This window comes from Balaenoptera acutorostrata, chromosome 18 (assembly GCF_949987535.1).
Source record: "Balaenoptera acutorostrata chromosome 18, mBalAcu1.1, whole genome shotgun sequence".
Taxonomy (NCBI): Eukaryota; Metazoa; Chordata; class Mammalia; order Artiodactyla; family Balaenopteridae; genus Balaenoptera; species Balaenoptera acutorostrata.
Genome location: NC_080081.1, coordinates 15368884 through 15513062, shown reverse-complemented (window position 1 = coordinate 15513062; position 144179 = coordinate 15368884). Strand labels below are relative to the sequence as shown.

Below are 144179 nucleotides of genomic sequence, written 5' to 3'. Positions count from 1 at the left end.
CCCACCACTCAGCGACAACTCCAGTAATATGTGGTGGCTATCCTTCCAGACTTTTCTACCACTGCCATTCTTGCACAGTTATTTTTAGTTTCTTTCTTTCTAAGTAATTGTTCCAAAAAGGTTTTAAAGCAGTTGGGTACGTTCATCTCTCTGAGCTTCTGTTTTCACCGTTTATAAAAGGAAGATGCCATTCATAAGACCTATCTGATCAGGTTGTTGGAAAAATTAAGTTAGTACACATAGTATGTAGAAAGCAACTTGGCCTTCCTACTCTCCACCTGTCCTTCCTTATTTCTTTCCTTCTTTATTGATTTATTCATTGAAAAATATGTTTATTAAGCACCTGCTGTGTGCCAGGCACTGCCCTGGGTACCCACGTGTGGCATCACAGTAACACAGTAAAAGAGCCATGGCTCCTGTGCTCACGGCACATGCGCACATTGAGACAGAGGAAGTACAGGTCTGGAGGAACACACAGCAAGAACGCCAAACCTGAGGGAGGGAGGGAGGGAGGGAGGAAGAGTGTTCCAAGCATAGGGAACAGCGTTACAAAGGCCCTGAGACAAACCGTCAGAAAGTGGCTGATGCACTTAGTCCAGAAGGAAAGAGTTTGTGAAGGACAAGGTTGGAGCCACTGGAAGCCAAAAGAGATGAGGCAGGATTCTCCCCTAGAGCCTCTAGAAGGAGTGCTGTCTGCCTACACCTTGATTTCAGACTTCTAGCCTCCACAACTGTAAGAAAATAGATTTCTATTGTTATAAGCCACCCAGTTTGTGGTCATTTGTTATGGCAGCCCTAGGAAACAAATACAGGTACATATCCATTTTTCTTTTTATTCAGTAAAACTGTTCACATAATTATCAAGCGGAGACCCTGGTTTTCATAACGATTAGGGTTATTGATAAACTACATATTTGTCTTTCATCTGTAAAATGAGTGGTGTTGATTGTGCATAAGTCACGTAAATATTTTCTTTCTGTCTTGTTTGTTGTGGTCTTTATTTATGAGCTCATTTATCAAAGTGAAAGCAAAAATAAACATTAGACTATCCTAATCCAAAGCCAATTTACAAGATGCAGAATTAATAAGATGCTACTGTAAAATGGTGCAATCTTTGCTACTTTTATAGAGTGTGATACTTGTGTCTGACTAATGTAATTGTCAGCCAAAATCATCTGTTCCAATTTTACACTCTATTTTCAATGCTTCAAACTGTTTGGAAAGCACCATTCTGCTTCTGTTTGCTTCTCAGGGTGAGCTCAGAAGATTTACTGCAGGTAGGCACTTAAGTAGTGTTCTTAGGAAAATAGTTGATTCCAGGGTTGAGGTGGAAAAAAACAAAAGCAGAGCTTGAAACATTTTGTGGTGCCAGAAAGTGAGAAAGTGCTCAAAAAATGATGTGGTATGTCAAAAGGACACAGAACCAAATTAAAGGAGCCCCCAGTGGTCAAGCTTAGAACAAGTTAAGCAAGAAAATAAATTATGATAGTAATGGATTATAACTTACAGAGTAAATAAATATTGATGAGTCCATACAGATATAAATAAATAATCAAATAAATAAATAGCATGGGAGAGACCATAGAATTTGATTAATAAATGTAGAAAGAATGATGCAAATAGAAAGTAACTATTAGACAAATTCCACAGTAGCTTTTGCTGCATGATGAGAGACAGTTTATTTACATAATCTCAAAATATCCTTCCTAGAAGATATTTATTTGTTGTAAAGGCAAAAATGAAACTTGAGACACATATAAGCTACCACCTTAATCAAATGATCGAATTTAACTTCACCAATGATAAGACAAAACATACCGACATCACGTACCTCCTGATATCATGCACTGAGAAGGGTACAGTATTACTTAGATGGTATTCTTGCCAAAAATTCTTGCCTAACTTCTATCTATTTATGAAAAAAAATCAGATACACATTGAGAGTTTTACTATTACCTTACTGTATGGTGCTCTCTGGGTCTTGGTTTCATTATCTGGAAAATAAGTATTCTTCAAAAATGTCAAAGTCATGAAAGACAAAGACAGACTGAGGATTGTCACAGATCACAAGAGACTAAAGACACATGACAACTAAATGCCATATGGGATCCGACTTTAGAGGGAACACTGGTAAAATTCAAATAATCTCTCTAGATTAGTTAGTATCATTGTATCAATGTTACAATGATATCAATCCCTCGTTTTGATCATTTTCCTACAGTTCTATAAGCTAGTTACATAAGGGTAAGCTACTCGGGAAGTCTTTCTACTCTTTTTTGCAACTTTCCTACAAGTCTAAAGTTATTTCAAAATAAAAAGTTTAAAAATTAAAAACTCCACCTGGCGGGCTTCCCTGGTGGCGCAGTGGTTGAGAATCTGCCTGCTAATGCAGGGGACACGGGTTCGAGCCCTGGTCTGGGAAGATCCCACATGCCACGGAGCAGCTGGGCCCGTGAGCCACAATTGCTGAGCCTGCGCGTCTGGAGCCTGTGCCCCGTGATGGGAGGGGCCGCGATAGAGAAAGGCCCGCGCACCGCGATGAAGAGCGGTCCCTGCACCGCGATGAAGAGTGGCCCCCGCTTGCCGCAACTGGAGAAAGCCCTCGCACGAACCGAAGACCCAACACAGCCAAAAATAAATAAATAAATAAATAAATAAATAAGAAAATCCTTTAAAAAAAAAAAAAAAAAAAAAAAAACTCCACCTGGCATTCTACAACTGGATCTAATGGTCTTTTAGCTTCCCACCACAATTTAACACGTACGAGAATTTTGATCTAAGCTATAAAAAAGTCTCTTCTCAGATGATACATAAGTACCATCCCATATCAAGGACACCTTGTTTTTGAACAACAGGGGGAATTTGCATTTCTGCTATATTGACTATTTTTAATTAAATCCCTAGAAAACATTAGCTCAGTTTTAATTAGTCTTTTCTAATTTAACAGTCAAGAGTCTACAGGTTTTAGTCTCTGTCCTTCACATCATTCATGACTGAAGGAATTGCTAATTCAAATCACTAGCAAAAGAAAAAATGTGCACTTCAAGGCCCCATACACTGCTCTTTAGTCATGTTTCTACATGTTTTTCACATAACTTACATAGTCAAGCCTCAGTGACTTGCAAATATGTCCAGAATGTACATAGCATGCTATATTTCATAATGATATGAGGAAAAAGTAATTATTACTAATCTGTATGTATTATGTTAGTGGTAGAAGCTATCTAATATTGCCCTAATTACTTGTAACAACTAACATTTTATTCTTAATATATATCAGGCAGTGAACAGACCACTTTATGGATTATTCCCTTCAATCCTTCAATAGCCCAGTGAGGTAGGCACAGATGAGGCAGCAAACATACATTCGCTTGTAATATCTGGCTTCAGAGAAAGAGCTGGGTGGGTGAACACTGGGTCCATGCAAGTTCTGACCTGGGGAAGTGACTGAGTTGCCACAGCTGTGTCCATTATTTGATCAGTCCCCTTTTATTTATCTCTTTTAAATCAGATTATTACTCTGTTAGCATTGGTGTGGTGGGGAGGGGGGAGAAGGAGTGGAGAGAAGGAGGGAGGGAAGGAAGGAGGAGAGGAAGAGAAGAAACATCTTAAATTGCATGAAGAATCTCAATTGTTGTCACAAAAATGGAACTTGCAGTTCAATGTGTTTTAAATTAGAGAAAAGTTTCAAACTGGAGGAGAAAGACTCAGGGGGAACATGAAAACCATCTTTAAAAATGTGAAGGGCTTTTGGGAGAAGGGAATCTGATTTGTTGTGTGCGGTCTGAGAAGGAAGTTTAGAGATACACATTTCAGCTCATTATGGAGAAGTGCTTTCTAGCCGGGAAGCCCAATTACAGGTGAGGCTGCCTGAAGACTTGGTGAGCTCCTCGTCCCAGGAGATGGCTCCAGAGGAGCCTGGATGACCAACTCTCAAAGAAGGACAAAAGCAGGGGATTGGTACTTAAATTAGATGACCTTGAAAGTCTCTTCCAGCCAAGATGCTCCATGAGGAATTCTGAGCTTCCGCTTTGCCAGTGGATGAACCCTCCTGAGAGATGGCAATTCCCAGCTCCCTGTTCTGGTGTCATAGCTCCAGTCTGTTTCTATGTTGAGTGTAGAGAAGCAAAGTGAATACGTGTTTGGGGATAAGAGGCCAACTTAGACAACCGGTGGATTGATGTCAAAGTCTTTCAGAGTCAAAAGAGACCTACATGAGGTCTAAAATTTGAAAGACCCTTACCTCTGTGAGGTTCTCTCCCCGGTGGTCCTGGTCAGCCCCCACCTGTAAGTGGAAGGCCAGGCAGCGTGGTGAATCAGAGGTCAGCTCTGGAGGTAGCCTGCCTGGGTGCAAATCCTGGCTCCCATTTCCTGACTGTGGCGGCCACTGCTGCTGTTCACCCAAATATTTCCAGATCTTTTCTCCTTCAAGGTAAAATTAGACACCCACACCACCACCACCACCACCACACACTTGGCTGAAGCCATGTGGCTCACTCTGGCCAGTGATGTGAAAGCTGTAAAGCCAGTGTGTGATGTGCAGCCTGGTCTCCAAGTGAGGATGGTGTAGAGCTCCCGGCCACCCACGATGGATGTACTGTGTGAATGAGAAATAAATTCTTGTTGTTTTAAAACACTTAGGTGTTATTTCAGCATAATTTGACCTACCCTGACTGATACACACACTCTGGGCCAGCTATTTAACACCTATCAACCTCAGACTTCCCATCCATAAAATGGAAGAATAGCAGCACCCATCTCATAGGAGTTGCTATGGGAATCACGTGAGCAGGTTAATGCACAGAAAGTGGTTAAGCAGTGCCTAGCTTCTAAGTAAATGCTCAAAAATGTCTCCTACTATTGTAATTACCCTCTAAGCTCCACTGGATCAGGAACCATGTGGTTTGGCAAATTGCAGGCACTCAATAAATTTTGTTGAAAAAGTAAATTAAGTTGTTTTGACACGAGTATCAGTGATGCATCCCAAGCTGGTGCTAATCCATTGAACAATATTCACTCGTGGCAGCTTCCTCCTTGAAGTTCCCCCCTTTGCTTTCTAAGATACCACTCTTGACTGGTTCCCTCCTCTTCTCTGGCCTCTCTGCAATCTCTTTTCCAGCTCCTCTTTCTACTCCCTTATTATCCATACCATTCTCCAGAGTTATGTCTTTGGCCCTCTTCATGTCAGAATTAACGGGTAGCTTTTTTTTTTTTTTAATAAGTTTATTTAGTTAGTTAGTTTTGTCTGCGTTGGGTCTTTGTTGCTGCTCGCGGGCTTTCTCTAGTTGCGGCGAGCAGGGGCTACTCTTCGTTGCAGTGCACGGGCTTCTTATTGCGGTGGCTTCTGTTGTTGTGGAGCACAGACTCTAGGCGTGTGGGCTTCAGTAGTTGCAGCACGTGGGCTCAGTAGTTGTGGCACACAGGCTTAGTTGCTACGCGGCATGTGGGATCCCGGACCAGGGCTCGAACCCGTGTCCCCTGCATTGACAGGCAGATTCTTAACCACTGAGCCACTGGGGAAGCCCCCTACCCAATCTTAAATAATTCACATTAGTTTACCAGTTCAATGATCTACACAAAATTTATAGTACAAAATGCCAAGGAATATTATATTTCCCTAAATATATACTTATGTATATATGCATATACATACATATTCGCATGCATACACTAATGTGTGTATACACAGGAAAATAAATATCTTATTTTTTTTAGATAGAAAAGAAACATGAAACATTTAAGACAAAAACAGCCAAAGTATCCAAGTCCAGTAGAACAGAACAGGGAGAGGTTAGTGTGGACCACTGTAAGCAGGGAGCCTTCATGCAGGTAGGAAGATTTGAAGGGGAAGTTATGGGAGGAGTGAAAGCACAGGAAGAGGAAGGAGGGCTTCCCAGGTGGAGGGGAGTAAAAGCATGGAGAGGCCATGAGCGTGTTTAGAGACCGCTGGTTTGACATCTCCGCCAAGTCGAATTCTTACTCATATCTTTAAAAACTGCAAAGGGCTGTTTTCCTCATTGCTCCTGCCTCACGTCTGTGCTTTTGGTCTCCTTTGTGGCACGGGGGAAGGAATGTGCCTTTCTGATGAGCACCGGTCATTCCCAAGGACACGGCAGTGTCAGAGATGAGAACGATGCTGTCTCGGTCCTCGGGGCCCTTGAGATGCGACCAGGCTGTGTCGTCCCAGTTCACACGCCATGCTACTGCTGGTTGGTGGGTTCCTGCCCTGCTTCCACCTGGGCATGTAAATTACTCTCTCCACTCCAGGTGCTTGATAAATTCAGAGGGCCAGATTTTATCACGTGGGGAGGTATCTACGGTCTGTTACAGTTTTACGGACATCTATGGAATAATCCTGAGCTTAGAGTAAATTTCAGCGCACCAAGCAATTGGTACAGCAACCCCCGATCATCAATTTTTCAGAAATAACATATGAAATGATGGGTAGAACTTGAGGACTTGCTGTATACCGCTGAGATTTCTCAGGTGTGGCCTATTACAGGGAGATAAAACCAGCAGGGGGGCAGCAAGGCCTGACCCCAGATCCACCACGTGGGACTAGGCAGGCCCTGAAGACTCTACCCAGCTCCCTGGGAGTCAGGCTGGAGCATAAAGCAGTATGTCCCTGGTTATACCTCTCTTGCCTCCGGATCCAGATAACAAGGTCAAGGATGGGAGGTGGCACATCTAGGTACAAGCCTCAAGGACACTTTCTCCATTTCCCTCCTGATAAAATACAGGAAGAGACCAGGGCTGCCTGAGGAAGAGGACATAGTCAAATACGAATTCTATGACAAATTTTGGCGCTCAGGCCAGACCACCGAACCTGGAAGGCGGATGGGGCAAAGTGCATTTGAATTCAAGCCCACTTTCTGAACCAGGCCTTCTTGTTTCACTGTCTGTCCACAGAGGCTGCACCGACCACTGCAGTCTAGGTGAAACAAGCACAGCTAGCAGCCCTGGAGGCCACTTGTTGGGGCTCCTTTGGCTGGTAGAGCCACTGGAAGGGTCGGTATGTCCTGGGCTTGCCGTAGCACAGGGTGAGGCGTGTGACCCAGAATTCAGGGCCGTGTCAGGAGAGGCCGTGCTTACTTGTGAAAGATAAACAGTTGTTATCCAGGCAGAGCAGGGAGTGAGGAGGCAAAGGGAAGACCACGGAGGGAAAAAAAAAGGGAATGAGAAGCCTGGTGCTTTCAAGACCCTCAGTGTGGCTGGTGTCGGGGGGGAGGGCAGAAGTGGAATAGTACAGATGCTCTCGTGTGGCCAGCAGAGGAGTGTGGATGTTACACTGAAGGAAGGGAGGACTTGGAGGGAATTTAGGCTAGGACGTAACAGAATCAGAGTTATATTTTAGAAAGATTAATCCAGCAACAGTGTGGTAAACACTGACTGAGTTCAAGAGGATACAGAAGGCAGCAAAATCAGTTAGGAGAATGTTGCAATAATCCAATTGTTAAATAAATATGATTCTACACCAAGTTGACAACACTGGGGAATGAAGAGGATGGGATAGATTCAAACTGTGTGAAGAAGGTTCAAAAGAATAAACAGGGGCTTCCCTGGTGGTGCAGTGGTTAGGAATCCGCCTGCCAATGCAGGGGACACGGGTTCGTGCCCCGGTCTGGGAAGATCCCACATGCTGCGGAGCGGCTAGGCCCGTGAGCCACAACTACTGAGCCTGCACGTCTGGAGCCTGTGCTCCGCAACGGGAGAGGCCGTGACAGTGAGAGGCCCGCGCACCGCGATGAAGAGTGGCCCCCGCTCGTCGCAACTGGAGAAAGCCCTCACACAGAAACAAAGACCCAACATAGTCAAAAATAAATAAATAAATAAATAAATTTATGTTAAAAAAAAAAGAATAAACAGAATTTGGAAACCAACTGGACGTGGGAGGTGAGGGATGGGATGGCGAGGGACCATCCCCACAGTTAAGGCTTAGCTAACTGGTAGATGGTGAGGCCACCTACCGATTACTGCCTCAGACACCACTCGTTCTGGAAACAGAAGCTTCCTGGTTGTGTTCCAAGCATGGTGGGTTTGAACACAAGGAACTAGAGGCTTATAAAATCTCAAGAAGGGCTAGCAGTGATTCGAGGAAGCTCTAGAGCTGCAACCCAGAAGAGAAGCTACTTCAAATCTCAAGAACTTCGGGAGAGCCTGGGCCTCAGCTTGCAGCACCAGTGCAGGTCATGCCCAGGAAGTGGCCCGCAGCTGCACAGCCCGAGCACGTGGTAGCAGGTACTCATCTGGGAGCTTGGCTGGGGAAGGAAAAGTTGAGTTGGCATGTGCTGTGTGGTCTCCTGGTGGGATGTTTGGTCTATGCATCCAGACCACAAGAACGAGCTCTGAACTAAAGGACAGATTTGAGAGTTGTAGGGCTGAAAAGTGACCTTTCCAAGAGAGACTGTAGAGAGGAAAATGAGAAACAGGGCAACATCCACGGTGGCTGGAATACAAGGCAGTGATACGCAGCAACCCAAGCTCTCGGATGCCGTCCACCCACCCTGACCATAGGAGCACCTCCATCTCACAGAACAGGACTCGGGAACCAGATTCCATTGGTCCCAGTAGCTCCCAAGCCTCCTATTAACCAGGCCTGTGTATGGGAAGGGATGTGCTGATTTAGCGTTCCTGCCACGTACTGTGAGCCTGGCTTAGCTCAAAGGAGAAAGAGGTGATGGTCAAGTGTGGGTGGGTGGAGAGGAAAACTGGCAGAGTTAGGGCTTGAGGTACAAGCTGGGTCGACTATTTTCTACATTAAATCTAAACCCTCCTAAAACTGCCGCCCAGAAGAGAAACATGTCTGATGAAAACCACATGATTCAAGCTAAGGGAACTAAGCAATGCTTCTTTGTGCTCAAGATTTCATGATTTGTGTCATTTGCAGTGGAGGGAACAAAAAACTTTTCAAAAGAATAAATCTTTAGAAGCAATCCATGTTCATATCAAGTAATTTATGAGCTCATTCAAAGAAAGGCAAAATAAACCAATATCAAAAGAGTGTCCAAAAAAGCAAAGTTTATACAAAGATTTGCTGTTGCAAATAAATGTCGAGGCATGCTAATTACATAGTTTCTAAAGTTTCCCCCCAAAATGTGATCATTTGCTAAATCACAAGAGGGTAAGTGGTGAAATAGGGGATCGAGGGGAATGATATAGGTTGGAAATAGCTTCCAGACAATTTCTCTTCTGCTCTTTTAGCTTTATTCCACCTGCCAACATCTCCTCTTTTTCTGTCCTCTTCTGACTTATAATAGCGTTTCCTCATTCTCTGAGGACCTTAACAATTGACCACTGCCATTTCTGCCATCGTCCAATGTGACTTCAAGGTCTGTGTGAACGCCCATCTGGTATCCGGGCTCTCAACTCCTTGACCTCATCTCCAAAATTCCTCCTTTCCTCTAGCTTAGGCACCACCCTCATGGTCCTTTTCTTGCCTTTAGTATCACTTGAAACTGTGTCACTTCCAAAAATGACAACTCTGTGTAATTTTGGAGGTGAAGTCGTGAAAACATGTAAATACCCAATTCTGTGATCACAACCTCCCATCCTTCCTGCTTCCTTGCTCAAGTACTCTGTAGTATGCTGAGTAATGCCCCCCAAAGATAACAGGTTCTAAGCCCTGGAACCCATAAACGTCATCTTATTTATGTTTGTTAACCTTTATTTGTCACCTGATGTTACATTAGTCTTATGGGACCGCCAGACCCTTGGCTCACTGGCTTTCTCCCTGCCCTCTCCACTTTCCTTTTTGTCTTCTCTTCCCTCTTTATTCATCCTAAATTCTATTTTCCATCATTAGAATAATGCAGATGCTCATAATTCCCTTTCCATAACCAGCTGACTTACTCTCCACCCTAGATTAACCTAAACATTGGCCATCTCTGTGCCAGCACCTGAGCAACTGTTAAATGATGATTCAACCAGGCAGACTGATGCCACCAAAAATTGTTGGTGTGAGCCTCAACCGGGCCTTCCACACTACTAGCCCTCAGTCACGTGCCAGAGCATATGTATTTAACTGCCAGCTCAACCTGAAGGACACACAGGGACTTTAAATCCAACACATCCAAAACCCATCTCAGGATCTCACTCTCCAAACCTACTTCTCAGGGTTCCACAGTTCAAGATGTGGCACTAATACTGTCCAGTCACCCATGCCGAAAACCAGGGGGTCACCCTCGGAGCTTTTCTCCTCTAGTGCTCTTGGTCAATCCATCACCAAATCGTGTTGATTTTAATTTCTCAAGGTTTCTTAAAACTGTTCACTTTCCCCTACTTTCCACCAATGCCACGTTCAACTCACCAGGGTCTGTTGCCTGACCTGGGGCCATGACCTCTGCACAGATCTCCCACAGTAATTCTTGCTCCCTTCCAGATGGTTCATTTTTCATGACCAGAGTTATTGTTTAAAAGACAAGTTTGGGGCTTCCCTGGTGGCGCAGTGGTTGAGAATCTGCCTGCTAATGCAGGGGACACGGGTTCGAGCCCTGGTCTGGGAAGATCCCACATGCCACGGAGCAGCTGGGCCCGTGAGCCACAACTACTGAGCCTGCGCGTCTGGAGCCTGTGCCCCGCAACGGGAGGGGCCGCGATAGTGAAAGGCCCGCGCACCGCGATGAAGAGCGGTCCCCTCACCGCGATGAAGAGTGGCCCCCACTTGCCGTAACCAGAGAAAGCCCTCGCACGAACCGAAGACCCAACACAGCCAAAAATAAATAAATAAATAAATAAAGTAGCTATAAAATTAAAAAAAAAAAAAAGACAAGTTTGGAGGCTTCCCTGGTGGCGCAGTGGTTGAGAATCTGCCTGCCAATGCAGGGGACACGGGTTCAAGCCCTGGTCTGGGAAGATCCCACGTGCCGCGGAGCAACTGGGCCCGTGAGCCACAACTACTGAGCCTGCGCGTCTGGAGCCTGTGCTCCGCAACAAGAGAAGCCGCGATAGTGAGAGGCCCGCGCACCGCGATGAAGAGTGGCCCCCACTTGCCGCAACTAGAGAAAGCCCTCGCACAGAAACGAAGACCCAACACAGCCAAAAATAAATTAATTAATAAATAAATAAATTAAAAAAAAAAAAAAAGAAGCATATTGAGACACACGGCTAAGAAATTTAAGATGGAAAGAGTCCTTTGACTCATGGCCACTGTAATGTGTTGTGTGCGTTCTGCCCAGCTCAAGGGAACATAGTCAGGAGGTGGGTAGGAGCTAAAATCCAGCCACACTTGACTTCCCAAGCTGCATGTCTGTGGGGGCTGCATCAGCTGAAGATGTACCCTTCCTAATTTGCACAAAGTAGGGTAGGGGGTGGGGGCTTCCTTGATTCACATGCCAGAGATGTGGGTTTTCGGTGATGTTGGTGGCAGCCAAACAAATGGAATAGCCTGAAAGCCAACCAGGGAGTAAAGGAACCAAGAAAACTCCAATGCTTGTGGCAGATCCATTAATCAACCATGGAGCAAGTCAAACAGTTAACTGTGAGGGACAACAGAAGAGATCTAAATTCCTATTGAGTTCTGAGACGGCAATTAAGGACATCTAATAGAATCTGTAAGTGGTTCCTATCTGACTTTAAGATGTCTCTCAGAAGTCAAGAAGGATCAAACGGAGCCTCCAAACACAAATCCTGCTGTTTAACATTCCCAATAATCTCAGCGTTCACCCCTCAACAGCTTTCAGATACCACACCACTCGCTGCAAATTAAAATTAGAATCAATACAATGAATACTCAGTGTGTAAAACAATTCAAGGCTCTATTTCAGCCTGAAGTTTCATTTAAGCTGTCGGAATGAAAAGAAAAGACAACCCTTTGTTCTCTCCCTTTCACAATCCTGCAAAAGGCCTCAGCCAAAATAGCTCCTCTAATCTTTAAGTTTTAATTAGCTACCCACAATTCATAAAATATCAGGAATTGAAATGCTGATACCTCATTCTCCTGAGAAATGGCACACAATTAACCTCTTTTTTTCTGGTCAAAGGCAGAAATTGAGAAAGGGTAATGACAAAATTAATCTATTCTAGCGGCAAGGGCTGCCACAGTGCTGGGAAACAGCCTCCGACCCTGCGTCAAAGGGGAATGTCATCTGGAGCGTGTGGGGAATGGCAGACGCCTCGCCGATAGCCTTCCGGGCTCACGACAGGGTAGATCACAAAACCATATTGGGCCCCCAAATCTTACCAAAATGTTAAACGATTCCCCAGTTAGTTGACCTAACCCCCCCCTTTTTTTCCTTTGAAAACAGATACATACACAGGCTTTTAATAATATCTGAAGCTCTGGCTTTCTAGGAAGGTGGAAGAAAAGGCTGAGAAACAAACACACACCTTCCTGGCATGATCTCAAGATCAAATATATGCCCGGCAGTAAAGTCAGATGGAGTCACTGGTACTGAGTTTATGCCTTTCTAGAATAACTATTCCCCGAAAGAGTTAGACTCTGCTTTTTTTCCTCCCAGATGACAAATTACATGGTAAATATTTAAATAGGACTAGCCAAAACCATCTAAGTTTAGTGGAAAGTTCACGGAGACAAAATAGAGTCCCAAACCTCTCAACATATGCTCTCAATGAAGATATGAGGAGGTGAGGGGCAGGATGGAGGCTGTGGAGTCCATCTGCCTGCTTTCAAACCCCAGCATGGCGACTCACTAGCTGTGTGATCTAGGGCAAGTTGCTTCACATCTCTGACCTTTTGTTACATATCTCTAAACTGGGGACCAAAACTTGTGTTGTGAGGATGAAACAGAGAGCCTGGCACTTCACAGTGCTTATCAAGGTTAGCTGCTACTATTGTTGATAGAGGAACCCAGATACCTTTAATGAGTACATAAGGAGAAAGATACTGTTTCATGTTCGGAACCCTTGGGTGATTCCAACTGCTGCTGTTTGTTTTTCAGGTAACAGCTTTATTGAGACATAATTCACATGCCATTCAATGAACCCACAGAAAGTGTCCATTTCCATGGTTTTTAGCACATTCACAGAGCTGTGCAACCATCACCACAATCAACTTCAGGACATTTTCCTTACTACACAAACCCCCATAGCCATTGGCTATCACTCCCCAATCCGTCCTTTCCTCCTAGCCCTAAGAAACCACTAATCTACTTTCTGTCTCTGCAGACTTGCCTATTTTGAATATGTCATATGAACTGAATCATATACAGTAAGTCCCCTATGTACGAACGAGTTCCATTCCGAGATCAAGTGCCTAAGTCCAACTTGTTCGTAAGTCCAACAAAGTTAGCCTAGGTACCCAACTAACACAATCGGCTATATAGTACTGTACTGCAATAGGTTTATCATACTTTTCACACAAATACTACATAAAAAATAAACAAACACAAAAAATAAAGAAAACATTTTTAATCTTACAGTACAGTACCTTGAAAAGTACAGTAGTACAGTACAGCAGCTGGCATACAGGGGCCGGCACCGAGTGAACAGGCAAGAAGAGTTACTGACTGGATGGGGGAGAGGAGGTGGGAGACGGTAGAACCGAAGGATCGTGAGCAATGGGAGATGGAGGGCAAGCTGCAATGTCACTCATGCCTGACTTTGATGGCATGGGTTCTGGTTCCTTGCTGGATTCAATTCTATCTACCCTCTTGAAAAAAGGATCCAGTGATGTCTGGGTAGTGGCTCTTTTTTTCTCATCATAGATGACATGGTAGCACTGGATTGCATTCTGAATGGCTGCTGCAACCTTCATGTACCGTTTTACGTTCGGGTCCTGTGCCTCAAAAACTAACAGTGACTCCTCAAATAAAGAAAATCCCTTTGCCATTTCCTGCATCGTGAATCTCTTCAGTTCTTCAGTTAATTCTTCTTCTTCTTCTTGTTTCTCTTCGTCCTTTCTCTAGGCCTCCAATTCCATCAGGTCTTCATTAGTAAGCTCCACGTTTGCATCTTTGAAAGTTCGCAACTTGAAGGTTCGTATATAGGGGACTTACTTTAATATGTAGTCTTTCTGTGAATGACTGCTTTCACTTAGCATGTTATCAAGGTTCATTCATGCTATAGCGTATATCAGGATTTCATTTCTTTTTATGGCTGAATAATATTCTCTTGCATGGATATACTACATTTCGCTTACCCATTGCTATTATTCCTTGATAGAATAATTGTAAATTCAGTGCTAAATAATAAAAGCATAATAACACATAGTACCAACAATCACCCATAGAGAGGAGCTTTCTATCTGGCAGGGTGTGTTGACACACATGATTTCATTTGAACAGGAGCGATTTTATCTGCAGCTCACAACAATCCTGGGTGGCAGGCATTGTTTTACATTTTATAGATGAGTCCAAAGAAATCAGACATCTTAGCAAAGATTATGTCCCCACGCAGTTACCAGCAGAGCTGGGACTCAGACCCAGACCTTCTGAACAGAGTCCCTGTTTTTCCTCATACAGCTGAGCTGCAGTGAGCGTCAACCTGTCCCACGGCGAGGGGGGTGTGAATGGTCCACAGCCCAGGATACACTTTTTGTGCCTTGGAGGGAGCAGAGAGGAGATGAAAGTTCTTCTCCATGAATTCTATTTGCCCCCCAAGTGCAGTCACCAGTGACCACATGGCCAGGGGTGGAGGATCTTAGCTTTCCAACTTCAAACTGAATGTATCACAGCTTCTACAGGGGTTGACCCATTCCTTGAGGAAGCAAAACAATGGTGCCTTTGTTAAGTGTTCCATCGTCATATCCGCCTGGCCAGGCCCGTATCTGAGGTTTTACAACTAGGCCATTTCTAAGCAGCCCCATCGTGAGCAGACACGTATTTGCCCTGACCTCATGGGGGAGGGATCAGTTCCTTCTTCTGTATTTACACCCCCAGTTGAACCCCCTAAGCTTTGCTGCAAAAACGTACGATAGCCTTCTCCTTCTTCTTTTGTAAATCTTCTCACCCATTTGGCTAGGCAGAAATGACCTCAAATTATTTTAGTTTTCAGAAAATGTTCTAAAAACTTCACTTTTAAAAATCATCTTTCATTTCCGCCAAACCCAAATCAAAGTCACTCGTTGACACTCACCATTCATGGACCCAGCTCTAGCGCGTACGGATAGTGTGTACACAAAAGCTGGAAACCACTTTGGGAGAAGCAGACAGCGAGGGAAAAAAGGGGGTTGGAATCCATCTGTGTTTTTAAATTCAGCAAAATGAGCTGACCCCTCCCCCTTTATACCAGGACAAGATGATTTCCTTCCAGACTGTTCTATCCAGGAAAGACCCTCCGCTGCAAAACTCAAAACCCACTGTGACTGGGGCATAGAAGACTGCAACCTGTAACCAAGAACTACTGGTTGCTCACTTCTCTCGGAAGCTGTGGTGAGCCCAGCAAAGCTCCTCATAGGCGCTGCAAGTTCAGTGGGCTGTAACACCTTCAGATGACTCAGTGATTAAAAGCATCACTGCACAAGGCATGGAGGGCTGCCAGGGAGCCGCTGCGTGTGTGGCCTTCTGTCTGCTCAAGATGAGAAGGGTGTGGGGCTGCAGGGAGTCCTGGACCAGGGCCAGCTCTCAGCCGTCCTGGCTCAGCTCAGACCCTCGCTGGTGCCATTTGCCGGTGGCCTTGGGACGCTTCAGACGCGTGGGCTCCGAGTCACGTGCATTGAGGTGGGATAGGGCAAGCTGAGCCAGCATCACTGTGCTGGCTGCTTTGTCCTCTCACCTTCGATGGAAAGAGAAAGATTTTGTTCCATTTGAAGCTCCTGTGCAGAGCTGGTTGTTTTCTCACCTCAAGAAATAACAGAGTCTTGGGACTTCCCTGGTGGCGCAGTGGTTGAGAATCCGCCTGCCAATGCAGGGGACGCGGATTCGAGCCCTGGTCCGGGAAGATCGCACATGCCGCGGAGCAACGAAGCCTCTGCGCCACAACTACTGAGCCTGCGCTCTAGAGACCACGAGCCACAACTACTGAGCCCGCGTGCCACAACCACTGAAGCCCACGCGCCTAGAGCCCGTGCTCCGCAACAAGAGAAGCCCACACACCGCAATGAAGAGTAGCCCCACTCACCACAACTAGAGAAAAAAGGCTGTGTGCAGCAATGAAGACCCAATGCAGCCAAAAATAAAAAGAAATAATAGAGTCTTTTCTTGGTTCATTCTCAGTGGTTGTTTCTGGAGAACCCCAGCAGGGCTTCATTATGGGTTGAACTGTATTCCCCCCACATGCATATGTTGAAGTCCTAACCCCAAGTATCTCAGAATGTGATCCTGTTGGAAATAGGGTTGTTGCAGATGTAGTAATGAGCTAAGTTAAAATGAGGTCATCAGAGTGATCCCAATATGACTGGTGTCCTTATAAAAAGGAGAAATTTGGACACAGACACACACACAGGGAGAACACTGTGTGAAGACAAAGGCGGAGATCAAGGTACTGCTTCTACACACAAAGGTGCCAGCAAAACACCAAAGCTAAATGAGAAGCACTGCACAGATTCTTTCTCAGAGCCCTTAGAAAGAGCCAACCCTGCCAACACCTTGATCTTGCACTTCTAGCCTCCAGAACTGTGAGATAATAGCCACCAAGTTTGTGGGACATTGTTACGGCAGCCCCAGCAAACTAATACAGGTTTCTTTCCTCGGTTTTTGCAATTATTTCCCATCTCATCTTATATCCTCCCCTCATGTCACAGGGAGACCTACCTCTTTGATTCCAGCCTCACCCCGGGGGAGGGAGTGCTCCCTTTGCCTTTGCAGGAGTTTGTGCCAAGGTGGCATGTGTTATGTTAAATGCTACTCTAGAGGCCTCCAAATGGTGGGAACGTGAAAAAGACGTTTCCTTTTAATAAACTCATCCCATTCATTTCTTTGTACTAAATTTTCAAGAAGGTGAGAATATTTTTATATGACACATACTTGACATGGTCATATAACAAACACCTTCTTAGAGCTTAGTATGTACCAGCCTTTGTTTTGGTTACATATATTAGCAATTTAACGATCACAACAATCCTATCAGGGAGATACTATTATTTTTATCATCCCCATTTTATAGGTGAGGAAACTGAGGCAAGGAGAGATTAAATGATTTCCACAAGGTCAGTGGCAAAGCCAGAGTTCAAAGCCAGGCTGCAGTCTGGCACCGGAATCTATGCTCTGAACCACTGGGTCAGATTGCATCTCGCAAGCGGAATTTAATGGCATCAGTGCGGGGTTTTGAATATGGCCCGTCACTCCGGGTGTCAGCAATCCCTGCCATGGAGGGGTCTAGCCCAGTCCTGAGTGTGAGGTGACGGCACACTTCCATGCCACTTCCGGGGGGTTATTTCATTGCACAGAACTAGCAGAACTTGGAGCCACCAGCGGCTCTCCCACGCAGAACACAGCAACACTCAGCACCCTGAGGGCACAAATGTGTCCATATCAGGGCCCCGCAGAACTATGGCAGGGCCCGTGAGGCCAAGCAGAAGACGAGAGGGGGCTTCCCTGGTGGCGCAGTGGTTGAGAATCTGCCTGCCAGTGCAGGGGACACGGGTTCGAGCCCCGGTCTGGGAAGATCCCACATGCCGCGGAGCAACAGGGCCCGTGCGCCACAACTACTGAGCCTGCGTGTCTGGAGCCTGTGCTCCGCCACAAGAGAGGCCGCGATAGTGAGAGGCCCACGCACCGCGATGAAGAGTGGCCCCCACTCGCCGCAACTAGAGAAAGCCCTCGCACAGAAACGAAGACCCAACACAGCCATAAATAAATAAAAATAAATAAATTTTTAAAAAAAATTTAGAAGATGAGAGAAGCCTGGTAGACCAGAGTTCCAATGGTGGTGCCCAGCAATCTGAGATTTTTCGTGTGAAAATATGTGAAACACCCCCAAGCAGATAGGCAAGATTCTTTCCAATTGCTGAGGTCTTCAACAAATAGTTGGGGCAAAAGGCTTTGAGTTGGGATAAAACTCTGAGTTATTACCAATATCGTGACCCTATTTGTACCCTCAGGTTGGTTTGGCATGGTGAATTGCAAGTAAGCGCTAATAATATACCAGTACTTTTAACTGGCATAGGTTAGCTTAGGTTGCCCTCTTCAACGGAAAATACCTCCTGTCACCCAACAGAGGCTCTATGGAAAACTGAAGTCAATCCAGCGCCTCATCAGGCATCCCAGAGAGGTGTTAGCTAGAAATATATAACCCTCAACTCCCGGGAAAAGTTGGGCTGTGCTTCCAAAATGGTGTCAAGAACCAGCTCAGAAGCTAGTAAGTGACACAAAATCCTTCTACAGCGAGAGAAAGGGAGCCCTCTATTTCAGGCCCAGTGGACCAAAGTATGTGCACAGAAATGTGGCAGCTACCAAGGGCCAGCAGCAGATACAGTCTAGGATCCAAGGTTGACAGGTCTAACCCTCAAAATAGCCAAGAACCAAAAGGCCTGGACCAGATGATTTCACATTGACATCGGACAGAATCATGTTCTGGTTGCTGCTAGGGCCTTGATGTCCATCAGCTGCTCTTCAAAGGGGACCTCCCAAGCACACCTACCGAAGGCCAACACCTGCACAGCCTCATAACTCACAAGAATGAATGAGCTCATAACTGGTGGATTAAGTAAAACGTTTCCATTACTAAGACATGTTTCTATTTGTGTTGGACTGTTTGTTTTCTTTATATCTCTCAGAATACAAAACCTTTATTTAGCTCTTAATCTCTGTTACATCTGGAAGGTTTTCTAAAACGTGTTTATCTAGAAAGTTATGTAAATCTTCCACTTAAGAATAGCAGTCAGAACATCTTAAGGAACTTGAAAGATGAGAGAATGTTATTGTTGTTGTTAAGACATTTATTGAATGTCAACCATGTAATGTGTGACTGTGATCCCACCTCATGGGTTTATGACCTGCATTAATGCGGGTTAGTGCCCTGGCGGATCCTGGTCCCAAAATGCTTCAACTTGTCTCTGTTAGGCTAAGACAACCCCATTCTCTTTGTGGAGCACTAACTCAGAGGTCCAGCTTCCTGCTCTCCTATGTTGAAGGAGGTTTAGAGCCCTTTTTTTCGTCCTTTTTTTAATAATGCAAGCGGGAAAAAAATTTTAATACATGAACAAAAAAGAAAACACTAAAAATCATCCAGAATTTTAAATTAACTACAAACCCTTTTTAGTCCTTCTGCAAGAGTTGCTTATTGACAAATCAATAGATGTCAAGAAGCATTTCTTGAGAACCCAAAACGTTTCTGGCACAGGGCTGGATGACATAAGGCATAGAAAAGGAACAGGAATTTCAGTCCAGACCCTCAAAATAGTTCATTCTCTTGTTAGCGAACATAATAAAAACAAGTATAGTCAGAGGCTATGACAGTGGAGATGAGCCACCACTGGGAGGATGAAAAGGGAGGTGTATTATCATTCATTGGATAAACATGCATTGAGCACCTACTGTGTGCTCTCTGCTTTGCACATGGATAGTTTTTCTCCGAGCAATTTACCAACTTGACCTAAGAAAATGCTTACAAGGGAGATGTTTCTATGCTGTGCGTACCTGTATTTCGTTCTTGCCTACTCAACAGCTGAAACTACTCAACAAATCAGGCCTTCATTTTGTAAAAGGAACAAAAGCAAATTTTTCTCTTAATATTTGTTCCTAGCATAAGAGATCAGACCATTCAAATCCAGATACAGTTTATGGATTTAATATTAAAATCCCTTAGAGTTCGATTCAATTAGGGAATGTAAACATAATAGCTATGGGGTGAGATTATCAGGAATACTTTATAGGATATTAAATATGGTTTAAAAGTTCAGCTCAGGTTTACAGTTGTTTGAGGAAAAAAGAAAAAGAAGAAAGGAAAGTGTGGTGTTATGTGAAAAGGAGAAGTAATGTGCATCTTTAGAAAACAGCTTTACAATTGTGTGCATAATGATACTGTTTGTGTAAAATGAGATACAGACATACGTGCTTGTATATACAAAAATTATTTACTTAAGGATACACTAGAAGCTACTAATAGTGGTCTCTGCAGAGGGAACTAGGCACAGAGCTAAACCCGAGATGTACTTTCATTGTGTACCTCCTTTTTTGTTTCAATTCCTCACCACTGACTTCAGCAATCAATTCTTTAAAAAAACTAAATTTTTAAAAACATTTTCTCAAATTCCCAACTTTTAAATATGAGAATAGACTCTCTGAGTTGGGAGAGAGATTGAAAAAGAAGATAAGATGGGAAAGAAGAAAGGAAGAAGTTGTAGAATAGATGCTGTGCTCCGGAAGAGAAGGGAAGCAGAAAGAGAACAAACTTTTGTTCACATTGTCCGCGTGTCTGAAGGACATTTTCCTTGGGACCGGGCTCCCCAGTTAGGAGACCACTAGAAAAGTGGAGTCAGCGATATATAGACTTTATGAAGATGAGAAAGACTATGGGAGGATGGATTTTGAAGAGAGCCACACGAATGTAAAGAGAATGGGGCTCTGCCCTGTCTTCACACTGGAAGGTATGACAGAGGCAGATCTCTGGATTTTAGAAAATCACCAACCTCATCATTTGCCTTCACACAAGTAAATGTATATAACTATATGAAGATTCATCTCCTAGATAACTAACATCATGGACTACTGCTTACCTATCAAATTTCCCTCCAGGCAGTCATGAAACTTACTTGAAACAGACTGGCAGGATACAGGCCCCCCTCCCCCCTTTAACAGGGCACCTCATTAAAAAGGTCATTTAAGCATGTGCTTTACTATGTAAGCACTTGAAACAATAAGTCAGATCTTCACAATGACCAAGAATTCTTGGGCACTCCAGCTTTACATTGTCCTGTTCCCTTTATTCAAAGCCATCAAGAATGGGATGGCAATTTTCTTTTCTGAACTCTCACCTCTTACACTTTCGTGCTTCTTGCATTCACCTCCCCATGTTTCAATTTGCCTGAAACGCTATTGAGTGTTTTTTTTTTTCTTTTCTAACATTGCTCTGAGAAAAGCATTTAGAGGAAAAGAAAATTAGTTTACTTGCTAAGAAGTTAAATAAGGAAATCCAAGGTTTTAAAAGACTAGCTTAAAAAGAAAAGAGAAACAAACAAGAAACTCTGAAATAAACCCAGAAAACATCAAAACACACCCATATCTATGTACAAGATAAGCAGTGTTACCAAGTTTACAGTTAGTCTGTTCATAGTGGGAAAACAGTGATTTTGTCAGAGTATTTTATCTACAAAGGTCACCACATACCTTTACACATCAATACTGAGATTGTCATGGATAAAATTATCTTTGATGCAGAGTCAATAACTTTCAGGAAAGGCTCATGGTTTCATTTATTATGAAGACTCTAAACAGCCGGTAATTCTCTGGGGGGCTGTCTTGGTCTACCTCAGGATGCAAAGTGCTTTTTAAAATTTTGAGGCAGGGACAGGTATTTCTTCTAGACACTTAGGGTTAAGAGATAAGAGCCATCCCAATGAGGCTACCACACTTTTTATGGTCTCTGCCAGCAATGTCCACACCTCATTCCACTGCACCCTCTTCCTTCCTGAACTCAGCAGCAACAATAACAACAAAGAAACCACATCTCAGTAGATTTCTTTTTTTAGTAGATTTTTTTTGAAATGCCTGAAGGGTAGCAGAATATGCCACCCAAAATATGCCACTTTGGTAAAAGGATTATTTTGAGCTAAAGGCAATTGAGAAGAAACAGATACAAGAAAAGTTCTCTGCCCTCCCCCTATTTGCCTAAAAGCAGGACATAAATTTGTAAAGATGTCCCTCCTTCCCCCTCTACCAGGAAGGACAGAAGTTAATCCCCAGAGACAACTGTACACCCTGATCAGCCCACAACTGGCACCCAAAGAACCTATGTAATAAACTTTACTAACTAGTTTTATTTACCATTAGTTTCCCCGTATATTTACCTTCCTGCAGTTTGCCACCCTGGAAACTTAGCCTTCTTCCTTCATCTTTTACTTCTCTACAAATTCATTGTTCTTTTGTAAGATGCCATATACGCCCAAGTTCTAGACACTCTTTTGAGTTACTCATCACTGGGTACTTCCACATGTATGTGCAATACACATGTTAATAATCTGTTTGTTTTTCTCTTGTTAATGTTTTTTCAATCTTATATACAGGTCCCCAGCCCAGAACCTAGGAGGGTAGTGGGGAAAAGTTTTTTCCTCCCCTACATCCCAAGAGTTGGCTAGTAGTCCTCTTAAACACTGGCAAATCTATTCAACAGCAATTCTCTAGGTTAACCAATCTCGGTCAGACAATTTTCTATCACAAAACTAGATCAAATATCTTATCACAATTCCTTTTTATCTAACAGAAATCTCTCCCACCTTCATCTAAACCCACTTCTTCTTCTGGCATCTCCCAGAAATTATATATCCCGGAAGAACAATAATTTGAAGACAGTAATCAAGTTACCCTCAGCTTTTCTATCTTGGCAAATCGAATTCATATCCTTTTATTGTCGTTTTTGAAAGAAATCTCCTCTTCCTTAATCATGTTTTTGTTCTTTGTTAACCCTTTCCTCTTAAACTGAGTTCATCAAAACTGAACAAAATGCTCTAACACAGATCTCAGTAACACAATGTATAAACGAACTACTTTATTATTATGGCTCATGTTCCATTTTAATACATCTCAGAATTATGCTGCCTTTTCAAACCGCACTACTATGTAACTTCTAAAAAGAAATTCATATTCAACTATGCCTCCCACCCGGAAGAGTTATTGACAAGTTTGGTGGGATTATGTACAAAGTGTGCTCATCAGAATGCCTGGCACATAGAGAGCACTCCAGAAATGGCAACTCTGGTCATTCTTTATACTCTGGACTAGAGAGTCAGTGAAGTATGTAGGAGCAGGTGTTGCCCCAAATGTACTGTAGAATATATTTAGGTAGTGAATAGTCAAATATTTGCACACCCTGCTTTAAGACAACTCATTATATGAAATTTTCAACTTATGGAACTCATATGAGACCTGGATGTCTGTTACGAAGAGCCTTGCCCCTCAGCAAACTGTCCTGCTTCATTTCCCAGGCTGCATGCTGGCCCTCTCGCAAACATTACACTCCAAAAGCTAAGGACTGCAAACAACCCTCCAAGATTTCCAGTTAGATAAGTGAGCTCCGCTTAAACAAAGTAATCCTTTCTGACATCACCTATTAAGGATGACTGTGCAGGATTCATATATTCCTGGAATTGGAGGTAAATCCAACAGGAGTTATATTTCTGACCAACATCAGATAAGTCTGAGATGTGACAAATAATATAACATGAAACTAAACAACTATAAACCACTATATATGTAAATAAGTAGAAATATGACCTAAGACTAATAAAATGGGCATTAATGAACATACACATTGATTATACAAAAGGCCCCAATAAATTATTAAATGCTCATCTAGTATTATATTGTATATAACAATTGTAACAGCTTCATTATATCCTCGTTCTGACATAAAATGAATACAGTATCGGAATAATTAAGAGATAAACAGTCATTTAGCAATATGCTTGCATGTCACCCTAGAAATTTGTCAGATGAGCCAGAGGTCCCAGGTTTCTTTCCAAAAGCTCACCAAGGAGACTTGAGCAGATGCCTTCCCCCTGCCACTCAGGATAAATGGCTTGAAGTAAGAGGAGATATTCACAGCCTTTCTGCTGACAGTAGAGAGCTGGGTTGAGCATTAACTCTTATAAATGTTTAATGTTGATAGTGCTCTTTCCACTGAAAGCATTTCCTTTCTAAAGTAAAGGCTGACTCCACACTTTACTCTTCACCCTTTATACCCCTCTTGGTTATAAAGAGCTAAACACCCCCATCTTAATTATAAAGAGCTGTCCTGGAGCTGCCTGGCGTCAGAGGGTTCCTAGGAGACGATGCATGTTCAGTCTTTCTCAGCCTTCACTCCCGGAAACTGACAGCGTTTGACATCTATCAGAGCATGTCACAAGTCAGTGATAGGCAATAAACATGATCAGATTACGTCTTTAGACTTTACATCTTAAGGTTAAAAAATTACATATATATGTATATGTGTAATTATTTTTTAAATAAAATATATGTATATATGTAATTTTTTAAATAAAATATATATTTAATTTTTTAAAATGCTGCCTACCTTCTTCCTAATCATTCATCCCACCCACAAAGTCAGCAAAACCCTTTACGAACACGGGTCCAGTGGAGGTCTGCCCAAACTATCCCCTTCCTCTTCCCCTTGCTACAAAAAGAGATACCAGGCCCAAAATGGAGTCACTTGTGCTAGGCCCACCATCACCTAACTGAGACTTACTACCTAACCTAATTGCAGTTTCAGCCTCTCCCAGGAACATAATCTTCCAATCAGTCTGGCATTACCTGGTCAGCAATAGCGAGGTGCTGGGGCCCAGGGCAGGCCACCCCAAAATGTGCCTCAATGGCATATTGATTATTTTGAAGTTACTTAAGAAATGGCTGATGCTGGAGGGACTCTGACCCTCCTAAATCTCCCTGAAGCAGGAAAAAAATCTCTCTCCTGTAAAAGGTGCCCTCCCTGCATCTGGAAGTAGAAGGAAACCCTTATCACCAGAGAGAGGGAATTTGACCAAGAAGCCTATATGAACAAACCTTGTTACTTCTTTAATTTACTACCCCAAGCCCAAACTCCGCTTAGGTTCTTCTCTAATTAAGTGCCCAAAGCCTAAGTTTCTTTGTCCTATCAATTCCTCACAAATTTATTGTTTCTTTGTCTAAAAAATATAAAAGTCACCTGCTTTGGCCACTTCTTAGGTCCCGTTTCTATGGGACCTCCATGAGCATGTATTAAAACTTGTTTCTTTTTCTTCTGTTAATGTGTCTTGTGGCAATCTATTATTAGTCCAGCCACAAGAACTCAAGGGGGGTAGGGGGGAAATTCCCGCCCCCCCCAACAGAGGTAATCCTCCTGATAGACCCCTCTTGCCCCCCCAAAGGAAGGTGGCCTTGCCTGAAACAATCAGCTCTCTGCTAGAATCAGGGGTCCCCAACCCCCAGGCTGCAGACTGTTACTGGTCCACAACCAGTTAGGGACCGGGCTGACAGCAGGAGGTGAGCGGCGGGCCAGCGAGAGAAGCTTCCTCTGCTGCTCCCCATCGCCCACATTACCGCCTGAACCATCCCCCGCTCCCCTCCCTGTCCGTGGAAAAATTGTCTTCCACGAAACTGGGCCCTGGTGCCAAAAAGGTTGGGGACCACTGGCTGGAATAACTTCCTTGTCTTGCCTCCTTCTGCCTCTAAAAGCCTTTTGCACAGCTCCTCAGAGCCCCTTTATATTTCCTAGATGGGATGCCACTTGATTCCTGAATCTTTGAAAAACGCCAATACGATCTTTAACATTTACTCAGTTAAAATTTGTTTTTTAACACCTCTTCAGACTTCTAACCAGGTGTGTGCCTCTAGCCTCCCCCCATACAAATGTCCCTATTCCTATAGCAAATACATGGTCTTGTTGTGTCTGCCCACGGGGTAGTCAGGCCTCAGGCTGCCTGAAATGAACAGTCACTCTCACTGCCGGCACCCACACCATTCCCCTCCCATTTAAACACATGGATGGGGCTTCCCTGGGGGCGCAGTGGTTAAGAATCCGCCTGCCGATACAGGGGACACGGGTTCGAGCCCTGGTCGGGGAAGATCCCACATGCCACGGAGCAACTACTGAGCCCGCACGCCACAACTACTGAGCCTGTGCTCTAGAGCCCATGAGGCACAACTACCGAGCCCACGTGCTGCAACTACTAAAGCCCGCGCACCTAGAGCCCTGCTCCGCAACAAGAGAAGCCACCGCAATAAGAAGCCTGCACACAGCAACAAAGAGTAGACCTCACTCGCCGCAACTAGAGAAAACCTGCGTGCAGCAACGAAAACCCAACGCAGCCAAAAATTAATTAATTAATTAATTTTTTTTAAAAAAACACGTGGATGGCTGGTTGCACTCCAGTTTGGTTTTTCCCTTGCCAAGAAATCTTCCTCAGAGGGCCCAATCAAGACCTTCTTGCCCATAGAGCCTTTTCTGATTCACCAGCAAAAGCTTTTATTTCCTCCTAAAACTACTCTCATTTTTATGCAAACATCCCAATAAGTATTCACTTTTCATAACATTTAGGACGTGGCAGAAGTTAGATGCCTGACATATGTTTAATACCTGCGTTCCTACAAGGACTATTATGTGTAAAATGAAGATGCTAATAATAGGTAACTTCATAGGGTAGTTACAAAGATCACATAATGCCTGGCACATAGCGGGAGGCACATAACTGAGGTCCAATTGACGAGTGAATTAATACCCTGAGGGCACACAAGACTTCATAAATGTGAGCGGCCTTCCCTTTCAAACCAACAGAAGCAGAATATATGCAAGATTTAATGCATAAATCCCACAAGTGACTGTCTCTCATCTGCTGACCAGCAACATCACCTCACTAAACTAAATCTTCCCTTTTCTAGTGACTCCAAAATAGACTGAAATTTCTTCCTTCTTTAATTCAATTCAATTAAATTTAAATTTAATTAAATTTAATTTAATCCTTCAATTTCTACCTCTGGGTCCTAGCTCAGCTCCCAGGAGCCAACACAATATATAATCAGGCCCCTGGGCTCCATTTTCTTTACTCCACAGCGCCTAGGTTAGCCTTGGGGTGGGTCCTACAGATAGCTACCAGAGTCAATGCCCCAACACATCCCACCACCAACACACACACTCACCATGAAAGCAAAAATTTTCAGAAAAATTAATTCCGAGCACGTGTCAAAGTTTTATTTCAGACTTGCAGGACAAAAGACTGCACAAGGTAAAAGCTTGTTCACAAAAACAGTCTTAGGAAAGGGCTCTTTTAAACACTGAAAGGCATGCCTGGATAAGTGGAACTCAAACTTTGACTGCTTCATAATCCCCTGAAGACTTGTTAAAACACCTAAGGCTGGGCCCACCCCAGAGTTTCCCATTCAGTAGGTGTGAAGCACGGCGAGAATGTGCATTTCCAAGCAGTTCCCAGGTGAAGCCGTGGCTGCTGGTGGTCCTGGGACCACACTTTGCGAACCACTGATCTAGCCTCTAATTAAAGTTGTTGCGATGCAAGACTAATTTTACAGAGCTGTAAAGCTGCCATGCCTTTACCCACTCGATAAGTAATTCTGGCTATGCCACCCCCGGGGCCGCGCTTCGTGCGTTTCTAAACAAAAATACCTAGCTGCCCGGTTCCCTCCTCAGGCAAGGCCAGAGGGGGACCATTTGATTAAACAGCAGGGTTTTGCTTTTCAGATTGGGATGCTTTGGGAATGAGATTTGGGACGAAGTTTTGTTTCTCGCCCTCCGACACAGACCTATTCCTTTCGCACCGCGACCTGCACGCTGCCCCCTCTCACCACAGGGCGTCCGCCCGGGATCCCGCACTTCCGGGTCTCGAGCAGGGCGTCTCTGGCCGCCCCACCCCCAACCACGCTTCCCACTGCGCACGCGCAGCTGCGCCTCCGACTGAGGCGCCCCGGAAGTAGCCGAGAGTAGCGGCCACACTCCCAGGGGTGACTGAGAAGGACTGTGTCTACTTCTCGCTCGCCCTTCAAGTCCCAGTTTTTACCTGGGGGGAATTAATGAGCCAGGTGACTCTAAACAGAGGCTCCTACGAGAAATTCCAATCGAAAAATAAAGGTCCTGCCGAAACCCGGGATCGAACCAGGGACCTTTAGATCTTCAGTCTAACGCTCTCCCAACTGAGCTATTTCGGCGCCTGTTTTGTTGTGTCTAGAATAAACTATCACTGAACTCTTCGCGTCCGCCTCTTCCGTCTTTTCCTAGTAATCACAGCGTTTCTTCCTTGTCATATTAAACGGTTATATGTTAAAAAAAAAAAAATTTTAATGGTTATACGTATCAACATTCTTCTGCCTGCTTTTTACAAGCCATGACTAAGTGCACTGTACGTTACTTACTTTTTTCAGTATAATCCAAACCTTTGGTTTAATCATCGACAGCAGGCGTCGTGAACGACCCGGTGTCCCCGCTGCGGGGCTCGGGGGGCGTTGGGCTGGCGCGCAGCCCGGCGGAGCGGGGTCAAAAGCAGCGATGGCGGCAGCGCGTCGGAGCGACGCCTGCGCGCCCCCAGCTCACCACTCCCCGCCCCCAGGGCTCCGCGGCCCCTGGGGGCGCGGGTTCGTCTTCCCCCAGCTGGTTCCCGCTAGCCCGGTGCAGAGTGGTCCCTTTGGCTTGCCCTCTGCCCAAGGAGTCGGCCCTTCCCGCTATGACCTCTCACTTTTCACGATTAAGGTGAACAAGAAGTGGACCAGGGCATGGAGGCAGGACTGCAGTCTCCTTGTGATCCTGGGTCCTCGAAACGCTCCCTTTCCCACCACCACTTTGCACTGAGCCAGATAGGCACACCGTAAAAGCTTGGCGAGCTCACTGAGGACGATCATGCAATGTCAATACTACTTCCTACACCAGTTGACAAATGTTTCTGAAGCACCAGCTACCTGCCAAGCACAGACATTCTGCAATGTCCGAACATCCTATTGTCTGTTGTTGTTGCTGTTTTTCCCTCTCCAATTAAGTTGTAATTCTCTGACGGCAGGGGTGTTAATCTCACCGCCCTTTCACCCAAGTAAGTGGAAGTTTCACAGCCAGTTTTGAGGGATGGATGCATGCATGCATACGAATATGAAAGAAAAAGAAAAAAGTTTTGAACATGGGAAGTGTTTGCAATCTCTAAGGTGTAGAGTCACTTTCTGAATTCCTTTGTTGCGTCAAATCCAAACAGAAGAGCTTGAGATTTAAAAGAAGTCATTGGTTAAGGAAGGAAAAGGGACCAAAGAGAGCTTGGGGATGAACAGAGTTCTGTGTAGGCTTGGGGGCAGGGGGGTTGGAGTGGAAGAAGAAGAAACTTGGTGCAGCTGCCTTGTGAGGGTCAAAGACAAAGAGATGGGGAAAGAGGGCTTTTACAGCCTTTCTTGTGTGTCGTGAATGTAGCTACCTTTCACATTCTCAAAATACTGCAGGCAAGGCTTGAACCTGCGTGACTAGGAAAGTTAAGTTTTGATGGGATTTGGGGTACGGGTAGGGGTGAGGAAAAGGTCCAGGGTCTGAAGGGAAATGGAAGGAAGAGGACTGGAGAGATAAGAGAAGGAAGAGCACAACCAATAAACTTCATGTTTCAGAATTTAATGTAAGATCCTTCAGCAAATCACAAGATAAGAGAAACAACATTGTAATAGTGACCATTCATTGACTAAAGGTGGATTTCAGAATATAAGTGTTATGACGTATGTCATGAATTAACTGGGTGATCACACAGCCCGGTTTGCCCAGGACAGTCCCTGTTTACCTCCCAGAATCCTGGCATGGTAGCACCCCTTTCACTCTTAAAAGTATCCTAGAACGAAGGGAAAATCAATGATGTGATCACCCAACTTATAAACTATGAAAAAGAGTCACAGCTTGGGGCTACATAATGAGCTCTACCAGTTTCACCACAAGAGAAAAGATTTTTAACAATCAACTCAATATTTGTCATTGGCGTTTTACAAAGGGGACTGAAAGTTTCCAGGACTTAGTGTCATAGTGTCCGTTCTGTGCAGGAAAGCAACCTGGGACGCTGCAGTGCCTTCACAGGGGGCTGCAGAATATTTTAGATTTTTGAGGGAAACGCAGTGATACTGGACATCTGTGGGACACTGCACAAACTGCTAGGTAGTTCATAGTTTCAGCAATAGATCACTCTACAGTTCTTTCAGTGATGTCATCTCTGCAAAGCTAGGTTTTCAGCAGTTGTGATAAAAAGCAAGTGCACGTGAAAATAAATGTATAACAGGAAATGAGAGTAGTGGTGTCCAATCTGCTTCCAAGTTTGGAGAAACTGTGCACTCCCCAACAGGTACAAACATCCCCTTGGTAAGTAATGTTGGTTGTTTAAGAATGAAATAAAAATATACCTTTCTTTTCTTTTATGTGTATAAGTTTTTCCAAACAAAGTCATTGGACATGAATACTTGATAAATTGTTTGGGCCTGAGTACTTCATAAAAGGAACTGTTTGGTATTTCTTTTGGCCTGGGAGCATTGGAAAAACTTACTGAGACACTGAGAGCATTATGAAGAGAGAAGGTTTGGAAAGCTCTAGCTTAGCACCTTAGTGTTGATAGCAGGAATGAAAATTATTACTGAGTTTGGGAGAAAATCTTCTTTGTTCAGCAAGATTACAGAGGCAAGAAGAGCCATCAGAACTTCCACAGAGACCAAATGCCAAGGGCTAAAGTGAAGTGAAAAATCTATGAACACACTCACAGTTGGAAGGAACAGATGATAAAGAAATTGGCATTCAAATCAGGGAAAGGTAGAAACTAACACACCATTGTAAAGCAATTATACTCCAATAAAGATGTTAAAAAAAAAAAAAACTAAAAAAAAAAAAAATCAGGGAAAGGATGTTGAAGAAAGACTCCATGTTGAAAAGAAGCTTTGGCTGTAGTCCTGTCTTCCAAATTAATCCACAGATTCTGGCCAACTCAAGTCTAATTACCTATGATAACCACGAAGACTAATTATGAGAACTAACTAGAAAATCTAAGAATAACAAAACTGAAGAGAACATGTTGTATGTAGTTGTAGTAACTAATTGATTTTTGAACAGCTATCAATTGATAATCTATCCTGAACTTTGCTCCTGGGACCCCACAGTCCAAAAAAGTAGCACTTATTTTTATTTGCCTCTGATTTCAATCAGTATTTCTCAGAAGTGTTAAAAAGGTGGGAATATATCAAAAGGACATAGGAGCCAGTTTAAAGGGGCTCTTACTGGCCAAATCTAGGATAATCCCAGTATCAAAATGAATAAGAAAAGTAATAGATTATTTACCCCTTGAATAAAATAAAAATCCATGAGTACAATAATGGAGGGAGAATGAGATTGAGGGTTCTGGCTTACAAGTGATAACTGTCATCAACTGATAAATGTGGAAGGAGTGGTAGCATTGGAAATAACCATTTTCCAAGCATCATAGTAAAGACTGGTTCGGTCAAGAATCATCAGTGTATGCTAAGTATGAGGGGAAGGTAGTATGATGAGGAGGATCATTGCGTGGTCTGAAAGTATCTCTCCACAGATTGCTTAATAGTTGCAAGGGGGAAATTGAAACTGTACAGTGGGGAAGCTGGACAAATCCTTGATCTGGTCATCAAGATGAACCTCACCAATGAAGGACACTGAGACATCATGGGCCTCCTAATGTGATTCCTTCAAAAGGACACAACTTGGCACTTATATAGTGGTCCAGCCAGAGATGCATAACCTGAATCTAGTCATGAAGCAACATTAAACAAATCGCAAAATAAAGGCATTCTAGTAAATGACTGTCCTGTATTCTTCAAAACTGTTAAGGTCCTGAAAGCAATGAAGAGCTGGGCCACTGTTGCAGATGGAAGGAGTCTACAGAGATATGACAACTGAAAGTAATATGTGATCCTGGACTGGTTTCTATTCGGGAGGGGAAATGTTTTAAAGGATACTATTAGGACAATTAAAGAAATTGGAACACGGGCTGTAGATTACATAAAAGTGTCATATCACTGTTAAACTCCCTGCAGTTGGCAACCGTAGTTAGAAAATATCCTTGTTTTAAGAAATACATACCGAAGTATTCAGGGGTAAAGAGATATCATATCTGTAATTTACCTTCAGTGGTTCAGAAAAATAAAATAATAATATGTGTGCAAATACACACAGAGAGAAACAGACACACACAGAGAGGACGTGAAAATGTAAATGGGGAAAAATATAGAAGTTGATGAATCTGGGTAAAACATACTTGGGACTTGTCTGTACCATTCTGTAACTTTTATGAAAATTGGAAACTTAGAATTAAAAAATTTTTTTTTAAGTTTGCTGCTCTTCTGGGACCAGACAATTTCAGTTAGAATCATAGTAATGCTAGATATGGAAGAGAACATGGGGTTTATTTTGCCTGATCCACAAATTTTACATGTCAGGAAACTGAGGCCTAGAGATGCTATAAGCAACTTGCTTAAGGTTACTGTCTTAGTTGGCTCGGGCTGCCATAGCAAAGTACCATAGACATTGCGAGGGTGGGGTGAGGCACGTTAACAACAGAAATCTATTTTCTCAAAGTCTGGAGGCTGGAAAGTCCAAGATCAAGGTGCCTGCCGATTAGGTTCCTCGTGAGAGTTCTCTTCCTGGCTTGCAGATGGCTGTCTTCTCACTGTGTGCTCACACGGACTTTCCTTGGTGCACGCGCTCGGAGATCTTTCTCTCTCTCTCTCTTTATCTTCCTCTTCTTATAAAGCCACCAATCCTATCTGGTTAGGTCTCTACCCTTATAACCTCCTGAACCTTAACCTTTACCTCCTAAAAGCCCTCTCTCCAAATTCAGTCACAATGGCAGCTAGGGCTTCAACATGAACTGGAGGAGGAACGCAATTCCGTCCACACCAGTTACACAATTAATCTGGTGCAGAATGGACTACTGGTCCATAAAGCATATTCTGTAACTTCCACCAAATGCTCTTAATTTTTTTAAAACAAAGACCCCATTTCAATGAAAAATTGGCATGAGTCTAAATCTGAACCTGGAATCTGGGGTTAGGGCTCAGCTTTTCTTGTAGATGCTTTTTTATGGGCATGTTTATGCCTTTTGAAGTTCTCTGTGTATAGAAATAATTTCTTTCTTGATGGATAGAAAGTGATTTCTCCAAAACATATATATTAAAGTTATAACTTAAGGGAGAAGTATAAAAAAGTTAATAGATTGTAAATATCATCCGTATGCTGAATTGATCCAGAAGAAGTTAATTTATTTAAAGCCATTAAACCACAAGTCGATAAAGACCTTATTGGTTTTTGTTTTGGCTGAATCACAGACATCAATATTAAGCCTCCGGGTATACTTACAAGGCCAGAAACAATTAAGCAAATTATACTCAAGAACAACCTACAGAGCTTTTCCTATATGCTAATCCAATCCTCCCACATCCATCAAGCAAACGCCTAACTAACCATGTGGATTTTGAACAATGCCCTAAAGGCCAGAAAACTTGGACTCTAGAGCTTGAGTTTCAGAGGCTTGGGTGTTCTTTAAATACTTGTCAGCTTAATTGCTTGTCTCTCGTTTTTGATGACCTGGGCCAGTCTCCCAACTGCATCCCTGCTCTGTCTCCCCACCCTACCCCTATCCAGCGATTAAGGGGTAAGGCCTGGTTATTCACCCAAAGAAATAAGGCAGAATAAACTTAAGTCAGGACTTTCCTAAATCCCTTGTTAATTTAAAAAAAAAAAAAAAAAAAGCCAGAAACAAGAAATAAATCAGTCTCTTCCTCTGCCCCACTGAAGATGCACAAGATGGTGTTAAATGACCAGAAAAGGAGGCCACAGAGGCACCTGTGCTATTTGGTCCTATGGCCCTCCAACCTCCCAGGTGCCTCGCACTCTTGACTCTCCCCTGCTTTCATCCACTTCTCTAGTCCTGTTTGTTGTATCCTTACACCCCCAACTCCGTGTCCCAGCATTGGCCACTTCCTGACGTACCTCACTCGGGACCCTTGGCGACAAGTCAGCTCTTCTCTACCCTTCTCCCCTGTCTTCCTTGCACACACAGGCCGGAGTTTCTCTGCAGGAGGTTTGTGGGTAGGAGGGATGCAGTAAGAGGGAGAGCTGAGCTTTGGGGCTTCCTGTGCTCAGGATCCCCCAGTGGGAGGCAGAAGCCTCCTGGGACATGTCTCCTCTGTCCTGCAGGTGGAGCTGTCAGGGCACGTTTCCAGGGCTCTCCTAGGTCACAGGGACAGTAAGCAGGGCCCTGACCCCAGATTCTCCCACTCAACTATCCAGCCCCTTTCCATCATTAGCAATCGGAAAATTGACTACACCCAGTTTTCCCCAACTACACAAGGTTGCATAGGATTCAGAAGGGGCTGCAGCTCCACGTGTTCTCCCATAGATGGTCCAGTGTCCAGAGCTTCCCTGAGGGGCGGGAAGGAACCCATCGCACCACAGACAGAAGCGTCCTGTTCAGACTGTTCATCTAGTGCCCTTTGATAATGATTGGATGATTGGAAAAGGAAGAATGCTTTGACTTGGGAGTGACTGAGTCTCCCCAGCTTGCCCTATAAGGAATGTGAGAAGTAAAGTCAAAGTGTTTTTTTCTTGTCTCCGCAAGAAATAAACACTGCCATGCAATCACATCAGTGCTTATGTAATAGTTACAAAATGACCTCATTTTGATCACCCGGGACAGCAGCCTCTATCCTATGTGTGAGTCGATAAAAGCCCAGAGAGGCTAATGATTCCCAGTGTCACACAGTCATTTGGTGACAGAGGTGGGACCAGAACTCTCTTCTGAGCCCCCAGGCCAGGGCGGTCACAATGCACCATGCTTGTCCCTATATTCGACCAGCTTTATTGAAATACGGCAGTTCTTTTAAATCTATGGTCCACATGCACTTTGCGGATGTTAGGTTTTGAGGCAAATGGTCTTCCTGACCTTAGTGCGGAATCTTGCTACTTACACTAACCTGGCCCATTCCCCCAGCACAGGAAGAAACCTGATGCCAATGTTACTCTGAGAATCTTGAGACCTAAGTGCTTTCAATTCACTGTCTCCTGATAAAACTCTGGGTTCAGAAAAGGGCCTGCTAGGAATCATTTATACGTCAGTGTAAATAGAAGTCCTTCAGCCAGTTTTTATGGGCCTCCTAGTCCTATAATACAAAGTGCATAGAATCACCTATGAAGGCTTCTTGCCAAAAACTGTTTGACCTGAAACTACTCAGGCTTCTAGGTAGACCTAACTTCCAGTTTATAAGAAATTCAGAAAATGGCGAAATAAGTTAGATGACACCATGAAAAAATAACTAGACAAATCTAGAGTATGAGACATTCTCTAAGACATCTGACCTGCTGTCTTTAACATACCAATGTTATGAAAAACAAAATCAAAAAGATGCGGATAGAGCTCTATATTTAAGAGACTAAAAAGACATAACCAAAAGTAATGTGTGGACCTTTATTGGAGCCTGGTACAGGGAAAACAAAACAAAACAAAGGGAAAAAAACCTATAAAGAGAATTTTGGGGATGTAGAGGGGAAAAAAATCTGTTTTCCCTTTACCCATTATTTTAGGTTCCCTGGATGGAAAATTATTCTAACAAAAGACAGATTAACAAGAGAAAAACAGAAGTTTATTAACCTGTGCATTGCATATACTCATGTAAGTACCCAGTGATGAGTAACTCAAAAAGGTGGTTGGAACTGGGGCTTATATCTTACAAAAGAACAATAAATTTGTAGAGAAGTAACAAGACAAAAGAGAAACACCAAGTTTCTAGGGTAGCAAATTGTGGGAAGGTAAATATATAGGGAAACTAATGGATAAGGGGAACTTATCTTTTTTTTTTTTTTTTTAAACATAGTTTTTATTTATTTATTTTTATTTTTGGCTGTGTTGGGTCGTTTCTGTGCGAGGGCTTTCTCTAGTTGCGGCAAGCAGGGGCCACTCTTCATCGCGGTGCGCGGGCCTCTCACCGTCGCGGCCTCTCCTGCTGCGGAGCACGAGCTCCAGACGCGCAGGCTCAGTAGCCGTGGCTCACGGGCCCAGTCGCTCCGCGGCATGTGGGATCCTCCCAGACCAGGGCTCGAGCCCGTGTCCCCCGCACTGGCAGGCAGACTCCCAACCACCGCGCCACCAGGGAAGCCCAAGGGGAACTTATCTTAAGAGATAAGACTGGTTAGCAGACTTCCCCGGTGGCGCAGTGGTTAAGAATCCGCCTGCCAGTGCAGGGGACACGGATTTGAGCCCTGGTCCGGGAAGATCCCACAGGCCGCGGAGCAACTAAGCCACAACTACTGAGCGTGCGCTCTAGAGCCCATGAGCCACAGCTACTGAGCCCACGTGCCGCAACTACTGAAGCCTGCGTGCCTAGGGCCCGTGCTCCACAACAAAAGAAGCCACTGCAATAAGAGGCCCGTGCACTGCAACGAAGAATAGCCCCCGCTCGCCGCAACTAGAGAAAGCCCGCGAGCAGCAACAAAGACCCAACACAGCCAAAAATAAATATAAAAAAACAAATAAAAAAAAAACTGGTTAGTAAAGTTTATTACATAGATTCCTCTGATGCCATTTGTGGGCTGATCAGGGATTAACTTCTGTCCTTCCTGGTAGGGAGGGAAGGGGGGACATCTTTACAACTTCATGTCCTGCTTTTAAGCAAATAGAGAGAGGGCAGAGAGCTTTTCTTGTATGTTTATCTTCCCAACTGCCTTCAGCTCAAGACATCTTATGCCAAAGTGGCATGTTTTGGTGGCATATTCTACTAGCTTTCAGGGAAATATAGAGAAATTTTAATATGTATATTAGGAAATGACTGTTAATTTTCTTAAGTATGAAAATGGTATTGTCATTATGCAGGAGAATGCTAAGGTTTTAGGAGATTTATGCTGAAGTATTTAGGGTTGAAGTGTCATGATGTCTACACCTTTCTTTTAAATGTCTCAAACACACACATATATGGATAAAATCAAATAGCAAAATGTTAACAATTGTTGAATCTAGGTGGAGAAATATATCTTCCAATTTTTCTGTATGTTTTAAATTTTTCATAATAAAACTTTGAAAGAAGATAAATATTAGTCTTATCTTACAGATCCTAGAAATTTCTGAATTTTAATGCTATTTTTTACCAAAGACTGAAGAACTTTCTTCCTTATTAATGAGATCTTAGGCACCTGAATGTAACTAGAAATACATTTTGTAAGAACGGAGAGGCTCTTCCCCAAATCCGTAATTAGTCTAAGTAGCCCCTTAGTCCATCTAATGCTGAGGTTTGTCCTATACATTCCAGGACCATATTTTTGTAATCACCAAATCAGGACATGTGATCTAACAAAGGATTTTTTTTCTTACTTCTGCTTTTACACACATGAAAGCCTTACAAAGTCATAAAAATCAAAACATCTGTGTATATAATTTTGTTTGTTTAATATATAATGAATTACCTTTCTTGAAAAATCACACAATTAAGTAAATTAATGCTGTTTCAAGAAGATTCGTAACACAGTTCCATACCTCATGGTCAACTCATTTGTGATTTAGAGCAAAATTTTTCTTTAACTTCACAAGGTCAACTTCCTAATCTATCGTGACACATGTTGGGGATAAAAATGTCTTCCTTGTCTTTTATTCTTTTTTCTTTATAAATTTATTTATTTTTGGCTGCATTGGGTCTTCGTTGCTGCACGTGGGATTTCTCTAGTTGCGGCAAGCGGGGCCTGCTCTTCGTTGCGGTGCGTGGGCTTCTCATTGAGGTGGCTTCTCTTGTTGCGGAGCACGGGCTCTAGGTGCGCGGGCTTCAGTAGTTGTGGCACGCAGGGTCAGTAGTTGTGGTGCACGGGCTTAGTTGCTCCATGGCATGTGAGATCTTCCCAGACCAGGGCTTGAACCCGTGTCCCCTGCATTGGCAGGCGGACTCCCAACCACTGCGCCACCAGGGAAGTCCCAAAACTCGTCTTTTAAAGAGTGTGTCCATTTGAACGTAATGAGTTTGGCTATAAACACAACAGTATTAGAAAAACCAGCTAGTAAAGTGGAGAAAAGATCAAAGAAGAATTATTCAAAGATAGAAATTTCTACAATGAAGAACCAAAGTGAGGATTAAAGATCAGTCCTTCTAAACAACAACAAAACATAAGTGAAATCAGTAGCAAGCACAAGACTTGCAAAACTGTTTTACCGCTTTCTTAAAGTGTGAGGTTCCAGGAAAAAGTGAGCTTTATGTGGTCAGTGGTGTGTGGAAAAGCAAGGGGTTCTGCCTGGAGTGGGGATGTGTGTGTGGAGAGAGAGGCAGAGAGAAACCAGGAGAGACAAAGTGACACCGACAAAGAGCCTGCTCCTTTAAAACCCTCACAAATGGGGCTTCCCTGGTGGCGCAGTGGTTGAGAATCTGCCTGCTAATGCAGGGGACACGGTGTCGAGCCCTGGTCTGGGAAGATCCCACATGCCACGGAGCAGCTGGGCCCGTGAGCCACAACTACTGAGCCTGCGCGTCTGGAGCCTGTGCCCCGCAACGGGAGGGGCCGCGATAGTGAAAGGCCCGCGCACCGCGATGAAGAGCGGTCCCCGCGCCGCGATGAAGAGTGGCCCCCACTTGCCGCAACTAGAGAAAGCCCTCGCACGAACCGAAGACCCAACACAGCCAAAAATAAATAAAGTAGCTATAAAAACCCTCACAAATGAATAGAGATGCTGCAGGTCCAAGTCCTGGGATACAGAGATGCTTACACTTCCAGGAGCAACAAGTCTAGTGGGGCACACAAACCTGTAAACAGATGAATCAACCAAGTAAAGTGTGATAGTAATATAGAGGGCAGAACCTCATCATCTGCAGGTGAGTAGCTGACATTTAGGTGGGGTTTTGAGGGTTGATCAGGAGTTCTTCAGACCAAGAGGAAGTTGCATTCTGGCAGCATGGACAGCTGTGTGGAGGCACAGGGCCTGGAAGGGCCGGGCATCCTAAGAAGGCCAACGTGGTCGTATGTGAGGGCAGCTGTGGATGGAGCTGAAAGGCAGGAGTGGCCTCGGTATAAGCCACTCTTTGGAGATTCGCGCATTGGGCAACAGGGAACCCAAACATCTTTTTTACGTCAGGGAGTGGTTTGATTTATAAAAATACAAGTCTGGGGAAGTATGAAGGAAAGGTCTGAGTGGAGAGGGTCTGGAAGCAGGGACACCAGCAAGGAGGGTGTCATTCTAAGTACTAAGGCAGTGGTGGTGAGTAAGAGCTGAAGAAGAGATGCCAGATTTCAGAGCTGGTTAAGGAGGAATCTGCAGGATTTAGTGACTAGACATGGGTGGCGAGAAAGAGTCAACGATGGCATCAAAGTTGCTGGCTTTGGAAAAGGTCGATGATGGCATCTTCTTTCAAGACTGAGAATACAGGAAGCACAATTTGGGGCTGTGGAAGTGAGTTCTACGGTGTAGCCATAAAAGCTGAGGCATCTTCTGGACTCCAGGTGGGTGGGTCCAGGATGCAACAGGCACTCTGAGCCTAGAACCCAGGCAAAAAAGGGAGGTGCTGGGAAACGAAATGTGGCACTCGTGGTCATCATGAGGATGAGGAAACAGGAATGACTGAGAGGGCACGTGAGCCAGGAGGCCGGGGAGTATGGGAACATCATCGCACGGGGCAGTGCTGCTCAACTGGGGGTGTTTTGGGTCCCTAAGGGACATCTGGCAAACTCTGGAGACACTTTTGGTTGTCACAACTGGGGGAGAGGGGACAGGCCAGAAAGTTGTTAAACCTCCTTCAGTGCACAGGACAGCTCCACAACCAAGGGAATAGACAGGAGAATAAGAAGCCAGCAAGACAAAGAGGGGAATCTAAATGGTGAGTGACATGGGAGACGAATGTTGCTGAAGGCAAAGGAAGAAAGCTTTTTTTGTTGTTTTGTTTTTTAAAATTTTATTTATTTATTTATTTATTTTTGGCTGTGTTGGGTCTTCGTTTCTGTGCAAGGGCTTTCTCTAGTTGCGGCGAGTGGGGGCCACCCTTCATCGCGGTGCGCGGGCCTCTCACTATCGCGGTCCCTCTTGTTGCGGAGCACAGGCTCCAGACGTGCAGGCTCAGTGGTTGTGGCACACGGGCTTAGTTGCTCCGCGGCATGTGGGATCTTCCCAAACCAGGGCTCGAACCCGTGTCCCTTGCATTGGCAGGCAGATTCTCAACCACTGCGCCACCAGGGAAGCCCCATGTTAACTATTTTTAAGTGTACAATTCTGTGGCATTAAGTGCATTCAGTGTTGTGCAACCATCACCATTATCCACTTTCAGAACTTTTTCATCATCCCAAACAGAAAGTCTGTACCCATTAAACAAAAACTCCCCACTTTCCCCCTCTCCCCCAGGCCCTGGTAAACCTCTATTATCCTTCCTGTGTCTATGAATTTGCCTCCTCTAGGTACTTCATACAAGTGGAATCATACCATTCCACTGTTTGTATAGCCCACATCTTATTTATCCATTCATCTGTAGATGTACATACAGGTACTTTACACCTTCTGGCTATAGTGAATAATGCTGCAATGAACATTGGTGTACAAGTATACCTGTTTGAGATCCGGCTTTCAATTCTTTGGGATATATACCTAGGAGTAGAATTGCTGGATCATATGATAATTCTATGTTTAAATTTTTGAGGCCCTATCAAACTGATTTCAAACTGGAGATCGGAAGTTCAGAAAAGAGATCCTGGCATAGAGATAAGGAATTGAAATTGGAAAAAAAAAAAAAAAAGATGGTAATGAAAGCGATGAGAGTAGATGACATTTCTCAGGAGGGTTTCTGAGGCTGGCGACCATAGGGAGAATTCTTGCAGCGGAGGTGGAAAGGAAGCCAGATGGCAGCGAGTTGAGTATAGAGCAGGGAGGAAAGGGCAGCTTTCAGAGGGCTCTTGGACACCAAAAGCTTTCAACTTAGCCGATTTCTTTTCCAAGGTTGTTCTTTTTTTTTTTTTTTTTTAATTTTAAGACAATTTTTTTAGAGTTTTAGGTTTATCACAAAATTGAGAGGGAGGTACAGAGATTTCTCATATACTCCCTGTCCCTACATATGCATAGTCTCCCTACTTATCAACAACATTCACCAGAATGGCGCTTTTTTTTTTTTTACCAAGGATGAATCCAAGTTGACATACCATAATCACCCCAAGGACATAGTTTATCTTAGGGTTCACTCTTGGTGTTATATATACATTCTGTGGGTTTGGATAAATGTAAATTGACATATGGACATCATCATATTATCATACAGGGTATTTTCACTGCCTGAAAGATCACAAAGATATGTGCAAGAACAAATGACACAGAACAAGTGTTTTTATTTTGTCAGCTACCTTCAATGACCAAACTCCATCAAAGACTATTTGCTCTCAGTTGGTCCCATTTTCTGCCTGTAACTTCCTACAGTTGCCTCCCTGAGATCTTACCCCCGCTCCCTTCGGCCCTCTCCATTTTCTCTAGAGCTACAGGCTACCTCCAAGAAGCATTTCTTCCCTACACACCTAAGACCAGGGGACCATCATTTCAGTCGATCTCACTCTACTCTAGTCCCTGGGCCTCACACTGAGCCCAGCTCTGGCTCAATCTATTTCGACACATAGCAGAATTCTGCAATTACAGTGTTCGGCCTCAGTTTGTGTTTCACTCCTGTTTGGCAAATCCCCTTACTAATTTTCAATCTGCTTACTACACTTTTCCCAGTCTCCACATGCCCCAGGCCCTTATGCCACTCCTATCGCCCTCCTTCAACCACCTCTGAGTTAATAACCTTGCTTCCTACTCCACAGAGAAAACAAGGCACCAGTCACACACTGAGGCCAGAAAGCTGGGCATAGTCTTTGACCTTTTTCCTTTTCTGAATGTAATATCCAATCAGTTACCTTTTCAAATCATCTTAAAGTCTTTAGGGAAGAGAGGAACTAAAAATACATGATAATCAAGTATTTAAAAAAATTTTTTACAGCAAAACAAAAACATACATTACTTTTAAAAAAGCTACATTATACATTAATACATTAAAGTATTGATAGTTTTATAAATAAAATCATTTTAAACAGTAAGTACATGACAAAATTTCTCTGATACAAGATTACTTACATAGTTCAATGACCAATTTTGAAAATATAAAAACTACATCCTTCTTTTAAAAAATATTTAACTTAATTGTACAAAATTATCAAATAAAGTTAAAAAGTGCTAGATATGCTTCCATTTGTTCCATTTTTAAAGCAACTGTAGCACATCAGACCTTAAAAAGATAAATTAGGGCAAAAGGCTCATCCTATACTGCCTAAAAAATTTCAGAGACTGTCTAGGCAGTGGGAAAGGATGGGAAGCTCAGTTCAATGCCAGCGAAGGCTGTCATCTGCCCAGAGCTATTACCTGTCCTTGTTCTCAGAACCAAGAGATTCCTCCTTCCTGGCCTACACCTACAGAAGAGTCTTTCTATGCTTACTGGTCCCTAATTTTTAGGAGAAAAGGTTTCTGAGAGAATTTTGATATTTAAATCCTATGCTAATACTGAACCTCTTCTAAAGACTGAGGCATTTTACATTTGAATTTTATACAAAAAGTCATAATCTAATTCCAAATGAAAAGAGGACACTTCATTTGGTCGCTTGATTTCATATCACTTGTTGAGGTAGGATAAGTTTCTTCTTTCTCTGAAAACTGTCCCAGCTATACAAACGGTGGTTGTACTGGAAAGGGTTCTAATGCCTTTTCTGCATTCTTCCAGTTGTGAAAATTCTCTCTGTACCACTCAACTGATAAAACAAAAAGACAAAAATAAAAAACTAAACATCAGTTAACCAATATTTACTGAGTTCCTGCTAAGTAAGAAAAGCCTTGCCCATCAGCTAATGTGTAGGCAAGGATTGCCTAATGACGAAAACAATTTGATTTTGAACTAACCAACGATGTTAATCAGAAGATATTTCATCACCTGAAAACGTAGATTTAAAAATCAACAATTTTTTTTCTTTTTAACTTCAAAAGTCCTTCAATACTGAATTTGTTGGTACAAGTATTAAAACATTCTAATTTTAGGGAATTCAGGGGGAAAGGGAGATAAGTCACTTGTACTGGTTTTAAAGTCATAGGAAAAAAAGTGTAGTATTTTGTTCATGTAAACATCATAATACTACATGATAGGCACAGTGAGATGATGTCAACTTCCTTTTGTTAATATGTAAAATTATTTTATGTTGCTATCCTATTAATAAAGTTTTTTTAGTTGAAAAATAATAAATTACCTTTGAATTTGCTTTTTTTTTTTTTGGCTGTGCTGTGTGCGCAGCTTACAAAATCTTAGTTTCCTGACTGGGGCCCACAGCAGTGAAAGCACGGAGACCTAACCACTGGACCACCAGGGAAGTCCCTGAATTTGCTTTTTAAAATTCAACACAGATATTTTGTATGTCAAGCTCTGAACCGAGACTTTTTCCTACACTTGGGTATCTTTTCTCTTGAGTACATTTCTAAACAGAATTTAACATATATGCACAAACTATATATACACTTATTTTAATGGCTATTTCTGCACATACTAAATTTGCTTCCTATCTGTTTGTTTCAGTATAAAAAGACTCAAGACGCTCAAAGACGGCAACTGTCTCTATTTCACCAAATCTCAGATGCCTGATCTTAAGATGGACCATTACTTTACATATTAGTAAGAAAGAAAAAAAGTTGAAATAATAATTATAAGACACTAGTGATTGTAAAACGCATACCTCTCAAGGATGTGAAAAAATGTGTATCTGAGAATCAATGAAATAGGTATCTGATAAATGCTAGTAAGACAAAGGAAGCCTAATCAGAAGTTAGTCTATGAAATTCAGAATACTTAATTACTAATGTTAGAAATACATTAAATGTAAATATTTGAAAAGCGAAAGTGATTCACCACAACACTGTTTGTAGTGTCCTAAAATAAATTACTGTGCCTTAAAATTTTTCTGATTCTCCCCCTCCCCCCAAATGATCAATTCATAACATACTTGTTTTCTTTATTCCTTCTTTCCAAGGCACTTTAGGTCTCCATCCTAAGCCATGTATTTTTTCTGATTTCATTGGATATCTCATGTCATTGGTAGGTCTTGGAAAACAAAACAGATTTAAAATGATACTGTGGATATATATTTACAAATGTATTTATTTATTTTTGGCCCTGCTGCACGGCCTGCGGGATCTTCGTTCCCAGACTAGGGATTGAACTCAGGCCCTCGGCAGTGAAAGCGTGGAGTCCTAACCACTGGACCACCAGGAAATTCCCTATTTACAAATTTAAATACTAAGAGAAATAATGTGTGTCCGTAATTCAAATTTTCTCTCAAAAAATTCTCCCTGATGACACACTTATATATTTGTAAAATAAAGTAGATGTTAAAAATCATCTATAATCCAGAAGTCTAACCCTCTCTGTGTCTTATCCTTTTCTCATTTCAACCACAATCTAGGTATGAATGCAATGTCTCATACCTAAATGTTTGATGAATGAATGAATAAATACACATAAACTTGTTAGGACTTATGTTCCATGCCCTGGGTCTGGTAGTTTATATACATTATAAATTAAATTTTAAAATACTTCCATAAGCAAGATATTATTATCCCTATTTCACACTCAAGGAAATCTCAGACTTGGAAAGGGTCAATAGCTTTCTTTAAGTCACACAGCTAATAATAATGCTACAGTTTATTGTTATGACATTTATAATCAGGAAAAAACATTTTAGCAGAAAACTCAAAAAAGATAAACTTTTCTGGGTAAGTCCATACATTTTATAATCTTATAAGTACCTAAGATTTCACAACCTTTCCCCAATGTTTTAACTTGTTACTCACCTATCATTAACATAATCAACCCAGTTTTCCATTTCAGACTCTGAATTGGTCTCTTTGATCTGTCAAAATGGAGAAGACTTTCGAGTCAAATTATAAAGTGAGACCAGAGAATAAAATGGTATTCAACAACTGATTCAAAAGACAAGAAAAACAACCTCCTCCAAGTGGGGAAGACAGCTAAGACGAATAGCATTTTATTAACACTTTCCATACTTTATAACCTGAATTCCGTCTGAAGCTCAGAGAGAATACACATTATATAAACTATAGGAGAAAATGAATTTTTTTGGCTTTTGGTTATTACTCAGTGTGATATTGCGATTTAAAATAAGAAATATATATTTGGTGTTCATCCCTGCTCCTGGCACAGAGTTCCTAAAACCTTTGGAATTTCCTGGTGATGAGAGATAAAGGTGTCACAAGTTCCTTTCAACCACACCAGAGTTCAGGTTAACATGTGATTTTTGGAAAGCACCTAAGGATGAAGACTGCTTGCCAAGGGAACCAACCATGTGATTGGAGAGATGGAACTCAGCCTCCCTGCCCCCACCTCCAGGGAGGGGAAGGGGACCAGAAGTGGAACAAATTATCAGTGGCCATGATTTAATCAATCATGCCTACTTCATGAAGCCTCCATAAAAACCCAAGAGGAGAGCTTCCAGGCTGCTGAACACACGGAGGTGCTGGGAAGGTGGCACACCCGGAGAGGGCAGGAAGATCCACGCCCTTTCCCTCATATCTTGCCCTACGCATCCCCTCCATCCTTTGTAATAAACCGGTAATCTAGTGGGTAAACTGTTTTCCTGAGTTCTGTGAGCCCCTCAGACTTATACCTTGTTGATCAAAAGCACAGGTGACAGCCAGGTCTCGGGATTGACACGTGAAGTGAGGGCAGTCTTGTGAGACTGAGCCCTTAACCTGTGGGATCTGACACCATCACCAGACAGGTAATGTCAGAACTGAGTTAAATTGTAGGACACTGAGCTGGTGTCTGAGAATTGCTGGGCGTGGAAAACTCACACGTTTGGAGGACAGAGTGTTCTGTGAGTAGTGTAAAGGAAAACAAGTTTTTTCCATTCGTTCAGTCGCTCTTTTTACTGAATCCTGAGATTTATAATTGATGCTCACTAGTACATAAAAACACTCGTAACTATTATCTATATATCAGTGTTCCTTGATTCTAGGACACGCAATTTAACATTCGATTTTCTGAAATTGAGTATGTCTTATAATGGGTATGTACATTTAATGCTGTGGAATTTTTTTCCTGTAAAGCTGTGACTAAATGAGTGATGCAGTTTCAAATAATGACACATCTCAGCATACATATGGAATTATGAAGTTCCTTTTTTTACTGGTTCACTTTTCAAATGAGTAAACTGTAAATTGTTGATTTTGACAAAATTAGTGATTACTGTCACTAATTTAGTGACAATTTTGAAAATACTACCCTCTTATAATATATACATACCAGTTGTATTAGTTCTTTGGCAAGCTGGAGAACTGACATTTCAAAATTGGTTCCAATGTTATAAATTTCACCTGGTTTTCCCTTTTTGAGGACAGTGAGAAATGCTTCTACTACATCAGTAGCATAAAGGAAGTTTCTTGTTTGAAGCCCTGATCCATGAATGCAGCTAAAAAGATGAAATGAAAGGGAATCATAAAGTGTAAAAAAAAAGTAAGCTCTCCCAAACCAGGGTAAGGCAATGATTGGGTACAATTCCAGAGAAGGCAATTCCCATGAAGATCCTAGACATCTCTTACTGAAAATACAAATTCTCATGACTTCCAGATTTTATCCATAATTCTAAACTGACCTCCAAACCCCCTGTGGGTGCTCAGTAGGAAAGTGGCAAACATGTAAGTGACCCCTGCAGAAATATTTATTCATCAATTTTATACCTTAAGTTCACTTTGAAGACTATCTACAGTTCAATCTTTTGAAAAAGTAAAATTATATAATGATGGATGACAAATTTTAATGCTATAACTCAAAGTTTTAGGATGGATTATTTAAGAATTAAAATTATCTTAGTAATCAAATTATAAAGATGAATTATATATTATAATTATTTTTTAAACTATTACACTGACTGTAGAAGGAATTCTTAAATTTGTTGGGACATTAAATCCTAAGGCCTCCAACTCTAACACTTTATGATTTTCAAGAAAGACTGACACTAAATATTCTAGCATACCAGAAAAACATGGGTACAAAGGTAAATAACATACCATTTCCTGTTGTGTTGAAGTAAAGATATAAATTTTGGAATAACCTAAAAGAATATTTAAATTATCATTTCAGACTTTGGAAATTCATTCATTAATATAAACCTGAATTCACCATAAGATTAAAAGATTATTATTGTTAAGAAATACACTTATGGGCAAATTCTAATTCTTATCAGGAGTTCAAGAAACACTTAGTGTAATTTTGATAGGTAAAAGAACTGTAAGGTCGTTTCCTATTTCACAAATACCAGTTATCTGCTAGATAAAAATGAAGATAAAATGATATAAATAGTGAAAAAGTTCAGAAAAAATCTTCCTGAACAGTTTGCTCTCTCTGCAAGCTCACTTTTGTGTTGATTTTATACGAGCAGGAATCATATCATACTTTTTACTTTACATACAGTACCTGTTCAATAAGTGCTTGTGAAATTAATAAAAAGTAATTCCAGTGCCACTGGATTCAAAGAAAATTTATGTTAAACATGGTGAGATAAGAAATTATTAAATTTATAATGTCTGTTAAAAAATTAAGCCAAATATATATTAATATCAGTAGATCATGATACGGCCCTTTCCTTTGGGCAGACAGATCAAGGCAACCAGCGACTAAGAAGTGAGAAAGCCCAGCTCTAAATTTAGGCAGTGAGATATATGTATAACTGATTCACTCTGCTGTACACCTGAAACGAACACAACATTGTAAATCAACTATACTCCAATAAAAATTTTAATAAATAAATTCAGGCAATGAGACTAGTAGTTACTTAACATTGGGCTTAATGATACAGAATCAACCTCACACATTTTCAGCCTTTTAACTACATTTCTTTATTTGCTAAACTACTTTCTGGATGACATTCAGGCCTGCAACAATACAGAGGAGTTGGGGGACAGCTAATCGGCTGCCTTTAAGACAAGTTTATGTACAAGCTTCCTGCATCACTCTCTAACTAGTGTCTACGTTTCTGTACAGCCTGACATATGGTCTGACTGCATACTAGGAAGGAGTCTTCACTGGTGTGACAGCAGTGATGGGAGTACTCTATAGTGTTTTAGAATCCTGCAAAGTACAAGGCATTTTCACATACATCATCTCACTGGACTCTTCAAAATCCTTCCTAAGTATTAGCATTACCCGTGAATTTAAAGACAATGCTCAAAGGGCCTAAGGTCATCCCAGCTGGTGAGTATCAAGTTGAGACTTAAACTCAAGTTTTCAAACTCTAAACATGATGAGATTTGTATGTGGCCTATAAAGCATTTATAATTACGGTTAATTGCAACATAAATTATTTTGAACAAATAACTGAAGAGAGATTATTTTAAATAATGAGAAGTTGCAATCACTAAAACACATCAGGAATTCAAAAGTAAAATGTACCTTTTCTGGATATTGATGTGGTCCATAAACATTACTGCTTCGTGTGATGACAACTGGAAACTTAAAGAGAGTTCAACATCAAGGTAATGGAAAGGTCCAATAATAATGATTATCTAAAGATAAGCAGCTTTAACATATGGGCACTTTTGACTGAATAATTCCACACACCTTAAGGACAGAAGCAAAAGGATTTTTTTTCTAATGTAAGGTTCCTGAAAAGACAGGAGAGGATGGGATTCAGATAAAGGCAGAGGTTCCAAAAGGAAGAAGAGGAATAGTCTCTTCACTGGGACAAGGGAAGGATGAATACAGATGGAGGCAGGTTTGTAGGTCTGATAGCAGGAAATTAAGGACATTTCTACCTGATTATTTCAGAGACCACCTGAGATGTTACACTTCAAGCTGGCTTTCTCTGTTGGACTAACCCTTACAAATAAAAAGAGCGTCCATGGAGGGAAAAGACCAATGCTACCGGAACGCAAAAGGCTAGAGAAGCTGAAGCAACTCCTTGGTTTGCCTTTCTGACCCAGTCCCTAATAACTCTGGAAGGTCAGTGGGAAGCCAAGTGCAGGGGTTCCAGCTGATGATTCATAGTGGGCAAGGCTCCTGCATGGACACTGACACAGCCACTGGGGTAAATCTATCTCCCTTTCACGAGGGGCCGAGAGGAGCAGCTGCAGGTAAGGGAACCTGCCCTCCCTCTGTCTTCCTTCACTCAGAGGACTCCTGGGAATCAGGACATTCCAGCAGGGCTTTTCACTCTAGCTGTAACACCCTACCTATTAGTGAAGTAGAAAAAAATATATACATAAATTATTCCTTTAAATGATGAACTGGATAAGAAGTAGGTCCCTGCTTTGTCCACACAATATAGGAAATCAGTTTTTAAAATTCCTTAATATATAACTTTTCTTAATCTATGTCTGCCATCCTAAAAATGAAATGTTGCTAATGCTAACTTGGAGTTTTAACACCTAAGTCCAAAGAAAAATGATTCTAGAGTTTCTGAAATCAGTTCTTACCCTGTATCGTTCCCAGTAAGACTGTACAAAACACTCAGCAGCTGCTTTAGATGATGCATAAGGATTTGTAGGTTGTTTGGGAGAAGATTCATCAAATTCCTAATTTTAAAAAGACATATTAAAAAAATAAGTATTATGTATACTTTCTAAGTAGAAAAATCGGAGAACATATTACAAACTTGAAATGTAAATCAGTACATTTAAAAAACATTTATTGAGGACATCCCTGGTGGTGCAGTGGTTAAGAATCCTGCCAATGCAGGGGACACGGGTTCAATCCCTGGTCCAGGAAGATCCCACATGTCGTGGAGCAACTAAGCCAGTAAGCCATGACTACTGAGCCTGCGCTCTAGATCCCGCAAGCCACAACTACTGAGCCCATGCGCCATAACTACTGAGGCCCGTGCACCTAGAGCCCATGCTCCGCAACAAGAAGCCATCGCAGTGAGAAGCCCACGTACCGCAAGGAAGAGTAGCCCCCACTCGCCACAACTAGAGAAAGCCTGCAGAGCAACAAAGACCCAATGCAGCCAAAAAAAAAATTATTGAAACCCAGCTATGTGCCTGGCATTTTTCTAAGCACTTTACATGTAGTAACTTCTTTAAAGTTCACAACAACCCTGTAAGGCAGGCAGACAGAACGGCAAGTGCAAAGGCCCTGAGACAGACTATGTCCAATGGAACTACAAGGAGGCTAGTGTGAGGGAAGAGAAATGTGAGAAGAGGTCTGAAAGCTAGAGGCCAGAGCATGTGGAACCTTGAAGGCCACTGTCAAAACACTGATGGGTTTTGATGAGAGTAATATCATGATCTGACTTATATTTTAAAAAGCATTCTGGCTACTGTGTCAGATCTGATGTAGGCTGACAGGAGTACAAGGAAGAAGCTTACCTGATAAAAATTGCAAAGAGAGTTTGCAAATGGTTGTTCCTCAGAAGTGGGGTTGGGCACTGAGGAGAAGTGGTCAGGGTCTGCTTTTTCTCATTATAAGTCTTTTCAAACTACTTGGTTTTTTTCCCACTATGTACGTGTTTTGGTAAATAAATGCATTTAAAAAATAAAACAGAACAAAATGAGGTCATTGTAAACACTGACTATGAAAAATACAGACTGGAGAATGGAGCCTCTCTTTGCATAGAAAGTATAATGTTTACAAATGATTAACAAAGGAGAACAGATTCCAGTTTCTACAACAATTTCACACTCAGTCCTTGACAGTACAGTATGCTTTTCTGAGCGGAAGAGAAGGCAGACAGGCCTTATGCTGCAGCGTAACTTACACATGCTTTGGCCCATGGGAATGACATTCATGATGTAAGACTGGGTGATCAGGGAAAAGCTGCTGCTTGCTTGCAAAATATGTCGGTCATATTACATATATAAATCTGTACCAGACTAGGCTGTGGTTCCCCATTTGGGGTGGTATTATTTGATTTGAACAGAAGACACAACGGAATAATATTCTGGGGAGTCCCACAAGTGTGTATAATCAGAAGATGAAAAAAGTCCAGAGTAGGTTTTCATAAGACAGGTTTCAATGGTGGTACGGGGTAAGTAGGTGAAACAGTCATTTTCTTTCTTTTTTTTTTATAACATCTGTTTTATTTACTTATTTAATTTATTTATTTTTGGCTGTGTTGGGTCTTTGTTGCTGCGCACGGGCTTTCTCTAGTTGTGGCGAGCGGGGGCTACTCTTCGTTGCGGTGAGCAGGTGTCTCATTGCGGTGGCTTCTCTTGTTGCGGAGCACGGGCTCTAGGTGTGCAGGCTTCAGTAGTTGTGGTGCAGGGCTTCCCTAGTGGCTCAGTGGTTAAGAATCTGCCTGCTAATGCAGGGGACATGGGTTCGAGCCCTGGTCTGGGAAGATCCTACATGACGCGGAGCAACTAAGTCCGTGCACCACAGTTACTGAGCCTGTGCTCTAGAGCCCGTGAGCCACAACTACTGAGCCCACGTGCTGCAACTACTGAAGCCCACACGCCTAGAGCCCGTGTTCTGCAACAAGAGAAGCCACCGCAATGAGAAGCCCGCACACTGCAATGAAGAGTAGCCCCCGCTCGCCACAACTAGAGAAAGCCCGCGTGCAGCAACGAAGACCCAATGCAGCCAAAAATAAATAAATATATAAATATTAAAATTAAAAAAAAAATTGTTGGGGCGCATGGGCTCAGCAGTTGTGGCGCACAGGCTTAGTTGCTCTGCGGGATGTGGGATCTTCCCGGACCAGGGCTCGAACCCGTGTCCCCTGCATTGGCAGGAGGACTCCTAACCACTGTGCCACCAGGGAAGTCCAAAACAGTCGTTTTCTAAGCTCACCTTATCAAGACTGCCTCCATAGACCTCATCTGTGCTGACATAAATAAATTTCTCCACTCTGGCTTCATGAGCAGCGCTTACCAAAACGTGAGTGCCATAAACATTAACATACGTAAACTCAAAGGCACGGACAAACGAAAGATCTAAAAAAAAGAAGAAAAAGCTAGAACAATTCCACTCAAGGGACAAAGCAAATACTAAACAGTAGACTCAGGCTTAAGGAAAGCTCTATATTCACTTTTCTTCATTCACCACAACTGCAACGGTGTTAAAAATAACATAAGGTGCATTGCTATTTATGATTTCTTTAAGCCCAAATTACATAGTACGTGTGAATTCTTAGAACCTAGAAAACTATCAGTGCTATATTTGCAGGAAACACTTTTTTTTTAATTCAGAAAAGAAATGATACATCTAAAATTTTAAATGCTCTTACATTTAAAAAAATTTTGGAACAACTAAAAGGTAGGAGGGTTTGCTTTGCTGGTATCAAGAATTATTATACAGTTACAGTAATTACAGTGTGGTAATGGCATAAGGATAGACAAAGACCAATGGAACAGAACAGGAGCCCAGAAACGGAACCATGCATGTATGGGTACTTCATCTCCAACAAAGGTGGCAATGGGGAAAGGTTGATTCTTTCAATAAATGGTGCTGGGTCAAGCTGATATTCATATGGGGAAAAAATCTGAATGTAGAAGGCAAAACAATAACTTTTATGAAAAGAATATGAGAGAATATCTCCATGACCGTGGAGGTAGGAAAAGAGTTCTTACACAGAACACAAAGAGCACTAACCATAAAGGAAAAGGTTGATAGACTGGACTACACTGAAATGAAGAATTTCAAATGATCCAAAGATATCATTAAGAAAGTGAAAAGGCAGGGAAATTCCTGGCAGTCTGGTGGTTAGGACTTAGCACTCTCACTGCCAAGGGCCTGGGTTCAATCCCTGGTTGGGGAACTCAGATCGCACAACGCAGCTGAGGTGAGGTGAGTTGAGGTGATGTGAGATGAGATGAGATAAAATAAAATAGAAAGGAAGTGAAAAGGCAAATCACAGATTGGAAAAAAGGTAGTGGCAAAAGGTTTGAATTCAGAATATATAAAGGACTTATAAAAATCTGTAAGGAAAAAACTGACAACCCACTTGAAAATGGTAAACAGACTTACACAGAAACTTTCTAAAGAGATATACAAATAGGAAAGGGAGGAGGATAATCCAGTAAACAAATGCAAAGGTTTTTAACATCATTAATAATCAGGGAAAGATATAATAAAACCACCAAAGACTGACAACAGGAAGTACTGGTAAGCATCTCATAAATTGTTGGAAGGGAAACCACTTTATCATTAACCAAGTAGAAGGATTTGTTCTACCAGATAAGAAAACACTACATTAGTCAATATACTGTGTAATCAGCACAGGCACAGAGAGACAAATGGGGAGTTGAGAAACAGATACTCATATAGATACTTGATACATGACTGCGCAGTGGAAACTGGTGAACTTTCCCATAAGTGGTAGAGGTCCAATTGGTATTCAAATAGAAAAAAATGAAATTGGATTCTTATCTCATACTGCATATAAAAATGAGTTTCAGATGGATTACAAATCTAAATGTGAAAGGCAAAGCTATAAAGCTTTTCAAAGATAACACAGAAGAATATCTCATGACCTTGGGGTAAAAGAGAATTTCTTAAGACCCAAAAAGCATTAACCATACCATAAAAGATATATAAATTCATTAAGAATTTATATAAGAACATCTATTCATCAAAACACACTAGCAAAAAGATGAAAAAATAAGCCACAGAGTGGGAGAAGATATATATAATACACATAACAAAGGACTAGTATCCAGTGTGTGTGTATATATATATATATATATATATATATATATACACACACACACACACACACATATATATACACACACATATATATATATTCCAACAAATCAATGAAAATTGATTTAAAAATTTTAAAATGGGCAAAAGATTTCAACAGCATTTCACAAAAGAAGAAACTGAAATTATTAATAAACATATAAAAAGTACACAGCTTCATCAGTAATCAGGGAAATACAAATTAAAACCACAATCAGATGCCACTCTACACACTACTCAGATTGACAAAAATGGAAAAGACTGACAAAACTAAGCTTTGGTGAGATCTAGAATAACAGAAGGTCTCATATACTCCTGCAGGAGAAGAAACTGGTATAACTGCTTTGGAATATAGTTGGAAATTATCTCCATGTTGAAGTGGGCAGATCTTACAATTCCAGTTATATACTGAGAGAAATGTATATTTATGTGTACCAAGATGCATGTGTAAGAATGCTCATGGTAGTACTGTTCAAAACTGCTCCAACGTGCAAACAATCCAAATGTCCATCAAGAGTTAAACAGACACAGGAGTTGTGGTATATGCTTAGAATGGAATATTGTATGTCACTGACAAGGAACAAATTATACCTACACCCAACTGCATAGATGAATCTACAAGGATGAAAAAGCAAGACCAAAACATGTTATTTTATATACGCATTTTTATAAAATCTAAAAAGAGGCAAAACTAACCTACACTGTTTAGAGATAAATACAGAGACAGTAAAACTGCAGAGAACACCAAGGGAAATTATAACTTAAAAATCAGGTAATAAGGCAGTAGTAATACTACTACTAAAGAGGGTTCAGCAACATTCTTTTGTTTAGGTGATGGCTACATGAGTATTCACATTATCATTATTCATTTAACCTTACTTCTAAATTCTTCTGAATATATATTACATTTCACAATATAAAATGTTAGACAAATTATTAGAAGATATCTTAGACAAAACAGTACAGATAATAATATAATGTTCAACTGTGTATCTACCACCCACCTTAAGAAAAACAACATAAAATTACAGCTGAAGGCCCACTTCCCCAGAAGTAATCACTATTCTGGATTAGGCTAAACTCAGTTTTAAGATAACAGTCAAGGTTACATTTTACCCTACACTAACACAAGGGATCTGAATAGCGCCAAGTATCTAGAGGACAGAGTGACTACAGGCTTTTCTGGTAAAACATGGTATATGTTCTTTCACATACGTTAAGTACCTACTTGTTCAACCCCGTTATTGGACCTTGATTTTGGCTAGTTAGCCACTGGAAAAAAAACATTTGCCCATCATAACCGTAACATAAAACAACGCTTACCTACATGTGTTTGTGCGGCAAAATGTAGTACTATGTCTATTTTCTCTGTTTCAAAAAGTAGTTTCACGAAGTGAGAATCACATATGTCACCCTATATAAAAAAACAAACATTAAAAAACTAAGTTTCATTGAGCACTCCCAACCATAAAAACCATTTTACTTCATGAACAAAAAAATGATAAGAAAAAAGATTAATCTCCCCCAACCCAGGTATAAAAGAGAATATCTTGAAAATTCAACTGAGGGGTCAAATACAGTAATGAGGTATTTCTTCAGCATCCTAGGATACAAGATATTCAATTCAAAAAATGTTTTTGCAAATAAGTGTCTAAAACAGTATTTTTTTGAGCACCAACTACTTCTGTGGACTGTGCTAGCTTTTTTTCTTAACATTCTTGCCAACCTAAGGTAACTATGTTAGCAGGAAAAAATATAAACATACTTTTAAAAGTTTGAGATAACCACTATTGAAATATATTCAAAGTAAGTATAACAACTGGAATGATGGATTTCACCACAACTAAGTAAACTTACGAGTATTTTTTTTTAATTTTTTTCTTTTAATTATTTAATTAATTAATTAATTATTTTTATTTTTGGCTGCATTGGGTCTTCGTTTCTGTGCGAGGGCTTTCTCTAGTTGTGGCGAGCGGGGGCCACTCTTCATCGCGGTGCGCGGGCCTCTCACTGTCGCGGCCTCTCCCGCTGCGGAGCACAGGCTCCAGACGCGCAGGCTCAGTAGTTGTGGCTCACGGGCCCAGTTGCTCCGCAGCATGTGGGATCCTCCCAGACCAGGGCTCGAACCCGTATTCCCTGCATTGGCAGGCAGATTCTCAACCACTGCGCCACCAGGGAAGCCCCAAGTATTTTTAATGTTATATGTACATTTAGTTCTAAAAATACGTATTCTCAACAATTCTTCAGTGACTAAAGGAGACACTTTCAGATAGAAGAAAAAAATTATGAAATGTTTGCTGAGTATATTCTTTAAGATTTGTGGTTAAAAAGAGAGTTTATAGAATCACTTTAAAAAACATAAATCATAAGGTAGTTTCATTTGACATTAAAATTTCCCTTTCTGAATTAGTGACCTGGCTGTCTGGCTTATACTTTGGACTACCATGGGCTTGTACGGTGGGGCTTTTGACTACTGGCTGGCCTGAGTAATACCCTACTTTATACCATCTCTTTAAATACCAGCAAGGCCTTATGAAGAAGGCTAGTGAGGACCTAAAAATCACACACCATGGAATTTCAGTCAGCTACTCATAGATCTGCCAAGGCACCAAAAATAACATGTAGCTTTATATGCAGTATCAATCTACAAGTAATATCCTCTATAGCACACGGTACTTCTGGAAATTAAAAAGGTCCTTAATAAGCATGCTTCCAAGCCCATACTACGCAAGTTTACAAAGTAGAAAGATATAATGTCTAAATGACTAAAGAGGCACAGTATAAAATAATTATATAATTATAAGAATACTTCCATACCTGTATAAATTTGTAATTTTGTTTATTAGAAATGGTTTCAAGATTCTTCAGGCTTGCACAGTAATCCAGCTTAAAATAAGTAAGGAAGGGGGAAAAAACAACACAAAAAGTGATAATAGCTTTTCCTATAAAATATCAATTCATTTAAAATACTATAGATTTCTGATCATAACACAAAAACATGTCTTCTTAAAGTGTTTGCTCTCAGTGTTTTTAGAAGTTTCTGATATCTTAAAAGTAAAAAACAAACAAAAATATGTAATTTTGTTACCTTTTCAAAATACAAAAAAATTAATTTTTATAAGCCCCTCCTTTAAAAAATTTTCCTGCCCAGATTTGCCTTCAGCCACTGGGGGCTGTAAGAGTTCACCATTCCTTACTGAAAAGGAATTAGTGATTGAATACAATTACACCTGTGTTACACATATTGTATCTCATTATGCTTTTTCCTGAGTTAACTGTTGGTAAATCAGTGTATACAGATGGAGGAAAAAATTACTGCCCATGATATTATGGCAGGCAAAAATTATTAAGACTTACAGATTATTTTTTGTCTCTCTCTATTTTTTACTATTATGTTTTATAAAATTAAGGTAACTAATTGTATCTTGTGTTTAAAGTCGACAACACAGTGATTACCAATCATGGCTTTCAGAATCTCCAGGGAACTTCCAATTATTACAGAAAAATTCTCAAAACTAAATTAATTTACGTGCACTTTAGTTTTTAAAATAAATATATAATATAAATATATATAATATAATATATATAATAAAATATATATAATATAAATATATATTTATATTATATATTTATAAATATATAATATAAAATATAAAATCATATAATAAAATAATCAGAGTATCTCAATGCCAAAAAAGGTTAACAATCACAAGATTTCACTAAATACTGAATTCAGAGTGAAGATTTTCTTTCAGTAAAAATACTGCACTTAAAACCTTTACGTTATGGGCTATCATAACAAATTTAAAAGTTTCAAGACTTTATGTAAGATTTAAAACTGTATGAACACATGACTATATAGGCTCCTAAGCTGCTAAAATGACTAAATAAAAAACTAAAATATCAGCAGGACAGGATTCTAATACTTTTTTAAAAATATAAATAAGTTTCAGCACACAGGGCTCTTTTTTTTTTTTTTAAACACAGAGCTCATTTTTATAAAACTTACCTTGTCTAGATTTATGATCATATAGTTTGGATAATCTTCTACTAAGGAGACAATCACATGTGATGCACTATAGAAAAAAGCGTATCTTGTTAGCAGAAAATTTAACCTTTTCCTTAAATTCTCAAACGTTATCCTAAGTTGCTGAGTATTAGGAAACTATTCAAAGATACCTTCAAATTGTTGCAAGATAACAGAAATGATATAACTACGCTGAATATACACACATCCACACTTTTCATTAATCTTCTCAACAGTATTGATACACAAAGTCTTACACTCCCTTTACACTATGGTGAAGAGAGAATTTACTGGTCTCGGGTATAAGAAAATAATTAACCAAATGATGCTGTCCTTGCATACTTTGAGCGTGGGAGTAAAGCAGTATCATAAATACAGTGGGTGGTGTTCACTGCAGATGGACTTAAACGACAATGTGCCTTTTCAGAGACTGCAGGTGTAACTATGTAAAAATTAAGCTGTTATAAGCATAGGAGTTGTCCATGTTCACAGTAGCCTATTGCAATTGCTATTTCTTGGTATAAGAATTTGGTGGTGTAAAGTGGTAAACCTAGGTTTCCAAGGCTAAGAACTGCTGAAACCATCCTGAGGTTAGCGGCACAGTGGGTTTTAGAGGACCCTGAAGCGGAGCCAGAGGCATCTCTCAGTGAGATGATCCACCAGATTTTTATCATACACACCAAAACGTTGGGCTCCTAGGAACAAATTATGAATTCAGAGTTTGTACTTGACAGACCTTTCACAGAACTTTCTAAGACGTACCTTTCCTGGACCAGCACTGTACCACCCCTTTATGCCCATGCTCCCCTTTTCATTAAATGAAACTTGCCTGGTACCCTCCTCCAAGTCACTGTCAGATTGGAAGAGATGATCTAATATACTAATGGGGGGGGGGAAGCATTCTTCCAGGTGTTGAGGGAACCCCAGTCTCTGCCCTCACTCGGTTTACATCCTAGGGTTGGGATGCAGGCAATAAGCAAGTAAACACAAATATGCAATATAGTTTCAGGTAGTGATAAGTGTGTTAGTTGGGAGAGGGGCTATTTTAGATAGGGTGGTCAGCTAAGGCCGGGAGGAGGTGACCTCTGCGTAAACATCTGAACTGAGTGATGCAAACAGCCTAAGCAAAGGGGGAGCAAGTGCAAAGGCCTCAAAACAGGGGAAAATAGCCTCCTGGGTTCCAGCAACTGCAAGAGGCCCAGAAAAGCAAGAGGTGGAACGACAGGAGATCCGGTTCGAGCTTTGACACCTGAGAGTCTTCTAGACATGGTAAAGAGTTTGCATTTTACTCTAAGTCCGACAGGAATCTTTGGAGTGAAATTACGCACTTATTTACTTAATAAACACTGACTTGTGCGTGAGAACAGGCTTTAAGGGAACAAGAGTGGAAGCAGTGTGACCAATCAGGAGGCTACAGTAGCAGTCTAGGCAAAAGCAGACATTAACAGGGGCTAGGGGAGAACAGGGGAGGAGGGTGAGAAGTGGTCTCTTTGGAAGGAGTGAGAGAAGACTTGCTGATTAAATATGGGTGTGAGAGGGAAAGAGGCTTCAGACGACTAGTACAGGTCAAAACACCGACAGAGGATTTTTTTAAGTCTGCTGAATAAATGAAACCCTTATCATAATCCCCAAACCGGTTCATGGAGCCTATACGTCCAAGGCCTGTGTATCGTGGGCCCTGGGCTCGGGTTGGGCCAGTTGGTGAGAAGCTTACTGCAAAGGGGGCGCACTCAGAAGAGTGACAGGTACCTCTCGGGCCAGGTACAAAGGTGGACAGTACCACAGCACTTTTGCTTCGTTTGGGAGGCGCTTAAAAGAAGTCGTTTCAAAGGAGCCACGCACGTCTTCGCAGGCCGGGAAGTGGAGAGAAGGTGGGATGATCCTAGTCGTGCGTTAAGACCCTCCCCCTGTCAATCAGATCCCCAAAGCTGATCCCAAGTTGCCAAGGGCAAGCAGAGGCGCAGGGAAAGGTTGGGGTTTCTGGGGAGCCACTACTCTGCCAGCGGCGCCGTTACCTACATGAAACCAGCACCCCCGGTCACCAGGACCCGCTTCGCAAAGCCGTCGGGAGGACGCAAGGGCTCGGGCCGTCCCGCAGCCGACATCTCCCAGCTCAGCAGGGACTGGAACCGTAAAACGCCAGGTTTGTAGATCGTAGGGAAGTTCCACCGCGACTTTTTGCGACGCGTCTCCCTCCCCTGACACGTTAACGGGGCAGGCAGCGGCCGCTTCCGGAGCTCGGGCTGACTTGTCCCCGCCCACTGAGGGCTGGGCGGGGCCTCCGGGTGTGCGGGCCGCGCAGCGCCACTGCGCAGGTGCAGCTCTTCTCGGCCAACACCTCGGAGGATTGGAGAGACTGGGGTAGCTGGGAAAGTAGGGTCTTAAAGGTTCCGGGGCAAATGACACCACCGTGGATTAGGCTTTACTTAATTACACATGTGGTCGGAGTTAGGAATGATGACCTTCTTTTCATTCGTGAACTACAGCGATCTGCACAGATTACTCACCGGTTGAGCTGAGAACTCCAGTTCTCTTAGTTCTCTTCTTTCAAACTGTGGAGATGGGAGGTTGGAATTGCAAAATGGCCTTTTACTTTGTCGTCGGCACCATTTACAGACAGTGCGGGCCGTTTGCAGTCGTGGTAAAGATGTTCCCTAGATCCTATCCTTAGATCTCTTCCTACTGTTCTCCCTCTTACTCACCCTGCCTCAGCCTCCCTGCCCTCCTTTGGTCTTCCTTGCATTTCCCAGGCATGCTTCTTCTCTTGGGCTTGCGTGCCCTTTCCTCAGATGTCTGCCTAGTTTTTACCCTCAGGTCTCAGCTTGAATGCCACCCTAGTGGAGAGTCCCTCCTTGATCACTCCAGTTAAAATAGCAAGCTGTACCCGAGCCCTGCCGAGCCACTTTACCCTTCTTTATTTTTCTCCATAGCCATCTTAAACATTTATGTTGAATTGCTCATTGTTACTATTCCATGAAGGTAGGGCCTTTGTTTTGTTTCCTGCTATAATCCCAAGGCTTCAGGACCAGGCCTGGCACAGAATAAACCATCAGTAAATACTGTTTATTCAGATGGATAAATATCTTGGTTTTTTGTTTTTGTTTTCCACATAATGTGCTGGTAAAGTCTAAGAAGAATGAGAATACCCAGTATATGTGGATGTGTCATTTGTTACAACTGTTTTTGGGGGCCAAGTGGTAACATACATGAAAAGTTCAAATGTACACACCACTCTATGATCCCCAAATTTCATGATGTAAAATATAGATAATTGCAGAAAAACATAAGTATGTTCATTGCTATAATGAAAAACTGGATACAATCTAAATGCCTACTAGTATTGTCTCACTTCTTCAATGCAGTGGGCTGATATATAGCTTTTAAAAAGAATGTACCAACATGGAATGAGGACCAAAATATATTGTAGTGAATACTTACGGTTCTATCTGACCAGACTTCCCTACCCTTTATCATCTCCCCAAGTTGACCCACCCAGGCAGACCACAGGATGTGCATCTGACTCACCATAGGCTAACTGAATCCTCTTCTTGGGATTTGGAATTGGACTAAGGTTTTAGCATAGTCCGGTTGCTCTTCTTGAACTCTGAGGACCTATAAAAATTTGCAACTTGTTGGTAGCTATACTCATTCAAATGAAACAAGGAATCAAGAAGCCTGTCTTCAGTGAGAGAGAAAAACAAAGTTGATTATGAAGAGAAGAAGAAATAGTCACAGTATTCAAGGCCAATGTTCAGATTTTTTTCAGGACCAATTTTATTCCTGTCCTTGGTTTGCAAACACCACATAATTTGTAAATGCACGTCTTAAAGCATCCACCCTAAACTATTAACAAGGAGTTACCTTTGGGTATCCGTATGAGCAGGGAAAGAAGGAAATGAGGACTTCAATTTTTACATCATACTTTTTTTTCCCCGTACTTTTTTGACTGTGAGTTTTTTTCTAAGCTGCATGAATTACTTTTATAATTAAAAATAAATAAAATATTTTAATAAATAAAAATCTCATATATTAATATCTCCAGTTTACTCCTGGTCATCCAGATATAAAAAACGCTGGGTATATATGAAATGTTCCCTCAAGATTTCTTTTTCTAAATGATGAGGTCTGTTGTGAGAACTTGATTACATGTAATAAAAGCTTGTTGTCAAATGAAAATCATTTATATACATTTATTCATGAAATGATTCTTGAGCTTCTACTCTCATCAAGATAGACATAGTCTCTGACCAGCTGGAGCTTACAATATAGTAAGGGATTCAGATAAATCAATAGACATTTACAAAATAGTGTGGTAACTGCCCTCGTAGGGCAGTAAGGGATTCTGGTACCAGGGGTATCTAACACAGATCTGAGGGTTTGAGAAAGGCTTCTTACCGTGCCTTGGGAAAGTAAAGTAGGAAAAGGAGATGAAGTGGAGGCTGAATGGTAGGATATGTGAAGTATTCCAGCAGGAGGGATCTGCAAGTGCTATAGGCCCAGAGGGGAGAACTTGGCGTGTGTTTAGCAAACTGACAGTGGCTCGGTAAGGATGGACATCAACTGTTGAGAGATGCCAATTCGAGAGACTTGAAAGTCATATTCTAAAGAGTTTGGATTATGTCCTAAGGCAACTGAGAGACTTTGAAGGAAAGTGATACAGTCATACTGCGCTTCCCAAAGCTTTCTGTGGTACTAGGCTAGAGATAGACTGTGTGTAACCACTTGGAGAGAATTGACTGTTGTCGGGTTAGTTGCCATAGGCCAAGTAAATAATGGTAAGATGGTGGCCTGCATAGAATAGTGGCTGGCACTTCCTAACCTAACCGTCCAGAAGAGGCGCTAATAAACTTCTGTTTCATTGAATTGATTGGATGTAGAGGTATGAGGGGTGGCGGTAAGGGGGGGGGGGGGGGGAGGGCGGTGTCGCTATAATTCTCAGCTGTCTGGCCTGTTGGATGATGGCATAGCTCAAGAAGACAGGAAACCTAGGAGGAAAAAGTCGGTTGAAGGTGCCGAGAGGCCAGGCATTAAATGGACAGGGGGCAGTTACGTGCTTTTGAGACATTAAATTGGAAACGTCCAGTACGTTACATGGGCACGTAGGGCTTTCTTTGCTGGAGTATTCCTCCTCTCACCAGAAACATTGCTGTTGTGTGTTTCTTAGCTATTTTCGAATCCCACGCACGCCTGGAAACCTTTCGGGCCCGTTCCGCGCGCCCGCGCATGCGCAATGGCACCACGCGCGCGGAGGAGAGGAGGGCAATAATTTTTCCGTAACCTGAAGCAACATCCTCCTGAGTCTCCATAAAAAAGGCGGGAACTAGCCAAAAGGCCGGGGAGTGATGGGACTTGCATATCTGCAGTCCCGCCCATTTCAGCCTCTGATTGGTGGGTATCCTTGGCTCGTGGTGGAGGGGCCCCTCATTGGCTGTTAGACTCCCGGGGACGGACCCGCGACGCCGGTCCCTCTCCCCTCATCTCCCCATCTCAAGCTGTAGACGTGGGGCCGCGGCCACAGGCGGTGAGGGGCAGGGGTGTGGGTGCCGAGCAGGAGGTGGGGATGGGGGGGCTGCGGCTGCTGGCGGTGGCCCTCACCTGCTGCTGGTGGCCACCCGGCAGCCAGGGTAAGACGCTGCGAGGCAGCTTCAGCAGCGCCGCGGCCCGAGACGCTCACGGCCAGAGCATCGGCCACTTCGAGTTCCACGGTAGGTGCGGGGGCGGGGAGAGGGATGAAGGCTCGTGGGCCCATCCCGCGGCCCCTCCCTCCCCGCCTCGCGTGGGGAGCCGGGAGCCGGGAGCCGGCGGCGGCGAGGCTGGGGACTTCACCCAGCTCACCTGCGCTTCCTGCGTGGCCGGCAGCCGCCCCCATCGCAGCTTCCCGGAATCGTGGCATGCGTTTATGGCCAGCCCCTGTGTTGCTGCTCCCCAGATCCTTGTCAGCACCTCCCCCGGTTAGTGGCTGTATTCTGCACCTAAAAGACCGTTTCCCCAATCCTCCCCGTACTAACGAATGTGCTGATGACTCTTCCTGCTGCCAGTTTCGAGATCCTTCGCGCAAAGAAGCATCCTTTGCTCGCTCCTCCGTTCTCAGCCTGATTGTATACACTAAGGCACCGTAATTCGTGAAGTGCCAGAACTTAGATTTCCTGGGTTTTGTTCTTTTTGTTTTAAGATCAATTTGCTAAAACCTACTTGGCAGCAGAGAGGTTTTGGAACCACCCACCCCTCCCCACCAAGCACCTGATAATCTAGTTGTCACAATTGCTGGGACAGTTTGGTTACCTCCCTATGAAAGGAGTAGCTATACTGTGGACCACGAGGCCTAGAATTAACTTCACAGAAATGCGTGCAAGTGTATCCTGGAAGCTTCATAATTTGTACCCTCTGTGGCCCTTCTGAAATGAGATTGCATTCCCTTCTGGTCTCCCTCAAAAATCCATAATTCTTCAATGAATGAATCTGCATTCATTCTATTTTTTGCTTTATTTATTTGTACCCTCAAAATTTGAATGTTTTTCTTGGTATATACTGCTGGTACTCTTAATTTGACTACTACTATATTTCAAATAATTATTTGCTTTGATGAGGTTAGGATCCTTTCATAGAGTCTTTAACATTAAAAGATGCAAGATCAGAATACTGTCCTAGAGAGGATTCTTAGGAGAAGATAATAAAAACAGGAAGCTAATTGGTTGGGAAAGAAATTTAAAGTATTGAATTACAGAATTGTTGGTGTGAAGGGAAGGGAAACTTTATTATTTTTAATCAAGTTTTAAAAATAACTGAGAAAAGGAGATGCAATCCATTTAACAAAATCTATTGTGGAGTAGACCTTGGGTGAAGGAAGAAGAAACTTGAGAGTTTTATTATTTTTTTAGGTAACATTTTCAGTTACTTAATCAACTGGCTGTAACTATACTTTGACTATTGACAGTGATAGTAATGTCACTACAATAAATGGTACAGTCTGGACAGTACCAGAAAATCTGGCATGTATGGAAGCTGTGACATGGCTTGTTACTCGTGACTCCCAGACAGGCTTAGACAACCCTGATGTTTCATGGTGATTACCTGATAAACATAGGGGAGAAACATGTAGTAAATCCAGATTTCTCAGGTAAGACTGAGGAATAGAGTGTTCCAAGTATATTAACATACACACTTTCTCTCTTTTGTGTGTTTGTATTTTACTATTACCAATTTTCAGTGAATTCGAATTCAGGAAAATGATAATAGAGCATACAGTACTGAAATATGAACTCTAATTCAGAATGTGATTTAAGATGTTAATAGGGCCTTAGAGTCACTTTTAAGGCTGTTGATAATTTATAATGTAATTCATTTATATCAGAGACTTAGACAGTTTTTGATACATACTATAACTTTAAATTTATTTAAAATGTTTAGTCAAAGTGATAATAGTAAAAACAACAGAAACAGGAGAATAAAAAGATCTTCAGATGAAAAAACAGGCCCATTTCCCTTCTCCTCACCCAGAGTCCCTTTCCCTAGAGGCAACTACTTTTTGCTATTTCTCTCCTGGGCCTTAAATGTAGTTGCTGTGTGTAACAAGCCTCATTCTATAGTTGTCTTACAACATATATTGTTCTGAAAATTCCTTTGTAAAAGTCACAGATGTCAAATTTTGTATCAGGTCTACCCCAAAACCCATTTATTTAACCTTTCTTGCTATAAGATGTTTTTGTTTTTTATATTAAAAGAATAATTAAATATTAACAGCCATGTTATATTAAAAAACAAAAGAAACTTTGGCAGGAAATTTCTATGGATAGTTTATAGGCAAGTGTTAAAGATGTGGAGTGGTTGTAAAATGAGGCAAAATTCTATCATAGTGAATGTCTGCATACAGAAGTGGCTGTTTATTCAGTGAAAAACCATGAGTTATCAGCTGAAGTATAAGGAAACACCACACATTGTTTTGGATAATTAATGTGAATAATCTCTTGACTTGCATCTGAATGGGATGGTCATTCTAATGTGACCTGCCTAGCTAAAATGAGATTTAAGACAAACTGTGCTCTTTTAATTCCCATTTTGATAAATAGAGGTATTGAATTGTCCTACCATCTTAGTTCCATACAAGACCAACTAGTTGATAATTTTTGTTCTAATGTCCAGGTGACCATGCTCTTCTCTGTGTCAGAATCAATGACATAGCAGTAGCCATTGGAAAGGAAGCTAAACTCTACCTGTTCCAAGCCCAGGAATGGCTAAAGCTGCAGGAAAGCGGTCACGGTTATAGTTGTAGTGAAAAATTATCCAAAGCTCAGTTGACAAGTGAGTATATCCTTTTTTCTTTGACCATTATGTATATTTTTTTCCTCCTTAATGTCGGGAGTATAGTATTTACCTATCAAGATGTTTCATGGCATAGCACATATCACACTCTGTTGAGTACATTTTAAGCTAAAGTTTAAGGAAACTAATCTTTTCCCTGATCAAAAGATAGAATGCCTTTTTCCCCTCTTACTCAAAATTTTTGAAAAAATATCCAGATAATTTATAAAGGTGTACTTTCCTACATTCAGACTTCTCACAGGTCACATAATTCATACCAATATGGCAGATATATTTTGACCAAGTGGCAGCATGGAGTGAATGATAACATTTGTTGAATGCTTATTATCTGGTAGCACTGAGCTAAACACTAAGCTTGCATTATCTCAGTTAATTGTATAATTTAGCCCAAGTGATGCTGTTTTGCAACGTGTTATTGGGACTCGGGACCGAGTCGTATGGTGACACGATGTGTCATTTTAGAATATACCAGCCCCACATCATTTGTAAACCTCTAGGTTTGCCTCTGGAGAGGCTCTACTTTTATTATTCTAGTTGCCTGAATTCTTGAGCTCTTCCATTCTCATCAGCACTGTCCCATGCATTAGGGTGTTTGCCATCCAGAGTGAGTGCAGATCTTTTTAATATAGAAATGAAGAGCATATGCCATGCTACCCATTTTACCCTTGGAAGTTAACTGGTTGTTAATTAGGAATATGAGACATCCATGAGAAAAAAATAGGAATTATCCCTCTCCCCTTTCCCCCCTGTATTTCCCCTACCGTGTTCTGCATAATGGTGAGTCTCTGACTCTTCTTTCAGTCTAGTCAGTAAAGCACTGCCATTTCTAAACATCCAGTCTTCTTAGTCTTAGCAGCTGTCTGGTTCCCTCATAGCCTGAGTAGGGATAAGAGTACAAGTCCCCAGTCATTGCCACCCATTGTGGCAATGTCTTTTGTCTAGGTTTGTGAGATGACATTGACAGTACGCTGAAGAAGCCTGAATGACTGGATTCAGATATCAAAGAGACAGTTACTTACATAAAGTTATTTACCTCAACCCTGAATTTTAGAACTTATCTGGGAAATTCCTACAAATGCTCATTATCAATTCTCTTTTCCGTTCTACACCAATTTAATCATCTAGGTGTTCCACATATGTGTACAAATTTCTAGCCTTCTGTCCCCAGTTCTCGTAATGTCAGCCACCTTGCCCATCCAAACCTGGCCCTCTTCCAGCGTTCCCTGTTTCAGGAACTGGCACCACCATCTATCTAGGGAATAAGCTAGAAACCAAGGAGTCTTCCAACACTGCCCTCTTTTTTTTTTTTGAAATTCACGTTCTTTTATTTATTTATTTATGACTGTGTTGAGTCTTCATTTCTGTGTGAGGGCTTTCTCTAGTTGCGGCAAGTGGGGACCACTCTTCATCGCGGTGCGCAGGCCTCTCACCATCGCGGCCTCTCCTGTTGCGGAGCACAGGCTCCAGACGCGCAGGCTCAGTAGTTGTGGCTCACGGGCCCAGTTGCTCCGTGGCATGTGGGATCTTCCCAGACCAGGGCTCGAACCCGTGTCCCCTGCAGTGGCAGGCAGATTCTCAACCACTGCGCCACCAGGGAAGCCCAACACTGCCCTCTTTGACCCCTCCATCCCCTTCTTGTTTCATAAGTTACCTCTCAGTATCTCTTGAATTCATCTACTTTTCTTCATCTCTACCCCCACCATGTTATTCCAGGCTGCCGTAATCTCTCGCCTGTACTATTGCAGTAGCTCCTACCTGGCCACTGCAGCTATGCTGGTCCCCCGTCTGGAATCAGAGTGATTTTTCTGAATAGCAGGTTTGATCATGTCACATTCACATCCTCACCACACCCTTCAATACTTCAGTGGGTTCCTACTGCTCTAGGACAAAGACGGTCCTCCTTAATCTGATCAGCAAAGCCATCCGAGTCTGGCTGTTGCTCACCCCCGACCCCAGCTTCATCTCACAGCATTGCCCCCTTCGGCCTCATTTTATTTGTAGCGCAGGTGTTGTTTCAGTGCCACCCTGGGCCTTTGCACAGGCTTTTCCTCTGCTTTTTCTTCCTTCCCCTCTTTGGCTCCTCCATCCACTAAGTTAACACTCGAGTTTTTATAGCCTGTTGTCTTCCTCCACAGCATTTATTTTAGTTACAAGTTTACATTTTATTTATTTGTTATAAAATCAATCAGTGAGAGCAGCAGGGCTCTTTTGGTCTATTCATTCATTCATTCATTCATTCACAGCACTTCCAGTACTATGCTAGGCACTAGTGATAAATCAAAGGACCAAAATACTGACACTCTCACATTCCTTAAGGCTGCTGAGGGTATAAATAAGATAACTGTGAATAAATGTGAAACTGCTATTGTGATAAGGACTATGAATGTTAGTTACATGGTACTATGAGTGAGAATTTATGATACACTAGTGCTCAGTTAAGCATTGACTAAGTATTTGTAAGATGAATTGTCTTGGAGCTTAGTGCTTGAGGGGTTTTTGGTTAGTAGGTCATTTGCTTTGTACTTCGCACCTCAAAGTCTTTTTCTTTCTCTGTTAAAAACTTATCAGGGACTTCCCTCGTGGTCCAGTGGTAAAAAATCCACCTTCCAATGCAGGGGACGTGGGTTCGACCCCTGGTCGGGGAACTAAGATCCCACATGCCACGGGGCAAGTAAGCCCGCACGCCACAACTACCGAGCCCGAGCGCCTCAACTAGAGGCTCGCGTGCCTCAACTATAGAGCCCATGTGCTCTTGAGGCCGCGCACCACAACTAGAGAGAGAAAACCCACAGGCCACAGCTAGATAGAAGCCTGCACACAGCAACTAAAGATCCCACATCCGTCAAGGAAGATCCCGAGTGCCGCAACTAAGACCCGGCGCAGCCAAATAAAATAAAGTGAAATTAAATGAAATAGTAACTTATCAGACAGTTTAAAGCTTTGAGCTATAGGAATCAATTTGTTTTCTTATATTACATGATCAATATTATACCATATACTATATACACTTGCAAAAACATAATTTTTTTATCAGTCAAATACCTTCAGTCACAGAACTTACGTATATAGAGAGACTTGCTGCATTGCAAAGACAGCTAAACTGAGAATCACTGCTAGTAACTTGTAATAAGATCTTGTTATCTTGGAGCTGCACTTTACCTATCTGTATAACAAGGAAGTTGGACTAGTTTTCTCTAAGCTTCCTAAAAGTCCTAAAATGCTGTGATTCTAATTATGACTCTTTAGGTGGAGTTGCATATGTAGAGAGTTATAATTTATAAAACCTCTTGATGTTGTTTCTTTTTCTGTTTTCCCTTCCTCTTCCCTACTCTTAAGTGCAAGGGTATTCTTTGGAATTGTTGGAACGGAAGATTTCAGGAAACTGGAATTTTTGAGGAATGAAGATTGTTTTGTTAAATTTGGAGGTCTGAAATAAATTAAGTACTAATGACATATATATCACTTTCTACATATGTAATCAGTTCTTTTTCCCTTAACAAAAGCCAAGTCTTAACAAAATCTGTATTCTCCAACTTTTATATATTATTTTCATGTTTATAGTATATTGTTATTTAGAAGCTTTGATGCATTGAAACAAAAAGCATATCCTTAAATTCATGACACTGTAGTAGTATCACGTATCTGAAAATAATTCCTTGTAGAAATAATTCTCATTTCCTGACCATTAATGAGACTTTTAAGAATTAACAGCCTTTCACCTACTTGGTGATGAGCTCATTAACTATGCCTAACTCCTATGTAAAACCTTATTGCTGCTGTAAACTATGAGAAGATTAGTAGATTTGAAAACTCTCAGTGTTGAATGTTGCTTGTGATTATACATTCTCCCAAATTAATGTTTGAGAAATTATTTTTCAGTCTTACTTTTTGCTTTTTTCTCTTTCAGTAATGTCATAAAACATCAGATTTTTTTAAATGATAGAAACTATTTTGTAGGTTTTTAAAGCAAACAAAGAAGATATTTAAATGCACAGAAAATGATGAGTTTATATGCAAAAATATTTGCTGTCAGATTATAAGAACTAAATGTAACTTTGTATATAAAACATTTTCAGTATTATCTTTTTACATCATATGCATATATTTCCTCTTGTACATTTGGTATATTGTATAAATCGCTTAAAGGTGTTAGTATTTTATTAGTCCGGGCAATTTTGTTAACAGTATTCATTTCCTTTTATAATATTATTGGGCGATTAGCCTTTCAACACCATTCTCTGCAATTCAAGTTTTGTTAATATTTGAGGTACTCATTGCATCAGCATACAATAAGCGTGCTGTGCTGTAGTCTTTTGTTTCAAAAACAATGAACATGCAGTTTTGTCAAGAGGCTTATTTCCTAGGCATACTGAAAAAGACAGCAAGACAAAAACTAAGGCCAATATCACTTTATGAAGCACACTTTTGTTTTTATTTGATGTAGATCTACATAATTTAAAATGAAACATCAAAAAGTGTATTGGTGAAAATATAATGGTTAAATTTTTATATTGTTTTATCTAAGAAAAAGTGCAAGTGATAAAACCTCAACACAGCAAAGCCTTTATATAATGAAGTCCAGATTACATAATTTCGAGCTGCACATTTCAAAAGCCTTATTTCTGAGCTGCTATTGATCATATATTGAATTCTTACTAAAGGTCATCAATTTAACAGAAACTAGAGAAACTAGAGTCTTTGCTACTTTTTTCTAGAAGCTGTGCAGTAAGAAAAACAGTATAAATGTCAGCTAAATTAAGATATCCAAAAAAACAATGCTGTGGTATTCTTAACAAAATCATCTTGTCCAGTTTAACTACTATTAATGAAATTCCCAAATGTAAAGTTTAAGTCCTCAAAATTTGGATCCTGGCAAGATAAATCTGTATCTCATTTATAAAGACAACATATAAATAGTATTTCTCCAACTTTTTATTAGGAAAATTTTCAATTATACTTACAAGTTGAAAGCATCGTACAACCAACATCTGTATATCCTTGGCTTAGATTTAATAATTTTATCAATAATATTTTGTTACATTTGCTTTATGTTTGTATGTGTGTGATTTTTGTTTTTAACTGAAATGAAAATAAGCTGTTGGTGCCTTGAGCAGTTCACCGTATTTCAGCATACATCTTATAAGAGTAAGGACATTCTTCTCCATAACCATTACCATTACCATAACAATACCATTACTGCATCTAAGAAAATGAATAATTTCATAATAAACTCTAAAATCTCTTCCATATACAAGTTTCCACAGTTATCTCAAGAAATGTATTTTATTTATTAAGAAGTTTCATTTTTTTCAGTTGGGGAAAAGATCAAGACTAACTGGATGCAGTGGGGGCAATCTAGACTTGGGAATTGCACCCAACGTAATCATATATTTTAAGAATACTTTATATAGAATCAGACTCTTCACACAGGATTTTCATATACTGTCTCATTTGCTCCTCACAAGAACTCTGAGTCAGATAGGGCAAGTATCTTAAGTTTACTACTGAAGAAAGAAATTTAGAGAGGTTAAGTAGTGTATATGATGAGTAAGACTTGCTTCTCTAACTCTTCCATTGTCTTTATTACACATAGTGTTTGAGACGCCACTCTCCTGCAACACTCATGGTAGTAGTGAGTTTCTCGTAGGTCAGAATCATAGTTTTAGATCGAGAAGGGATCTTAGACATCATTTAGTGTTTCTCAAAGGGGGTACTACTGGCATTTTGGGCAGAACAGGTCTTTGTCATGTAAGCTTGGATTGTATGAAGTTTAGCACAGCCCCGCTTCAAGTATCTTGAAGTTGAGAACAATTGCTATGACAACAGAACTGTCCCTACACATATTCAAATGCCCTGCAGAGGAATAGCATTACCCTGGATTGAGAACCACTTACTGGTATAATCACCTTATTTTAAAGAAAGGAAAAGGACAATTAACCTTTATTCAGCAACTACTATAAGACAGATACCATGTTAAGTGACTCATATAACTTAGTCCTTGCATCAGCTCTTTGCTGTATTATCTTCATTTTACAGATGAAGAAAGTGAGTGTCATTGCTTATGTAACTTGCCCAAAGTCATATAGAAGGTAAGTATTGGAGCCAGGATTCAAGCGCAGGTCTTTGTGAGGCCAACATTCATGAGTTCCCACCCCAGCCCAACACACTATATAGATCTGACCCGGTATAACAACTCATATTCCTGTAACTTCTATTTTTCTACTTTTAGTAACTTTTTAAAGAATAGCCAATCAGGAAGAGATTTTGGAAAATCTTTTGAAGGTGTTTGTCAGTCATAATTTTTAGATATAATAATTTCCAAAGTTGAATGCTCCATTTTAAATTTAACTCAAGTAATTTTCAGAAATGTTACTGTGATGGTTACACAGCATTGTGCATATACTTAATACAGAACTGTACACTTAAAAATGGTTAAAATGGTAACTTTTGTATTGTGTACATTTTACCACCACAACAAAAAAATTTTTAGTGTTGCTAACTCGATTGAAAATTTTGAAAATACTTAAAATTGAAATTCAGAGTTTCAGTGAAACTATTCTAGTCATTTGTGGTATTTCATAGAACTTTTATAGTGATTCCTTTGGTTGGTTAAAATACATTATTTTTACCTGCTTTATGACTTACAGAACTTATTCCAATACTACATCAGGGCTTAGACTACTGAGACAATAAGAACTAAACAAAAGAATTCTAATTTCAAATTGATTATGTGACTAAAACAATGAATACATTTGAGAATTTTGCTTTGAAAGTGCTATTTTTTTCTCTTTAAAGTAGCCATGAATCAGACTGAACATAGTCTGACAGTGTCTCAGATTCCATATCCACAAACGTGGCACGTGTTCTATGCAGACAAGTATACGTGCAAAGAGGACAATGAGAATTCTCAGGTGGAAGATATCCCATTTGAAATGATGTTACTAAACCCGGATGCTGAAGGGAATCCATTTGATCATTTCAGTGCTGGAGAATCTGGTAAGAATATGTATTTAAATATATATCCTAAATACGGAAAAAGATTTATGCACAAGTATCTTCATGTTGTGTTTTTAGAATACTGAAAATTAAAAACAACTTGTGTCCAACAGTAGACAAATGGTTAAGTAAATCTTCTTATAGAATTGTAACAGCTGTACTATTAAGTTTTAAAGCAGAACTGGAAATTTTGTATGGTTTCAAGTGTGTTAAAAAATGTGGAGAATAAACAGAAGTACAAGAATATTAACAGGGCTTCCCTGGTGGCGCAGTGGTTGGGAGTCTGCCTGCCAATGCAGGGGACACGGGTTTGAGCCCTGGTCTGGGAAGATCCCACATGCCGCGGAGCAACTGGGCCCGTGAGCCACAATTACTGAGCCTGCGCGTCTGGAGCCTGTGCTCCACAACAAGAGAGGCCGCGATAGTGAGAGGCCCGCGCACCGCGATGAAGAGTGGCCCCCACTTGCCGCAACTAGAGAAAGCCCTCGCACAGAAACGAAGAGCCAACACAGCCATAAATAAATAAATAAATAAATTTTAAAAACTCTGCCGTTCCCACCTGAAGTTCCTTTTCAAAGAAAAAAAAGAATATAAACAGATTGTTTCCATATTTGGGGTGGTAGAATTATGGATAGTTTTTAGTTTCTACATTCTAAATCTTTTTGTTTTTATGATAAGCTAGCTTTATTTTTTATTTTTTTATTTTTTTAAAAATATTTATTTATTTATTTATTTATTTATTTATGGCTGTGTTGGGTCTTCGTTTCTGTGCGAGGGCTTTCTCTAGTTGTGGCAAGCGGGGGCCACTCTTCATCGCGGTGCGCGGGCCTCTCACTATCGTGGCCTCTCTTGTTGCGGAGCACAGGCTCCAGATGCGCAGGCTCAGTAATTGTGGCTCACGGGCCTAGTTGCTCCGTGGCATGTGGGATCCTCCCAGACCAGGGCTCGAACCCGTGTCCCCTGCATTGGCAGGCGGATTCTCAACCACTGCGCCACCAGGGAAGCCCTAGCTTTATTTTTATAAACGGAAAAATGTTAAGAAACTGAGCAGTCTAAATTAGTAACCCAATGATTAAGTGAGATAGAAACTCCACTACTTTGTGTAGCTGTCCTTCACTAGGTTGTTTGAACATATTTAGGGGTTGCCTTCATTGGAGATTGCAACCATTTTTGAATGATCAAAATTGATAAAACTTTCCAAAATCAAATCTACTCCCATAAAATATTTCATCAAAATTTTAGGTTGACACAATTTTATGTTCTGCCCTACTGAAGTGAATTCCTAGCCCGAACAGAAATGAATGACTTCTTGTGATTAATGGTGGACATGCTATAAAGTATTATGGATTTGTAAATTAACATGTCAGAATGAAAACTAAAATCTTTAGGCCATCTGTCAAAGAAAAGGGTTAGGTGTTTACTTCTTCATGAGTTCATTACCCACTTGGAAGAGTCAATCTGCTTGGAGAAAAATTCAATCCCCTTGCACTACATTTGCCATCAAGGTGGGTGGATGGAGGTAGGCGAGGAGTTGAGGCCACATTAGACTAAACCAGTTGTTAAGCTCAAAGTGTAAATTGCCACAGCTAGAAAAGCAACTCAAGGAGCTTGTGTTATAAACAATAAGTCACAAGTAACTTAATGTATAAAGAAAGAAACTTTTTAAAAAATATCCTTTAGTTTGGGGTCTTCCCTGGTGGTGCAGTGGTTGGGAATCTGCCTGCCAATGCAGGGGACACGGGTTTGAGCCCTGGGCTGGGAAGATCCCACATGCCGTGGAGCAGCTGGGCCCGTGAGCCACAACTACTGAGCCTGCGCGTCTGGAGCCTGTGCTCCGCAACAAGAGAGGCCACGATAGTGAGAGGCCCACGTACCGCGATGAAGAGTGGCCCCCACTTGCCACAACTAGAGAAAGCCTTCGCATAGAAACTAAGACCCAACACAGCCATAAATAAAAAAATAAATTAATTAATTAATTAAAAAAATATATATCCTTTAGTTTGAGAAAATACATAGTGACAGAATGGGGTCCTAAACATTTAAAAATAATTCATTCTAAAAGTCTTTTCTGTGAGGGAAATGACATAATTGTTTTTGAATGCAAATGAATGTAAAGGTTAAATTTCACTTGATACTATTTTGGATCAATGTAGATCACTATTGAAAGTTAATTCTGTCCTACCATTTCTTTTATCTTAGTAAGAGATATCGACACTTATTTTACATAGTTTGGAAAGGCATTGATGAAACCCAGGTCTAGTGATAGCATTGGATGAGTGGTTGGATTAACTTGCTTTTAAGGTTTCTTTTAACTATAAGGCTTCATTATTTCATATGACACTTATCTTTAGGACTGGTCAGGCTTCGGCAGGAAGTAATGCTCTTCTGTAGTCACTGTACATGCAAACCCTACTGCCCCTAGTGGAGTCCACATCTAGTAGCCCTTCCCCGTCCTGCCTTCAGGCAGGAAGGTGGAGGCTCAAGAGGTTGTTTTATTTATTGTATGGATCCATGAGACTCACTGGATCCTGATATTCTTTTTCTTGCCTCCTTATCTAGGCTCTCATTTCTGGACTCTTTTCTCATTCCCAGTTTGATATCTGAACTTTGACCGTAGGCCATAAAGTAATGACATTTGTGCCCTGTGTCATGCTTGGACTACTGAATGTCAGTCATCCTTACCCTGGCTCATCCTGAACCTTGCCCATATCTTCTAGTGTTTTTTTCAACACCCTGAATTATGGCTAGCTTTTTCTTTAGGGTTCCCACTAACCATTCTGACTCTGTTCTTAGTCCTGACTCCTTTTGACCTATCTTCTCCTGTGACTGATTTTGATTTGATACTTATAGTATGTCTAAAATCTGTCTTTCTTATACTAGAATGGGGAGAGTTACTTTGGTCATGTCACCAAGAGTATTTAAATGAGGGAAAAAAATTCACTATAATACGGATTTTCATTAAGCATGGGATTCTGTGCAAGGCTAATCTGTGGGGATTGATTATTAAAAAGTGCCATAAGTACTCAAAAGTATTCACTGCTAGATGGCTGGCATAATTTCCAAGGATCACATCATTTTATTATTTAAATGCCTTAAAATATGATTAATTCTACACTGAAGTCTAAATCGGTGGTTCTCAACCTGTCACTATGTATGCATATGGAGAGCTTTGGAAAAAATACAGATGTCCACCCCCAGAGACTGAGAGATAGACTTGGTTTTGGAGTGGAAGCCAGGCATTTGTAGTTGGTCAAAGCTCTGAAGTTGATTCTAATGTGCAGAACCACTTAGCTAAAAGTCCATATTCCACATTGTTTTGGTAATGTGTTGGTTTCAACGTAGAGCCTTAAGAGTGATTCTTCCTATTCTGTAGCCTCAGGTATAGAATTTGTTTCCAGGGAATAATTCCCAGTTAGTTCATTTTAGAAACTTTTCCTCATTTGACTAATTTTCTGCCCTGAGTAGAGAAAATTGATTTGCTATGCTTTTTACTGAGAATTGACTGCTAAAACATGTATCTTAGAGGTTTGAATTAGAATAACCTGGTGCAAAAAGCTACAATCAATGTTATATGTTACTCTGGTTAAATCTTACAGTTTGTTTTCTTTCAAACCAACTATGTATTTTATATCTACGAGACTTTAGTTAGTCCTGTATTTTACAGACTTAGGTTTTTTGGGTTTTTTTTTGAATGTAGACTAAGGCAAGTTTGATGCTACTTGACAAAATACTACATAGGAATATCATGCTTCAAGGTAGAATAAAATAAAACTACCTCTTAAAAAATTAGAATCCTTGTTAACTATATTTGTGATTGGTAGAGACCAAAAGAAGAAGTACTCAGAATCCTGAGAATTAAAGCATTATTGTCTAAAGTAGACTGGTTTTCATTGGAATGGTATTACAGGCTCTGTCACACCTGCCATCTCACTGTTCTTAAGATTCCAGATTTGTTTATTATTTTCTCTTGTTCCCTTTTCTCCTCCGTTATCCTGAAAGATAATGGGTTGGATCTTACCTTTGGCTCTGTAACTTAAAGTAACAGAAAACTCTAATGCAAGTGGTATAGACAATAAGGAAATTAATTCTCTTACATAACAATAATTTCTGAGGCTTCTTCAGGGTAGTTTATTTAACATTATCCTACCCTGTTATCCTCTGAATGTCAGCTTTGTCACCTCCCTCATATTCACAGATAATTGCAGCAGTCTGGGCCGTACATCTAGGCAATGGCAAAATTCAGTGTCTCTTTTTTAAGAGCAAGGAAACCTTTCCCAGAAGCTCCCTTATCACATTTCATTGGCCAGAACTCGACACATGACCTTGTTGTCTAACATCATAAGAGAAATGTAAGTGAAGGTATCAGAAAGGTGATAAGGGTAAACCAACATGTCGAAGTAAAGGCTTAGGTTTACCTCTTTGGGAAAGGGGAATATTGGAATTTCTCTAATTGGTTTAGACTAATCAGGATTTATCTTGAGACTCTTGAGGGTGGGATGGACAATGGGGTTCTGAGACAGCAAGCATCGCAGGTAGGCAAGAGTGTTCCAGGGGCTGCCCCATGACCCACTGACTCTCACCTTTTCTTACCCTCTTTTCTCCTATCTCCCACCTGTTTTAAAATTAGATTTTAATTTCAAGGTGAACATAGATTACTTTCCTGTGAAGGATGGTGGCAGAACAAAAGTAAAGTTGATTGAAGAGAAAAAAAAAAAAACAGACTTTTTTTCCTAGAGGTGGTTTATTTAAAAGAACACTTGAGTGCAGACCCAGTTTTATCTTTAAAGTATCAGGGTCAAGGTAAGAATAATTTATGCAAAATGCAATGAGCAAAGTGTAGGACAAATGTCCTAGTTCAAGTTATTTAATATATTATCTCAATGAAATAATATTTTGGTTACCGTGTTAGCTTTTTATGGAAGATACATTTAATCTTGAATAATCCTAAAACATTTTTTGCTAGTAACATGTGTCTTATTTTCAAAAGTCCCTTCCTCCTATATTATTCTGGTTCTCAGTAAATAGTCCGGGATTTTCTTTTCATGGTGCATTTCTAACCTAGTAGAGTCTGAAACCTTATCTTGTAATGAATATTTTGTAAAGTATTACAAATAAATAAAAACTTAAATAGAATGCCGTATTTAATTCTTTATACTAAGAAGAAAAGGTAAAACAGATTCAGAACACAGGATAGCATACTTTTACTGACACACAGTTATAATATGTTTAGCTTATTTTCTGCCTTGTTCCATTACTATAACAATCCCAGGTTTATTGTCCCATTATTTCTAAAGCTAGAATACATCTCTATATCAGGAATTTTAAAAGAAAATATGCCCATTCTGCTATTTGATATTCTCTTCCTGAAGTCTAAACATACTTTCTCACCTAGACTAGAGAAGTGGACAATCACCATTTATGTACGTAGAGCAAGAGAGACACCCAGTGGCTGAAATACTTCTTTCTCTCTCTCTCTCTCTCTCTCTCCTAACGATGCCAAAAACATGATTGAGATTGAACTGTTTATTGAGTATTTTTCCTACTATTTGTATCTTCTGGATTACTTTTCTAAAATTATTTTCCATACAACGTAAATATTCCCTTCTCTGCCTATTGTTTGGAGTTTATCCCACATGGGAAACCGGAGCAGGTTCCGGGGTCACAGTTGGAATGGAAGTGAGTACAGTTTAGACTGTTCATCCACAGATTCAATAGAGACAGCTGTAGCCACTGTCACGATATCCAGTGTTATTTAGATAGAATATAAAAGCCCTAATATTAGGGACTAGGTTTAGATGGAACCAAGTAAATGTAAGCCATTAAACTCAAAGCTGGCCCCTGGTTTGTTATAAAATTTTCTGAAATTTCTGAAAAATGAAGACACAGTCAGAAGATTCCAGGTGACACAGAAAAAAGGGTGTTTATCTTGAGGTTGCGTGAAGGCTACTGAAAAGCTGCTGGTAGAAGCTGGAGGCTGCTTAATGACTGGGACCGTTTTTAATATAAAATCTGCACATTCATATGCTCCGTTCTTGTCTTTACCAACCAGCTCCCTCTGCTCATTCAAAATTTCTGCTTACCCCAGATTTTTATTTGATCAGGGCCTGGTTTGACTCCTTTGGCCTGCTCCATCATCAACTCTTTTCAACTCCGGTTTCTATTGCCGCATCCTTTCTATGTTTTGTGGTTTGATGTCCCAAGAGAACATGAGCGGCTTCGTATCTTTGAGAACCAAGTGATGCTGCTGGCCAGTGACTAGTCTTTGGATCGGTAGCCACTTGGTCAGGTGTTTTAGTTTCAGTCACCTGTGGAGTGGAGTCCCATGGTCTCCATAGGTTTTCCTCTTTGACTGAGCTGAATGCCATTTACTTCAGAAGGAGGCCTGGTCGTGACAGGTATTTTGACACTTTGTCCAAATGGGAATTTAAGGTCATGATACATTCCAGAGCTTGGTTCTTAGGCTTTAGCTGTATCAGAATCACTGAAGGACTTATTAAAACCAGAATGCTGGGTCCCACTCCCAGAATCTCTGATTCAGTAGATCTGGGATGAGTCCCAAGAATCTGCCTTTCTAACTACTTCCCTAGTGATGGTGCTGCTGGCACAGGGCTCACACTTTTGAGAATCATTGTCAGGGTATATAAAACTCTTATTGACCGACTAAATCTATTTTTAAACGTCTTATAAAAGAAATCCACTTTGGGGGAAAAAAGCATATCTAACTGAATGCTGAAATCATTGTTTTAATTTACTGTTTCGACCAAAACTATGATCTTGTGGTTAGTCTTTGGGCTTATTCCCTGACCAATATGATTTCTTATAGATTGACTTCAGTTTAATTTGCGTTCTTTTAGTTAAGACTGTATCCTAAAGTAGAAAATTATTTGTTTCAACGATCTTCCTTTTTTTTCTCTTACAAAAGTAAATGCTATGACTTCAATTAAAAAACAAGTTCTGGAAATATACCGATGGGAAGATTTGAAAGCAACCCAACACTATAACTGGCTTGTTCCTTTCTTCTCTTCACAGGGTTACATGAGTTCTTTTTCCTTCTAGTCCTAGTGTACTTTGTGATTGCTTGCATTTATGCGCAATCATTGTGGCAGGCTATTAAGAAAGGAGGACCCATGCACGTGGTTTTAAAGGTTCTGACAACTGCATTGCTGTTACAAGCTGGTTCAGCTTTCGCTAATTACATTCATTTCTCCAGGTAACTCAAAACCATTAAAACTGTGTTCATCATTACATCTAATTAATCCTAATTAGTCCACCAAAATTATGCTTGCTTTGATTATGAATGATTTTTTTCACATTTGTAATTGATGCTAATGTTCTCCTCTTCAATTCTTCAGTTACTCCAAAGATGGAATAGGGGTACCTTTTATGGGAAGTTTGGCAGAATGTGAGTATCTTACTGAGCATTGTTTTAAAACAAACTTGCTATCTGCTTCTTGTATGTTTTCCTTTTTTGTCATAATACAGTTTTTTTATCCAAGGTTGGTTAGATTCAGCTCAACTGGAACAAAGATTATACATTTAGTTTCCACATACCCTATTTAGTTTCTTTTTAGTAATAGGTAATGTGTATAGCTCTTCATTGTCTTTAGAGCATATTTATATGCATTCTCTCATTTTTTTTTTTTTCATGTGGACCACTTTTAAAGTCTTTATTGAATTTGTCACAATATTGCTTCTGTTTTATGTTTTGGTTTTTTGGCTGCAAAGCATGCAGGATCCTAGCTCCCCGACCAGGGATCAAACCCGCACCCCCTGCATTGGAAGGCCAAGTCTTAATCACTGGACTGCCAGGGGATTCCCACATTCTCTCATTTTTATCCTCAATAAAAACTCAGTGAAGTAGATATGCTTATCCCTGTTTTGCAGATAAAGAATCTGGGCTCAGTGACAGGAAGTACATTCCCAAATGTCAGTCCGCTAGTGAATGGTAGAGCCAAGATTTAGACCCACATTTTCTGACCACAAAGCTAAAGTTTTTTTTTTTCCTTTTTCATCCCTTTTTTGACTTTTTGTCTCTATTTCTAACCCAGAGCCATAGAGTATACCTATAATTGAGCTGACCTCTCAGCTTTGTTCTTTAATTTATAAGAGGAACTTTTGTGAAGTAGTTTTTCAATTAAATATGATGGTGAAAAACTAAAAGTTCCTATAATCATGACTTTTTAAACGGAACTTTAGAGGGACATCAGGTCATATGCCATTCTCAATCCTGAAAAACAAGTTAAGATTTGCTCTAAAAAAGCAGATTCTGAATACGAAACCATTCTAGGATTTACTTTCCTTATATTTCCATATTTCTCTTCTAGTCTCCTCACTCTTTAATAGGGTATCTTATGGTAATCTCTATAATCATCTCAGGACCCACTTATCCTGATCTTGCTGCCTATTTTAAGATTCTAAAACTTCTAGAACCTTTCCTTTTCCTTGTGAAGAGGATGTATACTGTTTATCTCTTGGGCATGAACAAGAGTTGCTTCTCCTTTTTTGACATTACTAGGACCCTGGTTTCAACCCCTGTTTTCTCTTAGATGACTCAGGATGTTTAAGAGAATCCTAGAGTTTTAAAGCTGGACAGAGCATAGAAATAATTTAGCTTATGCATTTTAGATGAAGAAATTGTGGTCCAAAGAGGCAAAGCACACAGAGGCCCATCAGTAGCAAAGCTGTTACTAAAATCAAGGACTTTTGAAGTTTTTGAGTGTCTACTGTATACAAAACAGTGTTTTAGGCTCTCTGGCATCTTCATGGTAAGTTAAAAGCAAAAGTCTTTTTTAAAAAACTGCAATAAATCAATGTTGATCATTTTTGGTAGTTCTCACAACAGGTTTGGTTAATGAAGATTTTTAATCAAATTCCACAGGATGGGGTTTTTGTGTCATCTGTGTATTTTATTTACATTAGTTATTTTTCAAGAACAGATAAGCAGTGTCTACCTACCCTCACAGTTATGGTATTATATCAATATGTGTATTACTTAGTATGTAAAGAAATGAGCCAGAAAATCAACGTTCCCTCCTCCCCAGTATTTGTTTTTGCTAATTAGCAACTTATGTAGGGATATTCCTTTGGCTAACTTCTTTAAGTAACTGAATATGTATTTGTGAAATGTTTAATAAAAATAATTAGCATCACAGTCATTTAAAATCTGTGGTGTAAGAAAATTGTGCTTGTTCTGAAAGGCCATGACATTTTATATCATTAAAGTGTAGTGACAGTTCATTATTAGAATTAGCTATTACAAGTATATAAGCATAAATGTAAAGTATCCGGTTTTAATTTGGGTGGCAGAGCTGGAGAAAAATATGTCAAAATAAAGCTGAAAAGGTCTATTATTAATAGGTTTTTGGCTTGTAACTTTTAATATAAGTTTGATCCTACAGCTAGTTTTATCTGTTTCTCTAAGAATATCTTTATATAAAAGAAATAAAAGTCGTAGACATCAAAGTTATAAATGGCAATTTGAAGAAAGTTTTATTTTGTTGAATTGTGATCACACGTTTATTCCAAAATCCACATCAAAATACACTCCGATGAAAAAGTAATAATTTTTTAAAAACTCAATAAATAGAACTTCTAAAATGAATGCACATGGCAGTTGAAGTATTATTGCTTGTCATTTTCTTGTAGCACTGAACTGGGTGCAGGCGCTTTCTTTGCGTCTTTTGTACCGCAGCCAGCTTCCCCTGCAGTGTACGTGATGGCCACCGGGTGGCATATCACACTAATGCATGGAGCGCTTCATTTGTCTTCAGGACTCTGACGCTAGGGCCAACATAATTGGATGTTACAGCAGCTCTGCGTTTTATTGTCATGCTATTTCTTATTAATAGGTTTAGAAAATACTCTTCACATTATATATAGGTCAGCCACCAAAAAAAATTAACAACCCAGAAGTATTCTCCACCTTGCAGAAGTTATATTTAAAATTTGTTTCTTTTCATAAGCAGTGAGTTATAGATTGTAATTAGAAAAACTAAGAAGAATAAGAAACACAAAGAGATTTAAAGTTGGCCTTGATAAAGATATGATATGGACACATATATATTTTTTAAAATAGGAGTATTGCCATTGTTTTAACTATTTTCAGAAATGTTTACAAATTTAATGGCAAAATTTTAATTCTTTAGAATTATTATACATGAATATCTCTTATTGAATTTCATCAGTTTCTTTTTTAAAATGCCTGTCTTTTGTGGTTAATAAAATAATTATATTCTCAATGCAAAAAGGATAAAATTTGGGAATACCATGGTGGTTCAGTGGTTAGGACTCCATGCTTTTACTGCTGAGGACGCAGGTTCAATCCCTGGTCGGGGAACTAAGATCCCGCAAGCTGCGCAGTGTGGCCAAAAAAAAAGGATAAAATTCTTTGTATTGTGAAAACTCAGTTGACTTTGGTTTTCATTTCCCATTAGTTTTTGACATCGCTTCCCAAATTCAAATGTTATACTTACTTCTGAGTCTATGCATGGGTTGGACAATAGTCAGAATGAAGAAGTCTCAGAGCAGACCTCTCCAGTGGGATTCTACTCCTGCGTCCACTGGCATTGCTGTATTCATTGTCATAACACAGGTTAGTAGTGATACTAAATGTTTCTGCTTTGCAATATTGAGAAATGCAAATTTGAGCATATCTCATGTCAAGAAACCTGGGACCCATGAGGAATTTGTGTCATTTTAAAGTATGAATTTAAAGAGTGATAGATCATAAATGAAGTAAGTGAGAAAGAGAAAGACAAATACCATATGATATCACTTATATGTGGAATCTAAAATATGACACAAATGAATTTATCTACAAAACAGAAACAGACTCTCAGACATAGAAAACAAATTTATGGTTACCAAAGGGGAAAGAGGGAGAGGGAGGGATAAATTAGGACTCTGGGATTAGCAGATGCACACTACTATATATAAAATAGATAAACAAGGTCCTACTGTATAGCACTGAGAACTATATTCAATATCCTGTAATAAACCATAATGGAAAAGACTCTGAAAAAGAATATGTATATATATGTGTAACTGAATCACTTTGTTGTACATCAGAAACTAACACAACATTGTAAATCACCTATACTTCAATTTTTAAAAAATGGGAAAAAAAAAGAGTGATAGATAAATAACGTGTTAATTTTCTGAGTGCTGGTATATGTATATTGTAGAATTTCATTGTAATTTACCTGAATCTGAGCTTCCTATCAGATTATTTCAGTGCAGTATATTTAATATTCAGTTAGATTCTCATTTCCTAATTAAGAGCTTTCTTTCATATTTTCTAACACTTAGTAAGTACTCAATATTAAATGAGTCAGTTAATGAATTTGAGATTCATTCATTGGCCAGAATCTACTTTATACATGAAAGAATTCAAGTGAATATCAGATTAAAGAAAAAACAAAATGTAGAATAAAAAAGAATAGGATCTTGTTTTTGAAAACAAATGCAAAAACAAACTTGGTCTTTTAGAAGAGTCCTCTATGCCTTTTTTTTGTTTTTCTCTATAGTGACCTATAGACATTCTAGTATCTCCATATGCCTATGTGCAATGGATTTATAAAAATTAAGAAGAAAGATATAAACATAAAAATTTGTATTGAGTTTGTGACTGTCATTAGCTATAGATGAAAATGAAATATACATCTGGGCTCTGTAAAGGACATCATAATCTAAGTTTTAATGCATTAAATAAATTGAAAAACTCACTAGTGAAGGGTAAGGCCTGTGCTCATCTACCTCTAGTACTTATTTTAGTACCTTAGGTGCTGAGTGAAGGTTTATTGAATTTATATGATTGATTTAGAAAGAGACCATATCACAGATACTGATATTTAAAAAGGAGATAATGCCAGGAAGGGAGGGCTAGTGAGAAAGAACTGAATTAGAGGTGATTAAAATAAGGGTAAGTTCTACCAACTTAATGTTTTTGATCCAGGATTTATGGAGAGTAGTGTTAATATCAAGTTAAATTCTCATTTCTCAATAACTTTTAAAAATTGAATTTTCATTACTTCATTGCAATTTAAATTCATTATCATAAACAAATACAAATTGAGATTATAACACTACCCTAGAGTTTATGTGAGCATTTGTGAAGAATGTATTAGACACGGCCCTGACTCTCAACAGCAGCCAGACTAGGTGGACGAGACAGGCAGCAAGAGATCACGTAAATGTGTACAGTGTATTCCACAGGTCATGCATTAGCATACGTATGTGAAAATATGGGAGTATGAATATGTAAAAATGTGAATCATGGGAAATAGTAGTTTATTATTATTTTTTGCTTTATTGGGTTATAATTGAAAAATAGAAATTGTATAGATTTAAGGTATACAACTTGATGTTTTGATGTATTTATACATTATGAAATGATCACCACAATCAAGCCAGTTAACATGTCCATCACCTCACATAGCAGGAAATGATAGTTCTATAATAGCACTTCTTTGTTGTAAAAAGTTAAGGAATCAGACGGGTATCATTTGGCGTAGAGGAATGAATTTCTGTAATAAAGATCAAATTTTCATTTCAAGAAGGAAATTTATGTGTGCAACATGAGAAAAGAGTTCACCTAGCAAGAATGGTAGCTGGAGTAAAATTAGGGTGGAAGATTTGAGAATGAGGAAAGGAAGTGGTTGCTGGTAAACCCCATAAAGCCTAAAATTGGATTTAATAATGGAGTTTTGATCTAAATTCTTTGGAAGCCACTGAAGACCCAATTCTGAAGGCTGAGTTGGCAAATGAAGGGAGCACAGAGGGCTACTGACATGTGTGATGGTGAAAATTATCGTAATTTAAGTGACTGTTGTTTGGTAAAGGTGGAGGGAATGTGGGCACTGATTTCTACTGAATAGCAATAAACAGAACAGCTTAATGAGGAACTTGTGAGCTTTACACTGGGATAGTAACAATATGGTAAAAAAAGGTGAACAAACAAATAAGGATAAGTAACTGTGCCCTGGATGCTATGGTGGATATTGAAAATCTACTCTCCTCTACCCAGGGAGGTTACCATGGGAAAAGAATGAGGTCTGAAATCAACAATTCTGACTTGTTAATTTCTGGATTACAAAAGATACTGAGGTATTTGAAAGTTTATCCTGAGATAATAAATTCTGCTTGAATGCAGAACGGTTTGATTCCTAATAAGGTGTTGAAGTAAGAAAGAGATAGATTTAGAAGAAAGTTTATATTTATTCTCTTCATCTTTTGAACTTATTTTCATCATTAGAGATGTCTTACTTGAATCATGGTAACAGTAGCATTTTTTATCTCTTGTATGTGGTCTCATTTGATAACAATCCCTTTTCTCCAGCTGAGGGTATCAGTGAAGGAAAAACTGCCTGTACTTTATTAATCAACACCTTGTATAGTCTGATAAATCTTAGAGCCTCTTAGGAATGCTTATATACTGGTTAAGGGGATATAGAAAAGAGTTGAAAAAAGTACTTTATTGTAAGTAGACATGACTTTTTTCTCTAAATATAACATTGTTTTTTGCAGAGTATTTTGCTACTTTGGGAACAGCTTGAAGATACCAGTCCTCACAGCCACCATTCACATCACAACTTAGCAGGGATCCTTCTAATTGTTTTAAGAATTTGCCTAGCACTGTCATTAGGCTGTGGACTCTACCAGATCATCACAGTGGAAAGAAGTACACTCAAGAGGGAGTTCTATATCACTTTTGCCAAAGTATGGGTTTGGTTAGAAAATGACTTCTTCGCATTATCAACTTCATTTTGCTTTACTTGGGAAGTTAAGGAGCAACCATATGTTAATATTTAGTAAACTTTTATTATGTGCCAGGTACTTTATGTGCTTCAAATCATTTAATCTTCACAACTTATGAGATATAGATGATATTATCCCCACTTTGCAGAACTCATGAAACAGTAGTTTCCATGTAATCTTTGGCAGGTCAGTTTTGCCTGTATTATAATTTCTTTATCAATAGCAATTTTACATTTTTTCTGTAGTATCAGAATTTTTTAAATAAAAAAATTAGGATACAGTTTGCATGTCTCAAAAAAGTCATTAATGGACTATGAACTGTTACTCCCAGAATTATGCGATGTTTTATAACAAACATGAAGAGCCGTCCTTCAGCATAAGCAGAGGGGGCCAGGAGGCTGAGTACATACTGTGTTTCAGCCATTTCATGGCATCCATATGAGACCATGTCTACTTCATTCCCCCTTGCTGTGTCCTTCTTATGCTAGTGAGATCTAAAGGCAAATGGATTTTTTTTCTGTATCCATTTTTAATAAAGGAAAAGATCAGGAGACAGGTTGAGTCAGTAACGTTACAGAAGCCTCCCTTCCTAGAAAGTTATATTTTTTTGGTCAGATTGAGAGAATCCATAACCCATCATCTTGGCAACTCAGAGCAGCATTCTGATAAGCTGTTTGGTCAGCCCACCCTAGTTGACAGTTTCAGCAGAACGAGGCTGAGACGGAGGAGGGCCAGATTCCTTGTTTATTCCAGACAGAGGGCCGGATTCCTTGTTTATGCCAGATGTGGAGCATTTTAAAGCTGCTGCTGCAGCCCTAGGAACCCATGTCAGGCCTCTGAGTACCAAGCAGGCAAGGATATGCCATTTCACTTTGGAATTCTTCCCAGAGACAGTAGTGCTTATTGTTTCAAAAGTTAGTGTATACTTCAGGTATTTAAAAACTAAATATTTTCTTCTATGTTTAAAACAGTACAAAAATTTTTTCTTAAACTTTAATTTTTATTTTTATATGTTTTAATATAACTATTTGGATAGGTTCAAACATCCAAAAGTATTTTAAAAGCAGCAAACGTGTTTCTTACTTCTCTCCCATCTATGCAGTTATCACCTCCTCATATAATCACTGCTATTAATTCCTAATTTATTTTTTAGAGAATTTAAAATATATATTACTATATACACTAATATGTATAAAATGGATAACTAATAAGAACCTGCTGTATAAAAAAATAAATAAAATTCAAAAATTCAAATATATATATATATATATTACTTTATATTTCCCTTCACTTTTATACAAATAGTAGCATACTGAACACATTTTTCTATATCTTGTTTTTTTTCCTTGTAACCTCAATATACCAAGCATTTCAACAGCTACTAGTATTAACTTATTATTTTATTTCAAATTTAATTTTGGAAAAGGATATGTTGCCATGTTCTAGGAAAAATAGAACATATATATTTGAAAAGTATAGTGTTAAAAAGTTTCCCATTCCTACTTGCCTAATTCTGTGTCTTTTGTACTAAATCTCAAACAGGTAACCGCTGCTAATCAGTTTTTTGTGTATTCTTACAGAATTTCTTTGTGTATCTGTATGCAAATATGAATGTATATTCTTATTTGTTTTTTATAGAAATATTACACATTTGTACCTTGTTTTTCTCAATTATTGATTTGTTACTTATATATCAAAACATCAAAATATATGTATGAGGAAGATGTAAGATTTAAAAATACTCCAAAAACACCCATTTGATTAGAAACAGAATATCATTGTCACAACAATAGCAAATATATTTCTACATTTTATTGAAAGTTCTACTGTACAGGCCAATTGAGACCAATCAAGACCTCCTATATATGCTAGTAATGTTATTTATCTGGTACATTCTGAAAACAAAGACATAGCTACACTTATTTGACTTATTTTTCATTTGTTTCAGGGCTGTATCTTGTGGTTTTTGTGCCATCCAGGTCTTGCATGCATTTCTATCATTTTTAATGACTACCAAAGAGATAAGGTAAATAATATACATGATCAAAATAGTTTTTTGTAGTCTTTATTGGGAAATTATTAAAGTAGGAAAGGCCTGTTTATCCATTCAGCGGTTTCTTGGATTCTTTAAAATAAAACTTTGAAACAAAATATTGAACCAGTGAGTATTTAAATTTAGTTTATAAGCAAAATGATGGAAGATAGCTTTTGTTATTCTTATTTTAGCCTATTTCATAATACTGTTTTATAAATTAAATTATAAAATTTATAACACATCTTTGTAGTTAAGAAAAAACGATTAAAATTTTTTGCTACATAATGTTAAAAATCAAGACAGCTTTCTAAAAGACAGTCTAGTTGCTTTAACAGCCTGCAGACTGGAATGCCATGCTCAAGTATGCCACATTTTGGTTGTATTGATACCTACCTTCTTAGGTGAATTACTCCATCATTTCGAAGTGGAGTTCTGCCAGGAGCCCTTTACAAGCAATGCAGTGTGTGGTTGAACGCACAAATGTTTCTTGAACCTGAGGTATTCACAAAGGGTAAATAGATAGGAAGGTAATCTACAAAAATAGAGAAGTGACTTGAGAATTTCGGAAAGGGCTTTTAGAGTACTCTTCAGGATTCAGGTAGGGGCATGCTTTGTTCCTATTACTAGATTAGCCAGGAGTCTGATTTTTCGTATTACTTTCTTTAGTGCATGCACCCTGAGGAGAAAATGGTTTAGAAAATTATTCTTTTGTATCTTATTTTGACATCTATAAACTAACTGTCAAAGGAATTTTACTTTTGAACAATTATAGTTGAACATTAGTCTCATTTTCCTATTGAAAATTTCTTTTACAAAATGTACCCATAGTAAAGATGGGACGGATACAGTTTGTTATTTATATATATTTATATAAAGTATATATAAGTTTATATATGTATAAAGTATTTATAGGTCCATGATAAATTAAATATAATTTCTGTTTTTGCATGCAGTAAAGCATTCCCTTTCTTATTCTTTTCAGGTCATTACAGTAGGCGTTATCCTTTGCCAGTCTGTTTCCATGGTGATTCTCTACAGACTCTTTCTATCCCACAGTCTATACTGGGAAGTTTCTTCACTTTCCTCAGTAACACTGCCACTGACCATATCATCTGGACACAAAAGTCGGCCTCACTTCTGATACTTGATTTTCTTTAGAGGAAAAGTAAATTTATTTACCAGAGTGCAATAAGGATCCAAATACAGTGACTTTTTTTTTCATACTTTCGGTATGAAAAATTGAACAGAGAAGGCAGAGCATGTTATTTATACAACTGCATTTAAGCAGTACCAAACTGAAAAAAAGGTAATAAATGTTTTGAAATATACTTAATAAACTTTCAAGAAAGAGTGTTGTTATAAGGTGATTTATGCAATTTCCATATGGAAATAAAGATGAAAAGAATTATATGATATTTTGGTAAGAGATTCACCATTTATAATGCCTCCTCTTATATCAATAGTTAACTCAGGTTTGATAGTCTTATAAAAAGTAATCAGTTAAATGATTACTTGCTTATACATGTCTAAACCAAGTCCAGTTATGAAATCAGTGTAATACACTGGTTAAAAACTGCTTCTTATTATGCTTTAAGGAAAGTGCATTTCGTATTGGAGTTTAAAGAAATTGAAAATGTTACTTCAGAAAATCAATATAAAATATACTCATAGTTAAGTGAATAAGCTTTTGTTTATTTGTGGGTGGGGTTATTCTCCCTTTTCTTCTATTACTTTTAGCTCTAGTTAGGTTTTAGCTTGATTAGCAAAGCGTTTTTGACAGATAGTTTATGAAAAACTTAGATACATTGCATTGGTTTTACAAAGGGTTTTAAAATCTGAGCACTTAGGTGAAGGGACAAGCAGGTTTACATGTTTAAAAAGAAAGAAGGAGAAAGTACTGTGTGATATGCTACTAAAATTTTAATCCTGATATAATTCATTTCTCTTACACTGAATCCCCAATCATAATTAAGCTGTATACTCAGATTAAATTAACAGAAGCGTTTCACATAAATACTGGTTTCAGTCATCAACTACCCATGAATTCCTGCCCAAGGATACTTAATCAGGATTAAATTTTCTATGAATAATTGAAAAACAAAATACTCACTGGATTTGTTATAATCCGTGTTGGCACTGGATTCTAAGTAGTTGCCATCTTGAATCCTTTGTAATAAAGCCATATTTTTGCGTATGATGCCCCAGTATTGAGTATACACTCTTATCAAGTGCCTGTTTAAAAAACTGCTAAATTGTTGTTGCTACTTGCTGTATAAAATGACTATGCCCATGAATAGTCACTGATCAGAAATTATTCTGTTTCTGTTTTTCAAGTCATTCAGGCCTTTACATTTTTACCTCTGGCTTATTTTAAAGATTTTTTTTTTATCTACTTGCAAAGGTATTATGTTTTTAAGCAAGAGATGGTGCGCTGATCTGGTAATTAACCTTTTTAAAATTAAATAGGTGAAGCAACATAGCACAACTTAAAAATATCTATGATTTTGTCTTTGTTTTTCCCTTACATCTAGTCTCATTGGAAATGAATAGTATTCTGCTTCATTTTAAAGGGAAAATACATGTGTTCATGACTAGCAAAATGGCAGAACGACAGAGTTCAGCCTGCTCATTGAATCATCAACAGTTCTTTGTAAATTATTTCATAAATGAGAGCTACAGATTGAGACTAGAAAATCTGAGGTATATCTTAGGTTTACGTGTTCTTCTGAGTGGTCATGACCTTTTCTTTTACCACATCTCACTAATAACCCCAGTTATTATCTGTTGTGTTCAACTGAAGTACGGTTAATTGAGCTGGGGAAAAAAAGAGTGAAGCCTTTTCATAAATTTTGTGAACTTGCAACAGTGGGAAGAGAATAATCTTTGTGTTATTTACACAAAGAACATGGAAACTGTAATCAACATATATGAAATATATTACTGTGCTTGCATTTATGAGGCTTGAACAGGTTTTTTTTTACTCTATTTTTTAAGTTATGGTTGAACTTGCTGATAATTTACTTTGTTATTCAAGAGCCATTGTTAAATGAAGAAAAACAGTTAATAAATATATAAGGCAGTTGTGAATAAAGGTTAGTAATCCGAGCTCAGAATTCATAGTTTGTAAGTCATGACACAGTGTCCCCTCTTTTTCTCTCTCTGAATGTTTACATGGAGATTTGTCACCACAGATTACAGAAAGATAAGTGTATACTGCAAACGCTAATTAAAGATCAAAAGTTTTCTACTTTTCTTTGTCAGATAATGCTTTTTTAAAAATCTATTGATATTTTTACATTTTTTTCTTAAAGAAGATGAGTGGTCTCTCGAGAGCTTTTTTTTTTTTTCCAGAAGCATCTTGTTTCTTCTTTTAGGAAGGTATATATATAGTGGTGTTTATTTTTATTGACATGTATAATAATATTAGCCCCTATTTAATTGAGTGCTTACTGTGCATCAGGCCCTTCACACTCATCCCTAAGCTCTAGTGCTGTACCCACACTCCCCTTTAACTGAGTATAAGAGAGAGGATAAATGATTCCCCATAGTCACCTGACTTTCCTTCACTTTTCTACTTTACCCTCATGATTTAATTAGTACCTATTAGATGATGGGTTAAATTTTAGTGAGAATGAATGGCTATCCATAGTTAATTTTAGCTGTTGATTTTTAACATTAAACCTGGAATTGTGCTGAAAATCAGAAATGAGCTTGACTATCTGTGTACCCTCAATATTTGAACACCTGGCTTTCAGCCAGACAGTATTGCTAGCAGGGAGAGATAATCCAGGCAGAAGAGCTTGCTTTAAGAAAAATTTTAATGATCTCAAGTAAAATAAGCCACTTCTGATGAAAATGGGAGATATACAAGTCTAAGGCCAATTCTAACATAAGGAGACTAGAATCTATACATCAGCATAAACATTGGCCCCTTCAACATGTTTCCTTTAGGCGGCTATGCATATTCTCTGGAAATTCTTTGGAAATCTAGAATTATTTATGACACGTTCACTTTAAATAGCTTCAGTGGTGTCAAATCTTTAAGGTTCTTTGTTTTTGAGAAGTGATTTGATATAGCCAATAAATTTGAGACTAGATCTGAAGAGGTAATACCAATTTTTGTTCCAACATGTATTTATGAATTGAGACTAAAATAATGAGATTGGTTTTCCAATGAGATCTGAAAACTGAACTTGTGCAGTAGTTCTGTAATATTGCTGCTTCCACACTTGGGTGCCTTCTCTGCACAACTCCAAGGGCATCATGCACATTGTGCTCTAGGAGTGACAGTTACATAGAAGAGCAAGAAGCTTGGAGTTGTGGAAGGGGTGGTCCTGCCCGCTACAGCCCAGTCTCCACAAAGCAAAGGGAAATCACCTGGATGATGGAGTTCTTTGTGCTAACCTGATGCCTTTTATATTTGAAATTATTTTAAAATAATTTAGAAATGTAAATCAGATCAAACTACTGCTGTCTTATTAAAAACTCTCCATTTGCTTCTCGTTGCACTTAGAAAAAAGTGACTCATGCTCGTTACCATGTTCTACAAGGCCCCACGTGATCTGGTCCCTCCCTTTATCTCTGATCTCATTTCATACCACTCTCCCTCTCACTATGCCCCAGTCTCATCATCCAAAAATACCTCATTTATATCACTGCCTCAGAGCCTTTGCACTAGCTATTTCTTCTGCCCGGAATGTTCTCTTCCAAATCTCGATGTGGTTGCACGGTTGAATCCTCATCCTTCAAGTTGTCAGCTCAGATATCTTTCAGAGACCTCTGACCATTTGTGGTGGATTTATATGAGACCAATGTAGCTAAGCTGGAGATATGTTTCTCAGAATTACCTCTGCATAATTCCAGAATAGCATGGGTCAAAGAGATGTTTGGAGTAAGATTTAGTGGGCTGAAGTAAAGTAGCCAGATCCAGATTCTTTTTAAAATTGAAAGGTCCAAGCAAGGCACGCACTGTTGCTGCTCACCCAGGTTATTGCTTATCTGCTGGTTCACCTTCTTGGTCTGTGGGCCAGCAGCCAGGTCCACAGAACACCAGCTCCTACTGGGTCACCTCCTTCAGCTTCTCTGACTCCTGGGCCAGATGTGTGTATTACTCTATGACAAAGGGTGCTGGGTTGTGCAGGACAACCCCATTCTCGAGGTTGGAGACGTCCAGTCCATTCTCATGATTTCCACTCAGTTCCCATAGGTTTTGCTCATCCTGGCAGGTCCCAGTGCGTCTTTGCTTTCCCCGCTTCACATTCATCTTCCCTCTCACTTGCCAGACACAGAAGGAATAGCCCCCTAGAATCCCTATAATAAATCCCTTATTTTATATATTTAAAATTGAGTGTGTGTGTGTGTGTGAGAGAGATATCCTAGTGGTTTTCCCTTTCTGAACAGACCCGACAGATACACCATCCTATCTAATGCTGCTCCCCATCCTAATCACTCTATTAGTGTTTTCTTTTCTCTTTATAGTACCGCTTAATCTTTGCCTGTTGCCTCTCTCCCCAACTAGAATATAAATTCTGAGGGAGTTTGGCCATTGTCTGTATTGTTCATTGCTGTATCCCTAGCACCTAGAACATTCTCTGGTGCACACTAGATGCTCAAAAATACTTTTGAATGAATGGATAAAAGCAATTCTGAAAAAGTTTCAGACATGTATTTAGCAATACCTCCTATATAGTGACTTCAATAATGCCTTGCTGTTCTTTATTAATTTATATGGAACTGAGAATGTGTAAAAATCTTGAGTGGTCAAGTAGTTGTTAAATAAAGTCTAACCTCTAAAACTCATCAATTTTAAGAGGATTCCTCAAGTTGTCAAAGAGCCAGTTTCCCTCTGTTTTAAATAGGCTGTATTGGGACCATGTGACTGGCATTTTAGCCTACCGCACTAAAAGCACCAATTTAAAAGACGTTTAAGTTAGCTAGAGGACGGAATGTTGACAGTAGTCAGAAGCAGCTGGGAGAAAGAAAAACTAAAAATGACCCTAACACTCAAATCACAGCATCCTGGAGTCATTTAGTGTGGGTGAAAACAGCCCTGTGTGCCTCGATAGACACTTAGAGCTTCATTGTTCAATGTAGCTCATGACAATAGCTCTTAGTATTCAAAGATTAAATTATAAATTATGTTCAGAACCCTCACAGAAATGTTCAAATACATTGTTAATGTTTTATTCTTGTTAAATTGGTAATATATGTACATTGATTGTACAAAAATTAGAAGGTTGAAAAGGGTAACAAAGTAAGTCCTTGCAGCCACTTATTTCCCTCCCCTGGATTCAACCTCTGTTACCAGTTTCTTGTATATTTTTCTAGAGATGGCCCCATGTATATATAAACATATGTGAAACACAGATTGGAGCACCCCATACAGGTTGTTTTGCACATTCAGCAGTTTATTTTGTATCCCTCCCTACTGAGTTAGTTGCCCCATCTTTTCATCGATTGCTTAGAATTCCATTATATGAATGAATCTTAATTTTTTAAATCAGTCTTCTGTTACTAGACTTAGTTTCCAGCCTTTTGCTATAACAGGTAGCCTCTTAACTCTTGGAATAAAAAATTTGCCTGGCCCTCTTCCCCTACTCCCAGACTGTCCTGCTCCCCACCCCGCCCCATCCCACTTTCTAGGATCTAAATCATTGGAATTTCCAGAGTGCTAGAAGTGTCTTTGTTATTCATGGTGGAAACTGATAGTTTATGCTAATGAGATGACTCAGTATGAAAGCTGACCACACCAGAAAGACCAAACATGTGATTAGAGGGTTGGGGCTTTGAGTCACAGTGATATCAGCCTGACCTCTGGAGAGGGAAAAGGGGATGGGGATTAAGTTCAACCCTGTGGTCAGTGAGAGACTCTATCATGCCCATGTAGTGAAACCCCAACAAAGACTCTGCACACTGAAGCTCAGTTGAGCTTATAGATTTTTAAAATACAGGTAGAATTTAAAGTTGTTGTTTTTTTTTAATGGCCACTGTGTTTTACCTGTGTCATAGATAGAAAAGCCTTACCTCTTGGAGATTATGTTTAAACCCCTCATATTTTCTTCTAACAGTCTTTTTTTTAAAATGTGTTTAAAGTTTTGATCCACCTGGAATTAACTTTGCTGTAAAATGTGAACTAGGGATACAACTTAATTTTTTTGAGATGGTTGCCCCCTTATTGCAACATCATATATTGTATAATCCACCTTTTATTTATTGATTTGTAGCTAATCTATTTGGGAACTTTTAAGCCTTTTCAATAAACTGTTGATTCATGGTCTAATACCACACTGTTTTAATTATTGTAGTTTTAAAATATGCCTTACTGTCTGATAGGGATAATTTCCTGTTAATACTCTCCTTTTTCATAATTTTTTTATTATTCTTGCCAATTTTTTCGTATGAGCTTTAGAATCCCTTTTTTTCTGATTTTTTTTTCCAAAAGAAAAACAAATCCTGTTTACTGTTTTTAGTGGGATGTATTAGATTTCCATATCAACTTAGGGATTTGACTTCCTTAACATGTTGGATGTTAATTTCACAGATGGTAGCTTCTCCTTTTGGCTCCTTAGCCAAGCATGTCATCAACTGTCTGAACTGTGGTTGCTTCCATAGTGATTCATGAAACTGGTATGAAATACCTTTCTATTTTTTTAATATGAGTGTGTGTTTGTCAATCGCTTTTTAAAGACTTCTTTATATAGAACTTATACATTTCTTGATAATGCCTAGATATTTTAATGTTTTCTTTCATTATATGTTGTATATGGCTATTGTTTTACATGTGAAGACTGTTGGTTTCTGTATTTTAATTTTGCTTTCAATCACCCAACTGAAATCCCCTAACAGTTGTAATAACTTTCTAGTTGGTTCTTTTGTACTTTCTAGATAAACAATCATGTCATCTGCAAATAACGATCATTTAAATTCTCTTCTTCCCTTTTTTACCTCTCATTTTTACTCCTTATTGCTAGTATCTCCAGAACAAGGTTAATTAGTTTTGGTAACATGGTGGTAAGAGTTCTACATTCCACATGAGGTGGTTCCAAGTAGACTTTGAAAAGTTAAATATTTATACTGTAATCCCTAGAATAAGAACTAAGAAAAAAACAAACTATACATTTTTTTTCAAAAATGCAATAGGAAAATTAAAAGGGAATAATAAGAAATGTTCAAAAAAAAAAGAAAAAGAAGAAAGGGGAAATGAAGGAATTAGAATCAGAGAAAAATAGAAAAGCAGAAAACAATAAAATGATAGACCTATATCCAAACACATCAATAATTACATTAACTGTAAGTGTTCTAAATCACCAGTTAAAAGACAGAGATTGTCAGAATAGATTTTTTTGAATGTCCCAACTATATGCTATCTATAAGAAGCTCACTTCAAATATAATGATATAAGTAAGTTGAAATAAAATAATGGGAAAGATACACACATGCAGACAATAATCAACTAAAAGCTGGAATGACTATATTAAGATCAAAGTAGACTTCAGAGTAATGAAGATTACCATGGATAAAGAAAGGATTAAAAGATAAAAGGGACAATTCACTAAGACGACATTGCAATCCTAAATGTGTACATCAAACAATAGATCTTCAAAATACATACATCAAAAACTGACGGAACTGAAGGGAGAAATAGACAAACTCATAATTGTAGTTGGAGACCTGAGAACTCTTGTCTTAGTGATCAACAGAACTAGTAAAAAATCAGCTAGAATACAGAATTGAACACCGCCACCAATCAACGAGATCTAGTTGATATTTACAGATCACTCAACCCAACAGCAGAAAAATATACATTCTTTTCAGGTGCACATGGACCATTCATTAAGATAGACTATATCTTGGGTCATAAACCATAACAAATCTAAAAGAATTGAATTTATACAAAATATGCTCTCTGATCATAATCAGGAGCAGAAAGATAACTGGGAAATCTACAAACACTTGAAAACCAAACACTTTTTAAATGAACCATGGCTTACCAAATATATTTTGAATTGACAGAAAATGAAAATACAGCATATGAAAATTTGTGGAAGGAAGCAAAAGTATTTCTTAGAAGGAAGTTTATAGCACCAAATGCTTGTATAGGGACTTCCCTGGTGGCGCAGTGGTTAAGAATCCGCCTTCCATTGCAGGGGACGCGGGTTCAATTCCTGGTCAGAGAACTAGATCCCACATGCATGCCACGACTAAGAGTTCACATGCCACAACTAAGGAGCACATATGCCACAACTAAGGAGCCGGCAAGCCACAACTAAGGAGCCTGTGAGCCGCGACTAAGGAGCCCACCTGCCGCAACTAAGACCCAGTGCAACCAAAATAAATAATAAAATAAATAAAATTAAATAAAAATTAAAAAAAGAAAGAAATGAGCTATCAAGCATGAAAAGACATAAAGAAAACTTAAAAAATAATGCTTGTATAGAAAAGAAGAAAAGTCTCAAATTAATAATCTCAGCTTCCAACTGAAGAAAATAAAGAAGTGAAAAATAACCCCAAAGCTATCAGAAGGAAGGAAATAATATAAGAACAGATATCAATGAACTTGATCACCGAAAAACCATGAAGAAAATCAATAAAACCAAAACTGCTTCTTTGAAAAAAATCAGTAAAATTGATAAACTGCTAATAAAATTGACAAAGAAACTAAGAGGAGACACAAATTACTGTTATCAGGAAAAAAAGAGGAGATATCAGACTCAGCAGACGTTTACAGACTAACAAGGAAATACTGCAAAACAAAACCAAAAACAAAACCTCTGCTAACATTAATATGACAATTTAGTGGGCTTCCTGGGTGGCGCAGTGGTTGAGAATCTGCCTGCCAATGCAGGGGACACGGGTTCGAGCCCTGGTCTGGGAAGATCCCACATGCCGCGGAGCAACTAGGCCCATGAGCCACAACTACTGAGCCTGCGCATCTGGAGCCTGTGCTCCGCAACAAGAGAGGCCGTGACAGTGAGAGGCCTGTGCATCGCGATGAAGAGTGGCCCCCGCTTGCTGCAACTAGAGAAAGCCCTCGCACAGAAACGAAGACCCAACACAGCCAAAAATAAATAATAAATAATAAATAAATTTAAAAATATATATATGACAATTTAGTTTAAATAATCATTTCCTGAAAACCATACGTAAAGAACTATGAAGGGTCTGAGATTTTACCCTACTTACTACCTAACTAGTTAACCTGTTACTGCTTTGTGGAGGCTGCAGAACACATGAGACTCCTAGGTCAGAGACAAAGGACTTTATTACTCAGAACTCAGTAAGCATCATGAACTTCAGGCTGTTTTGCATTGGTTACACATACCTCTAAGTCCATGGGGGCAATACTGGTAAGACTAGATGGATGTTACACATACAGTGGATTTGTGTAGCCCCCAAGGAACTCTGAACTTGGGGAATTTCTCTCTTTTGTAACTGGCTTTGTGTTGAGAGGGAGAAGTTACCTCACCTTGCTCACTGCAAACACAATCCTGAGAAAGACCCAGACAGAGAATGTTTGGAGCCTTGTATTCTTGACATACCCAGCAAAGGTATATGCAGGGATTCATAGGGCTCATGATGGATTACCTCTTCCAATACCACAAACCACCAAAACCTACTCAAGATGAACTAAATATCCAAAATTGTCCTATAATGACTAAGGAATTCTTGTTTAAAAGGTTTAAAAGCCTTCTAAAATAGAAATCTCAAGGCCCAGATGGTTTTACTAGTGAATTCTACCATGCATTTAAAGAAGAAATAATACCAAATTCTACACAATCCCTTCCAGAGAAATATAAGAGGAAAGAGAGAAAGATGCAAAGGCAATTCAGTGGAGAAATGAATGTCTTTCCAACAAACAGTGTTGGAACTATCGGACATCCATATGCAAAATAAATGAACCTCAACATAAACCCCACACCTTATACAAAAATGAACTCAGAATGAATCATTGATTTAAATGTAAAACTATAAAACTGTAAAAACTTTTATAGAATACATAGGATGAAATCTTTGTGACTGAAAGTTAGTCAAAGAGTTCTGACATACCAAAAGCACAATCTACAAAAGAAAATATTGATAAATTTGACTTCATTAGAATTGAAAACTTTTGCTCTGCAAAAGACACAGTTAAGAGAATGAATAGATAAGTTACAGTCTGGGAGAAAATATTTTAAGTCACTTATGCAATAAAGTGCTCTATATTAAAATATGTGTAAAGAGCTCTTAAAACCCTACAGTGTGAAGACAACCCAATTAAAAAATGGACCAGGGAATTCCCTGGTGGTCCAGTGGTTAGGACTCAGCACTTTCACTGCAGAGGGCCCGGGTCTGATGGTTGGGGAGCTAAGATTGCGCAAGAATATATATAGATGACAAATTAGCACGTGAAAAGATGTTCAACATAATTAGCCATTAGGGAAGTGTTAATTAAAATCATGGTGAGATGCCCCCTATTAGAACGCTAAAATAAAAATACCGAAAATACCAAGTCCTGCCAGGGGTGTGGAGCATCTGGAACTCTCCTACATTGCTGGTGGGAATGCAAAATGGCACAGCCATTCTAGAAAAACTGTTTTGCAGTTGCTTATAATGTTAAATAAATTACCATATGACACAGCAATCCTACCTCTGGGTAATAACCCTAGAGAAGTGAAAACTTATGTTCACACAAAAATCTGTACACAAATGTTTATAGCAGCTCTATTCACAATCAAAAAACTGGAAACAACCCACATGTCCTGAATTTATAAAGTATGATATATCCGTGCAAAAGAATAGTGTCAGTAATAAAAAGAAACAAACTTAATTCACACAACTTGGGTGAGTCTCAAAGGCATTATGCTGAATAAAAAAGCCAGTCTTAAAAGGTTATATACTCTATGATTCCAGTTAGATGGCATTTTCAAATAAACAAAAACTATAGTCATGGAGAAAAGATCAGTGGTTGCCAAAAATTACAGGTGGGAGAAGGGTAAGACTATGAAGGGGTAACACCAAGGAGTTTTTTGGAGGTGTTGGAACTTTTCTGTATCTTGACTGTGGTGGCTACATCAATCTATGCGTGTGTTGAAAGTCAAAAAGCTGCACACTAAAAAAATCAATTTTGTGTCATAATTTAGGGAATAAAATAATTTTTTTTATAAAATAATTTTTAAAAAATGGATGTTGGATGTTGTCTAATGCCTTTCAGCATCCAAGAATATGATGATAGGATTTTTCTCTATTGTTTTATTAAGTAGTGAGTAGTATTATCAGATTTCCTGATGAAGAACAATACATTTTCAAAAGTTTTACCATCCCAAACTGATGAGATTTTTAAAAACTGGGATAGTTAATAGGGTATAAACTTTAGCACTTTAGAGAATGAAAACATTCAGGTTCTCTCATTCTTTGAGAATGTCTTTTTAAATTTTTTTTAACATCTTTATTGGAGTATAATTGCTTTACAATGGAGTGTTAGTTTCTGCTGTATAACAAAGTGAATCAGCTATACATATACATATGTCCCCATATCTCCTCCCTCTTGCGTCTCCCTCCCACCCTCCCTATCCCACCCCTCTAGGTGGACACAAAACACTGAGCTGATCTCCCTGTGCTATGTGACTGCTTCCCACTAGCTATCTATTTTACATTTGGTAGTGTATATATGTCCATGCCACTCTCTCACTTCGTCCCAGCTTACCCTTCCCCATCCCCATGTCCTCAAGTCCATTCTCTAAGTTTGTGCCTTTATTCCTGTCCTGCCCCTAGGTTCTTCAGAACCATTTTTTTTTTTTTAGATTCCATATATATGTGTTAGCATAAGTTATTTGTTCTTCTCTTTCTGACTTACTTCACTCTGTATGACAGTCTCTAGGTCCATCCACCTCACTACAAATAACTCAATTTTGTTTCCTTTTATGGCTGAGTAATATTCCATTGTATCTATGTGCCACGTCTCCTTTATCCATTCATCTGTCGATGGACACTTAGGTTGCTTCCATGTCCTGGCAATTGTAAATGTCTTTGAAAGACAAGAGTCGTGTGTTTGTTCTGAAAAGTGCATTTAAAATCATTTGTATTATTTTGAATTTTTGCTTTATGCATCACTTATATTTCAGGGTTTTTGCCACTAGATGCTTTAGAGTATAGCTGGTTAGTTGTAAAAGGTGCCAAAATCTTTCATATTTAGAAGGTAGTATTACCTACTAGAAGGAACAGGGACTTTTTGACAAGACAGACTGATTTCAAATCCTGGCTCTGCCATTTTTCAGTCATTTTCTCATGTGTAATCTGGTTTTGGAGCAAACAGTGATTCCTTTAGCATGGAGAAGGGGTCTTACTGAATAGAGTAAGGAGTGTCCAAAAGTGAGAGATGGGTTCTAATATTACTAACTCATAGGATTGTTGTAAAGATTGTGTATGGTGCTTGTGCCTACTCAGTGCAATGTTCTTTTTTTATAGACCTGAAGGTTGTGTGCAAAACTTTCAGCGAACCTGAGGCTCTTCCTAATCTATTCATTCATAGAGATGATATTTAAATGTCCATGAGATGAAAGTGTTTGTTTTAAATAATTGTACATATGTGGTTAGAACAGAAAGTAGGTGTGATTGGAATATATTCAAGATTCTATCTAATTCACACGTGACTACATTCCAACATACACCCACACAAAATAAACTTTAAAATCTCTTGCCTAGCCTGTGAGCCTCATAGATCTTTCAGAAGATTAGCTTTTAAGACTTATCCAGAAGTTAGAGTGTTTGTAAAAGATTTTTTGGAGGGGAGGGGGGGTGTTAAAGTAGAAAGTGGTTTCTTCTTAGATACACCAATTTCTATGACCAAAGTTCCTTATCAAATTAGTAAACTATAATATTCTTTTGTTCCTTTTGTAAAGATATCAGGGTCTGTAGAAATAAATGACATTCAATAGTTATTAAAGTTTACTATTTCCCAACTAACAATCCTTTTAAGCCCCTGTAAATTCTATCTTTGATTGTTCCTAAAAGCATATAGAGTGGTTCATAAGCTTAATTTGAGAATTCTAGATGGAAAGCATTCTAAATGTAGTAAAGTCAGGCTTTAAGAGCAATATCAAAAATCACAAATTATGGCTCTTATCTAGATTTCAAGGTCATAGATCTCTCACCTTTTTAAATATAAATTCCTTTCCAGAGAGCAACATTTCACTGCCTGCTCTTCAGCTTCCAGGAACCCATCTCTCTCGCTCTATCCAGTAGGACCCCTTCACTGTGCTGAAAGGATCACTGTGCTCCAAACCAGATGTTTTCCCCCAGGGCTCTGCTTTAAGTCGGTAAGGCAATATTTCCTGCCCTTTGTCTTCTTATTTCTCATACTCTTTACCATAATGTTATTTTGCTGTTTCTAGTTCTTGATAATACACCACTGTCAGCTCAAGCTCACGCTATGACTTTCAACAGCTATGACATGTCTAAACCGCATTACCTTGAAAGTGTTGGCACTAGTGAAAAATAGAAAGGAGCCAAATTAATAAAACAAAACATTTCAAAGGGTTCCTATGGATACACCCTGAAACCAGGAAGTACACTTTGGGTTGAGTTGACTCATTCGCCTATAATCACCTCTCCTATCCTTGCTGCATCATTTATGTACACACCGTATAATACAGGCTTGAGGAGAATCGGAGCATCTGATGATTGCGATCACATCACCAAAGGTGTGCCTTTCAGCCTATAAAATCCATTCTTAAATGGGTTATTGTATTTGAAGTGATTTATTACAATCTTTAGAGATAAAATATGAGTACTGTACAAGGGGTGTGGAAACCGAGGTACAAAAATGGCATGTTTTATGTAGAGGAGCAATCAGAAACTAATGAGTACGCATTCTAATAAGGGTAAAGGCACTGCAGCAGATTGAAAAGACTTCCTTTGATTGCGAGTTGAACCTGTGCAGAGCTGGACTCAGTAATAAAGCGGTGTTATGTTCCTTTGCATCTGATTTTATGAGACCTTTATGTGTCAGTGTGACTCTCCTCTTTATGTATTTGTATTTTAGTTTTAATATATTTGCTTAGAGTTTGATTTTCTTTAATGAGGTAAAGCTTCAGGGTATAAATGTAAATGCTACTGTATAGCCCCTGAGTTATGAGTGGCAGGCGAGGAGTCAGGAAAGGAGGAATATAGTCTGAAGTGAAGATCAGCTTTTTTTTCATTTAAAGAGGAAATGCTTTTTTATCTCCATATATGTAGTGACTTTTTTTTTCTTGGGTGATTTACCTATACCTGACCTTTTCTATTTAGTTCTTCATCTTTTCCTTTATACTTTCTAAGAGCTTTACCTATAATGCATATTGGAAATATTTTTGCTAGTTTGTGATTTGCTTTTCCGTTTTGTTTGTGATTTTTTTGGCATTCAGAAATGTAAAGTTTTCACGTAGCTAAATATATGAATATTTTCCTTTGATGTTTCTGCCTTTAGTGTTCTTTAGTACCCTAAGATTATATATACAGTTACATTTTTATTCACTAATTCCATGGTTTCTTTTTTTTCACAATTTTTTAATTTACTTGGAGTTTATCTAGATGTAAAACAATAGTTCTCATCCAGGGATACGCATTAGAATTACATGAGAAAAAAATTTATGTGTCTAGATGCCATCCCAGACTAATTAATTCATTTAGACTTTCTGAGGGTGGGGCCTGGCCATTGTATTTTTCTTAGAATTTCTGCAAGTGATTGACGATGTGCAAACAGAGTCAACAATCACTGTTTAAAGTCAGGTATGAATCCAAGGTTTTGTTTTTCCAAATCGTTCCAATCCACCTTACCAAGATGTTTTTGAAGAATATTTACTAATATGAAAATGGTCATGATAAAATAAGCATAAGTGAAAAAAATTGACATAGACTTTACACATGTGTGGCATATATACCAATACCCTCTGATTCCAACTTTACACTAATGTATGTAGCACTATACAAAAGACTGAAAAAATGCATTCAAATCTTAGTGATGATTATCTCAGGGTGGTGGAATTCAAATTTTTTAATTTATTCTTTTCTGCATTTTCCAAATTCTCTACGAGGAGCATGTATTACCCTTTATAATAAGAAAAATTAAAAAGATTAATTTCTAGTCTTAATTATTTTTTAAACAGTACATAGAAGAATAGGAGAAATGTTTCAACTGCGACAATTTTCATTAGATTAGGTCTGTGGCTTGGGAAGGTGGCTTGTAAGATGAGGACATTGCACTTGCATACATAAGTTTTACTGTTTGCTGCTTATATTTTTATAAACAAATACATGTTTATTTTATAGACATTGATTTAAATTATAACTGATTTTAAGTTTATGAAATGTTTGCTTTTTAAAAAAATTTATTTATTTTATTTATTTTTGGCTGCATCGGGTCTTCATTGCTGCACGCAGGCTTTCTCTAGTTGAGGTGAGCGGGGACTACTCTTCATTCCTGTGCACGGGCTTCTCATTGTGATGGCTTCTCTTGTTGCGGAGCACGGGCTCTAGGCGTGTGGGCTTCAGTAGTTGTGGCATGTGGGCTCAGTAGTGGTGGCTCATGGGCTCTAGAACGCAGGCTCATTAGCTGTGGCGCACGGGCTTAGTTGCTCCGCAGCATGTGGGATCTTCCCGGACCAGGGCTCGAACCCTTGTCCCCTGCATTGGCAGGCAGATTCTTAACCACTGCGCCACCAGGGAAACCCCAGAATGTTTACTTTTTAACATTAACTTATCTCTGAGAATAAAATACAGTTTGGGGAAGACTGATAAAAAGAATCTGTAGAGTTCAGCATCTGATTTCTTTGGCCAATGAGGAAATCATAGTGGCCAGTATGGTTTTATCTTAGCTTGTGTTGGCACATTTCCTCATTCTGCAGAAGGGATTCAATTTAATACTAAGACGTTGCATTCATGTAGGACTTCTGTAGACAGTAGAAACTAAGAACTTTAGACAACATTCAGTCCATTCTCCTGTTGACAATTTAAAAAAAATTTTTTTAATTGAAGTGTAGTTGATTTACAATGTTGTGTTAGCTTCAGGTGTACAGCAAAGTGATTCAGTTTTTCAGATTCTTTTCCATTACAGGTTATCACACAATATTGAATATAGTTCCCTGTGCTATACAGTAGGTCCCTATTGTTTATGTTGACAATTGACAAGACTTTTTGAAGACCATTTATTACATTGGTGCCTTACAAAAATTCCTGTATTCAGCTGGCGAGATTTTACTGTATGTAACTGAATCTAAGATTCCGTTGTTTTTAAGATTTACCGTTAATTTTACTAAGAAACAAATTGCTGCTAACCAAATTATGACACAATGCTTTCCAAACACATCAACTATTAGATGCGTTCAATTTCAAGATCTTAAAATTTGAAACATAGATGCATCTTAGAATCGAAATACAGGCATTTTTTTCTTCAAATGAGAATACAGAAAGATGAGGAGACTTTCTTTTCCAATACATCCAGGATTTAAACTTCAATATTCAAATGTTCTATACCATGAGGACAACTAATTTGTAGAAGTTATAACTGAGATTAGTGAAGAAAGGATTTGAATGATAATTTGTCAGGAGATGTATTAGTCCAAGTGATAAAGGTATTATTGTTGGAGGTCAACCTGAGAAGGATCAGAGGCCACGTCTTCCTACCAATCGAAGTGACACTGGAGACATTTGTTTCTGCCATATTAAGTGTAAAGTCTTATCACTAGTAAGCATTCTTCTGCAAAAGCTTTCTAATTAGTTAAATGACTCAGGCCCCCTCTTTGCCATAGCTTTGACATCTTCCCTAAGTGCTAGAGGGGAGTGAGGGGATTTGAAACATTTTATCGTAAATATTTGACTAGTTTGACTCTTGAGCAGAGTGGCTATTAAATTAATTAGTCAAATCTTACAATCACAGATTTGAAAAGGAGTCTTGGAGATTCTCTTAAAACAATCCCCTCATTTTGCAGATAAGGAATCTAGAGGCTCTGGGCAGGGGGGAGGGGGTGTAAATAATTTGCTCAAGATCACATGGTCACATAGAGGCAGAGCCAAGACTGGAATCTAGGCCCAGGCTCCCAGTCTAATATGCACTTTCCACTGTTACACATTCCCAGTATTCAGGGATATGATGATTGTGGTTTTTAAGTAATTTCAAATGCACTGAATTTGTAAATTATATGCTTATTTTGGCATATTTGTTTTGTAAGTGTTTGCTTCATCTGCTTTGGGGAAAATCTAAAAGAGAAACCAGCAGTGGTGACTTATCACTTACAGAGTTCAAGGCATTGGCCACGTACTTTCTATAATGTAATCCTCTCAACAGTCTTGACAAGTAATGCGTTCAAATAGGTTAAGTAATTTACCCAATGTTACACAGTTAAGTGACAGAACTGAGAGTGTGTCAGGCTCTAAAGCTTATTAGCTGCTACACGATACTCCCTTCTTTTGATTAAAACAAACTTCAAGTGAAGTATTTTATACTGCATAGGAGACGAACATCCTGGGTCTCTCACGTTTGCAGAAGATACTTTCACAGACTTGCCAGAACATTCATAGCCCCAGCCAGGAGAGGAGTAAGAAGGGAGTTTGTTGGGAGGAGTCCTTCACTGATGCTGTTGTGCTGTACTTGTGGGGAGGGGCAAGAAAGGCATTCGAATCTCCTAGGTCAATCAGCCAGATAGGCTGATTTTTATTGGTAGCATAGCATCTTTCTCATCAACCAGATTATTGCTCATTTTTATTAAATATTATGCTTTTTTTGAGGTGTGTTAAAGAAAATAAGAATCTTTTATTTTATTTTATTATGTTTTAAGTAGTGTATTTACTCATCTCATTATTAACAATTGTAATTTTTAAGCATTTTTTCGTTCCTTTGCAAATACGTTCCATAAAAAAAGTATTAAGCATGGCCTCAGAAATAGGCATGTCATTGGTAAGAGCTGTAAAATGCTTTCTTCAGGAATAGTATGTAACATTTACATGTCGCTCTGTCATCGCAAATTTTTCTTTAAAAAAATTTTTTAATGAAATTCTAAAATTTGAGTCAAAGTTTGTTCTGTTCACACACATTCCTGAATGATTTTTTTCCACGTTTATTGAGGTATAATTGACATATAGCACTGTATGAGTTTAAGGTGTACAGCATAATAATTTGACTTACATATACTGTTAAATGATTACCGGTACCATAGTAAGTTTAGTTAACATGCATCATCTCATATAGATACAAAAAATAAAAAAGAAATAAAGAAAATGAAAAGAAAAATTATTTTTTCCTTGTGATGGGAACTCATAGGAGGTACTCTCTTAACAATTTTCAAATATAGCACATAGCGGTGCTAACAATGGTCATCATGTTGTACATTACATCCTCAGTAATTACGTATCTTAAAACTGGAAGTTTGTACCTCTTGATATCCAGTTCCCCCTCTCCCCACCCCCTGCCTCTGGTAACCACAAAGCTGATCTCTTTTTCTATGAGTTTGGTTTTGTTGTCATGTTGTTGTATTAGATTCCACATATAAACGAAATCATACAGTATTTGTCTTTGTCTGACTTATTTCACTTAGCATAATGCCCTCAAGGTCCATCCATGTTTTTACAAATAGCAGGATTTCCTTCTTTTTTATGGCTGAATACTCTAAGTATATATATATATAAAATCTCCATTCCTCTATTGATGAACACTCAGGTTGTTTCCGGTCTTGGCTATTGTAAATAATGCTGCTGTGAACATGGGAGTGCAGAAATCTCTCCTTGAATGATTTTATGTACACATGTCAACATAAGATATAAGACTGCTAATCTATTTAAACAGACTTGTCAAGACCCTCACAGCAAAGAGGGACTGTGTTGGCTATTGTTTTGTTGGCCAAAAGATCCATTTTGAAATGTTTTATTTTAAAAAACTGACTTTTTTCAAAAATTATGTTTATTAGTATTAAACAGTATATAATTTTAAAGATGTAATCAAAATATTCTTGAAAAATGAGAACAAAATTGGATTCACATGACTTGATTTTAAGACCTACTATAAAGTTACAATAATCAAGATGATATGGTTTTGGTGTAAAGATAGACAGATCAGTGGAACAGAATATAGAGTCCAGAACTGACCCACACTTACATAATCAAATGCTTTACAACAAACATGTCAAGGCAATTAAATGAGGAAAGGAAAGTCTTTGCAACAGATGGTACTGAAATGACTGGATAGATGTATGTAAATAATAATGAACTAATGAACCTTGAACCCCCTACCTCATACCACACCCAAAAAATTAATTTGAGAGGAATAATAGGACTAAGATATAAAAACTAAAATTACAAAACTTCTAGAAGAAAACTTTGTGACTTTCAGGTTGGCCAAAAATTTCTTAAGACACAAAAAGCACTAAGCTTTTTGTGAAGCTTAGAGAAAGTTGAGAGTGTCTTCATCAAAATCAAAACTTTTGCTTTTCAAAAGATATCATGAAAAAATGAATGGTAAGACACAGACTGGTAGAAAATATTCACAATGCATATATCCAAAAAAGAACTTTATCCAGACTAAAGAAGCCCTATAATCAAATAAGAAAAACACAACCTAATTTGTAAAAATGGGCAAAAATCTTGAACACAAAAAAGATATATGAATGATTAATAAGCACATGGAAATATGTTCAACATCATTATCATCAGAGAAATACAAATCAAAGCCGAATACCACTTCACACCCAGTAGAATGGCTGAAATTAATAAGGCTGTTTCCAAATAGTAAGACTGTGGGGCAGCTCAAACTCATATACATTGCTGTTGGGAGTGTAAACTGATACACCCACTCTGGAAAATTTATTGGCAGTTTCTTATTTATTTATTTATTTTGGCCACACAACGCGGCTTGTGGGATCTCAGTTCCCCAACCAGGGATTGAACCTTTGCCCTCGGCAGTGAAAGCACAGAATCCTAACCACTGGACCACCAGGGAATTCCCTATTGGCTGTTTCCTATATGATTAAACGAACATTGATCCTAGGACCCAGCAATTCCACTCCTAGGTCTTTATCTTGAAGGAAAAAACATATGTCCACAAGTCATTTGACTTACATAAGAATGTTCAGAATGACCAAATCCTGGGAACAACCCAAATATCTGTAAACAGGGGAATGAATTAAAAAATAGTGCTGTATTCATGTAATAGAATATTACTCAGCAATAAAAAGGAATGAACTATGATGTATGCAACAACATAAGTGAATCACAAAAATATTATGTTAAACAAAAAAAGCCATACATGAAGGAGTATGCTCACATTCATATGAAGTTTTAGAGCGGGCATAACTAATCTGTGGTGATAGAAACATGAACAGTGAGAAAAGATTAGAAGGGGACAAAGAGAACTTTATGGCGTACTAGACATATTCTTATCTTGATTGGATGTTTGTTACATGGATGTACACACATCAAAATTCACCAAATTGTACACTCAAGATCCATGCATTCTACTCTATATAAATTTTACCTAAAAAATATTTTAAAAAGATGCCATTGTATTCATAGCTATGAAGGTAGCTAACAAAGTTGTTTCACATAAAATGGGGGTATAACTAAGTAACACAGGGTAGGGGCTTCCCTGGTGGTGCAGTGGTTGAGAATCCGCCTGCCAGTACAGGAGACACAGGTTCGAGCCCTGGTCTGGGAAGATCCCACATGCTGCGGAGCAACTAAGCCTGTGAGCCACAACTACTGAGCCTGTGCTATAGAGCCCGTGAGCCACAACTACTGAAACCCGCACACCTAGAGCCTGTGCTCTGCAACAAGAGAAGCCACCGCAACGAGAAGCCTGTGCACCGCAGTGAAGAGTATCCCCCGCTCACCACAGCTAGAGAAAGCCTGCACACAGCAACGAAGATGCAACACAGCCAAAAATTTAAAAAATTTAAAAAAAAAGTATGCACAGGGTATAGAAGAAAAATTCATATTGGACTACTGTTGAATATTACTAAACAATGGAGTACCTTTTACTCTACAAAGCCTGGATGTACTAAATATTTAGAAACATTACATGGAAGAGCTGGAAGTGCATTATTTTGTTACTGAAACCAGTTCAATTGGATTTTAGTATTTTGAGAGGACTATGGATATATTGAAGAGCGTAGAAGACAAAGCAACGTGTAGTCATTTCTATGAGAAAATGTGAAATGAGTGACAGTTACAGATTCAAGAAATGGCAGAGGGGGCTTCTTAAAATACAAACAAATAAACAATGTGAATAAAAGAGTAGATGGAGGAAATAGCTCTTTTATATTTCACAGATGACAATTATATGCAATAATTCAAAACTATAGTAAGAGCAATCTAGTTTAGACTTTTAGAAAGAATTTAGTGATTGAACATATTCGTATCGGCCAAAGGTTAGACACTGGAGCCTTAAAAGTTCAATGTTGGTAGTTCTGCCTGCAAGTGCACAAAGAACTACTGGACATTTGAGAGCCCCTCACGGCCCTGATCTGGTGAACCCAGGATGTCTGGGATCAGTTAAAGGAAACCCCTAAGTACACACCCTCATTCATTTCGGTTCTCATGAACTACGGAATAAAGGAAGGTGTTTGTTAATTTTTTTTTTACTAATAAGAATCCCCTGACTTTTGATCTTTGGGGCTCAACTTAAGTGTTAACTCCTCTGGGAAGCCTCTCTGGCTCACCCTTCTCCCAGGCTGTGTTAGATGTTCCCCCCTTATGCTTCTGCTTACAGGTTCTTGCCTTAGTATACTGTATCGAGTTTTCCAATTTTCAAATTATCACAAACTTAGTGGCCTAAAACAACATACGTTTATTATGTCAGTTTCCATGGGTTGGGAGACCAGGCATGGCTTAGCTGGGTCCTCTGCCTAGAGTCTTATAAAGGTACAGTTATGGTAGCAGCCGGGCCATCTTCCTTCCTGGAGCCCAAGGTCTTCTTCCAAGCTCATGCGGTTGCTGGCAAGATTCAGTCGCTTGCATCTGTTAAGACCGAGGTTCCTATTCTCTTGCTGGCTGTCAGCCAGGGGTCACTCTCATCTCCTAGAGGCCATCCACATGTGGTCCTCTCACAGGTCCTCTCCCAATGTAATGTATTACATCTGAAGTAGCTTCCTTCTTCAGAGCCAGCAGGAGAATCTCTCTGACTTCTAGACCCTCTTCTAAAGGGCTCACCTCATTAAATCAGGCCCATTCAGTTTCATCTTCCTTTTGATTAACTCAAAGTTAACCAATTAGGGGCTTTAACTACATCTGCAAAATCCCTTCACCTATGACACACAGTGAGTGTGAGTGCTATCCCACCATACTCACAGGTCCTGCCCACACTCAAGGGTGTGTGTCATTGGGGTTCACCTTAGGATTCTGCCTGCCACAGATAATGTGTCATGAATTGGAATAGAAAATACATGAAGATGGGCAATTTTATTGGGGTTAAATGTTGAGTCTAATATTTGAGGCATTGAGTTTGAAATGCCTGTGTGTCACCTGGGTATAGAATACTGTGTTTGGTGACTTTCCCCACAGTCCCCATGGACTTTGGCAACCATTCCACTCCAGTACAAATACTGCAAAATCATCTTCTGAATAACTGTACCCATCCAATGGGACAGAAGTAGTAGTTGCATGAATGATAAGAGCATCTTAAAATTTCTTTGACTGTGTCATTACAACCTTGATGTACATTTTCAATTGTATACACTTTACTTATAGTTTTGTGCATATGTGTATATACACATATCTTAAAATAATGTGAAGTTCTTTCCCATGATATATTTGCTTCTAAGTAGTGTGAGATATTCTTATGAAAAATGGATGCACAAACCACATGTTTAATGTATTACATCAACAGTATACATTTATTTCCTAATATTTTCTGGGTTCTCTGGCTTTAGGACAGAAACCAAAACACATTCTTTCTTATGTTTTGAATTCTAAGAAGAAGCATCCTTATAATGATATGCTATTACGTCCTTCTACAGACTGTGATCTCATGCAGTAAAATGTAGTTTATGTGATACCTGATATTATATAGTTGATGTCCATGAATACTGTTGTATTTTGCATTTGCAGCATGTGGGTTGGCATTTTATGGGAAGAGTCTGTGTTACAGCTACACAGTTGCCCCACAAAGGATAAAACAGCTGCCAACTGAGAGTAGGCACTGCCTGAGGCCTTTCAGAGCTCCTTTTAACTACAAGAACAACATCAAACAAGATGGTGGATGGCTTCATTAACAGCCTGTTTGAATAGCATTTTCTCACTTTGAGATAAAAATGTTCTGAAGAGTTTGTTTAGGTCTACTAATGAATATTTCATCCCCGGTGGAGGGAACACACAGGGGACTGCCGCACTAACAACCCTTCCGTGAACTCACCCACCCTTTGTGTTCAAGTGGTGTGTGTATCCGGAGAGGATGGGGCTGCACATTTGAGAGCACTGACTCTTTTCGAACGTGGTTTTCTTCTTGTTTGGTTTGGTTTGCCATGTGAAACAATTGAATTCTCAGTTGCAGTCTAAAAGTGTGGTACATATATGAGAAATCAGACTAGAGCAGTATTTATTTAGTAAACATCTAACTTCAGGATTTTAAAACCCTCCCTCCTGAAGACTTTTATTAGGGTGAAATTTCACATGGAATATAAAATTAAAATGTTTACAAATAAGTATGTTTTGCTGTGTCTCATGATGACTTTAATTTTTGAGTTTAAAAAAAAAATCTTTGAAGTGTATCAGCCTTTACATATTCACAAGATCTGAAGGATCAGGCCCTTCATTTGCATTTTTGAATTTTCTTTAGCTCAGAATAGATTTGATTAAAAAACAAAATTTGGCACAAGATTAATCCGTAATAGGATTTTATTGCTTCTGTTACTTAAAAAAAAACAAACAAACAATGTTATGCTTTGAGGTGTGATTAGCACATAAGTACAGCAGCTACTTTTCAGATATGTCTCATTTCATTTTATTATGTATTCACTTATTGGATTCCACATTTGTGGAATGGTGTGTTGGAAGTATACAGTTTAGTTCACTCTCCTTACATCCACGAAGTGACACAAAATTTAATAACATTTGTTTTTGCCTGATTGTAACAAATGTGTATTCATACTTACTAGGTGTGAGGTCTAATTTATCACAGAAACTAATAGGTTTCCCTAAAAGTACATCCAGTAGATTTTTGAATTGTGAGAAATTTAAAGTTATGGCTGAAATTCTAAAATTAAGTTGCCCCACCCTGCCTCAGGGGCCAGATTTTGCACTATTAAACATCTACATAAGTAAGGATTTCAGAAATCAGTACACTTCCTTTCGTGTGTAATCTACTTGGAACATTGCTCTTTTTTTTTATAGTCTATCTTGGTTAGAAAAGTTAAGATCACAATGACTGTTGCTTTTCTATAAATGACCAGTTTAATTTTTTCCTTGGTATGACCTTTGATTTTGAATTGTTCACTCCGTTTCCTGTAACATTATGGTCACAATTTAATATTTCTTGAGCACAAGCTGAGAATTAAACAAGGTTCAAGACTGGAAGGTAAACTTGGTGCTTGGATTTATGATCTAAAATAGGCATATACTTCAAAGACAAGCTGTTAAAACACGTAGTTAATATAAAAAACTCATTACCTGAAGAGGCTGTGTCAGCCATATATATGTATTGGATATATCTATGAATTATAGAAATGCCTGACTTCCTACATACTTATCCTTTATCTTATTTATATATGAATATATGTATGTATATGTACATGTTCACATATGTGTATATATGAGTTTATGGCCATATACAGATGTGTACATATATATGCAAATATATACAAGTAAGATACAATGTGAGTATGCAGAGAGCTAGGCATGTGGATAGTTCACTATTTTATTTTATTTTATTTTTTACTTTTAAAAAATATTTATTTATTTGGCTATGTCAGGTCTTAGTTGCGGCATGTGGGATCTTTCGTTGCGGCACACTGGTTCTTCCTTGCAGCGCACAGGCTTCTCTCTAGTTGTGGTGCAGGCTCCAGGGTGCGCGGGCTCAGTAGTTGTGGTGCGGGGGCTTAGTTGCCCCACGTCATGTGGGATCTTAGTTCTCCAACCAGGGTTCGAACCTGCGTCCCCTGCATTGGAAGGCAGATTCTTAACCACTGGACCACCAGGGAAGTCCCAGTTCACATATTTAAAAATCATAACAGTTTATCTTAGTGGAAAGAACATGTGTGGACATTGGCCCCTTATAGCTCAAGGATCATTCCATTGCCATCACTTAGTTATATAACTCTGTATACATTTAAATTATTAACTTTTCTGAAGGAAGGGAGAGGGGCCTGCTTAGGAAGGAACCCACCCTTCAAGCATTTAATCCTAGACTGGCATTTAAGCCTACCTCCCTACTAACCTGCTCGGGAGGGTTGATAAAATTTTTATTGTTCCAATGAGGAACTGAAAGTTTGGGCCTATCTTTTTATGTGTTGACGCCATTGTAAGCCATTTCCAGGCTCTCTCACAAGACATTCTTTAATACAAAACTAAATAATTATTGCTCTAATTTAGTATCACATGTTTTACACAGAAAGACATGTGGAATGTGTGAACAGAAGACTTATCTGACTAAATTTGACTAAAAGTCAAAAGTCATGTTTTTTGAATTTCAAGCCCCAAACAGGAAAATACTAACATTGCCAACATTACATATCACTAACATTACTAGAAGAGAAGTGGGATATCCCATAATGTTTTGAACTAGTTAAATGTAAAATATTGCAATTTAAATTTTTCTGTAGGAAAATAATGATATCTTTAAGATAATTTTCTTTGAGTGACCTTTATTAAAACTGTAAGAACAAGTGAAACGTTATTGTCAATTAAATTATCCAATTAGTAAAAATGATCAACTACTAAAAGTAAGTTTTTTTGATCAAATATTAAGTGCTTTGAGAACCAGCATTCTCAACATGGGAGAAGAGAGATACAATGTAATATAGAAGGGGTTAAGTAAAACCCTGCAGTCCTGAATTTAAATTAGAACTATCACTATGAACTCTTGATATAGTTTATCTTTAGTATATATTCATGCCTAGTGCTGTCCACTGGAAAAACCCAGAAACGATGGTGAACCCAGCGGCAATGAGCACCTCTAGTGCCATCTGCATATATCATTTCTCACTCAAAGGAGCTAGGGCTCCTTGCAGAATTTGCTGCTTTGGGGCAGGGAGTGTCTAAGATGATGTCAGAGCATCTTGTCAAGCCAGAAAGAAAACTATTAAAGATTACCAGGGTCTTATCTAATGGACTTAGGAGCCAACTTGAAAAGGTTTCCAGCAGCCAAAGATGGAACAATTTGATATTATTAAGAACAGAAGCTGCAATGGGTTAAAATGCATCAAACACAGTTAAACACATGAGTTCATAAGGATACCAAAAAGTTGAAAGAAACTAAATCTTGATTTTGAAAATTGATAAAAGGGGGAAAAAAAGCAAATGTTTACCCTGTCTTACCTATGTAAACTGTACCAGTAGATGAGGGGACGTTTCTCTTTATACAAGTATTCTGGCTCATAAATGAGGGGTGATGGACCACCACCGCTTAGCAACTCCAGATAACTCAGGGATAATCTGAGTAATGCTGCCGTAGATGTTCCTGTGCGTGTGTAGAAGCACTTCTCTGGGACACACTCGAGGAGCAGGACTGCTGGGTCAGGCACAACACACATGTTCAACTTCACAAGACAATCCCAAACTATATTGTACAGCAGTTCTACCAACGTATACTCCAACCAGCAGTTTATGAAGATTTCTGTCACTTCGTAATTATTCTTCATGTTTTTCTGTAAAGAAATGAAAGTGGCCTCCTCAATTTTCTGTTAGGAATCCACCTCCTGCTGTTTTTTCAATCATAATGAAAAAAACAATGGGGGATTGGCCCCCATACCACTACCCAGACACACATGTGGCCCAGGCCTGGCCCATTCTCCAGGCACAGGTCAGGAGGAACAGGTGACTCAGTTTGTGCCTCAAGTTGGCCCAATGACACAATTTTTGTTGGAAATTTTTGGGGAAAAGGAGTCTTGTTGTTTGTTTTGTTTTTACTCTTGGGCTTCTGTGCTAATAGGATATATGCTTGGAGGTTCTGAAGGTCATGCTAGTGCATGGGTTAGACCTGCCTGAGAGTGAATCCCACACAGAAGACAGTGGAACCAATGATGGAAGAGGTTGACGTCTGGGTCTAGCCCATGCCAGAAGCCAGTTAAATTCCCCTGGCTTCTTTAGTGATAAGCCAATGGGTAACAGTCTTCACCCTTCACCCCTGTCCTGACTTATGTATGACTTATTCAAGAAGTATTTATTACCCACCCATTCTAAGTTTAAAGATGCAACAACGAACATGCTCCAGAAATGTCTGCTTATTTTGATTTTTATATGAATGACCTTGGGATTGGGAAGTTACAATTTTAGCCTCTAATAATCTTTAATATTGATACCTATTAATAAACAATTTCCAGCTTCCTCAGAAACAGTCAGCCAAATGTTTGTTCAGTACATTACAAATAGTAAACCAACACTTTGATATTCTGGTACAGAATGTAAAAAAAAGATAGTCTCTACTGTGGAGTCATTCACTAGATTATCTTATGGAAAATATAACATAATCACAGGGAAAAGCCCTCAAGCTTCTAAAACTGATAATATGCACAAGCGAGACACGTAATTCAGAGAGAGGATGAGTTGGCATGTGTGTAGGTCTTAAGAAGCTTCTGGACTGAGTGAATGCTCACGTCCGTGTTCAATGATGAGGGGCTGGGGCAGGTACCAATTTTGTGGAGCCTGAAAGTTATGTAATTTGGTGGGGAAGGATCCTCTTTAAGAAACAAAGGCAAAATTAGGTATAAGTTCTTAGAAATGACCGAGGTGATAGGCCCTGAGGCCTAAGCTTCATTAGATTGACGGTGAATTTGTCTCCACAAGAGGGGTATGTGTACATGTAAAAATCTAAGTCGTGGTTCAAGGAAGAGCAAACAGGTTTATCCAATTATGGTCTAGCATATAGAGGAAGGTGACAGTTGTGTTACTAAATGGTTGATTGAAAAGGCCACAGTCCTTTTAAGGGGGCCTCAAAGCTAGGGAGATTAAGTTTCACGATGATGTAGTTGGGAACTGGAGCACACTTCTGAGAAGGAAAGTTACATGGTTAGGTAGATCTTTTCTTGCAACTGGGGTTAAGATGAATTAATAAATAAATAAAAAGAGGCCTTGGGGCTCCCAGAGATGTTTCTAGCAAGAAATGATGATTTGTAGACCAGGACAGAGACTGAAGAAACTGAAAGGAAGGAAATGAAGCCAAGTCCAAGTGTTATTGAAAAAAATAGTCTAGACATTTGGGAGAAAACCAGACTTAAAAGTCTGCAAGCTTTCAAGGCTGAAGTGCAAGGAGGTTGGCAATGGATTTGTTTTTTGATGTTACTTTTTTCTAATGTCATAAGCTTCTTGGGAGTCAGGGCTTAGGGTTTTAGGATTATTTTGCACTGTTTTTGGTAGATGAATATTTAGTAAATATTTAATATTCTTCTTCTCCCATGTTCCACTGCTATGCTCTGGATGTGTGTCCTCCCCACTGCCCGACAAATTCATATGTTGAAATCCTAACTCCCAATGTGATGGTATTAGGAGGGGGGGCCTTTGGGCGGTGACTGGCTCTGCCCTCATGAATGGGATTAGTATTCTTATAGAGACTCCAGAGAGAGCCCGCCCCCTTCCACCATGAGTGAGAAGTCAGCCATCTGAAGAGGACCTTCACCAGCACCCGACCATGATGGACGTTAAGCCCCTAGAACCGTGAGCAGTAAATTTCTGCTCTTTATAAGGCACCCGGTCTGTGGTATTTTGTTGTAGCAGCCCGAACAGACTAAGATGTCCAGTAATATAAGAAATCTTGATATTCTCCCCATCTGAGCTGTCCAGGGGCAATGCTATATAGTCTCCTCCATGAGCAGTGGATGTGCTAGATTCCACTTCTATCTAGTCTGAAAAAGGAGCATGACTGGGAACATGGCCGACGGAAAGGAAGCCAGCACTCAGGGGCATGGGATGTCTCCTCATCTCAGTGTTCAAAGCTTGAAATACTCGGGTGGCCTCAACCCAGTGAGAGCTGGCCTCGTGTGTAGGAGGGCCTAGAAGGAAGCGGTGGAGGATGTTAGGCAGTTCATCTCACCTGCAGACACTGAAAGAAGCAGGATTTCCCATCTTTGTGTGCAGAGTCAAAAGAAGGATGGGACAATGGATGGCATCAATGACCAGGCATTTTCTTAGCAGTTACACTTGAGAAACAGGGTTCTTTAATCATTTAAAGGTAATTCTAGCCTAAAGGATTGAAATAATCCAGTTGGGGCCAAATCTTCTAGAAAGAAAGGCACAGGCCATTTCCATGATTTACTCCTTTTCCCTTCAGAAACCCAAACCCAGCACTTTGAGTGCATCACACCCCTGGTCTATTTCTTGATTTCAGTGAGAGGAGTGTGAACACCAGAGCTCTGAGGTTATTTGTCAGTTTTGAGAAAACCCTTGAGATAGAAAGCTGGCTTTACAGTAGGGTTTAGCCCCATCACTTTGTGGGAAATTAGGCTCTGTCTGGGTGTCGAATGGAGGAATTCAGTGAAAGCTCATCTCAACTCTAAATAGTCTGACTTTGGTTGGTTTTTTTTTTTCTTCCATTTTCTTTGCTATGGACCTATAAACAAACCAAGTGGGCAGTTTTGGAAAGGAGAGTGTTCATAAATCACAGTAACAGGAAACAGACCACTAGGGGGGATTGTTCAGCCATTTTGTGCAAAAAGAATGACTCTTAACTTTTGAAAATGACTGCAGTTTCACTCTTTTAAATTGTCATTAGTCAACTTTAAGCAGCGCCGCACACCAGAACTGGAATTCAGTCTTTGTAAGCAAACTCGTATCTCCCCCCGACCCCCGAAAGCGATCAAATGCCTGTAAACATCCCTTTCTTGTTTAATTGCGAAAGGATTAATGCAGGCTTTGAAGAAATAGCTGTTCCCTGTACCCAGTACCAGAAGCAGCTGTTCCCACAGCATCTCGGCAGGTGCAGCCCAGAAGCTGGCCCTGCCCTTATCATGTGGCAGGAGGTATATTTGCAGAGTCCAATGTGTGTTCAGCTCTGAATTAGTCAACTTTGTTATCTAAATTCTCCTAAGCCCAAAGCCTAACAAGAAAATAGCAAAGAGTAATTCCCCCACAATGATTACAGAGGGACCTAGATCAGAGGGGTATGGGAGAGCCCAGGCTAAATAAAGCGTTTTTCAGACAAAGAGGCAAAACTCGAGATTGGCGGGGAGGGGGAGAAAGAGAGAGAGAGGAAGAGAGGGGGAGAGAGAGAGGAAGAGGGGCAAAAACACACACGTGGGGATTGTTTAGAGGAATCATAGTATTTTTAGAATTGCTTTCCCATCGGATAAGAGATCTTGCTTGCAGTGTGTTAATAATCATTTTCAAATCGGTAGCTGGAAGTCGCTCCGGCAGGTCCCGGGCTTGGTGTCAGTGAGGATGCACTGGAAGAGAGCGTATTAACAAAAGGCGCAAGAAGGGGCCGAGGCGCGTGAGGGGGCAGATCCAAAAGGCTCACGATTGTTTCAGTCATTAAACACCGATATTTCATTTGAGTTTAGTAATCCAGGGCACTATTATTTGGGCCCAAGCAAAAAAGGGGGAAAAAAAGAAAATTAAATAAGTATAATAAAAGACCGAGGAGGGGCCAACCTGCTTTGGGCCAGGAAGGGCAATAAAGGAGTCTTTATAACTGCCGGATGGTGGAATACGCTTTTCTCCTCCCCACCAAGCAGAATGTCAGATTCTGTCCCCCTTTTTTTCCCTCTCAAAGCATGCTAAAAGGAAAATTCTTCACAGAATCTTAAAGAACTTTTTCGACACAACAGCTGCAAAATCTATTTTCTAAACAAAGATTTATACATATTTATATGAGCTTAATCCAGATTTTTTTTTAATAAATCATCCTCAGAACTGCAGAGGTAAACTATATGTAAATACCTCAAGTAATAGGCTTGTAGTGCAAATCACATCATTTTATCTTCAATTTTGCATTCGTTTTTCTGGCTTAAAGGTGCATCAGAGATATGCATTTTAGCATATTCAGAACACGGGGCGTGAAATTAAATGTTTGACAGAGTGAGAAAAATATACAGACTTTGGAGATGCCTTAAAAATAGTAATTTATGCAGATCTAGAGGAGTGAAATCATTTGCAATGGAGTGACCCTCTCTCCAGGAATTTTGTGCTCAGTGTTCTTCCCTAATCTCCCGCTGTATCTTCATTTTTCATTGAACTAGCCAGTTTTCTGCGAAGCCGTCTTGTAGATAAGGGGAGTGCTAAAGAAGAAGAAAGAGGACGCTCGGTGGGTCCGTTTCCATTGCACTTTTACCCAAGGCAATGGGCAGAATTTAACGGATTCCTTCCAACATATGTTTTTGCCAGATAAGTAAACAGTGTGTGTCGGAAATGAAAAAGCATTTGCAATTTAATGACATTACAGCTCTCAGCTTAGGCTGGCGTGCTGCGAGGCGAAAAGCAGAAAAAGAGAGGAGAGTAGAAAGAGAAAAAGAACAAAGTTCATCTTCCCTTTTGTGCATTTTTATCAAGGAAAATATTACTTCTTTCCCCTTCTTGTTCTCTTTTTCTTTTGCGTCTTTTGGCTTTTTTGTCTCACTCATTTACATTTTTTTCTTTTCTGCCTTTCTGTCCTCTGTTCACTTTTGCCTTTTTCTCATATTGCCACTGACTCATTTCTTTTTTTCTCTCCATTGTGTGTCCTTATTCGTCTATTTTGGCCATTCAGTTTTACCTTATAAGAAGCTGTTTATCCCACAATGTATCTTTTTTCCTGTGTTGTACTCCTAGTGCTATAGCTCATAGTCAACAGGATTGTCGGAGGGATTATAACGTTTCATTTCAAAGCACTACAAATCTGCTCTCTTGCCTTCGGTCCCTGCCCCTGTTTCCCCTGATACTTGTCATTTTATTTTGCATTCATTTCGGTCTTTAGTTTCACCCCCCGATGTCACAGCACCCCGATGTCTAACCACCGATACTCACTGTCTTTACACCGTGTGTTAGTACTGCAAGGTTCTAGAAACTTCCCCTTGGAATGGCAGGACCATTCTCTCACCCCCTTGGTCAGGTTTGGAGGGGTGTGAACAGTGAACGTGTGGTCAGAATTGGTCCTTCCAGAGCCTGGTGGCCAGGACAAGGTCTCCCACAGTGGATGCTTATAATGAGCCATCTTCCAGTAGAACATGAGCCCCACATCCTGCAGCTGCATTTGCTGCTACTTTTCTTTTGTGTGAGGGCGATTACTGAAATATGTGTATATTTGAGTTCTGTGATTGTGTAATTGAGTGTGTATGTGTGTGTTCGTATATGTGTTTGAACCAGACTGCGTGGTAAGTGTGTACAGGTTAAGGCAGTGTACTGTTAAGTCTTTGAATACAGGCATATAGAAAGACATGACTAATCTTGCAGATTTGATTCTACTTTAAATTCCAGCAGTAAAAGTTGAGTGGTTGAAAAACCAATATTTTCTCCCCACTCAGGTCCACAGCATTTTTATTTCTAGGGTTATTTTGACTGCCCCTTTTACAAGGAGGAATAAGATTTTGCACCCGGTCTCATCTTTTTAAGTGACAGACTACTTAAACGACCAAGCCACCCTGTTTAGGAGAAAGGAATGTCTCTGAGTCATTTTTGCTATCTCGAGTTGTCAGTCTGTCAATCTAAGCAGTTCCTGAAGACACAACTTTTTTAACATAAAGACTAGTATTCATGGTTGCTGTATATTTTTGCAAAACAGGTTCACATTATTTTAGATATTGTTATCATGAACATTTGAATATTAGTACTTCAGATGTTTAACATAAATTCCATTCCAAGAATACACTTGAAAGTTACTGGTTAACCTGCAGGTTGAGCATAATTGAAAGACCCCATAATCAAATTGCAAGCCCTATCACAGAAATACTCTACAGACTTTAAAAAGATGCTTAAATAAAATGCTCTTGTCTAAAGACATGTGCATGTTTTTACCATAAAATTACATCTTCCACATCTTCCAGATCCAGCACTTGGTAAGTAAAAAGAAAATCTATTTGGACACAAGGATGTAAAGTAGCTGGAGGTGGTAATTTAATCAACCAAGGATATATTTCAATGTTTTTCTGGTCTCCTAGGCATTAGCACTTTAAATTCATTATGTTGGTTTGACAGATATATGCAGCCTTAAGGATCTAAAAATGAAATCCTAGAAGTCTAGCCTGCTAGAGGATATATATTGAACTTAAGAGATTAAAATGGTATAACCATTGCAACAGAATGGCGCATATCGCGTTTCTCATTTTTTCCCCACTAAGCATGAGTATTTTGCAGATGTAAAATACAGTCTTGTCTAATTATAAAACCTGGCTCAAGAGCTGCAGCTTTCTAACTTTTATACTGATGAAGTGGATATTAGGAAGAAAATGTTGGCTTCACATACAGTCTGAAGATGAAGAAGTCTTCCATTTGGGGTTTTCTATATCAATAATTTATTAGGGAAAATGACACAAGTAGTTACATGCAGCCTACTGTTAAGAGGCTTGCTTGCATGCTTTTCCTATGTAAGGCAGATAACAAAGGAGCCAAATTATAAAGCAGGTCTTAATGTAACTAGGACGTTAAATCTACTATATCATTATGCCAATTTAGTAACATTAATGATCTGTAATATTAATTCATCATCCTGGAAAACGGGGAAGGGTTGCCGTAATTAACTATATTAAGCCACAATTAGAAAGTCATCCAAGCTGTTGTAAAGATTCGAGTGATGATAAGGGTGTTCGTTATACTGCAAACCTTTCTGACCGTGGACATTTTGTATATAAGACTTTGTAACCAACAGCCCCTCGCTCCGAATTCAGATGTGTCAAAAGAGCAGCCGCCCACGGAGGCGGTGGCACCGACCAGATGCCTTATCAGCCATTTCCATCGCCTTCTGAGGCTTAGCACTTTCTTACAGGGAGAATCGGCTTTGAAAGAGGTACAACCTTTTAGCATATCTACTTTAATTCCTCACGGGGAAGCAAAAACGGGCTGTCTAGCGAAATTCACATCGGTTGGACAGACTATCTACTCCCCAGAGATTCGGGTCATCTTTGAAAGTCACATTTCAAACTGCACAAAATGAACATTTGGATGTTTTAAAATGGAGATCCTATAACATCTAAGCCTAAATCCAAGTCGCCTATCACCGGGTGTCTACAAGCTCCTAATTCTCCCCACCTATTTGAAGTCTCTATTGTGGATGGGAGTCTTTGAGTCATGGACAATATCAGGGGAAAGATAAATGGGACCAGGCAAGGGGTGAGCTGCAACCAAGATTGCAACTGATGCAACTGTCCAGCCCAAAGGATCCCCTTATCTCTGACGGGGCAGATCAGCTGACAATAAAGGACTATTTCCTCCCTCACCCCAGCTTTTCTTTATACCCAGTGTTATTAGCCTTGCCATTAGTGATCATGAATTCTTCCTCCCTAAAGCAACATTTAGGGCGCTGCTCTCTCTAGGTACAAAACACCCCCTCAGTTGCATTTGCAATCAGGGGCTGACGCTGCTGTGGTAAAAGCTGAAGGAACGAGGAGGTGTAGGTGGTAACTTGCACACACGTGTAGCTGAGAGTCATTTACAACAACTGAAGAAGGAAGCACATCACCAGCTTTGTCGGAGTAAAGGACTAGGGGTTTGTATTCGCAGAGATTCATAAAGGACTCCTGTGTATATTGCTGTGGCCGTTTTCTGCCCATGAAGCCTAGAGCCGCATTGCAAATCCAAAATCACGTCTGACACAGGATTGCTCAGCATCTGATCAAGATTTTCAATGAGAAGAAACTGCACTGAGTCCCCCCAGCAGATTTTTTTCCCACACCGTGTGCCTTTCTATCAACAGTATGGTATGTGCCTTTGTAAAAATACACATATGCTCACCGCTCTGATTTCTCCAATGTGTCATATGCCAGAAAAGTCCTGACAGAGGCATCAATGTGCTATCTCGGTGACAGGGGACAAATCACTTGACAATCTCAGCCTTACTGATTTGAGTAGTGACATTCCATTCCAAAGTTCTCACCCAGCAGGAACCAACAACTTGTTCTCGGACAAAAACCTCTGTTCCATCCTCATAACCAAGGAGTCAGTCTAAACTTCCAGGCAAAGAAGAATCATTTCCCTTCATGGAATGCTGGAAGCTTTATGAAGCTCTTCTCATCTGGAAATAGGTTCTTTACCCCTTCAAACGTAGTACTGGATAGGACAACAGCAGCTACTGCTTCTGATATGAGAGGGTTCTTATATTACCCTTCTAGAAATTCAGAGAAATTCACCAAACCAAACCTAACTTGATTCCCACCTCTCTGGAGTAATTGCCATCAAGAAGCCTGATTTACCCTTCCTCGGCAAATGATGTTCGGGAATATAAAAGTGAAAAGACACAGTTTTCCAGACCATTGTACAAAAATCCTAGAACTGGCCTCACCGAGATGTTGGAAAGGAGAGGGTCTTGCCAAGTCTTCATCCATACATGTCCATGGGTCCAGTTCTATTCTGTGTGTTTTGAGGAGATGTTCAAGGATTCAAAGGGAAGCCAGATTTGGGGTAGTTTTCTGAGGCTTTCAAGACACTTTCCAGTTGATATGAACTGGAATCCTTGTGAAAACCTGTTAAAGCAGTCATTCGGCTAATGACTGCCATCAGTGTGTTCACAGTCACAAAAACGTGCATGTGTTACCAACCGCTCTGTAGGATTGTTGTTCTGAAAAGACGAAAGTCAGCCTCTCAACCTCGCCATCAGGCGTCTCTGAATCATCCTGGTGAAAGTGGCCAGTGTCCCCAGACCTCACCGCTCTGTAGAATGGCTCTTCCTCTGTATTTACGTGGATAATTTTTAATGTGTTCATGACCCTTTTAGTTCAAGGATGCCTTTGTTTGTTGAACCTTCTACATAAGTCAACCAACCTATCAAAGGCAAAGGCCTTAGCTCCCATTTCCCCTGTAGGACTGTTCACAGAGTGACTCCCCAGTGCTGGTGAGCGAGTGGGGAGGAAGTTAGTTATTACAAGATGAGAGGAACACCTGGACATGCTGCCTAGTAAGAGTTGCTCTGTGTTTTTCATTTCATGTGATCAAGGCCTTGATACTTCCATCACCCCATCCTTTCACTGTGTGTGGGAGTGAAAATAGCATTTATTGGCTGGTCAAAGTTAAATCAGTGGAGCACACAGTGTGCACACAGCATGGATTAAGGCCTGAGGATCTCACCTTGGAGCGCTGGAAAGGGCTACTTCTTGCCCGGTCTCAGGGATGCATGGGTGTATCTCACCAGGTCGTTCAGTGTACAGTGGTGATGGATACAAAAGGCAGTGAAGGAATTTAGGGATCACTTGTCCAACCCCCTCATGAGGATGCTGAGACTAATAAGAGCTACAGTCATCCTTCCGTATCCAAGGGAGATTGGTTCCAGCCTCCCATCCCCCACCCTCCGCAGATACCAAAATCTGTGGATGCCCAAGTCCCTTAGAGAAAATGGTATAGTGTTTACACATAACCTATGCACATCCTCCCATATACTTTACATCATCTCTAGATTATTTATAATACCTAATACAATATAAATGCTATGTAAATAGTTACTGGCAAGCGGCAAATTCAAGTTTTGCTTTTTGGAACTTTCTGGAATTTTTTTTCCTGAGTGTTTTCTATTCATGGTTGGTTGAATCCAAGGATGCGGAACCCACAAATACAAGGGCCAGGGTAATTATCTGCCTAAAGCTACCAGCTATCTGAGGAAACCAGGACTGGAACGCAGAACCCCGCCTCTTTGTCCTGTGTCCCTTTTCACCACATAACTAGGCAATCTGTCTTTATAAGGAATCTTGACTTGTCAAAATCAGACCTTACTAGTAGCTTTTCAAATCAATCTTTTTGAAGCTTTTGATAACTTATTTTTGGTCACTGAGTCAGGAAAATGAGTTGTAATCATCTCCCGTATGGCTGTCTGATCTAATAGCATCTTGTGTTGTGTCTTGTGGTGTGACACTTGCCTTCCTGTGACTGTCTAGATTAAGATGCTTTTGAACCCAAACATCAACTGTTCATGAATCAAAATTGAGGCTAAGCAAATCACACCAGCTTAGCGTGGTTTCCTTTTTTTAAACCCAGAGGTATTTGGATTGTTGTCCAATACCCCTTATTCTGAGTTAAATTGTGGTCCCCCCAAAGATGCTGAAGTCCTAATCCCCAGTATCTGTGAATGTGACCTTATCTGGAAATAAGTTCTTTGCAGACAATCAAGTTATGATGAGCTCATTAGTGTGGGCCTTATTGCAGTATGACTGTGTCCTTATAAAAGGGGGAAATTTGGGCAGGAAGAGGATGTGAGGACACAAGAAGGATGCCAGTTTAGGACAGAGGATTGGAGTGACACATCTACAAGCCAAGGAAAGCCAACGATGGCCAGAAAACCACTAGAAGCCAGGGGAGAGGCCTGGAACAGATTCTCCCTCACAGCCTCAGAAGGAACCAAACCTGCCAACACCTTGATCTCAGGCTTCTGGCCTCCAGGCTGTGAGACAATGTATTTCTATTGTTTGAGTCACCCAGTCTGTGGTACTCTGTTACAGCAGCCTTAGAAAGCTAATATACCTCCCAAAAGGAATATGAAATGCAGATTTCTTTTTGTGGGTTACTTCATGTGTGTTTGGTTTTTTCTTTTGCTGAAGGCAGTTTTGAGGTTACAGGTCTTAAATGTATTTGGAGAAAGGCACCCTTGGTGATCTTAAAAGGAAATGAGATTTGTAACCCTTAGTTTATAACTATTTAAACTCTATTCTTCAGGAAATCTTTGAATTTCCAGTATTATCTCATCTTTCTTTCTAAATGTGATTCAATAAGTATCCCTAGAATTTGTCATTGTGCTTAGTTTTTAACTTGATAGACTCTCAATGCCTGAGTTATTTAGTAAATTTAAAAAGGCTCTATTTGACCTTCCTTTGGAAAGTGCCAGAAAATACTTTGTGTAGCACATGGGAACTTTATCTATATTGAGTGAATGACTTATGGAAGAGGCATGCATGCACACATATGACAAGCCAGGAGACTTTGTAGCAGCTAGTGTTAACATCATTGTATTTTAGTTCTTTGCAGAGTAGAGACAGTTTCGTTCTTTGCAGAGTTTTCTATTATTTTCTAGAATATTTCAGGGTTGGGGCAAAAGACTTTGTTATATTATTTAATTGTATATTGATAAAAAGCTACCAGCTAAATGTTAATGAATTTGGAACATATGATAAACAAACTTTTTGACACTTGTACACACTTTTGAGGGGGTGGGGGAAAGATGGCAGGGGAGGTTATATAATGATATAATTTCTAACACCAGGTAGAAATTGTGAAACAGAAGCTAACATGTTTACTTGACTCAGAGATCTGAGAAGGCCAAATTACATGTGCTACTAAGAGAGGTTTATGTGAGAATACCTAAGGGGGCAGAAATGGACAGCATTTAATAGACAAGAGTTGAATCCTATGCCTCTGCAGGACACCTCAGCCCGCCAGTACAATAGGTTCCCCCAGACAGCATCATTCAGGACCCCCTGCACGTACCATGACAGACTCGGCCAGTTTGGGATGAAATAGCCAAGTGGAAAGCAGAGATTGAACATATACAAGCTTTATCCACTGAAGCCTTATTTAACCTTTCTTTCAAGAGAATAAGCAAATCTTTCTGGAGTTTATAGCACATATATTTCCTGAGAATGTTTTTCAGGTTTTTATATTAATTGAAAAGTTATATTAAATTGAAATTAGCCTGTGGTTAGTGTGCTGTAAAACTTTCCTTTAGGCAAAATAGAAGGCATGACAGAATGACACCTATAGGTCATACAGAGTACTTGGGCTCCTGGCTCTCCCATCTCAACTCACCCTCTGCCCCTTCCATCACCTCATGTCAGCCAGCTCACTTCCTCTCAAGTGGTGGCAGCCTTCCCACCCGCTTTGTGCTCAGGTGCCCACCTGGCATTGCCGGATAAAATATAGGAGGCCCAGTTAAATTCAGATTTCAGAGAAACAACAAATACCTTCTTAGTTCAAGTGTATTCCAAGTATTGCAAACTTATACTAAAAAATTACCTGTTGCTTATTAAAAGCCAATCCCACCTCACTCATCACCTGGCTGCTTCAGGTTCATCCTTCAGCTGATTTAAATGTCACCTCCTCAAAGATGGCCCCTGCAGGCCCCAGGTAGATGGGTTATTCTATTATTCTCCTCCAGACCACCCATTCTCCTTCACCTCATTCACATCGCTTTGTAACTAGATTTTTATTTTTGTGTTTATTTGATTCAAGTCTGTCTTCCCCATGAAGGCAGGGATTATGCCTCTTGTTTGCTGTTATAATATCCAGTGCCTGGCACTTATTAGGCAATAAATATTGATTCATTGAACCAATGAATGAACAAATGAATGGGGAAGGGAAAGTTAAACAGAAAATTTCCTTGTCTTGCTTATTTCTAGTTAATTTGTATGATAGAATAGCTAATGGTTTAAACAAGTTTACAGAGAAAAATGAGATTCTTTAGGGAGTTAATGGAATTTTCACAGAATATGTTGAGTGTAGCGTTGAAGTATCTCAGATCACATAGTATGTAATTACATATTAGAAAGTAGATGTTCAAAGAATTATATATGAACCAGAGATTTATCTCATTCAGATAATCTTGGTAATAGCTCTGCTGTTTGTTTAAGGTAAAATTCTGAATAGAAAGGTTATTAGTTCCAATCCAGTTGTTAAAATGGTCAAATTGAAACAATCACCATTCCTATCCATTAATTGGAGAGTGAGATGCAAATAGTTCGTTCAGTTGGACATGTAAACCCATTTAGTAAGTGGTAAAATATGTCATAACATACAGTAATTTTTAAAAAGAAAATAGGTGTAATGTTTCATGGAGAATGTTAGGTTCTCCTCAGCTGTAAGAACTAAGTAACCAAAATGGCTTGCACTTTTAGAGAAATAGCTTCAAAATCACATATATACAAAAATAGCATAGATTTTCCCATATTGCCAATAGCTCTAGAAGACGAATATTTTCTTTTTTTTTTTTTTTACATCTTTATTGGAGTATAATTGCTTTACAATGGTGTGTTAGTTTCTGCTGTATAACAAAGTGAATCAGCTATACATATACATATACCCCCATTTCTCCTCCCTCTTGCGTCTCCCTCCCTCCCACCCTATCCCACCCCTCTAGGTGGACACAAAGCACCGAGCTGATCTCCCTGTGCTATGCGGCTGCTTCCCACTAGCTATCTATGTTACATTTGGTAGTGTATGTATGTCCGTGCCACTCTCTCACTTCGTCCGAGCTTACCCTTCCCCCTCCCCGTGTCCCCAAGTCCATTCTCTAGTAGCTCTGTGTAGAAGACGAATATTTTCTAATTGAGAATCCAATAAAAGTTCTGACTGTTTTGTGAGTTTTTTTTCCCTTCTTAATGACTCGTTACCAAATACTGGATTGCGGTTCTTGCTGTAAGAACAATTTTAGAACAGACAGGTTTAGGGCTGGATCAACTCAAATGAAATGAAGATAATGGCTGGGCCAGCAGTTGCCTTGGGATATTGGCATGAGTTTAATTTACTGGACGATGGTTAATTTCACTTCTTTTTAGCTTTGTAGCCATGTGACTAGGGCTATAAATTGGATATCATTCAACAGTTGCCGTTGTACATATTTTCCCTTTTTTAAATAATGTCATAACTGTCAGTTAAATAAAAAATCTCTCATTTTAGTCCATTTTTACAGGATAATGGCCTCATCACTGATTCTACCGATTTTATAGTTTTTGCTAAAATCACTAGCTTATACAGTAAAAGACAGAAATGCGTGTATCTAAAATCTCCAAACACCTTCACTTCACCTTTTTTTTGTAGCTGTCAGCCTGTATTCAGTGTAATTCCTGAAGGAAATATGAGTAAGGAAAAATTGTGAACATATGTCACATAATAATTGCTGAAGTTAATTAATATTTTCTATAGTTTATATATATGTATATAAAGATAGTACTTAAACTTGGCATTAGGTATACCAACAAATGCTATTAAGATTGGATTATGAACTGATTCACTTTGCTGTACAGCAGAAACTAACACAACATTGTAAATCACCTATACTCCAATAAAAATTAATTTAAGAAAAAAAGATTAGATTATGTTTAGGTCATAATATGTGGTCCATATAGTTAAAATATGCAAAATCCCAAACCTGTATTTTTATTTTCTATTATTATGCTTTAAATAGGACAGAAATGCATTTTTCCCAAATATTCATCCAAAATGCAAAATACACTAAAATATAGTGGTTCTGTGGTTTTTATTCACTGAAGATCTGGTTCAGAATTCCAAAATGAACTTGAAAAAATTGCACCCACTTGCTTAGCAGAAGCTGTCGAGTTTGCTTGTATATTGCTTTGTTTTAATTTTGTGGGAACAATTGTGGAGTCTCCAGGGTCTTTTACCTAATCATAAAGTGGTCTGTAGACAGAAAAAATTAAATCACAAATAGAGACAACAAATCTTCAGGACTATGTGATATTTTTCACATTTTTTTAACCAGACAGTTCTGGTTTTTATAAAATAACCTCAAAGCAAGCTGTCATACTTTTAGAGGCATGATGGAAGACATTACAGTGGTCTGCCATCCTGAACACACTGATGGTGGCCTGGTATCACAGGAACATTGACAAGGCCAGCCTGATGTTTCTGGGTTCCCGTCTTTGTCATGACAATAAGCCGCTTTTGGCTCAGGATTCCATGCGTCTTTTCTCTCCAAGTTGCAGGAGATAAATGGAAGTCTTCTTTCAGCCATTGTGGCAACCTGAAGGACATGTCCTTTGAACTTTGCTTTGTAGCTTTTAACATCCATTTACTTTTTTAGTTAGTATGTCTAAGGATCAAGTTAGGTAAAGTACTTGGTAGAGCTTGTTCAAGAAAGTTGAGTACCATTGACACAAGTGTTAAAAAATCAGTAGCTGAGATGTGTGCCTATGTAAGATGTAAGAAACTCTGAGGAGGGGTGTGTTTGTGTGTGTGTGTGTGTGTGTGTGTGTGTGATTGAGATGAAGTTTCTATGAGTACCTCCTACATTTAGCAGGCAAGTACTTTTACATGGAGAAAATTCTTTAACCTCATGAGGAGGAGGCATTATTATTTTTTTTTTTGAGGAGGCATTATTTTTCTTTGCAAATTAGCAAGTAAATTTAATGTAACTAAGTAATACTGTTTTTGCTGAAACTACACAGCTGCTTGTAACATGAATATACGCTGACTGTTCTTTTAAAACCTAATTTGTTGATTAGCAATACACTCATGTGGTTTGAAAACAAACAACATAGTCTATAGTAAAAGGCCTCGTTTCTGCCACCAGCACCCTATTATCACCCACTCATCCATGCCTCTTTTGTTTTCTTCCAGAGTTTTGAAAGTGTTCTTTAGATTTGAAAAACAGCATATCAGCACTTTTGAAAGTATACATGGGTGAAAGAAATCTTAAATCATGATACAAAGTGTTGGGTTGGATTTTTAAATTTCCTAACTCTCAGTCTTTAGACTCCGGAGTTAGGATTCTTTGTTAAAAATATTTAAAATTATATACCTGTCTGTGTGAACTTAGTAATCATTTTCAAGGGGAAGTGAATAAAGTTGGGATTGAAAGTTTTGAAGTGGGATTTCCTCACTAGGTGGCGCTCGTGTTCCTGGAGGTCAGGGGGCAGCCACCCCTCACCTGCAGATGCAGTTTGCCAATTAGCACACAGTTACTATGGAGACCTCCAAGGTCACACAGAGGGAAAGGCCTCCATATTGTCTCCCCTCTAATTAATGATTGTTCTATTCATACTTCTTTTCTGCACCCTATGTATGACCTTCCAAGTGGAGTGAAATTGTTGTAGTTTTCTCTTTAGACTAGGAGGTTACGTTATATAAAGTTTGTACCCAGACAAGAAAGGGTCATGACAACTGTTACTTTGACCTGGGAAAAAACCCTGGGTAAGTTGAATTTTTTTTTTTTTAATTTTTTAAAAATTTATTTATTTTTGGCTGCATTGGGTCTTCGTTGCTGCATGTGGGCTTTCTCTAGTTGTGGCGAGCGGGGGCTACTCTTTGTTGCAGTGCGTGGGCTTCTCACCACATGGCTTCTCTTGTTGCAGAGCACGGGCTCTAGGCGCACAGGCTTCAGGAGTTGTGGCACGTGGGCTCAGTAGTTGTGGCTCGTAGGCTCTAGAGCACAGGCTCAGTAGTTGTGGCACACGGACTTAGTTGTTCCGTGGCATGTGGGATCTTCCCGGACCAGAGCTCGAACCCGTGTCCCCTGCATTGGCAGGCGGATTCTCATCCTGAGCCACCAGGGAAGTCCCTAAGTTGAATTTTTACGGAGAAGTTCCCTATAGAACATAAATGATCTGGAAGATGCCTGGAAGGTCTCTGAGGACATTAATGTCCGTCCAATAACAAAAAGCTTTTAAACATGCTTTAGTGGTGTTATTATCTCTCTTAAGCATTAACATAGCCTCTCTACTACGAAGGGATCAAAGTGCATTTTGCATTCTAGTTACACACCCTCCATGAGTCAAGTAGAACATTATAGATGTGCGTATAATAGTAATCTGGGCATTTCTGTTTGCCACTCAACCCTGTCATAAAGTCAAAAAGTTCAGCGGCAGGCAATAGGGGAAGGAAAAAAAAACTTATAACAAGATAGAAGAAAGTTAGAAATACTCTAGTTAACTTTTTACTACATATATTTGATCCTGCAACAATTAAGTTTTCATGCATTAATTTATCAGACATTTGCTGCCCATTTATTGTGCCTGGCACTGTGCTGGTCGCCATGGATGTAAAGATAGATTAGACTAAATCTGTGTTTTAAGCCTGATGAGAAAGTGAACTTTCATCCAGAATTTCATCTTAAACTCTCGTCATCCTTATAGGAATTACTCTGACTCAACCACATTATCTTTTCATACACCACTCTCTTCCACTTTCTCTCATCTACATCAAAATCTCACTCAGATTTACCTCTTTTAAGACACCTTCTAACACAGATTACTTCCATAAGCCACATACTTTATTGTATTTGTAATTTGTAGAAGTGTTTATAGTCACCTTAACCTGGGGACAAGTCATGTGAGTGTCAGTTCACCTGCTTGGAATGATTTCAAGCTCTTGAAAATGATGTCTTCTGGGTCTCTTGCACACATAATGTGACCTCAGATCTCATTGACTGAAATACCATTTTTGATGTTTTATTAGGAGAAACCAAAAAAACCTGTTCTAAGACCCTTTGGGAAACATGGGACAAGTGGATCAGAGGGCATCAACTCATCCTTGGGGGCCCCTTTGAGTGACAGCTGTCCATAGGGACACGGATGACATGGGAAAGCTTCTGGCTAGTGCCCACAGGATCATGCCAATTGTAGAGGTGATCATTTGCGCCTCTGGCTTCCAGAAACAATGCTAATGCCCAAGTCGCCCAGATTCCTTTTCCCCAGTGAAATGTGTTTAAAGAGAAGAAAGGCAGGGGTGGAGATAGAAAAAGAAAAGAAAAAAGAAGATCCAACATCCTCAACTATCTGGTGTTGCTTTCCTTGTGAAGTTTTTTTTTTTTCCCATGGTTCTTCCCTGTGAAAAGTGGGAGGAACGTGAGAAAAGACAGGAAGGAGGCATTCTCTATTCAAACGACTCTAAGGAAAATTTTCACTCCTGTGATGCTGGCACGTGAGATTTTGAGTGCCCATTCTCAGGACTCCACGGAGACAAGGAGAGCACTTCATTCCTGCAGGGATAAAGTGAGTTGAGGTGAAGCATAAGAGGGAAAGGCCCTTGAGATGAAATGCACTCCTGGCTGCATAGAGCAGGGAAGACACGATATGGTTGTTTTTTTTAAAAGCCACTAAAGCCTCTTCAGGACAAGGTATCTATATTGTAATCAGAACTAAAATGCAGAAGAGAATCCGGAGAATCACCTGATGCTTCTCCATGCCTGGTGTACTGTGCCTTCCTCTGGTGAGTCTAGCACAAATGGAAGGAAAGGCAGAGCTGCACATTTCCGAGCACAACTGTGCCTGCTTTCCCTTCAGCCTCTTCCGTTCTACAGCTGTGCATGAGGGTCTCCTCCACTGTATTCTTTAGTCCTTATAGGTGGAGAGGAGTGCAATCTTTCCCTGAAAATGATTTCCCCAGCGTTTTTCCTTCTTTACTATATTTCTTTGGGATTGGTTGAATTTAACTGAACCCCCGTCCACATTAAATAAATTCCCTTTATAATCTGGCATGCCAGTCACCCATATGGGCTGTCCCAAATATAAAGGACCACAATGGACACACTACAACAGTTATTTCCTTTGGCCATCAAACTACAAATATCTTATAACCAGATCACACCATAATTGGTATTTATTGGGGATGGCAGGAAGTAAGTGGTGGTGGTGATTCCAATGAGAGGGAGATGTAAATATGTATCTGGAACTATTCCTGACTTTAAGACACATATAGTTAAAGTAGAACTAAATAATGACTCATAGTAGGCTGTGACTTGGGACATTGAGTGTTCTAGGAACTCTTAGGAAGACACAGTCGCCCAGGGAAGAAACCTCACAAAAAGGCAGGAGAACTTGACATGAGCCTCAAAGAATGAACACAAACCTCAGTGACAGGCTGGAAAAACCATTCCAGGTGGATGAATGGTGTGACTAGACAGGTTTTAGCAGAGTCTACGAAGACTGTGGGGAAATAGTGGGCAATAAACTGGAAATGTGAATTGAGGCCAGATAGTGGAAGGAAACTAAGGCGCTTGGACTTTATCCTGGTGGTAATGAAGAGATAATGAAGATTTTTAATTAAGGGTTTGGCATGATTAAGTGGTGTTTTAGGGAGATTACTGTGGCAGCAGTGAATTGGAGGGGGAGAAACAAGTAAGCGATTAGTTAGGAGGCTATTATAATCATCCAGGCTTGAAGCAGCAGGGGTCTGGGGGCAATGGGAATTGAAAGGAAGGGTGGAGTGTGAGAGATAGTGCAAGGGAATGCCCAGTGAGCCTTGGGGGCTCATGGCTCTTCAGGACAAAAGCAAGGAAGGTGGCAGTGAGCATTGAATTGGGAGGGGGAGCCATTTGGGAGCAGAGGGGAGGTTGGGGCTCTGAGTCAGCCAAGCCTTGCGATATCTACAGGGCATCCAAGTTCAAATGTCCAGCAGGCAGGTGGAGAGGCAACACTGAGGCTCTGGAGAGCAGCCAGGCTAGGAACCTAGACTTTCCTCTTCTGTGATGCAGGCTGACTTCTTTCTCCAGAGAGAACTGAAATTCAGTGACTAAGCAATTAGGATAGAATGTGTGTATTATAAGATGTGTCCCTACATATCAACAGGAAGGAAGAATCCAGGTCATCCTTTGAATATTTTAAACTTCTGGGAAAGTACTTTTAAATAGATCACTCCAATATTTCAAATGAATATTTTTTAAAGCTAAATTTCTCAGATAATATTCCCAAATGTTCAAATTTCTTCCTTCAGGGAGGCTCAGCCTTAGTGTCTAATAGAGTTCAATTACAGAGTAATTTCCATGTCGAACGTGGTGGCGATCGCGCTATCTGCGTGGAGCTCTGTAGCTGCTCTGTGACTCCAGATGAATGGCACAAGAGCCCTCATGATCCTTGTAGGCCCTTTGCCTAATTCTCTCATGCAAATTAGAGGGAAGAGAGGTTCCCAAATTTCATTCATCAGGAAAGTGCATCCTTCTGGCAAAAGGAATCAGAAAGAGGAGACATACACGTCCTTTAATGTGTGCTACATAACCAGTGGCACGTGGCCACCTGGAGTTCCACCAGACTAAATGCCAACTGGCCCTTTCCTTCAAAAAGTAGGACGTTATGGATAAAAATGTGACCAGTGCAGAAATAAAACAGCTTTGGACTTCACTCTTGGGTGTGTGGACTCAGCTGCCAAAATCCTCCCCACACAATTCAGACCTTAGTGGTCATTGTTTGAGTTTTGCTATGAAATTCAAGGGACTGAACAAGTCAATCAAATCAGCCACTATCTGAAAATCAAGGGAAAAACATTTTTCTAACCTGATAACTGGTAAACAATTGGCTTCCAAGTCCAGAAGAATGACTCCTCTTAATTCACAAACGCATTTATTTGAGTAGTGCTTGCATGAGACTTGCATGAGACTTACAAGGGGGGATTTGAAGTGTCTGCTGCCATCTGTGAATTTAGGAGCCCCGTGGTGTTTTTAATGTGAGGGCATCTCACGAGCAGGATCCTTGTATATCAGGGGAGTTATGACCACCATATCTGGTTATTATCTGGCCACAAAGAGCTTGAACTCCTGTCCACTTCTGTTGATTCCACCGCAGAGCTTGTACCTGCCCTCGTGCAGAGGTACACTCCACTGATGCTCCAGGAGACTGTCAGCATTTTGAGTCATTTCTAGTTGGACTAGGGAAGTGACGATGTGAGCTTTTAACTGAGCTCAGCTGCCCAAGACCCCCAGGAAACCTGGAAGGGAACATTGAGATCTCTATGGCCTCACCATCTGCCCATCCCCTACCCCTCCTTACTCAAGAAACATCTGGATGTAGCAAACACTCAAATTTCTCAATTCTATGCATTAAATTGAAGCAAATAACAAAGGATCCCATCTAGGAATTCTGCTTTATTTGTGATCAGACCTTTTTGCTGGCAGATAACAGATAATATTAAGTAATCAAGAAGTTTACCACACAACCCAGCCAGACTGGATCAGCTCGGGAGGCACTCCTTCCTCCACCCTCATAAGATAACACATTATCAGTAGAGCCTTTTTTTGAATACAAGGTGGTGAGATTAGATGACTTTTAAGGGCCCTTCCAAGTCTGAGATCTTATGTTGTCTTTTGATTGAGATGAATATAGTTACACATTGTGCACTATTCCGTGGGTCTCTCTACTCAACTGAAACACTGCCTCTGACCTTCCCAATAATGACCTCAGCCCTTGATTTTGGGAAGCCCTTATCAGTAAATGTCTGCTGGATGCTCCGACCTTCAAAAAATAGGGGAAACTTGCACACACACACACATTTAATTTAAATTTAACTCAGTTGATCCCAAATTTTCTGATATGCCTAAGATTTAACTTTCTCCATATTTAAATAATGACTTTTAAATTCCAGTATTAAAGTACATACACCTGTATATGTTTCAGCTTTCTAATAATCATTCCTAAGCAACATATAGAAGACATTATGTAAAGAAATCTAATCATGGTTAATTCAAATTTACCAAGGTTGATAGTTTGGTGTTAGTTCTCCTTCAGCAAAAAAAAAAAAAAAAAAAAAAGACAAAGGTCAAAAAATAATCTTTTTTCAGTACTTGGTTGAAAATAAATTCTGAATTTCTTTTATTAATATGTTGCCCTTTATTGTATGTCAGAAATAGGAATCATAGAGGGCTGGAATGTGATCTTGATATATGGCTTTACTGCTCTTTCTACTAACTGCTGAATTATTATCATTTCACATAAATTACATCTGAAAGGGAGGAATGTGTCTTTAAATCGAAAGATTCCAAATGCATAACCTTTGCTAAAATGATTAGTAATTCCTCCAAGCCATGAGCTTGAAAATACTCAGTTCCAAGGATCTCTATAACCCTTTCATTCTTCCTTACTATTGTCAAACGCTGAGCAGAAAACACAGGAGAATGTCTACAATGCATGAAAAGCATTCTACTTTACTAGGTATCAGCAAAAAAAAAAGGAAAAAAAACCCCAACCCACTAGTTACTGGCAGGCAGGGGCCGGGGTGGGGGGATATTGGGGGTGGCGTGGGATGAAGATACTGTTAAGTACTCAAATTAACAGAAGTTAATTCCCCAGTGGTGCCTCTATACATTAACTCTATGAGAAAGCTGCTCCACGGGCAAATTTAACTTCAGGAAGTGACTTAGGCACTGGGAAGAATAGGCCACAATATTTCATCAAATACAGCAAAAACAAATTACCTCAGACTCAGGAACCCTGAGACCACTTTCTGAAAGTGTGTGCTGCTTGAAGGGGAAGGAAATTCCTTCCTCAGGGAACGTTGGCGCAGAGGGTGTAGCAAGGAACGGGCGCCTGGCTTCCCAGCTCCCTCGCACTCACCTTGGGAGGGGACCTTGTAAATCCCAAACTGGCAGCCTCTAGGCAGGCCCAGCTGGCTCCCGAAGGCGACTTTATACTGCTGCTGTGAAGCGGACTTTATTTTGCTTTGAGTTTGATGGAGAGGAGGGTGACTTCCGTGTCTGCTCGGAATCCCTGGGAAGCCTTGATGAGCAGGTTGGTCAAAGTCAGCCGCAGGCTTCACGGTTCTAGCAGGACAGGAGTGGATGGCATATAGCTCTGTCAATTCACTCACATTCCACCTTCTAGTATTTAAGAAGAGACCCCACTAGGCTGTTTCATCTCCTTGTGTTCCAGGAAGTGTCTCCCTTGGTTCCAAGACAGAAGACCCACCCTGTGTCCTCCTGCCCTCCTGGTCTCTATAACCAGGTCTGAGCCTAGTGGGTGGTGAAAAGCAGGATGTTCTAGTGGTTAAGATCATGGACTCTGAAGACTGACTGCCTGGGTTCTAACCCTGGCTCTACCACCTATAGTCGTGGTACCATTACCTTGGGACTTAACCCTGTGCCTCAGTTTTCCCATCTGTAAAACAGGGATTCATTCATTCACTTTTTTTTTTTTAATAAATTATTTATTTATTTTTGGCTGCGTTGGGTCTTCGTTGCTGCGCTCGGGCTTTCTCTAGTTGCGGAGAGCAGGGGCTACTCTTCATTGCGGTGCGCGGGCTTCTCATTGCGGTGGCTTCTCTTGTTGTGGAGCACGGGCTCTAAGCACGCGGGCTTCAGAGTGAAGGCTCAGTAGTTGTGGCGCACGGGCTTAGTTGCTCCGCAGCATGTGGGATCTTCCCAGACCAGGGCTTGAACCCCTGTCCCCTGCATTGGCAGGTGGATTCTTAACCACTGCGTCATCAGGGAAGTCCCATTCATTGATTTTTTCAAATGTTTATTGAATGTTCTAGGCACAGGGTGAATAAAACATACAAAGTCTCTGCTCTCATGGAGTTTGCATTATAGTAGGGAGAAAGGCAAATAAATAAATAAACAAATAAATAAGGATGTATCAGATAGTAATAGGTGCATTGAAGAGAATGAAAATAGGTTTATGTGGCAGAGTGTCAAATGGCTGCTTAGCAAAGGCCTCTCTGAAGAGATGACCAGAGTGAGAAGAAGCCAGCCATGAGAAGGTCATGGGAAAGAGCTCTGCAGGCAGAGGGAGCAGCAAGTACAGACTCCGAAGCAGAATGAGTTTGGTGTGTCCCAGTTAGAGCAGGGCCAGTGTGCCTGGAGCACGTGGGCAGGCAGGAGAGATGCGGAAGCTGGGCCTCAGATGGGGACGCTGGCGTCTGGCAGATCAGGGCATTTGACGCTGAGTATGATGGAAACCATGATCTGATTTACGCTGACTGTGCCGTGTGGAGAATGGATCGCGGCAGGGCAAGAGTGGAAGCAGAGAGCCTAGTCCGGAGACTGCAGCAGTGACCCAGGTAAGAGGAGAGAGGAGCTGGAGAGGAGTGGGTAGATCCTGGATATGTTTGGGAAAAAGAGTCAGGAGAAGTTGTTAAGGGATTTGGATCTAGAGATTAAAAGAAAGGGAGACCCCTAGGATTTGGGGCTGGAGCAACCAGGAACTGTAGATGGTAGTTTCTTTTATTGTGATGAGGAAGACTGGAGGGCAGAGCAGGTCAAGGTGGGAGAGAGGATCAAAGGTTCGGTTTGGACATGATGCTTGAGACGCCTGTGAGCTGTGCAAAGAGAGAGAAATATCGGGCAGAACACTGGATAAACAAGTCTAAGTTCTGGGGACACGTCAGGGCTGGTGACTTGAGGACTGCAGGAATCTGTGTGGATTCCTGCAGCCATGGGACTGGATGAGATCATCTGGACAGGGATGGCAGAGGGAGGAGATAAGAAGATGCAGTAGAGGTGTGAGGGAGGAGACACAGCCTCCGAGGCTGATGGAGAGGGAAGAAGGAAACCAGCAGGGCGTGGTGTCTGAAAGCCAAGAGGAGAGGGTCCGGAAGGAGGGAGCGGGCAACGGTGTGAAATGCCACAGAGGGTCGAGCAGCACGAGGACTGGGAGCTGACCACTGCCTGGAGTTGCCAGGTTGAGGTTGTTGGTAACCCCTGCAGCAGCATCTGTGGGGCGGGGGGGACAGCTGGCGTGCAGTGAGCTCAAGCAGGGGGGGATCGGGTTTAATTATGAGCAAGTCCGTGGCCGGTGGGTGGGGAAAGGCAGAACGTTGTGGTGGTGAAGATCACTGTGGGACCTGAGGACTCTTCCACTGGGGGCTCTTTTCAAGAAGAATCATGGGGCTTCCCTGGTGGCGCAGTGGTTGAGAATCTGCCTGCCAATGCAGGGGACAGGGGTTCGCGCCCTGGTCTGGGAAGATCCCACATGCCGCGGAGCAGCTGGGCCCGTGAGCCACAATTGCTGAGCCTGCACGTCTGGAGTCTGTGCTCCGCAACGGGGGAGGCCGCGATGGTGAGAGGCCTGCGCACAGCGATGAAGAGTGGCCCCCGCTTGCCGCAACTAGAGAAAGCCCTCGCACAGAAACGAAGACCCAACACAGCCATAAATAAATAAAAATAAATAAATTAAAAAAAAAACACACACACACAAAGAGGCCCCCCATCACTGCTCATGAAACCATTGTTTAAAAAAAAAAAAGAAGAAGAATCATGCAGAGTTAATACAAAGTAGGTGTGAATGTAAATATCTATTTAGAATGAGAAATCATAAAATAAGTTATAAATTTAAAAGTGGACAAATCCCATGCACAACAAAATACAGAAAAATAACATTTTTATTAATTAAATGCCAGGTGCACCTCTATAATATTTTTCCTTCTTTTTTTGTCTAGATACACTTCTTTACATGATAGTGATTTTTACATAGCATGTGCACACACACACACACAAGTAAACCTCTCTACTTACCCTGTAGAGCCTATCAGTATATATTTCATAGATGGCCAGAGCTCACTGCAGTCACTGGTGGGATTTCTTTTTCTTCTTTTCTTTTAATTTTACTGGCAGGATTTTGAGTACTGCTTGTTAATAAGAGTATAAAAATCTGTTTTCCACTATCACCTGGGGCCTCAACTAGACAGGCTGAACCAAACAGGTCAACCAAAGCCTGTGAAATACACTGAAAATCAAAGCTAGGAGAAGTTCTCTTTGATATTCGATTACACCAGGGTTTCTCAACCTTACACTGTTGACCTTTGGGGCCAGAGAGCTCTTGGTTGTCCGAAGCTGACTTGTGCATTGCAGGATGTTTAGCGACATCCCTGTCTTCTACCCACTAGATGCCAGTAGACAACCAAAAATGTCTCTAGACATTGCCAAATGCTCCTTGGGGGGGCAAAGTTGTCCCAACTGGAAGCCACTGTGTCACACTAATTGTGTGTGGTCTTTGGTTGCTCTTTCCCTGCTGTGAATTTGTGGTCCAGGATTATTTGGCTGAGGCTTGGCTTTTATCTCAACAAGAAGTTATGTAGGGATGAATGGCACCTCTTTGCCCTCTTCGCATCTCAGTTTTGACCTAGAATCTCTCCCTGCAGCCAGAGCCCACAGCGCACTGAAAAACTCAGAGCTCTTGGTAGACAAACCCTAGAGGGACACGTTATATCCCCAGAACCTTGACGAGTAAGGAGGTGTTGAGTATAAAACCCTCAACTAATGGATGATTAGGACTAAGGCATAACTGGTGAAAGTTGAACTAATTCTTTTTTTTTTTTAGCAACAAAAGCAAGCATTATTTTAGGCAGAGAATACATTTAACAAACTTGTTACTCTAAGAAGTGGTGCAGGTTGAAAACATAAATTAACTTTAAGAATTGTTGAACAAATGTGTGACTACTATTAAGGCAAAGAGGATAATATGGACATTTGGAGGGAGCATCTTTTTTTTTTTTATCATGTGGAGTTTGAAATCAGAATCTTTTTAAAAAATTAATTAATTAATTAATTTTTGGCTGTGTTGGGTCTTCGTTGCTGTGCGAGGGCTTCTCCAGTTGCGGCGAGCAGGGGCTACTCTTCATTGTGGTGTGTGGGCTTCTCACTGCACTGGCCTCTCTTGTTGCGGAGCACAGGCTCTAGGCAGGCGGGCTCAGTAGTGGTGGCTCGTGAGCTCCAGAGCGCAGGCTCAGGAGTTGTGGCGCATGGGCTTAGCTGCTCCAAGGCATGTGGGATCTTCCCGGACCAGGGCTTGAACCTGTCTTCCCTGCATTGGCAGGCGGATTCTTAACCACTGCGCCACCAGGAAAGCCCATGGAGGGAGCATCTTTAAACTTTCTGACTTAGAAGAGACAACCAAATCAAATATCACAGTGAGATACCATTTCACACTCACTAGGATGGCTAGAATCAAAGAAACTGAAAATAACAAGTGTTGACAAAGCTGTGGAGAAATTGGAACCTTCATATATTGCTGGTGGGAATTGAAAATGGTGCAGTCACTGTGGAAAACAGTTTGGCAGTTCCTCAAAAGGTTAAACATATAGTTACCTTATCACTCATCAATGCCATTCTGAGATACCCAAGAAAATTGAAAACATAAATCCATACAAAAATTTGTACATACATGTTCATAAAAGCATTATTCATAAAGCCCCAAAGTGGAAACAACCCAAATGTCCATCAACAGATGAGTGGATAAACAAAATATGATATATACATACAATGGAATATTATTGAGCCATAAAAAGGAAAACATGTGACAGGGATGAACCTTGAAAGCATTATGCTAGATGAAATAAGCCAGACACAAAAGGCCATGTATTGCATGATTTCATTTATATAAAATGGACATAATAAGCAAATCCAGAGAAACAGAAAGTAGAGTAGTGGTGCCCAGGGGATGGAAGGATGAGGTATCTGAGACCAACTGCTCATAGGTATGGGGTTTCTTTTTGAGGTGATGGAAATGTTCTGGAATTAGATAGTGGTGATGGTTGCACAACTCCATGAATATACTAACTACCACTGAACTGTACACTTTAAATGGTGAATTCTATGTTATGGGAATTATATTTCAATTTTTAAAAAAGAGGCCACAACCAAAACCTAGAATTAGTAGGGTTCCTGAGAATCATGTGGTACAAACTTCACGTTTTCTAACTGATAAACCTTGAGGGTATTGTCCAAGAAATTATCTTTAAAAAACTAGTTTGAAGTGGATTTCCACTTACTTAGGACCCACTGAGACTTGAGAAGCACAGCTGGCATTAAAAGTAGAATGATGCCCAGAACAGGGTCATACAGACCACCTCTGGAGGTCCATCGTTTAAATAAATGAATATTTATTGAGGGCCTACTGTGTGCCAGGCACTTTTCCCGGTGCTGGGGGTACATCAGGAACTAAACAGGCAAAAAAAGTCCTGCCTCCATGGAACTTAGATTCTAACGTAAGTCTTCCCTAGACTTCCCTAGCACATTTTAGAAACTGTGTTGTCAAACTAGTGCACATTTAGAAGTCAAAACCAGTTTTCAGAAGGAATGGTTGAATGAACTGAGTATTTTCACCTTTAGAAAGAAAAGATTGAGGAAGAACACGATAACTGCCTTCAAAAGCCATTTGGAAGAGAGCCGTTTCATTCTCCACTGCTCCCAAGAGCAGCGCTCACGTCAGAGGGTAAACGTTACAGAGAG

At 39.8% G+C, this 144179-nt stretch overlaps 2 protein-coding genes and 1 non-coding gene across 6 annotated transcripts; 1 reads left to right on the top strand and 2 right to left on the bottom strand.

Moving 5' to 3' along the window:
• Nucleotides 1-27610: 27610 nt before the first annotated feature.
• On the bottom strand, nt 27611-27683 carry TRNAF-GAA (transfer RNA phenylalanine (anticodon GAA)). Its single transcript has one exon. It is a non-coding gene; the product is annotated as a tRNA-Phe (tRNA).
• Nucleotides 27684-40262: 12579 nt separating this feature from the next.
• On the bottom strand, nt 40263-59452 carry TGDS (TDP-glucose 4,6-dehydratase). Its single transcript, XM_007196851.2, has 12 exons — nt 59245-59452; nt 57208-57274; nt 56016-56084; nt 54522-54612; nt 51306-51448; nt 48992-49090; nt 47970-48029; nt 46589-46632; nt 45825-45990; nt 44354-44412; nt 43507-43604; nt 40263-42270 (listed from the first exon to the last, which is right to left on the bottom strand). The coding sequence occupies exons 1-12, from the start codon at nt 59328-59330 to the stop codon at nt 42185-42187; spliced, it is 1068 nt and encodes a 355-aa protein (XP_007196913.1). The 5' UTR covers nt 59331-59452; the 3' UTR covers nt 40263-42184.
• A 3306-nt stretch (nt 59453-62758) lies between these two features.
• On the top strand, nt 62759-102539 carry GPR180 (G protein-coupled receptor 180). Of its 4 annotated transcripts, XR_009005923.1 has the most exons (11): nt 62759-62930; nt 65365-65523; nt 72340-72540; nt 79570-79750; nt 79893-79942; nt 82974-83131; nt 86065-86256; nt 88244-88321; nt 89313-89636; nt 95871-95956; nt 102486-102539. XR_009005923.1 is itself a non-coding variant. In XM_057532971.1 (9 exons), the coding sequence occupies exons 1-9, from the start codon at nt 62786-62788 to the stop codon at nt 89469-89471; spliced, it is 1320 nt and encodes a 439-aa protein (XP_057388954.1). In that variant the 5' UTR covers nt 62759-62785; the 3' UTR covers nt 89472-95780. The 4 variants fall into 4 exon arrangements, 3 of the variants coding, with proteins under 3 accessions (XP_057388954.1, XP_007196911.1, XP_057388955.1); XM_057532971.1 differs by lacking the exons at nt 95871-95956; nt 102486-102539 and having other exon boundaries at nt 72343-72540; nt 89313-95780; XM_007196849.2 differs by lacking the exons at nt 95871-95956; nt 102486-102539 and having other exon boundaries at nt 89313-95779.
• The last annotated feature ends 41640 nt before the right edge of the window (nt 102540-144179 follow it).

Coding starts and splice junctions, on each gene's coding strand:
- TGDS (XM_007196851.2), bottom strand. CDS start 59,330: ATGTCGGCTGCGGGACGGCCCGAGCCCTTGCGTCCTCCCGACGGCTTT. Junction 57,275..59,244: donor ACCGGGGGTGCTGGTTTCAT/GTAGGTAACGGC, acceptor TTTTTTCTATAG/TGCATCACATGTGATTGTCT. Junction 49,091..51,305: donor ATGGAGGCAGTCTTGATAAG/GTGAGCTTAGAA, acceptor TTTTAAAATTAG/GAATTTGATGAATCTTCTCC.
- GPR180 (XM_007196849.2), top strand. CDS start 62,786: ATGGGGGGGCTGCGGCTGCTGGCGGTGGCCCTCACCTGCTGCTGGTGG. Junction 65,524..72,339: donor ATCCAAAGCTCAGTTGACAA/GTGAGTATATCC, acceptor TTCTCTTTAAAG/TAGCCATGAATCAGACTGAA. Junction 79,751..79,892: donor AATTACATTCATTTCTCCAG/GTAACTCAAAAC, acceptor TCAATTCTTCAG/TTACTCCAAAGATGGAATAG.